Consider the following 144,179-nt stretch of genomic DNA (forward strand, 5'->3'; position numbering starts at 1 on the left):
AAGTAATATTAAAAGTCATCCTTGAGTAGGTAAACACTAGCTCTGGTTCATTTAACTCCTTGATTGAAAGAGGGGAAATTATGATCCTGTGTTTTGTTTTTTTGAGGTTAGCGTGCTTTGCCGGCACAGTATTTGACACATTTTGGCAGTAGATGGTGCTATTTTGATGTTTACTGTCAAAATCAGGGTTTGATTTAGATGTGAAGAACATTTTTTAAATAAACACTTTATAAATATGTTTATTCAAAATGAAATGTATACAGTTTTGCTGTGATTTAATGTACAAAACAATCATAAAAATTGCAATAATTTAATAATAAAAACAAAAAGATGGAGTACATTTTACACAAAGTAGCAGTGACAGGAGTAAAACTTAAAACATAGTCCAACCAACATAACTTGTTCTTTGTTGATAATGTTGAAACATTTAAAACGGTTTAATTTAATCAGAATCTAGAAAAGTACCATAGCTGCATTAAAACAATGCTGCACTCAAGTGGTCTGGTGAACCATTTGTGACTGGTGTAGCCTCAGATCGAGTACAGAGTTAAATTCTAACAGACAGTTGGACAATTTTCTGGAACACACTAACCATTTTCCAGTAGTTCACATACCTGTTCTGTAGAAAGATGTGAACATAATGTACCATTTTACTGTAGATGGTGAAAGTGTGATGATTTGGGACATTTACATCTGGTGTCGGTGCACACAAAATATACACACTAAAAATAAACACTAAGATAATGTAAGCAACACTAAAGATTACGCTAACACAGCATTAAGCGCTTATGCTCATGAACACCATTGTAATACAATTGGGGCCATATTAGCAACTAGTTTTTTTTCCTGATGAGGAAAGTACAGATATGCACTAACATGTTCACCTGGTATCCATATCGGATCCATGCTGTATTCAGCACATTGGAAACAACATTCAAGAGTCAGAATGTAGAGGAGTGTGGATTCAATACGGATAGCAGGCAAATAACAAGATGAAAGGTATCTGTCCACTAACAAGACATGTCAGACTCAACTGAATCTTCTGGGAAGGGGAAAAAAACACTAGTTGTGAGCAAATGGTATGGGCATCCATAATATTGCACAACACTTATATAATTTGCAGAGTAAGGTTTTTGTGCGGGGGGAGGGGGGAGCAATCGCTGTGGATGAACACAGGGGAAAACAAACAGTGAACACTGACATTGCTGCCTCCTTGTCTCATGACTAACCTTATGCTAAGGGAGTATTACGCTGTCACGTGTTAACCTTGACCGCCCACATGAGTTACATTTCAGGCATTCACACCAGCACGAGCCCCCAAGAGTAAATACAGGCAGCAAGGCCATGTCCCGGACAATGCAAAGCGGGTGGCTACTGATGGGCACTTTTCCAATGTTTACATGGCAAATACGAACGGTCTCTCAGAAGGGAGACAGTAAATAAAAAGGAGGAGAGATTACGTGAGAAAATGAATATTGTGACTGGAGAAATTCCTTACGAAGACCGTTTCAAATGAGCCGATTCAACATTCAAAAGAGGCAAGGGACCATAACATTTTTACAAAAGAATAACAGAGAAAAAGAGAGAGAGTAAAAAAACAACAACTCTACACTAGGAAACCAGACTCTAAACTCAAGGTGGTTCTGTGCCGTGTCGCAGTACTAGCGTGTAAGAACGCGTCACATGAATACAATGAATGGGGCACTTATGGATATCCCACCTTTTGGCTAAAATGTCTAATGGAACACTAATCCCTATTTTGCACGCAAGTCTACTCTGCATTGGTCCAAAAAAACACGTCAAGGTTTCACTTTCCAGGTTGGATCTAATTGGTTCAGGAAGCTCTCAAAATGGTATTCATGTTCAGAATTTGACCCCTAAAAAATGCAGTCAAACAAATATCAATCTCAGACATTAAAAGTAAACATGGGTTTCACTTAGTGAAACAAAGAAATGATAAGAAAACAAAGGGAGAGGGAAAATTGCACACAAAACCACTCAACCTCTTCAAGGACAAGGGCTTGGCTAAGGTGGTCAACATTAATCTGCATTGAAATGGATTTTACACTGCACTCATCAGTTGATGAAATTGTGCAATGAGAGACATTTACGCCAGTATGCAATTAAAGTGGGCCAATCCGCAATTGAAATAGTTGCAAAGCAGTCAACCCCCCACTGTTTTGGAAAAAAGCTGAGGGAGGGGATGTAGAAACGTAACCACTCTTAAATTCATAGGCAGAGCTATGGATACAAGGACGAACCATCCATGATATAACATCGTTTGAACCATGTTTTTGAGGCTAAAGTGTTTGTTTACATTTATAGTTTACAAACACTAGAGTAAAACAAGTTAGTGATGGGTACGACAGCTTTTATAGTTATATTCTTCAAGAATCAATGAGTATGCACTGTGTACAAAACATGCTCTTTCAATGACAGACTGACAAGGTGAAACCAGGGGAAAACCATGATCCCTTCTTGAAGTCACCTGTTAAATCCACTTCAATCAGCATAGATGAAGGGGAGGAGACACGTTCAAGAATGATTTTTAAGCCTCGAGACAATTGAGACACGGATTGTGTGTGCCATTCAGAGGATGAATGGGAAAGATAAAATACACTGCTCAAAAAAATAAAGGGAACACTTAAACAACACAATGTAACTCCAAGTCAATCACACTTCTGTGAAATCAAACTGTCCACTTAGGAAGCAACACTGATTGACATTTCACATGCTGTTGTGCAAATGGAATAGACAACAGGTGGAAATGATAGGCAATTAGCAAGACACCCCCAATAAAGGAGTGGTTCTGCAGGTGGTGACCACAGACCACTTCTCTGTTCCTATGCTTCCTGGCTGATGTTTTGGTCACTTTTGAATGCTGGCGATGCTTTCACTCTAGTGGTGAAATGAGATGGAGTCTACAACCCACACAAGTGGCTCAGGTAGTGCAGCTCATCCAGGATGGCACATCAATGCGAGCTGTGGCAAGAAGGTTTGCTGTGTCTGTCAGCGTAGTGTCCAGAGCATGGAGGTGCTACCAGGAGACAGGCCAGTACATCAGGAGACGTGGAGGAGGCCGTAGGAGGGCAACAACCCAGTAGCAGGACCACTACCTCCGCATTTGTGCAAGGAGGAGCAGGAGGAGCACTGCCAGAACCCTGAAAAATTACCTCCAGCAGGCCACAAATGTGCATGTGTCTGCTCAAACGGTCAGAAACAGACTTCATGAGGGTGGTATGAGGGCCCTACGTCCACAGGTGGGGGTTTTGCTTACAGCCCAACACCGTGCAGGACGTTTGGCATTTGCCAGAGAACACCAAGATTGGCAAATTTGCCACTGGCGCTCTGTGCTCTTCACAGATGAAAGCAGGTTCACACTGAGCACATGTGACAGACGTGACAGTCTGGAGACGCCGTGGAGAACGTTCTGCTGCCTGCAACATCCTCCACCGTTTGGCGGTGGGTCAGTCATGGTGTGGGGTGGCATTTCTTTGGGGGGCCGCACAGTCCTCCATGTGCTCGCCAGAGGTAGCCTGACTGCCATTAGGTACCGAGATGAGATCCTCAGACCCCTTGTGAGACCATATGCTGGTGCGGTTGGCCCTGGGTTCCTCCTAATGCAAGACAATGCTAGACCTCATGTGGCTGGAGTGTGTCAGCAGTTCCTGCCAGAGGAAGGCATTGATGCTATGGATTGGCCCGCCCGTTCCCCAGACCTGAATCCAATTGAGCACATCTGGGACATCATGTCTCGCTCCATCCACCAACAGACTTGTCCAGGAGTTGGCGGATGCTTTAGTCCAGGTCTGGGAGGAGATCCCTCAGGAGACCATCCGCCACCTCATCAGGAGCATGCCCAGGCGTTGTAGGGATGTTTTAAGGACATTACATCAAAGTTGGATCAGCCTGTAGTGTGGTTTTCCACTTAAATTTTGAGTGTGACTCCAAATCCAGACCTCCATGGGTTGATAAATTTGATTTCCAAGTTTTGTGTGATTTTGTTGTCAGCACATTCAACTATGTAAAGAAAAAAGTATTTAATAAAAATATTTCATTAATTCAGATCTAGGATGTGTTATTTTAGTGTTCCCTTTATATTTTGAGCAGTGTATTTAAGTGCCTTTGAACTGTGTATGGTAGTAGGTGCCAAGCGCACCGGTTTGAGTGTGTCAAGAACTGCAACGCTGCTGGGCTTCAACAGTTTCCCATGTGTATCAAGAATGGTCCACCATCCAAAAGATATCCAGCCAACTTGACAACTGTGGCAAGCATTGGAGTCAACATGGGCCAGCATCCATGTGGAACGCTTTCGACACCTTGTAGTGCCCTGACGAATTGAGGCTGTTCTGAGAGCGAAAAGGGGTGCAACTCAAAATTAGGAAGGTGTTCCTAATGTTCTGTACATTCAGTGTATATCAATAATGTATACGTCCAAAAATGTATGTAGCAACTGTGGATTGCCACTTTAACAAAAGGGCTGCATTTTTCTTCATTGTATAAATATCACAAAAAAAAACACCAATATGGTGAATATAAATCAAAGAAGTAAGGAGCAATCCTCTGAAAAATGTATTCACCCTTGCTATTTCATATTAACATCTCAAATTGATTGAAAAACTCAATCTTGTTTCAAACAAATGTTAGACGACCATATCTTCTGAAAACAGTAGTGAATTAATGTAGGACAACTTTATCTATAAGTCCATAGGTGTCACTCCATTTAGTCTATTACCAGAAGGAGTTAATAAGTTCATAAACTCATTGTTTAATATAGACACGTTATTTGATCATTTGAGGGAAGACTGTTCGTCTTTTTCAATCACTCTGGTGCAATTTTCAAAAGCATCTATTACACTTTCACAATTCTTAGCACAAAAATCTAAACATTTAATCAAAATGGCCGTTTCAAAACTAAGTGCATTTACAAACAAATTCACAGTCACTTGTCCACTCCAAGTATCTGCTTTTCATTACTCTTTATATGATTATCTTGTAATTTCTTAATTTAACTATAACCGAATTAACATGCTCAAAACTGAAGACTACTGAAACAAAAGTGTATAGTGCCTAGTTACTACATTGTCCACTGTCATCCTTCATCAACCAGTATTCTTCAATACGATCTATTGTTCCTTCGATTCAGCACTTCAAAAAGATCAGTTTTGAAAATTGTATAATGTATTTTCTGCTATTGGATTAAACGTTAGTTAAAATGACTAAATGGTGAGCCTGTTATTATCTGATGTATTGGTGACTAAGCAAAATGTTCTCACGGTATTTGAGAAAAAATTGCATGAAAGACTCAGAGATGAAAGATGTGTTCAACTCCAATGAAAGGTTTTGAATATAAGACACGGGCAATATACCACTTACATCTGAAAAAATGCACCAGAGTGATAGACATAAAACCTGTAATGTTCATTTCACAGTCTTTGATATTAACAGAATATTAAAAGATTTCTCCTTCATTAGATCCAAGTTCAACGAGAATGTGGCTATGCCTTAAATTGTAAAAAAATGTTTTTGTCATAGCGATGACAAATGAGGGATTATTCCAAGTTTAGTTCAGTCAAGACCAGTTCAGTTCCTCAGGACTCTGTGTTGTCCTCCTTTGAATATTCCTCCACAAGCTTCTCATAAGAGTGGTCATGTTCTGATCCATCGCTGGTGAACACGGACTCTTCTGATTCAGAGCCCTGCTCCTCTTTGGAGTCAGTCTCCGACTCTACATTTTCGTCGCATGTGGTGATTGACAGCTTGGCTTTAGCATCATCGTCCTCATCCTCCAGGTTGTTGTTGAGGACGTTCTCCTCGTCAATAAAAGTGATGTTCGCATTCTGGAAGATCAGGGACTGGTACTCTTTGGAGTCCCACAGCCGTCGACCACCCATACCGCAACCTCCACCACCGCCCAGGCTGCCACCTCCGCTCTCCTGGCCCACCTCTTTGTCCAGTTGGTTCTCGTACATCCTCTCCTGGTCCCCGTCCAAATCACCCTCACCATGGTCCTCTGTGAGCAGCATCCCGTTCTCCGAGCCCAGGAGGTAGTTCTTGGACTTTGAGAAGGCCACTGTGACGCGGTCACTGAAGCTGTAGCGCCGCTTCTGCCGCGGTGAGCGGTCCAGGCTGAGAATAGTGTTGCCGGTGCAGGTAACCGTGTCGATGCAGCTCTGGGAGCGGTTCGCCTCCTTGGCCTTGTTACTGGCATCATTACCATCACAGTGGTCCCCGCTACCATCTTTCTTGACACCAATCTGTTTGATGAGGTCGTTGTAGCCTTCTTGCTTCTTGGACAGGAAGCTGAAGATGTTGACGTCGTTGGCGGTGGGCGGCAGGTAGAGGGGCTTGTGACTCTCCTTGTAGTTCCTCAGCTCGTTAAGGGAGAGCTTGCGCCGCTTGCGTCGTTTTTTCAGAGCCTTGTGGGCCTCCACGACCATGCGCACCTTCCAGTTGAAAAACAGGGAGAGCCAGGCCAGACCCAGGTAAATCCACACCTCCACAAAGTAACGGTACAGAGTGGGGTAGTCTGCATTTGGATCCACGCCTGAAAAAAGAAAAGCAGGAAGGGAAAGTTTGAGTATGTACAAATGTCAATGTCCAATTTTTCGAAAGAGGTACACTGCCATTGAAAAGTTTGGGGTCACTTAGAAAGGTGCTATTTTTTTGTCTACTAAAATAAAATAGATCAGAAATACAGTGTAGACATTGTTAATGTTGTAAATGACTATTGTAGCTGGAAAAGGCAGAATTTTAATGGAATATCTACAGTTGAAGTCGGAAGTTTACAAACACTTAAGTTGGGAGTTATTAAAACTTCTTTTTCAACCACTCCACAAATTTCTTGTTAACAAACTATAGTTTTGGCAAGTCAGTTAAGACATCTACTTTGTGCATGACACAAGTCATTTTTCCAACAATTGTTTCCAGACAGATTATTTCACTTATAATTCACTGTATCACAATTCCAGTGGGTCAGAAGTTTACATACACTAAGTTGAACAGCTTGGAAAATTCCAGAAAATGATGTCATGGATTAAGAAGCTTCTGATAACTTGAGTCAATTGGAGGTGTACCTGTGGATGTATTTCAAGGCCTACCTTCAAACTCAGTGCCTCGTTGCTTGACATAATGGGAAAATCAAAATAAATCAGCCAAGACCATAGAAAGAATTGTAGACCTCCACAAGTCTGGTTCATCCTTGGGAGCAATTTCCAAATGCCTGAAGGTACCAAGTTCATCTGTACAAACAATATTACACAAGTATAAACACCATGGGACCACGCAGACGTCATACCGCTCAGGAAGGAGACACGTTCTGTCTCCTAGAGATGAACGTACTTTGGCGCAAAAAAGTGCAAATCAATCGCAGAACAACAGCAAAGGACCTTGTGAAGATGCTGGAGGAAACAGGTACAAAAGTATGTATATCCACAGTAAAACGAGTCCTATGTCGACATAACCTGAAAGGCTGCTCAGCAAGGAAGAAGCCACTGCTCCAAAACCGGCATAAAAAAGCCAGACTATCGTTTGCAACTGCACATGGGGACAAACATGGTACTTTTTGGAGAAATGTCCTCTGATCTGATGGCCATAATGACCATCGTTATGTTATCTCAAGACATCAGTCAGGAAGTTAAAGCCTGGTTGCAAATAGGTCTTCTAAATGGACAATGAACCCAAGCATACTTCCAAAGTTGTGGCAAAATTGCTTAAGGACAACAAAGTCAAGGTATTGGAGTGGTCATCACAAAGCCCTGACCTCAATCCTATAGAAAATTTGTGGGCAGAACTGAAAAAGCGTGTGTGAGCAAAGAGGCCTACAAACCTGACTCAGTTACACCAGCTCTGTCAGGAGGAATGGGCCAAAATTCACCCAACTTATTGTGGGAAGCTTGTGGAAGACTACCCGAAACGTTTGACCCAAGATGAACAATATAAAGGCAATGCTACCAAATACTAATTGAGTGTAAATAAACTTCTGACCCACTGGGAATGTGATGAAAGAAATAAAAGCTGAAATAAATAATTCTCTCTGCTATTATTCTGACATTTCACATTCTTAAAATAAAGTGGTGATCCTAACTGACCTAAGACAGGGAAATTTTACTAGGATTAAATGTCAGGAATTGTGAAAACCTGAGTTTAAATGTATTTGGCTAAGGTGTATGTAAACTTTCGACTTCAACTGTACATAGGCGTACAGAGGCCCATTATCAGCAACCCGCACTCCTGTGTTCCAATGGCACATGGTGTTAGCTAATCCAAGTTTATCATTTTAAAAGGCTAATTGATCATTAGAAAACCCTTTTGAAATTATGTTAGCACAGCTGAAAACTGTTGATTAAAGAAGCAATACAACTGGCCTTATTTAGACTAGTGGAGTATCTGGAGCATCAGCATTTGTGGGTTCGATTACATGCTCAAAATGGCCAGAAACAAAGACCTTTCTTCTGAAACTCATCAGTCTATTCTTGTTCTGAGAAATGAAGGCTATTCCATGCGAGAAATTGCCAAGAAACTGAAATTCTCGTGCAACGCTTTGTACTACTCCCTTCACAGAACAGAGCAAACAGGCTCTAACCAGAATAGAAAGAGGAATAGAAAGAGGAGTGGGAGGCCCTGGTGCACAACTGAGCAAGAGGACAAGTACATCAGAGTTTCTAGTTTGAGAAACAGACACCTCACAAGTCCTCAACTGGCAGCTTCATTAAATAGTACCTGCAAAACACCAGTCTCAACGTCTACAGTGAAGAGGTGACTCCGGGATGCCGGCCTTCTAGGCAGAGTTCCTCTGTCCAGTGTCTGTGTTCTTTTGCCCATCTTAATCTTTTCTTGGCCAGTCTGAGATATGGCTTTTTCTTTGCAACTCTGCAACTCTTGTTTGGTAAATTCTTTTTAGCCGAGCAGTCGCAAATAGATATTTTTTATGGCACGTAACACCAGTCTGATTTGCATCCGTCTCAGTGGACTAATCCATTGAGGAGGTCCAATAAGAAGTGAAATGAGCTAAGATCTATAAGGCACATCTCTCTCAGGAATGCGCACTCTCCCACCATTTCATGCACATTCATTGTTTCATAAATTGTGTGAATCGTTTTCCCTTTACATGTTTGTCAATCAATTCCCCATTACATACTGTATATCAGCAGTAGCAGCTTACATTGACCGTTAATTCCCATAATAAACTACAATGTTTGTTTGGTTACCGTAAATTCTGTTAATGCATTCCATATATTAATATTAGTCAATTACCGTTCTCATATTATCGGGACACTTTTGCAGAGCTCACAACATTTAGAAACAAATGTTGCTTTATTTCATTAAATTTTCAGAGTTGTCAATTTATTCATTGTGTTTTGTTTGGAGCACTCCTGTCAATGTTAAGGGCACACACCTGATTACGTGTAACGGCGTTCTTCGTTTGTTGAAAGAGAGTCGGACCGAAATGCAGCGTGGTGGTTACTCATGATCTTTAATGAAGGAAAAGTGACGATACATGAAATAACAAAATAAATACAAAAAAACAACAAACGGAACGTGAAACATATTACAGCCTATCTGGTGAACACTACACAGAGACAGGAACAATCACCCACGAAAGACAAAGCGAAACTCAGGCTACCTAAATACGGTTCCCAATCAGAGGCAACGAGAAGCACCTGACTGCTGATTGAGAACCGCCTCAGGCAGCCACGCCTATACAACACCCCTAATCAGCCGCGATCCCAAATACTACAAACCCCAATACGAAACACAACACACAAACCCATGTCACACCCTGGCCTGAACAAATAATGAAAGAAAACACAAAATACTAAGACCAAGGCGTGACAAAACCCCCCCTCCCCAAGGTGCGGCCTCCCGGACGCACCTCAAAACCATAGGGAGGGTCCGGGTGGGCGTCTGTCCATGGTGGCGGCTCCGGCTCGGGACGTGGACCCCACTCCATAAATGTCATAGTTCCTCCCCTTCGCGTCCTGGGATAATCCACCCTCGCCGCCGACCATGGCCTAATAGTCCTCACCCAGAACCCCACAGAACTGAGGAGCAGCTCGTGACTGAGGGGCATCTCGGGACTGAGGGACAGCTCGGGACTGAGGGGCAGCTCGGGACTGAGGGGCAGCTCGGGACTGCGGGGCAGCTCGGGACTGAGGGGCAACTCGGGACTGAGGCAGCTCGGGACTGAGGGGCAGCTCGGGACTGAGGGGCAGCCCGGAACTGAGGGGCAGCCCGGAACTGAGGGGCAGCCCGGAACTGAGGGGAAGCCCAGTACTGAGAGGAAGCCCAGTACTGGGAGGAAGCCCAGTACTGAGATGAAGCTCAGGTAGGTAGTAGGCTCCGGTAGATCCTGGCTGGCTGGCGGATCTGGAAGATTCAGGTTGACTAGCAGATCTGGAAGATTTTGGTTGACTAGCAGATCTGGAAGATTCTGGTTGACAGGCTGATCTGGAAGAATCTGGTTGACTGGCAGATCTAGAAGATCATGGCTGACTGGCAGCTCTGGCTGCTTCATGCAGACTGACAGCTCTGACTGCTCCATGCAGGCTGACATCACCCTGCAGACTGGCAGCTCCTTGCAGACTGACAGCTCTGACTGCTCCATGCAGGCTGACAGCTCCTTGCAGACTGACAGCTCCTTGCAGACTGACAGCTCCTTGCAGACTGGCAGCTCCTTGCAGACTGGCAGCTCCCTGCAGACTGACAGCTCCTTGCAGACTGACAGCTCTGACTGCTCCATGCAGGCTGACAGCTCCTTGCAGACTGACAGCTCATTGCAGACTGACAGCTCCTTGCAGACTGACCGCTCCTTGCAGACTGACCGCTCCTTGCAGACTGACAGCTCCTTGCAGACTGACAGCTCCTTGCAGACTGGCAGCTCCCTGCAGACTGACAGCTCCTTGCAGACTGACAGCTCTGACTGCTCCATGCAGGCTGACAGCTCCTTGCAGACTGACGGCTCCTTGCAGACTGACAGCTCCTTGCAGACTGACCGCTCCTTGCAGAGTGACAGCTCCCTGCAGACTGGCAGCTCCCTGCAGACGGGCAGCTCTGACTGCTCCATGCAGGCTGGCAGCTCCTTGCAGACTGACAGCTCCTTGCAGACTGACAGCTCTGACTGCTCCATGCAGGCTGACCGCTCCTTGCAGACTGACAGCTCCTTGCAGACTGGCAGCTCCCTGCAGACTGACAGCTCTGACTGCTCCATGCAGGCTGACAGCTCCTTGCAGACTGACAGCTCCTTGCAGACTGACCGCTCCTTGCAGACTGACCGCTCCTTGCAGACTGACAGCTCCCTGCAGACTGGCAGCTCCCTGCAGACTGGCAGCTCTGACTGCTCCATGCAGGCTGGCAGCTCCTTGCAGACTGACAGCTCCTTGCAGACTGGCAGCTCCTTGCAGACTGACAGCTCCCTGCAGACTGACAGCTCCCTGCAGACTGACAGCTCCTTGCAGACTGGCAGCTCCTTGCAGACTGACAGCTCTGACTGCTCCATGCAGGCTGACAGCTCCTTGCAGACTGACAGCTCTGGCTGCTTCATGCAGACTGACAGCTCTGACTGCTCCATGCAGGCTGACAGCACCCTGCAGACTGGCAGCTCCTTGCAGACTGGCAGCTCCCTGCAGACTGGCAGCTCCTTGCAGACTGGCAGCTCAGGCTGCTTCAAACAGGCAGGAGGCTCCGGCAGCGCTGTAGAGAGAGAAGGCTCTGATAGCGCTGAACAGGCGGGAGACTCCGACAGCGCAGGAGAGGAGGAAAACGCTGGCTGCGCTGAACAGGCGGGAGACTCCGACAGAGCAGGAGAGGCGAGGCGCACTGTAGGCCTGATGCGTGGTGCGGGCACTGGTGATACTGGAGCGAGGACACGCACAGGAAGCCTGGTGCGGGGAGCTGCTACCGGAGGACTGGTGTGTGGAGGTGGCTCTGGATAGACCGGACCGTGCAGGCGCACTGGAGCTCTTGAGCACCGAGCCTGCCCAAGCTTACCTTGCCAACCGTGTTCCCTCGTATCGCCGGCTCCTATCTCCTGCTGCCTCTGCTTCCTCCTTGGGGCGGCGATATTCACCAGGCTGAGCCCAGGGTCCTCTTCCGTCTAATATCATCTCCCAAGACCAGAAGTTCTTATATCGCTGCTCCTCATGATTAACAGGGAGAGTTGGCTCAGGTCTGACTCCTGACTCTGCCACTCTCTCCCTGAGCCCCCCCCCAATACATTTTTTGGGGTGACTTTCGGGTTTCGCTCTGCGCCGCCGTGTTTTCCTTTTCGACTCCATTCGCCTATAGCCTTCTTCGCACTGCTCAAGCGAATCCCATGCGGGCTCCTGCACTCTCTCTGGGTCGGCCGCCCACCTGTCGATTTCTTCCCACGTCGTATAATCCATGCCATTGCTGTCCATAACGTCCTCCTTTCGCTGCTCCTGCTGTCGCTGCCTGTTACCACGCTGCTCGGTCCGTGTGTGGTGGGTGATTCTGTAACGGCGTTCTTCGTTTGTTGAAAGAGAGTCGGACCGAAATGCAGCGTGGTGGTTACTCATGATCTTTAATGAAGGAAAAGTGACGATACATGAAATAACAAAATAAATACAAAAAAACAACAAACGGAACGTGAAACTTATTACAGCCTATCTGGTGAACACTACACAGAGACAGGAACAATCACCCACGAAAGACAAAGCGAAACTCAGGCTACCTAAATACGGTTCCCAATCAGAGGCAACGAGAAGCACCTGACTGCTGATTGAGAACCGCCTCAGGCAGCCAAGCCTATACAACACCCCTAATCAGCCGCGATCCCAAATACTACAAACCCCAATACGAAACACAACACACAAACCCATGTCACACCCTGGCCTGAACAAATAATTAAAGAAAACACAAAATACTAAGACCAAGGCGTGACATTACGCATATAGAAGTAGGCATATAACTGGCCTGCGCGCAAATGTAGGCCTATAAATTGTCTTAACTTGAGCTTCGAAGTAATTTTCTCTTCACTTCAAAACAGGAAGTAAATGAAGTATGTTTTTAGAATTTTGATTTGATTTGATTTGAAGTAACTTTTATATTTGTATAATTTTAAATTAATTAGCATTTAAATTAACCACATGACTTTTTGAGATCAAAATTAAATGAAACTGTTCCACAAAAATGTGCATATAAAAATCAGAACCGGCCCTTTCCTGTTTCAGCAAGACAATGTTCCTGTGTTCCTGTCCATACAGAAATAGGTGTCGAGATCGGTGTCGATGAACTGACTGGCCTGCACAAAGCCCTGACCGCAACCCCATCGAACACCTTTGGGATGAATTGGAACGACGACCGTGACCTAATCACCCAACATCAGTGCCTGACCTCACTAATGCTTGTGGCTGAATGGAAGCAAGTCCCCGCAGCAATGTTCCAACATCTAGTGGAAAGCCTTCTCAGAAGAGTGGAGGCTGTTATAGCAGCAAAGGAGATAGCAACACTAGATTAATGGCCATGATTTTGGAATGAGATGTTTGACGTGCAGGTGTATAATTGGTTTTATTGAAACACATAGGGTGTGTCTATATATGGAAAAAAAACACATTTAAAAATGTAGACCAATTGATTGGTCGAAAGAAAATACATTTTTTTGGCGGGGACAGTCCAAATGCGAGTAGACGGCTCACTTTCCATGAAATCCTCCTCTATGTGGAAACAGCAAGAATTTTTTGAAATGGTCTGTTTGAGATACAAGTTTGGGTTGGGGTTTAAGTGTTTTCTCTCAAATTTATGCTTTGGCCACAAATACGAGTATAGGACGAATCAACAACATTATTTTTTGTATGCATTAACAGAATATAAACTTTTAAAAGTGAGATTATCACTTCACAGTTTTATTAAGCACATTTCTGAGGAAGTGGGAACATTGTTGCATGAGAACTACTTTACCATATTGGGTAAAAAAGGTTTGTTGAAAATAAGAGGTACCTTACAAAATACAAGTTGGCAAAAAAACATCACTAGCAAAGTGTAAGGACAAATACCCATAAACATGCAAAAAGCTTGATAATGCAAGGGGAGGATGAGCTTACCTGCTACAAGGTCACCAAAGCCAATCGTGGTCAAGGTGACAAAGGAAAAGTACAAGCCCTCCACATAGGTCCAACCCTCTTGAGACATAAATACAAATGGGGGGATGACCAGATGGACCAGTACACCCCAAAGGACAAAGATGGCTGTGCAAGTGAACTGGGCCTTTCGCTGAAAAACAAAAAACAATGCAAAAACCGATGAAGTGAGTCAAATGCAGTGGAATGCAAAGAAACACATTCACTTATTTCCCTCTGATCATTTTAACTTAGACAAAGACAAATTAGCCATGTTAGATGAACAAATATTTATAAGACAAAAAGTATCTTTCTTACCAGTGAAACCCCTCTCTTGGTAAGGTACTGACCCAGGTGCTTGGCCCTGCCTCCAAAGAACTTCCCCAGCTCACTGATCCAGGTAAGACAGAGTGGCACACCGAAGAGCCCATAGAAGATGCAGAACACCCGTCCTGCTGACGTTTTGGGGGCAATGTTGCCATAACCTGTCAGAGCAAGAAAGGATAGGAAGGGGTTAATAGTAGTATTCAAATCAACAGCATTCAACCCTTAACACTTCTTTGTTTTGACCAATTCAGATAACAAATTCTACCAAAAGAACGCATAACCACAGTTTATAAAATATTTTTCAGTGATGAGAAATGATAGAGACTTGGCAAGGCTGAATAAACATGTAAAATCATTTTTAAATAACTGTTGGCATTCAGAGTACCAAAATAAGATAAATTACTCTGCTGACAAACTATACCAACAATAAAGACCATTTCTTTAATCTGGCTTTTCTTTACCCGATCCCATTTGATCTGTACCGTACCATTAGATTATACAGACATGGACTAAAAGGGCAAAGCAGTCCACCCTAAATGAGAGTTTATCCCATTAGAGTAAAGTTAAGCAGATCATTACAGAAAGATTTTGAAATAAGATCCACAGATCATTACAGAAAGATTTTGAAATAAGATTCACAATAAATTATTATGGAATATATTCCTGTCTTGTTGCATCAGTTACGATATTCCCTTTTCTCCTGACTATAAACCACAATTACATAAGCTCCATGTGACACCCTCAGGACAGTTTGCCTACCTATAGTTGTGATGACAGTAGCAGCAAAGATGACAGCATTGGGCCAGTTCCAGTTGTTGAAAGTCTTGCTGCCAGTGATGGTGACACCTTGTCCGGCAGCATCCGACACCACCTGGGCACAATAACAGCAGTGTGGCAGTTAGTGAATTGAAGGCAAAACTGGGATGCATGTAATTTCTCTTGCTATAAACAGGCCCATTTCCCATGCCACATCCTTCCTGTGAGCAGTTGATTTTATCTCCAGATGTACTGATGATCCAATGATCAAAGCGCCACCACTGCGACCTGTATGCTCTAGTCGGCTGGCCCTCGCTACATACTCGTCACCAGACCCACTGGCTCCAGGTCATCTATAATTCTATGCTAGGTGAAGCTCCACCTTTTCTCAGCTCACTGTTCACGATAACAACACCCTCTAGTAGCACACGCTCCAGCAGGTATATCTCACTGGTCATCCCCAAAGCAAACACCTCCTTTGGTCATCTTTCCTTCCAGTTCTCTGTTGCCAGTGACTGGAACGAATTGCAAAAATCGCTGAAGATGGAGACATACATTGCCCTCACTGACTTTAAACATCAGCTATCTGAGCAGCTAACCAATCGCTGCAGCTGTACATAGTCCATCTGTAAATAGCCCACCCAAACTACCTACCTCATCCCCATATTGTTTTTATTTACTTTGCTGCTCTTTTGCACACCATCATCTGCTCATCATCATCTGCTCATCTATCACTCGTGTCAATCTGCTAAATTGTAATTACTTTGCTACTATGGCCTATTTATTGCCTTACCTCCTCATGCCATTTGCACACACTGTATATAGACTTTCTTTTTTTCCCTATTGTGTTACGCTTGTTTATTCCATGTGTAACTCTGTATTGTTGTTTCTGTCGCACTGCTTTGCTTTATCTTGGCCAGGTTGCAGTTGTAAATGAGAACGTGTTCTAAACTAGCTTAAATGGTTAAATAAAGGCTAAAAAAAATTATGTAAAAACAATTGCACTCAAGGACCCTAGAGGCCCATTCCTAACCTGAAGGGTTTACAATAAAAAAAACACTGCATATGCTGGTGGAGTGACACAGGAAGACGGGTACTTTTTGTCCATAAACAACCATTATGCAATTACACAATCAAAGACAAAAAGGACAAACTGGGTTAACACATAGTCGTCTTTCCAGACGATTATCGGCTGGTCAAAATCACAGCCTCTATAATTGTAACTTTTTTAAATTTCACCTTTATTTAACCAGGTAGGCCAGTTGAGAACAAGTTCTCATTTACAACTGCGACCTGGCCAAGATAAAGCAAAGCAGTGTGACAAAAACAATACAGAGTTACACATGGGATAAACAATCATACAGTCAATAACACAATAGAAAAATCTGTATATAGTGTGTGCAAATGAAGTAAGGAGGTAAGGTAATAAATAGGCCAATAGTGACGAAGTAATTTGAACTGAACAAAGGTTTTGGCCTTAATGTCATAATGTCTCTGTATTTAGAGATGGGAAGTCAGTAAGGCAATAGCAGAGTTTAGTTTTGGTTTAAGTTGGGAGCGTAAGTAGAGAGCTAATGTTGAAAATGGAGGGAAACAGTCTCAGGATTGTGTGAACTCTTCCAAAATGTAGTTTTACACATTTAGCAGTTTCCCAGGCCCACTCACATACCCAGATATGACAAAACTAGGTCATGTTTTTTTACCAAACTGCAGTGACGACTTGGTGTATGAATTTTCCTTCACTTACACATAACTAGGCATTCTTCCTCTGACATACTAAGTATGCAGGCCTTTTCAGGAATTGCAGCTGGTGCAAACACAAAAAAAGAACCGAACAAAACCTGTAAATGGGAGATGAGCGAGATTCCAAGGAGGACCTAAATAATCATTACAAGTTTAAAGTTTTATTAGTCATATGTAGTCATGGCCCAGGCACCGTTTTGAGTAGATGTCCTGGATGGGTGGGAGAACAGTCTCAGTGATGCACTGGGCCATCTTCACCACCAGCTGGAGGGACTTGCGGTCGTGGACGGAGCAATTCCCACACCAGGCCATGACGCAACCGGTCAGGCCTTTCTCGATGGTGCAGCGGTAGTTTTTGGACAGGACCCGGGGGACCCGGGGGGGGGGGGGGGGGGGGGGGGGCATGCCGAATTCAGCCGCCTTCCACAAGGCGGGGACAGCTATGAAGCGTCACGGATGTTTCTTTATATATTTGCCTCTTTGCTTGACATCATGTGGAGGTCTATCATTTTATTTCTGAAGTCTTGGATGATTTCTTTTGATTTTCCCAAGTCTGGTTCATCCTTGGGAGCAATTACCAGATACCTGAAGGTACCACATTCATCTGTACAAACAATAGTACGCAAGTATAAACACCTTGGGACCATGCAGCCGTCATACAGCTCAGGAAGGAGACATGTTCTGTCTCATAGAGATGAACGCACTGTTGTGCGAAAAGTGCACATCAATCCCAGAACAACAGCAACGGAACTTGTGAAGATGCTGGAGGACACAGGTACAAAAGTATCTATATACATTGTAAAACGAGTACTATATCGACACAACCTGAAAGGCTGCTCAGCAAGGAAGAAGCCACTGCTTCAAAACCGCCATAAAAAATCCAGACTACGGTTCCCAACTGCACATGGGGACAAAAATCATACTTTTTGGAGAATTGTTCTCTGGTCTAATGAAACAAAAATAGAACTGTTTGGCCATAATGACCATCGTTATGTTTGGAGGAAAAAGAGGGAGGCTTGCAAGACGAAGAACACCATGTTGTGGGGGTGCTTTGCTGCAGGAGGGACTGGTGCACTTCACAAAATAGATGGCTTCATGACGAAGGAAAAGTATATGGATATAATGAAGCAATATCTCAAGACATCAGTCAGGAAGTTAAAGCTTGGTCGCAAATGGGTCTTCCAAGTGGACAATGGCCGCAAGCATACTTCCAAAGTTGTGGCAAAATGGCTTAAGGACAACAAAGTCAAGGTATTGAAAGCCCAGACCTCAATCCTATAGAAAATGTTTGGGCAGAACCGAAAAAGCGTGTGCAAGCAAGGAGGCCTACAAACCTGACTCAGTTACACCAGCTCTGTCAGGAGGAATGGGCCAAAATTCACCCAACTTATTGTGGGAAGCTTGTGGAAGGCTACCCAAAATGTTTGACCCAGGTTAAACAATTTGAAGGCAATGCCACCAAATACACTCAATTAGTATGTAAACTTCTGACCCACTGGGAATGTGATGAAAGAAATAAAAGCTGAAATAAATTATTCTCTCTACTATTATTCTGACATTTCACATTCTTAAAATAAAGTGGTGATCCTAACTGACCTAAAACAGGGAGAATTTATTCGGATTAAATGTAGGGAATTGTGAAAAACTGAGTATAAATGTATTTGTCTAAGGTGTAAACTTCCAACTTCAACTGTATACACACCAAAAATATAAATGCAACATGTAAAGTGTTGATCCCATGTTTCATGAGCTGAAATAAAAGATCCTAGAAATGCTCCATATTATGCACAAATTTGCTTACAACCCCATTATTGAGCATTTCTCCTTTGCCAAGATAATCCGTCTACCTAACAGGTGTGACATATCAAGAAGCTGATTAAACAGAATGATCATTACACAGGTGCACCTTGTGCTGGGGACAATAAAAGGCCGCTCTAAAATGTGCAGTTGTGTCACACAACACAATGCCACAGATGTCTCATGTTATGAGAAAGCATACAATTGGAATGCTGACTGCAGGAATGTCCACCAAAGCTGTTGCCAGATAAATTAACGTTAATTTCTCTACTATATGCCACCTCCAACATAACTTTTTACGAATTTGGAGGTATGTCCAACTGGCCTCACAACTGCAGACCACATGTAACCACGCCAGCCCAGGACCTCCACACCCGGCTTCTTCACCTGCAAGACCAGCCACCCAGACAGCTGATGAAACTGAAGAGTATTTCTGTCTGTAATATAGCCCTTTTGTGGGGATAAATTCATTCTATTGGCTGGGCCTTGCTCCCCAGTGGGTGGGCCTATGCCCTCCCAGTCCCACCCATGGCTGTGTCCCTGCCCATTCATGTGAAATTCCTAGATTAGGGCCTAATTTATTTATTGAAATTGACCGATTTCCCTTTATGAACTGTACCTCAGTAAAATTGTTGAAATTGTTGATATTTTTGTTCAGTATACATGGTCCAGCATGTTGTTTCCTCTCATGGAGCAGGGTACATGTTGATGATATTTTGGAAAAATGTTGTAAAAACTTGCATGTTTAAAATCTCCCACCACAATAAAAGACTGCTCCGGTGAGAAGACTCTTGCTGGCTAATGTTCTTGCACAGTTCGTTGAGTGCTTGCTTGATGTTTGCTTCAGGTGGTATTGTACACAGCTGTGATAACTCACGTGAATTCACTCGGCATTTAGAAGGGTTGGTATTTTAGCATCAGAAACTCCAGGTCGGGTGTACAGGAGCTCATGGACGTTTTAAACTTTGGTACACCAGGAATTGTTGATGAAGAAGCCCCCCCCCCCCCCCCCGCTACTCTTACAAGAAGCCGCTGTTCGATCCATAGGGAAAATGGAAAAGCCATTTGGTTGAATAGCAGAGTCGCATGTATTGTCCGTAAGCCATGTCCTGTAAAAACAACGACACAGCATTACCTGATGTCCCGCTGCAATTGAAGCCTTGCTCTGAGTTCAAAGTTTATTTTCCAGCGATTGGACATTAGCCATCAGGATACTAGGAAGAGGAGGCTGTAGCCAGTCTTTCAGCATAGCTTGGAGTCACCCTTTTCTTCGTCTCAGGCATTGCCTTCAGTTATCTAGATCAGCAGCAACAAGTAAGCCTGCTGTGTGGGGAACAAAGGAGCTTATGTAGTATTCCAGTTCTGGGAGGCTGAGAGTGTGTAGCTTCCGATTCATGACACAGAAGTATTTGTCATCGTAGGAAATTGGACAAACATTCTGAGCAAACAAAGTAATAATTCATGCAAAAATAGCCCTAAAAAAGGTTGAGTAGGAACGGGCAAGACGGGGTACCCTCCTCAGCACCACCATCTTATTACTTTAATTACAGAATCCATCAAGCTATGTGTGTGCTTGAGCAGCCACAAGGAAAAGCCAAAGAAGCCCATTCTCCCAGGCATGAGTGTACCCCCTTCGGCAATAACTTCTAAACTGGGATGGGGCAATGCATTCCCACACACCAAAGCTCTTTAGATTCATCCAAATGTGCTCGAGGGCAAAATGTGCTTGAGCTCAAAAGTGCTGGCAGAGCAGCAGATGAGGGCTCTCTCTAATAACGGGCCTGTGACAGTTCAGCTCTGTAATTAGTCAAGCACTAGAGGAGCGAATTCCTTTGCCTGCTGAATCAACAGTCATTCTTTGTCTTCATCAGGCCCCATGACAAGGGAATTGATGGACTTGTTAAAGAAGAGACACAGAGGACCGATGCTCGGCCGAAAGCAGTAGGTGGCCATCCTATCACTTGCTGTCGCCACAGTGTGTTATAGGGACCACTTGCACGTAAAATCGGAAAATCCATTGGTGCTTCGTTTTCACACCCTTGTGCCAAATCAGAGTGCTAGAGAGCTTTCCCCCAATGAAAACAAGTGTTTGGCTGTTATCTGGGCAGACAACCCAGTTAAAGGCACTGAGTAGCAGTTGGAAAAGGGGTCTTACAAAAATACTTAATGTACTATAAATACATCAAAACACAATCAAGTCAAGTAGCTTATTTGCAGGTAGTTGAAGTAAAGAACACTGCCAACTAATATCAACACATATTTTGTTTTGGAGAAATGATTGTCCTTATTATAAACCTATTGCCTTGTTATTTCGTTTAAAACCCCCCCCACATATCTTTAAGATATTTTCAAATTTCTCTCCCTCATGGGGGTGGATGATGAAAGTTTGCAGAAGTAACAAGTTAGACTTATCATTTAGACAGTATTTTAACTGATATACATTATGTTTATGACTTATTAGATGATAAAACTTATCATTACATTACCAAATTGGTAACAAAATGTCCCCAAAAAATTCAATGGAATCACAGCAATTAAATTGACTACAATGGGAAATCATAGTGGTCACCTGCTACTGTCCTCCCTTCTTTGCATACTGTTCAGCTCATAACTATTATCTTTCTCTTTGTCATCTGGTGGTCAAAGCAAGAGTGTGAAAACAGTCTGGACAGGCCCATGCTCGCTCTCCCTTTGCCCTCTTCTCTCTCCAGTTAATATCACCTCTGCCGTAAAGCCTCTATCATTCAATTTACTGCAACCAGCATCCTCATCTTCTGCTCCAGAAAGTGGGAAATTCATTGTTTTGAGTATATTGCAGAAAGCAAAACCAGCAAATCACAAATATGTAGCACAAGTAACTGCCATGGAGAATGATTACACACTACAAAAATGTTACACACTACAAAAAGAACAGAGAAGGTCTTCACCATACAGTGTCATGTCCCTAAGTATTTAGGGTCCTTCCAACAACGGTTTCTGACAATAAAGCAAATTTTCAGAGGCTATCCCTGAGGCTACACTCAGATTGGGTGTCTGTGTGTGTTTACACATGACAAAGACCTACATGTTGTTATTTTTGTTCAGTTGTTTTTGCTGTTGCCAAAAGTCTAGGACTTTTCCCCCCATGTAAAAAAAATAATTTGGTTAAATAAACAGGAGCTTTTACAATCATTCTGTTACTAAACTGCATCTGCACAGTTTAAGTAAATGTGGTATTGTCATTTTTGTGTGGAAATTGTTAAGAAGTCATTCTTGTGCATAGAGTTACATGGTTTGTTAAACTTTGCAGTCACTGTTTATTGTTTGGGATACATTTGAAAGTGAAACATCTGTCTCAATAGATTTCTGTTGACGTGGAATTGCCCTTCTTATTAAGTGGGGAAATGACACTCTGGCGAGAAACCGTGGTGAGCAATTAAGCAATTTTGATCATCTGCAATGTAAACTTATTCCTGCACTTCTTGAAAGGAATTTAACCCCCAACCCAAGATAAAGTTTTGAGTTGTCATTCCTGAATGTGTTTTTGTTGTTGTATTTTTTCAGGTGTGGATTATCTTAAATGGCAGTGTCGGGTCTATCAGACTACCGACCGTGAGAAAGGAACACCTGCCGACAGCAGCTGAAAGTATTTTACACTAATGGAAACAAGTCAGATATTGCGAGTCGAGGGCTGCACATAAATAGGAACTGAAACTAGCCATTTCATTAGGAAAGTCTGCTTCGTTCCAGACATTTTGCTCAGAAAAAGAAGAATTGAAAGGCCTGCTAGTGAAAAGTAAACACAAAGGGTATAGATTGTGTCCGCCATCTATTTTCCAAGAAACTGTTCCTCTCTCTGAAAGTAGTTGCTTAGAAAGGCAAAGTAAAAGATCCATAATCCTCCAAAACAAACATCAATGCATTACAGTGAACCCTTTGGAGATCAGCTTGTAATATTTACTCCAGGATGTTATTTCACCCCCCCACCATGACACGGGATAAACAGCTGCTTTTCGTGGCTGTATTATAGATATGTTTGGGATGACTATGTCTGAATATCCATCTCAAGCTGAAGAGCAGCCAAAAATAAGTTTATGATTTAATGGTCGATTACAGAGCAAATTGAAAAGCAGTTGCAAGGTTGTGGGAGTGAACCTAGAGAGCCTGCTCCCTTTCTTCATCCTATTGTAAGACCAGGGTTTACTTTTGAAAAGCTACAGATATCCAATGGTAGGCTGGCTGACAAACACTGCCCTAAGTTAGGCTGTGTCATGATTCTCCACACTTGTTAAGTGTGCATTAGTCATGAATTTAAAAGCATTGGATTTGGTGTATAGATTGGTGTAATATTGGCTGTGGGGAGCCTCCATGGTTACTCAAATCCATGAGAGTGCACACTAAGGGAGAGTGAAGAATTGGGATCAAATCAAATGTTATTTGTCACATGCGCTGAATACAACAGGTGTAGACCTTACAGTGAAATGCTTACTTTCAGGCCCTTATCCAACAATGCAACTAAGAAAAAGTGTTAAGTAAAAAAAATTAAAATAAAACAATTATTTAAGATCAGCAGAAAAATAACAGTAGCGAGGCTATACACAGGATGCAGCCTTTGTTTCGCTGCACTAACGTGGAAGGTCAATGGAAGGTCAACTCTAGCTCAGCAAAGAGGGCAGGAGTCACCCTTCGAGGCCATAAGCCCAGAGCTATGTGTGATTCACTGTGGCCAGTGGTGCTAGACCTGCTCTGTAGGAAGCTGTAAAGTAGGATAGCACATTTTACAGCCTAAGGGAAGGATAGGGAATATGTATAACATTTCTGCAATACCTTTGAGTTTGCTTGAACAATGGGTCTGTCTGTAAAATGGATTTATGTAACCATAACAAATAGATGGTGACAGAAACATAATTTCACCTTATTTTAAAATGGGTAAATGTTCTACAACACCCCACGTTCATGCCGGAACAGTTGCAAAAGATAACTTAATCTTAATCTGTCAAAAAAATGACCAACACAATTACACAATTAATTACAGGGCTCATCTGTAAAACAGACCTTGTCAAAATAACCTAAACTGCTGTGTGAGGTGAAATGGTAGCCACACACACAACTTGCACACCTTATCTTTAGTTAACATGAGCAAGTTAACTTTGGGCCTGACTGACTTTTCGCAAGAGATTTCTTGTTCCTAAATATATTTTGAAAAGGTAAAGTAGAATCAAATAGATTTCAAGATGGTGTAGCAGTTCAGACGTCTTTGTCTTTTCGTGTCCTGTGTATATTTATCTTTTTAATATTTGCATTTATATTTTTAACCTCAGTTTCAACATACTCTCCTACAACCCGCCTCAACCAATGTGGTATAGATCTGCTATTTACTATACTTTAGAACTAGAAACCCCAACAGAAGCTAGCCAGCTAACTAACTACTAGCTAGTAGTCAGTTAGCCACTGCTAACGGTCATCAGCTAACCTTAGCCCGGTCAACTCCTGCCAGTCTGCACAGCGTGATTCAACTCAGAGCATACCGGACTGCTTTTTCGCCACATCTCCGGTTTCCTACCGCAAGCTCTGAACCCTTTCACCTGGATCATTGCAGCTAACTAGCTGCTATCCGAGTGGCTACCCCCTGGCTAACGCTTCTGTCCCGAAGCAAGCACCAGTGAGCCTGGAACTAGCCTCATGCTAGGTCCATCTCCCGGCTAGCTGAAGAGGCCCATTCAGCCACTCCTTGGGCTACAATACATATTTTGACAATTGGCCTGGACCCCTTTTACTGCCGACACGGAGCCCAGCCGATTCCATAACGACTGGCCTACCGATATAATCCGCCCGAGGGGTTTCAACTAGAGGTCGACCGATTAATCGGAATGGACGATTAATTAGGGCCGATTTCAAGTTTTCATAACAATCGTAAATCGGTATTTTTGGGCGCTGATTTGCCGATTTTTAAAAATGTTATTTTTATACCTTACTAGGTAAGTCAGTTAAGAACACATTCTTATTTTCAATGATGGCCTAGGAACGGTGGTTTAACTGCCTCGTTCAGGGGCAGAACGACAGATTTTCACCTTGTCAGCTCGGGGGATCTAATCTTGCAACCTTACAGTTAACTAGTCCAACGCAATAACGACCTGCTTCTCTCTCGTTGCACTCCACAAGGACTGTTACGCGAATGCAGTAAGCCAAGGTAAGTTGCTAGCTAGCATTAAACTTGTCTTATAAAAAACAATCAATCATAATCACTAGTTAACTACACATGGTTGATGATATTACTATATGTTATCTAGTGTGTCCTGCGTTGCATATAATCTGACTGAGCATACAAGCATACAAGTATCTTAAGTATCTGACTGAGTGGTGGTAGGCAGAAGCAGGCGCGTAAACAGGCATTCAAACAGCACATTCGTGTGTTTTGCCAGCAGCTCTTTGTTGTGCGTCAAGCATTGCGCTGTTTATGACTTCAAGCCTATCAACTCCCGAGATGAGGCTGGTGTAACGATGTGAAATGGCTGGCTTGTTAGCGCACACTAATAGCGTTTCAAACGTCACTCGCTCTGAGCCTTCTAGTAGTTGTTCCCCTTGCTCTGCATGGGTAACGCTGCTTCGATGGTGGCTGTTGTCGTTGTGTTGCTGGTTTGAGCCCAGGGAGGAGCGAGGAGAGGGACGGAAGCTATACCATTACACTGGCAATACTAAAGTGCCTATAAGAACATCCAATAGTCAAAGGTTAACGAAATACAAATGGTATTGAGGGAAATAGTCCTATAATTCCTGAAATAACTACAACCTAAAACTTCTTACCTAGGAATATTGAAGACTCATGTTAAAAGGAACCACCAGCTTTCATATGTTCTCATGTTCTGAGCAAGGAACTGAAACCTTAGCTTTCTTACATAGCACATATTGCACTTTTACTTTCTTCTCCAACACTTTGTTTTTGCATTATTTAAACCAAATTGAACATGTTTCATTATTTACTTGAGGATGTATTTGGATGTATTTGGAATAGCGTCTTGACTGTAGACAGAGTTGTTATAGTAAGCCATCAACTGCTCTCTTTCTAGCTGCAGTAAATCATGTCAGAAGCAAGCATATTATTTACCGACAGCAGCTGAAAATTTCAATAAAACTACATCCTGTTTTGAAGTTAACTTCCATTGCATTGTCTAACAACAGTCAAGAATCTAGCAAATAAGTTGTGGGTCAGGGTGCAGTATTTAGTTAATATTAAAGCACAAACTTACTGTATGTTAGCATGTTTCTCACACTTGTTTTACCAACAAAGGCGGCAGTGTTGCCAAGGCTACTGTTGCCTAGCAATGCTTGATTTGCATAAATTAATGTCTTCATATCTCTTCAAATTCCCATGATTCCTCAATATATGTTTGAGACCGAACAGCTAGCGCCAAGATTAAGAATACTTTCCCGGTCTGAACAACCTGGAATGATGAAGAGAAGATTTCTAATGCTTACTTGCTTCATCTTCCAGGATCATGCTATGTGCTCTAAATAACTTAACTGGCTATTTTTACTGTCTCTAAAGAGAATGGTGGGCTGTACCCCTCTGCTTGGATAGAGCAGATTAGGAAGAGTATCTACCAATAAAAAGTTAGAGCTGTTTGTTGGAGTTTAGAGTGACAAAAACTGTCTAGCTGATGTCTACCAACAGCTCTCTGTGTCATCATTGAGTAGCACAAATGGAGCCATTGCTATGGACACAGAGGGCAAAAATTATGACGAGGGTGAAGAGAGAGACTACAATTACAGAATACAACAACTCACCACATCTAGTGACCACAACAACAACACACAACTTCTTACCAAGACCACACAACTACTGACCACATCTAGTGACCACGACCACACAACTTCTGACCACAACCAAACAACTTCTGGCCACTCAACTGCTGACCACAAAAACACGTTCTGACAGCAACCACACAACTTCTGGCCAAAACCACACAACGTTTGACCTCTCAACTGCTGACCACAACCACACAACTGCTTACCACATCTGCTGACAACCACACCATTTCTGACCACAACCATACAACTACTAACAACCACCACCAAACTACTGAACACAGCCACACAAGTACTGACCATAAACACACAACGTCTGACCACAATTACTGACCACAATCACACAACTTCTGAAAACTGCTGACCACAACCACACAACTTCTGACCACAGCCACACAACTACTGACCACCACCAAACTACTGAACACAGCCACACAAGTACTAACAATAAACACACAACTACCGACCACAACAACACAATACTGAACACATCTACTGACCACTACCACACAACTACTGAACACATCTACTGACCACTACCACAACCACAGAACTGCTTATCATAATCTGTGACCACAACACAACTAGTGACACACCAAAATTACATTTTTTGGCCTTTTGGCGATATCCAATATTTTGCTTGCCAAAAACAAAACTATACAGATTAAGCGGGCGCAGCAGTCTAAGGCACTATATCTCAGTGCAAGAGGTGTCACTACAGTCCCTGGTTCGAATCCAGGCTGTATCCAATCAGGCCGTGATTAGGAGGCCCATAGGGCAGCGCACAATTGGCCCGGCGTAGTCCGTCAACATAAATAATAATTTGTTCTTAATTTACTTGCCTAGTTAAATAAAGGTTACCCACACACACCAAAAAGTTATTTTGTTCAAATGTACGTATGTCCCCATTACCCACATAAGGGATGCAAACTGCATTTGCTGTATGATTGTTGAGGATCTCCATATTGCAAATGTACGGTCCCTTACTAGACGGCACATTTTAAAAACATTTGCGGACAACGGCCTCGGGCCGTGCCCCAGGGCCAGGTCTTCTGGTAAGTCACCCAATAAAGTCCCTCGGACATTTGGTTTCTGTTTTATAAAATAATCAAGTTTTGTAAATTTTTCCACTCTCCGGTAAATTCCACCAGATGGCGAATTGCTTCTTTTTGCAAATGTACAAAACATCACCAATCATGACATGGCCATTTCTCCTAAACGGAAAAGACTTTGAATGAGAAACTTGGTGAACATAGGATTGTCCTAATGGGATGTTAGCCAAGAAACAAGATGGTGTCGAGGCCTCAACGCTTTATGAGTTAAGGCCATTTTTCTGGGATTAAACATCAAAAACGAAAATAGAGTGCTAATTTGACCGCTTCACATCAAAGTACATGAACCTACGGTGTCAGGAAAAAAAGACCTAGCCATTTATCTATTGTATTTTAGGAGAAATCGTACAATGTACAATTGGTGCTGGTAAAATATTTTTTTTTTTTTTTTAAGTTACAGATCCAGTTGCGACGTGTTCAGACGAATCCGTTAAGGCAGGTTTCGGAGCTCTACGAGATTTTTGTGATTTTCTGAAATCACACACACTCATTCATCCCTCTGTAAATCAGTCAGTTCTTAACGTAAAGACTTAAAACTCAAAATCAAGTAAGAGCCTACCCCAAGGAGGATATGTGTTCACTTTCAGCTTCCTGTGTCAACCGGAACTAACTTAAATTGGGGTCATAGGGGCTGTTTCGAAGGGTTAAAAAGGTTACATCTTTGCAAAACTTAATATATGTGAATAGGCAACCCTCATGAACTGCAAAACAGTCATTTCTCCCAACAGTCTGAGAAAACACACACAAACACATGATGGAGTGACACAGAGCGGGGCTTAAAGACACACAGAGCCTGCAATGGTATCACCATAATCTCTAGGGCATGCCTAGATAAAAGAGACCTTGACCATAGCTCGCTCTGAGCGAAGCGACCATGAACAAAGTAGGCCCAAAATTAAGCCTGGCCCTAAATATCATGTGCTTTTGGGTGACAGCAGCAGCACCATTCTCGATCTGTGCAAGCCTAACATTGACCGTGTGGCATTAACCCTTAACCTCTCTGGGATATGTGAGACGGTAGCGTCCCACCTCGCCAACAGCCAGTGAAATTGCAGGGCGCCAAATTCAAAACAACAGAAATCCCACAATTAAAATTCCTCAAACATACAGGTATTTTACACTATTTTAAAGAGAAACTTGCTGTAAATCCAGCCACAGTGTCCGATTTCATAAAGATTTTACGAAGAAAGCACACCAAGCAACGATTATGTCAGGTGAATACCTAGTCACAGAAAAACACAGCCATTTTTCCAGCTTAAGAGAGTCACAAAAAGCAGAAAGAGATAAAATTAATCACTAACCTTTGATGATCTTCATCAGATGACACTCATAGGACTTCATGTTACACAATACATGTGTTTTGTTCGATAAAGTTCATATTTAAATCCATAAATCTACATTGGCCCATTACAATCAGTAATGTTATGCTACCAAAACATCCGGTGATTTTGCAGAGAGCTGTCACGCCTTGGTCATAGTATTTTGTGTTTTCGTTATATATTTGGTCAGGCCAGGGTGTGACATGGGTTTATTTTGTTGTGTTTCGTATTGGGGTTTTGTAGGCATTGGGATTGCGGCTGAGTAGGGGTGTAGCATAGGTTTGGCTGCCTGAGGCGGTTCTCAATCAGAGTCAGGTGATTCTCGTTGTCTCTGATTGGGAACCATATTTAGGTAGCCGGGGTTTCACTGTGTATTTTGTGGGTGATTGTTCCTGTCTCAGTGTTTTGTGTTTGCACCAGATAGGGCTGTTTCGGTTTTCACATTACGTTTATTGTTTTTGTAAGTTCGTGTTTCTTTATTGTTTAATAAACATGGATTGCAATAGCCACGCTGCATTTTGGTCCGATCCTTGCTACACCTCCTCGTCCGAGGAGGAGATAGAAGAAAGCCGTAACAAGAGCCACATCAATTTACAGAAATACTCATAATAAACATTGCTAAAAGATACAAGTGTTACGCATGGAATTATAGATAATCTTCTCCTTAATGCAACCGCTGTGTCAGATTTAAAAAAAGCTTTACCGAAAAAGCACACCATGCAATAATCTGAGTACAGCGCTCAGACAACAAAACAAGCCATACAGATATCTGCCATGTTATGGAGTCAACAGAAGTCAGAAATAGCATTATAAATATTCACTTACCTTTGATGGTCTTCATCAGAATGCACTCCCAGGAATCCCAGTTCCACAATAAATGTTTGATTTGTTCGTTAAAGTCCATCATTTATGTCCAAATACCTCCTTTTTGTTTGCGCGTTTAGTACACAATCCAAACTCACGGGGCGCAGGCAAGTCCATGCGAAAGTTCAGACAGAAAATCATATTACAGTTCGTAGAAACATGTCAAACGACATATAGAATCAATCTTTAGGATGTTTTTAATCATAAAACGTCAGTAATGTTTCAACCGGAGAATTCCTTTGTCTGTAGAAATGCAATGGAACACAGGTCGTTCTCACGTGATCAGCTCATAGCACTCTGGCAGAGCCCTGACTCAATCAGCTCTCATTCCCCCCTCCTTCACAGTAGAAGCCTCAAACAAGGTTCTAAAGACTGTTGACATCTAGTGGAAGCCTTAGGAAGTGCAATATGGCCCATAGACACTGTATATTCAATAGGCAATGACTTACAAAACTACAAACCTCAGATTCCCCACTTCCTGATTGGATTTTTCTCTCAGGTATTTGCCTGCCATATGAGTTCTGTTATACTCACAGACATCATTCAAACAGTTTTAGAAACTTCAGAGTGTTTTCTATCCAGATATACTAATAATATGCATATGTTAGCAACTGGGCCTGAGTAGCAGGCAGTTTACTCTGGGCACCTTATTCATCCAAGCTACTCAATACTGCCCCCCAGTTCCAAAGAAGTTAACAGTGAAAACAGGGTGTTGACATCAAGCAGTTTGCAATGACTTGTCTCCCCATAGGAATACATTACCTGCTCCCCTAAATTCAACCTGAAGCCTATGTGGGTTATGAATGCCTTATGAACCTGTCTTCGATGACAATTCATCAGGCCACTATGAGGTCTACTTGTGTTGATTCTAAACTTCACGGGTGGTGAAATTCACCCTAAAGATGTTTTGATATACCCAACCTGCAGTTTGTGAAAATTCAACCCTCTGTAAATCAGTCAATTCTTCACGTAAGGACTTTAAACTCAGGACTCTGTAAAAGCCTACCCCAATGAGGATATGCGTTTACTTTCAGCTTCCTGTGCCAACCGGAAGTGCCTTAAAATGGGGTCACAGGGGCTGTTTCGAAAGGTTAAAAAGGTCAGATCTTTCCAAAACGTCATATGTGTGATTAGGCAACACTCATGAACTGTAAATCAGTAATTCCTCCCATCAGATTTCCAAGAAAAACTCACACACAAGAAGAATAGAGTGACACAGTGTGGGCTTACAGACACACAGAGCCTGCAATAGTTACCTTCATTCAAACTATCAAAGAACCGTCACACCTAGGGCTCTGAAACCTTAGAAACCTGTTCTAGAGCTCAAGTCGATAATACACGGTGAGTTTTGTGGCTCTAGAAGGTTCTCAGACCGAGAATCGGCTTCGTACATTTGCAATAACTTCAATTCATTTTGCCCATCGTGAAAATTACGACATTTAGAAAGGTGCCAGAGTCACAAGACTAGGTGCATTGAAACCGCCTTGGCCCATAGAGATGGACCCTAACGTTTCAGTCCGATAGCTCATTCAAGGACCCCATAGCATTTTCGGCAAGGTCGCTGCTCTGAATGACCTATCGAGCCGAAACTCGGGATTCGGGGTCGCCTCAGCTAGGTCTATACATAATGTCAGAACTGGACCCACAGCTAGAACGTAACTACGTGTTTTATGTTTTTATTATGGTTTAAACATAAGGCGCTGTGAATTTTGGGCCTGCCCTGAAATATGTGATAGTTGGCTTCTAAACGAGTTGGACAAAGTGGGTTTGGTGTGAGCATGTTCATTTCGTGATGGTAAATGCCCATTGAAACATATTGCAAATTGACAGCCATGCGCCTGGTGATTGGAACGTGTTACCAGGAGCACATTTTTTTAATGATTTTGGAGGGTGCAAGGGGTCTACAGCTGGGTAGGGAGCACCCGTGCCCATCCAATAGGGGGCACCCCTCGTCATTTTGTACATTTTTCAAAAAACCTTAAAAAAAAACATGAGTCCCACTTCTCTCTCATCATACATGACAAATAGACCTAGGTTAATTCAGGGCTTAACATAGTGATATATATCATCTGGGCAGTATAAATGCCATTTGGACATGGTTCACTGACTTTTGGGTACGGAAGCTGACTTCCTATGATCATTTATGGCAAATGGACATAACATCCTGATTTGGCATTTTCAATACTATATATTGCATTTGGACATGTCTTATTGCATTTGGCAATGGTTCACTTACTTTGACTTCCTATGATAGCATATTGCAAAAGGACAAAAAACATATGCCTTATGGACAACTCAATAAAATATGACAAAGGTATGTTCATACAGTTCTTATACATGTATAACTGACAAAAAAAAGAATTTAGAAAAACGGTTCAGAAAGCACTTTTTTAGAGGGTGAGACATTTCCAGAAAAAAATTCAAATGTTCAAAATTGTACACTTGGGTCTTGACTTTATGTCCATTTGCAATATGAAAAATTACAGTGGAGCGCGCTCGCCATCTGAGGGATTTTGCTGAATGACACTTGGCATTTGGAATATGCCATTTGCAACATGGTTTAAATTGGTGTCCAATTGACTGGTATTTGCCATCGTGGAAATGTTTCGCCCAATGGCAATATGTTCCCATTAATTTTAGTCCAATTCAGCGGGGTGGGGGGGTATTCCCTTACCAGTAAAACATAGCCAAAACCTATTTATTTCACTTACTTGCTGTGCTGTTTCATTGTTCATTTGTTCAGTCGTTTCATTGTCAACCATGATTTCTACGGCATGGCAGATTAATTAGGGCCAATTTCAAGTTTTCATAACAATCGGTAATTGGCATTTTTGGATGCCCTATTATGGCCAATTACATTGCATTCCACGAGGAAACTGCGTGGCAGGCTGACCACCTCAAGCTCATTACCATAACGCAACGTTAACTATTCATGAAAATCGCAAATGAAATGAAATTAATATGCTAGCTCTCAAGCTTAGCCTTTTGTTAACAACACTGTCATCTCAGATTTTCAAAATATGCTTCTCAACCATTGCAAAATAAGCATTTGTGTAACAGCTAGCGCACCTAGCGTAGCATTTAGCATTAGCATTAGCAGGCAACATTTTCACAAAAACCAGAAAATCATTCAAATAAAATCATTACCTTTGAAGAACTTCAGATGTTTTCAATGAGGAGACTCTTAGTTAGATAGCAAATGCTCCGTTTTTCCTGAAAGATGATTTGTTTAGGAGAAATTGCTCCATTTGGTGCGTCATGTTTGGCTATAAAAAAAAACGAAAATTCAGTCTTCAAAACGCCAAACTTTTTTCCAAATTAACTCCATAATATTGACTGAAACATGGCAAACGTTGTTTAGAACCAATCCTCAAGGTGTTTTTCACATATCTCTTCGATGATATATAGTTCGTGGAAGTGTGCTTTCCCCTCTGAATCCCAGGAGAAAATGCCTGCGGCTGAAGATTACGCACCAATTTACACAAAGGACACCGGGCGGACCAGTGGTAAATGTAGTCTCTTATGGCCAATCTTCCAATGATATGCCTACAAATACGTCACAATGCTGCAGACACCTTGGAGAAACGATAGGAAGGGCAGGCTCATTCCCGGCGCATTCACAGCCATATAAGGAGACAATAGAAAACAGAGCTTTCTGCCCATTTCCTGGTTAAAGTATCATCTTGGTTTCGCCTGTAGCATGAGTTCTGTGGCACTCACAGATATCTTTGCAGTTTTGGAAACCTTAGAGTGTTTTCTTTCCAAAGCTGCCAATTATATGCATAGTCGAGCATCTTTTCGTGACAAAATATTGCGCTTAAAACGAGCACGTTTTTTATCCATAAATTAAAAGAGCGCCCCCTATATCCAAGAAGTTAACTACACATGGTTGATGATATTAATAGGTTAACTAGCTTGTCATGCGTTGCATATAATCAATGTGGTGCCTGTTAATTTATCATCGAATCACAGCCAACTTTGCCAAACGGGTGATGATTTAACAAAAGCACAATCATTGCACGAATGTACCTACCCATAAATATCAATACCTTTCTTAAAATCAATACACAGAAGTAAACATTTTTAAACCTGCATATTTAGTTTAGCATATTTCAACCCTGCAGGCGCTACACAAAACGCTGAAATAAAATATAAAACATGCATTACCTTTGACGAGCTTCTTTTGTTGGCACTCCAATATGTCCCATAAACATCACAATTGGTCCTTTTTTTCGATTAATTCCGTCCATATATATCCAAAATGTCCATTATAAAGCGTGTTTGATCCAGAAAAAAACAGCTTACAAAAAAACGCAACGTCACTACAAAATATTTCAAAAGTTGCCTATAAAACTTTGCCAAAATATTTCAAACTACTTTTGTAATACAACTTTAGGTGTTTTTAAACGTTAATAATCGATACAATTGTAGACGGGTCTTTCTGTGTTCAATACAGGAATGAAAACAAACCAGCGATACTTTTCACGTCTTGCGCAACTCTCAACAGTGTACCCAGTTCCTAGTTGGTCTACTTCTTCATTGCACAAAGGGATAACCTCAACCAAATTCCAAAGACTGGTGACATCAAATGGAAGCGGTAGGAACTGAAAACAGGTTCCTGAGAAATATCCCTGGGCAATGACATTTCAGGGAGGCAAAAAAAAAATCTGAACAGTTAGTCCTCGGGGTTTTGCATGCTACATAAATTATGTTATACTCACAGACATGATTCAAACAGTTTTAGAAACTTCAGAGTGTTTTCTATCCAAATCTATGACTAACATGCATATCTTATATTCTTGGCATGAGTAGCAGGAAGTTAAAATTAGGCATGCTATTTATCCAAAAGTGAAAATTCTGCCCCCTAGCCCCAAGAGGTTTTAAAGAAATTAATGTTAGCAGGCAATATTAACTAGGGACATTGTGTCACTTCTCTTGAGTTCATTGCACGCAGAGTCAGGGTACATGCAACAGTTTGGGCCGCCTGGCTCGTTGCAAATTAATTTGCCAGAATTTTACATAATCATGACATAACATTGAAGGTTGTGCAATGTAGCAGCAATAAATAGACTTAGGGTTGCCACCCGTTCGATAAAATACGGAACGGTACCGAAATAATAAACGTTAGGGTTTCTAAATGATAGTTTCCGGATTTTACCATATTAATGACCAAAGGCTTGTATTTCTGTGTTTATTATATTATAATTAAGTCTATGATTTGATATTTGATAGAATAGTCTGACTGAGCAGTGGTAGGCAGCAGCAAGCTCGTAAGCATTCATTCAAACTTAACTCTGTTCGCCAGCAGCTCTTAGCAATGCTTGAAGCACAGCGCTGTTTATGACTTCAAGCCTATCAACACCTGAGATTAGGCTGGCAATACTCTAAAGTTTTTATTAGAACATCCAATAGTCAAAAGGTATATGAAATACAAATGGTATAGAGAGAAATAGATGCGTCGTAATTCCTATAATAACTACAACCTAAAACTTATTAACCTCTAGCGACGAGCAATCCCGTATCCGGGAGCGTAATCATAGCCTCAAGCGCATTACCATAACGCAACTTTTCCTATTCATGAAATTCGCAAATGAAATGAAATAAATATATTCAAACACAAGCTTAGCCTTTTGTTAACAACACTCATCTCAGATTTTCAAAATACGCGTTACAGCCAACACTAGACAAGCATTTGTGTAAGTTTATCATGGCATAATGCTATGCTAGCTCTGCTGGCAGCAGGCAACATTTTCACAAAAATAAGAAAAGCAACCAAATTAAATCATTTACCTTTGAAGAATTTCAGATGCTTTCACTCAGGAGACTCCGTTAGATAGCAAATGTTCCTTTATTCCAAAAATATTATTTTTGTAGGCGAAATAGTTCCCGTTTGTTCAACATGCTTGGCTGAGAAATCGACCGGAAAATGCTACCATTACAACGCCAAACTTTTTTCAAAATTAACTCCATAATATCGACAGAAACACGACAAACGTTGTTTAGGATCCATCCTCAAGGTGTTTTTAACATATGTATTCGATAATATATCCGTCGAGGCAGTTGGTTGCTCATAAGAAACAATTGGAAAAATGGCTACCTCAGTATTTTACGCAAGGTTTTCTCCGGGAGACACCATGCGACCACTCGCCCTATATGGTCTCTTACAGCCATTCTCCAATGGAAATGCCTAAAAAGACGTCACAATGCTGTAGACACCTTGGGGAAAACGTGTAAAACGTAAGCTGACTCCTAGCTCCTTCACAGCCATTGGCATGAGGCGGTTTCAAAAAATGCGGCACTTCCTGATTGGATTTTTATCTGGGTTTCGCCTGTAACATCAGTTCTGTGGCACTCACAGACAATATCTTTGCAGTTTTGGAAACGTCAGAGAGTTCTTTCCAAAGCTGCCAATTATATGCATAGTCGAGCATCTTTTTGTGACAAAATATCTTGTTTAAAACGGGAACGTTTTTCATCCAAAAATTAAAAGAGCGCCCCCTATATCCAACTGGTTAACTGGGAACATTGAAGAACTGGGAATATTGAACCAACAGCTTTCATATGTTCTGAGCAAGAAACTTAAATGTTAGCTTTTTTTACATGGCACATAATGCACTTTTACTTTCTTCTCCAACAGTGTTTTTTGCATTATTTAAACCAAATTGAGCATGTTTCATTATTTATTTGAGGCCAAATAGATTTTATTTATGTATTCTATTAAGTTAAAATAAGTGTTCATTCAGTAAAGTAATTGTCATTATTACAAATAAATAAATAAATACATAAAAAATTTAAATCTAATATTTATTTTTATTAAATTGTATAAATAAAAAAAATTATACAAAAATAGGCAGAGTAATTGGTATCGGATTTTTTTGGTCCTCCAATAATCGGTATTGGTGTTGAAAATCATAATCGGTCGACGTCTACTATGGAACACCGTTTGGGTCTTTGTGTGTCAAAAAAGGTACTATTTAACACTATTTGACAAGTCAAATAAGCTTGTTGACCAATCAGGACCTGAATATGACTGCACATCACATCATTTAATGTGTTCATTCATTTTTTACATAGTTATTACACATTGATTACACTATCACTCGTATTTCATATGTCACAACGATTCATCTATATTTATGCTACATTGCTGTTAAAGTTGTCTCGCGCACACCTACTGTGCTAGTCATAAAAAAAATCTAGCTAGCTCACAGATGCAAACGTTCTTCCCCCAAAACATAAAACGACAATCTGTTTCAGTAGCTATAGTTAGCTAGCTAACTATACAGCTAGGTGTCATCATTTAAAATAACCCTCATTTATAAGACAGTTCTTATTTGATTAATCGCGGTCGGACCCATCTATGTGGTCGGACCCAGCCACAATAGTTGACTTTGCAGTTAGCCTTCAAAAAAAAGTATGGCATAATTCTACTATTTGCATTCATCTGCATCACTGTCAATGACATACTTTTATTTTGAAGGCAAAACGCAAATTCCACTATTGTGCCTAATACTTATTGTGGCTAGCTTCACAACATAAAACCCAGTCCGGTCGAGCATCACTAGCCAGGTGAAGCTAGCTGGCTGCTTATAACGTTAGCTTTGGGCAACAGGGTTAAGTAGTTGGCTAGCTATTTATTTTCCTGAACTGAAGTTCAATTTCAATAGGCGAACAACAATACTTACTCACAAGGATTCTTTAATCATTGCTAAGAATAATGAAAATGGCTGCAGTTTCTATTGGTCATTGTTTTCAGGCTGGTTCTACCAAGCTAAAGCTAGCTACCTCAGAAGTTGCGGTCGAACAAATTATGGTTCATTACCAATGCGGTATTGTAAACACATCGTTTGTGGTCAAAGCCCAGCTTTGACAGTGCTGTATTTTTTATTAACACCCAAACGTTGTTCCATAGTATGTATGTTGTGAAGCTAATGGCAGTGACGCTATTACTGTGTAACTCCGGTAGGGCAACATCTGAAAAATAGTGCACTTGGTAGTGTGTACCGGTGCTCGACCAGTCAACAAAAGCCAAAATCACCCACGACAGAGAACGGTTGATTGTCAAGGGCAATGAATTCCATAATCTTGGTTCTAATGGATTTCGCCTTTGAGTTGTCTCGCTTCTTAATCTTTCAAATGACTGCTCGACTTGTTGACTGCTCAATCCACACAGCTGACATTGTGTGGGCTAGGTTAGGGATGCTGTGTTGCACATGGATTTGAACGATGTGTTTAGCAACATTTTACGTGCCGTTATTATGTCATGTACCTACGTTATATAGGTATGCATGGTAGCTTTGCCATACATTTTTAACATTGGGCCGATACCGATGTAGGCATTTTTAGCTTACATCTGCAAATTCCGTAGGGCTGGGCGTTAAATCAGTATCAATAATTATCAAGGTAATTACTTCCATCAATAACGATATAAAAACGTTTAGATTCATTTTTGATAATGTCGATATAGAATAATTTGGTACAGCAGTCCATTTCACCTCTGTGACGCAGCAGGAACGTGCGGAGAAGTGACAATATGCAGGTGGAGAGGTATACGCTCACTAAAAACCACGTAGCACCTCGAGTGATGGAGTAGCCACTACTAACCCCGAAAAATTAGTGATGTAGGCGAAAACAGTGGCAGTGATAGCCATGGAGAAGGAGCAGCTTCCAAAGAATAAATTATTGATAAAAAGGGATAAACTGTTTCAGTGGTTTGGATTTTTGAAGTCTGACAAAGAGCAGAGCAATGTTCGGTACAAATTGTGCTGTAGAAAGGTGGCTACGAAGTCTGGTAATATGACAAACCTTTTTCAACATCTGAAGCAAAATCACTCTTTGGAACATGCAGGAAGTTTGAGTTTCAAATCAAATCAAATTTTATTTGTCACATACACATAGTTAGCAGATGTTAATGCGAGTGTAGCGAAATGCTTGTGCTTCTAGTTCCGACAATGCAGTAATAACGAACAAGTAATCTAACTAACAATTCCAAAAAAACTACTGTCTTATACACTGTGTAAGGGGATAAAGAATATGTACATAAGGATATATGAATGAGTGATGGTACAGAGCAGCATAGGCAAGATACAGTAGATGATATCGAGTACAGTATATACATATGAGATGAGTATGTAAACCAAGTGGCGTAGTTAAAGTGGCTAGTGATACATGTATTACATAAGGATGCAGTCGATGATATAGAGTACAGTATCTACGTATGCATATGAGATGAATAATGTAGGGTAAGTAACATTATATAAGGTAGCATTGTTTAAAGTGGCTAGTGATATATTTACATAATTTCCCATCAATTCCCATGATTAAAGTGGCTGGAGTAGAGTCAGTGTCATTGACAGTGTGTTGGCAGCAGCCACTCAATGTTAGTGGTGGCTGTTTAACAGTCTGATGGCCTTGAGATAGAAGCTGTTTTTCAGTCTCTCGGTCCCAGCTTTGATGCACCTGTACTGACCTCGCCTTCTGGATGACAGCGGGGTGAACAGGCAGTGGCTCGGGTGGTTGATGTCCTTGATGATCTTTATGGCCTTCCTGTAGCATCGGGTGGTGTAGGTGTCCTGGAGGGCAGGTAGTTTGCCCCCGGTGATGCGTTGTGCAGACCTCACTACCCTCTGGAGAGCCTTACGGTTGAGGGCGGTGCAGTTGCCATACCAGGCGGTGATACAGCCCGCCAGGATGCTCTCGATTGTGCATCTGTAGAAGTTTGTGAGTGCTTTTGGTGACAAGCCAAATTTCTTCAGCCTCCTGAGGTTGAAGAGGCGCTGCTGCGCCTTCCTCACGATGCTGTCTGTGTGAGTGGACCAATTCAGTTTGTCTGTGATGTGTATGCCGAGGAACATAAAACTTGCTACCCTCTCCACTACTGTTCCATCGATGTGGATGGGGGGGGTGTTCCCTCTGCTGTTTCCTGAAGTCCACAATCATCTCCTTAGTTTTGTTGACGTTGAGTGTGAGGTTATTTTCCTGACACCACACTCCGAGGGCCCTCACCTCCTCCCTGTAGGCCGTCTCGTCGTTATTGGTAATCAAGCCTACCACTGTTGTGTCGTCCGCAAACTTGATGATTGAGTTGGAGGCGTGCATGGCCACGCAGTCGTGGGTGAACAGGGAGTACAGGAGAGGGCTCAGAACGCACCCTTGTTGGACCCCAGTGTTGGGGATCAGCGGGGAGGAGATGTTGTTGCCTACCCTCACCACCTGGGGGCGGCCCGTCAGGAAGTCCAGTACCCAGTTGCACAGGGCGGGGTCGAGACCCAGGGTCTCGAGCTTGATGACGAGCTTGGAGGGTACTATGGTGTTGAATGCCGAGCTGTAGTCGATGAACAGCATTCTCACATAGGTATTCCTCTTGTCCAGATGGGTTAGGGCAGTGTGCAGTGTGGTTGAGATTGCATCGTCTGTGGACCTATTTGGGCGGTAAGCAAATTGGAGTGTGTCAAGGGTGTCTGGTAGGGTGGAGGTGATATGGTCCTTGACTAGTCTCTCAAAGCACTTCATGATGACGGATGTGAGTGCTACGGGGCGGTAGTCGTTTAGCTCAGTTACCTTAGCTTTCTTGGGAACAGGAACAATGGTGGCCCTCTTGAAGCATGTGGGAACAGCAGACTGGTATAGGGATTGATTGAATATGTCCGTAAACACACCGGCCAGCTGGTCTGCGCATGCTCTGAGGGTGCGGCTGGGGATGCCGTCTGGGCCTGCAGCCTTGCGAGGGTTAACACGTCTAAATGTCTTACTCACTTCGGCTGCAGTGAAGGAGAGACCGCATGTTTTCGTTGCAGGCCGTGTCGGTGGCACTGTATTCTCCTCAAAGCGGGCAAAAAAGTTATTTAGTCTGCCTGGGAGCAAGACATCCTGGTCCGTGACTGGGCTGGGTTTCTTCCTGTAGTCCGTGATTGACTGTAGACCCTGCCATATGCCTCTTGTGTCTGAGCCGTTGAATTGAGATTCTACTTTGTCTCTGTACTGGCGCTTAGCTTGTTTGATAGCCTTGCGGAGGGAATAGCTGCACTGTTTGTATTCAGTCATGTCACCAGACAATTTGCCCTGATTAAAAGCAGTGGTTCGCGCTTTCAGTTCCACACGAATGCTGCCATCAATCCACGGTTTCTGGTTAGGGAATGTTTTAATCGTTGCTATGGGAACGACATCTTCAACGCACGTTCTAATGAACTCGCACACCGAATCAGCGTATTCGTCAATGTTGTTATCTGACGCAATACGAAACATCTCCCAGTCCACGTGATGGAAGCAGTCTTGGAGTGTGGAGTCAGCTTGGTCGGACCAGCGTTGGACAGACCTCAGCGTGGGAGCTTCTTGTTTTAGTTTCTGTCTGTAGGCAGGGATCAACAAAATGGAGTCGTGGTCAGCTTTTCCGAAAGGGGGGCGGGGCAGGGCCTTATATGCGTCGCGGAAGTTAGAGTAACAATGATCCAGGGTCTTTCCACCCCTGGTTGCGCAATCGATATGCTGATAAAATTTAGGGAGTCTTGTTTTCAGATTAGCCTTGTTAAAATCCCCAGCTACAATGAATGCAGCCTCCGGATAAATCGTTTCCAGTTTGCAGAGAGTTAAATAAAGTTCGTTCAGAGCCATCGATGTGTCTGCTTGGAGGGGGATATATACGGCTGTGATTATAATCGAAGAGAATTCTCTTGGTAGATAATGCGGTCTACATTTGATTGTGAGGAATTCTAAATCAGGTGAACAGAAGGATTTGAGTTCCTGTATGTTTCTTTCATCACACCATGTCACGTTGGCCATAAGGCATACGCCCCCGCCCCTCTTCTTACCAGAAAGATGTTCGTTTCTGTCGGCGAGATGCGTGGAGAAACCCGCTGGCTGCACCGCTTCGGATTGCGTCTCTCCAGTTAGCCATGTTTCCGTGAAGCAGAGAACGTTACAGTCTCTGATGTCCCTCTGGAATGCTACCCTTGCTCAGATTTCATCAACCTTGTTGTCAAGAGACTGGACATTGGCAAGAAGAATGCTAGGGAGTGGTGCACGATGTGCCCGTCTCCGGAGTCTGACCAGAAGACCGCTTCGTTTCCCTCTTTTTCTGAGTCGTTTTTTTGGGTCGCTGCATGTAATCCACTCCGTTACACTGGTTGTAAGGCTGAACACAGGATCCGCATCGCGAAAAACATATTCTTGGTCGTACTGATGGTGAGTTGACGCTGATCTTATATTCAGTAGTTCTTCTCGGCTGTATGTAATGAAACCTAAGATGACCTGGGGTACTAGTGTAAGAAATAACACGTAAAAAAAACAAAAACTGCATAGTTTCCTAGGAACGCGAAGCGAGGCGGCCATCTCTGTCGGCGCCACGGTAATGATAAATTCCCCCCAAGCACCAGCCGATCTAGGGATGTTTGCCTGAAGCAGTCAACACTGACAGAGTTTATGGCCTACAAGCAAACATTGAAAAGAGAAAGGGAGCACGTACCTGGGGTCAATTAAATTGATACGCCTCTTGAAACCTTCCTTTTCGACTGTGCTAATTGGTAGCATGTCCTTAGCAATGCAATGCATTGCATTGCCAATTAGCACAGTCGAAAAGGAAGGTTTCAAGAGCGTATCAATTTAATTGACCCCAGGTACGTGCTCCCTGGCCGGAAAACATGTAACAATTTTCCTTCAAGTATAATTTTATGTGTAGCTCACATAGTAATAAAACATGTAACCTTTATTTAACTAGGCAAGTCAGTTGAGAACAACTTTGTATTTACAATGACGGCCAACAGTGGGAACAGTGGGTTAACTGCCTTGTTCAGGGGCAGAACGACAGATTTTTACCTTGTCAGCTCGGGGATTCGATCTAGCAACCTTTCGGTTACTAGCCAATGCTCTAACCACGGTTTGTTCAGGCATTCTTGGGTTTGAAGCAGATATGCACCTTTTAAACATTATTTGATTAATATCGTGATAATTATCGTTATCGAATTAAAAAATATATAGATATCGTGATAATGTATTTGCCATATCGCCCAGCTCTACGATTCCGATTTGTTCACCAATATATTGTGTATCCCTAACCACAACCACACAACTGCTGACCACTCATCTACTGAACACAACTTCTGACCACAACCAAACAACTTCTGACCACTCAACTGCAGACCACAACTACCCACCACACAAGTTCTGACCCCTCAACCCTCAACCACAAAACGACTGACCACAACCACACAACGACTGATCACAACCACACAACTACTGACCACAACCACACAACTACTGACCACAACCACACAACTACTGACCACAACCACACAACTGCCGACCACATGTAGTGACCACAACATAACTTCTGACTTCACAACTAATGACCACACAACTACAGGCCACAACCCCACAACTGCTTATCACATCTACTGACCATAACCACTGTCCAGAAACACACAACTTCTGACCACAACCACACAACTGCTTATTACAACTAGTGACCACAACGACACAACAACCGCACAACTACGGACCACATTTGGTGACCACAACCATACAACTACTGACCACAACCACTCAACAACTGAATACATCTACTGACCACTACCACACAACTTCTGACCATATTTGGGCACAATAACCACTGGCCACAACCACACAACTTCTGACTACAACCTCACAACTGCTTATCATATCTACTGACCACAACCACACCACTACCTGACCTCAACCACACAACTACTGATGACATTTGGGGACCACAACCACACAATTACTGACCACACAACAACAGACCACAACCACACCACTACTGACTACACAACAATTGACCACAATACAACTACTGACCGCAACCACAACCACTGACCACAATCACACAACTTCTGACCACATTTGGGGACCATAACCGCATAACTACTGGCCACAACTACACTGCTTATCACATCTACTGACCATAACCACAGACACACAAATTCTGACCACAACCACACAACTGCTTATTACATCTAGTGACCACAACCACACAACTACTGACCACAGCCGTACAACTTTTGACCACACAACTACTGACCACATTTGGGGAACACAACCACACAATTACTGACAACTACTAAAATATTTACCAGACAAAAGACCACAACCACACCACTACTGACCACAACTAAACAACTTCTTACCATAGCTTCTGACCACAACCATACAACTGCTTACTACATCTAGTGACCACAACCGCACAATTACTGACTACAACCAAAGAACCTGACCACAACTACACAACTTCTGACCACGTGGGGACTATAACCACATAACTACTGGCCACTACCACACAACTTCTGACTACAACACAACTGCTCAACACATCTAGTGACCAAAACCACACAACTGCTTATAACATCTAGTGACCACAACCACACTACTACTGACCACATCATCACAACTACTGACCACTACCATACAACTACTGACCACATTTGGGGACCACAACCACACAATTACTGACCACACAACAACAGACCACAGCCACACCACTACTGACCACACAACAATTGACCACAATACAACTACTGACCGCAACCACACAACTGACCACAACCACAGAACTTCTGACCACAAACAACACAACTACTGTCCACTCAACTGCTTACCACATGTAGTGACCACAACAACAGAACTAATGACCACACAACCTCTGACCACAACCACACAACTTCTGACCACTACCACACAACTTCTGACCACCACCAAACTACTGAACACAGCCACACAACTTATGACCACAAAGCTACTGACCACAACCACACAACTACTGACCACAACCACCCATCTACTGACTACAACTACTGACCCCAACCACACAACTACTGACTACAACCATACAACTGACTACAACCACACAACTTCTGACCATAAACCACACAACTACTGACCACTCAACTGTTTACCACATGTGGTGACCACAACAACAGAACTAATGACCACAACCACACAACCTCTGACCACATTTGGGGACCCCAACATCAAAACTTCTGACGACAAACCACACAGCTATTGACCCTAACCACACAGCGGTCGTGCGTGCGTGGGACCCTTACAGCAGCGCTACAAATACTTCTATGAAGTTACATCACTTGTGGCATGGATGAGATCTGTCTTCTTCAAGAAGCCTGCCAGAAAGAGGAGATGGGTAAGCTTCCTCATTATGAAGGCGTTTGTGCAGGCCTAGTCTCCTCCTGAAGCAGAGAGATCCAGATGGAATAGCTGGTTTGAGACAGTGAAGTACCATGCAGAGCATGTTCATCTGTAAAGAGAGAGTTTTGGTTGGCAGAAAAGTCATAATCCCAGGCAGCCAAAAACATTCGTAGCTAGCTGGAAACAGAGAAGGTGCAGGCCCTCACTGTTAAGCTAACCATCTCAGAGGGCTGCTCCAAACTGATGACAGCTCTGTCAATCCTGGAAGGAACTCACCGTCCCACAGCAGTGCCTGCATACAATGTCATGGAGGATCTGGTCTCTTACCTAGTCAATGGAATGGGCAAAACATGTGGGTATGGTGCCAAGACAGATGAGCTATTGAGAAAGATGGGGATTGGAGAGAGGAGGGAGGTGCTTTCCCAAGTCGTAGTGGGAGGACCATACAACATAGAATCAAGTGACTGAAAATACCGCATGAAAAAAAAGTTGTTTACAGGGTGGGAACTTTTTGTGACAGTAAAATCTATTATGTGATCAAGTATGCACAAATATTGATATAATAACCATCAGTGGTATAAAGTACTTAAGTAAAAATACTTTAAAGTACTACTTCAGTAGTTTTTTTGGGTATCTGTACTTTACTATTTATTTTTGACACCTTTTACTTCACTACATTCCTTAAGAAAATAATGTACTTTTTAATCCATATATTTTCCCTGACACCCACAAGTACTCCTTACATTTTGAATGCTTAGCAGGAAAGAATATAGTCCAATTCACGCACTCATCAAGAGAATATCGATGGTCATCACTACTGCCTCTGATCTGGCAGACTCACAAAACATGAATGCTTCATTTGTAAATGATGTCTGAGTTTTGGAGAGTGCCCCTGTGTATCCGTAAAATAAATAAATATATACACTGCTCAAAAAATAAAGGGAACACTAAAATAAGACATCCTAGATCTGAATTAATGAAATATTCTAATTAAATACTTTTTTCTTTACATAGTTGAATGTGCTGACAACAAAATCACACAAAAATTATCAATGGAAATCAAATTTATCAACCCATGGAGGTCTGGATTTGGAGTCACCACACTTGAAACCGCACTACAGGCTGATCCAACTTTGATGTAATGTCCTTAAAACAAGTGAAAATGAGGCTCAGTAGTGTGTGTGGCCTCCACGTGCCTGTATGACCTCCCTACAACGCCTGGACATGCTCCTGATGAGGTGGCGGATGGTCTCCTGAGGGATCTCCTCCCAGACCTAGACTAAAGCATCCGCCAACTCCTGGACAGTCTGTGGTGCAACGTGGCATTGGTGGATGGAGCGAGACATGATGTCCCAGATGTGCTCAATTGGATTCAGGTCTGGGGAACGGACGGGCCAGTCCATAGCATCAATGCCTTCCTCTTGCAGGAACTGCTGACACACTCCAGCCACATGAGGTCTAGCATTGTCTTGCAGTAGGAGGAACCCAGGGCCAACCACACCAGCATATGGTCTCACAAGGGGTCTGAGGATCTCATCTCGGTACCTAATGGCAGTCAGGCTACCTCTGGCGAGCACATGGAGGGCTGTGCGGCCCCCCAAAGAAATGCCACCCCACCGCCAAACCGGTCATGCTGGAGGATGTTGCAGGCAACAGAACGTTCTCCACGGCGTCTCCAGGCTGTCACGTCTGTCACATGTGCTCAGTGTGAACCTGCTTTCATCTGTGAAGAGCCCCACCTGTGGACGTCGGACCCTCATACCACCCTCATGGAGTCTGTTTCTGACCGTTTGAGCAGACACATGCACATTTGTGGCCTGCTGGAGGTCATTTTACAGGGCTCAGGCAGTGCTCCTCCTTGCACAAAGCCAGAGGTAGCGGTCCTGCTGCTGGATTGTTGCCCTCCTACGGCCTCCTCCACGTCTCCTGATGTACTGGCCTGTCTCCTGGTAGCGCCTCCATGCTCTGGACACTACGCTGACAGACACAGCAAACCTTCTTGCCACAGCTCGCATTGATGTGCCATCCTGGATCAGCTGCACTACCTGAGCCACTTGTGTGGGTTGTAGACTCCGTCTCATGCTACCACTAGAGTGAAAGCACCGCCAGCATTCAAAAGAGACCAAAACATCAGCCAGGAAGCATAGGAACTAAGAAGTCTACTAAGGTGGTCCCCACCTGCAGAACTACTCCTTTATTGGGGGTGTCTTGCTAAATGCCTATAATTTCCACCGGTTGTCTATTCCATTTGCACAACAGCCTGTGAAATTTATTGTCAATCAGTGTTGCTTCCTAAGTGGACAGTTTGATTTCACAGAAGTGTGATTGACTTGGAGTTACATTGTGTTGTTTAAGTTTTCCCTATATTTTTTTGAGCATATATATATATATATACAGTGCCTTGCGAAAGTATTCGGCCCCCTTGAACTTTGCGACCTTTTGCCACATTTCAGGCTTCAAACATAAAGATATAAAACTGTATTTTTTTGTGAAGAATCAACAACAAGTGGGACACAATCATGAAGTAGAACGACATTTACTGGATATTTCAAACTTTTTTAACAAATCAAAAACTGAAAAATTGGGCGTGCAAAATTATTCAGCCCCCTTAAGTCAATACTTTGTAGCGCCACCTTTTGCTGCGATTACAGCTGTAAGTCGCTTGGGGTATGTCTCTATCAGTTTTGCACATCGAGAGACTGAAATATTTTCCCATTCCTCCTTGCAAAACAGCTCGAGCTCAGTGAGGTTGGATGGAGAGCATTTGTGAACAGCAGTTTTCAGTTCTTTCCACAGATTCTCGATTGGATTCAGGTCTGGACACTTTTAATAGTTAAGTATTTTTAAAACCAAAGACTTTCAGACTTTTACGCAAGTAGTATTTTAGTGGGTGACTCACTTTTACTAGAGTCATTTTCTAAGAAGGTATCTTTACTTTTACTCAATAATGACAATTGGGTACTTTTTCCACCACTGATAACCATTATATCGAAGTAAACTTGGAGTCACGGATGATGTTGTGTGGTCCTCCCACTACGACTCATTAAGGTATCCTAGGCTACAGATGAAACACTTATAAATAACTTCACAGGGTGGTGAATGTGCAAGGTGATGAGCTTGATGCGGCTTTCCAATAAATATTGAGGGTCTTATTCTGGTGACATGACGATCGATGCTTGTCTGCCATCTGACAAATAATATTGCTCTTATCCATAATAATCTCAATGTAGGTAATTTACACGCACTGTATCTACGAGCTGTTGGCTAGAGTGCATGTGCCAAGACCAGAGTGGGCATATTTGCTATATAATGCAACAGTTTGTGACAAAACCCTCAGTAGATTTGAAAATGCAATGGAATTCCATTTAACTTGAATTTTTCAACGGGAAAAGTTATATTTATGTAACACTGGAATGATCGATAATGGGAGATACTATGTGGCTTTTTAAACTGTTTTACATGAACAATGTCTAAAATCAGGTTTTATGCTATCCCAAAGCAAGAACTTGTACAGCACTGGTAGAAGCTATTACAGGAGTCACAATTAGACTATTTTGTTTCCATGAACCTCATGCTTTAAGTAATTCCAAGCATGGCACTGGTATGAGAGATGAAGTACACAATATGAGAATATTTAGTGTCTCAACTGTGAACTATATTTGTAAACAGTTTTCTATGAACATGGTCTAAAATCATATGTAATGAAATGTTCAAGCTAAAACTAGTGCAGTACTGGTTGAGAGATGATACGAGACAATTTAGTTGAGTTTCAACTATGAACTATATTTTTAAACAGTTGTTTAAACTGTTTTCGGGAAGTTTCAACATTGCACTGGAATGATAGATAATAGCAGACAGGTGTCTTGTTAAACAGCTTAACATGAAAATAGTCTAAATTCATGTTTTTGCGATATTCAAGCAAGACATAGTACAGCACTAATAGGAGAGATTATAGGGGAACCTTTGAGACTATATTTGTAAACAGTTTTCCATGAAAATGGTCTAACTGCACATAAGTGGGGCGGCAGGTAGGTTAAATAAATAAAAATGTTTACAAAAAATTCAATGTGAATTTGTCCCAATACTTGTTGTCCCATAAAATGGAGGGGACTATATAAGAAAAGTGCTGTAATTTCTAAAACGGTTCACCTGATATGGATGAAAATACTCTCAAATTAAACAGTCTGAACTTTGACCTCATATTCACTGTATCATTTGAAATCCAAAGTGCTGGAGTACAGTACAAAGACAACAAAAATAGTTTGACTTGGTACTAACATTAAAAGGGTCTATTTACCCATGAAAGTTTTATTTGATATGATTTGATTCTTTGTGTCAAGTTCCATTTTACAGCAGCACAATACCATTATTTATTTTTATGTATTTAACTAGACAAGTCAGTTAAGAACACATTTTTATTTACAATGATGGCCAACCTTGGCCAAATCCTAACGCAGACTACGCTGCCCTATGGGACTCCCAATCACAGCCTGTTGTGATACAGCCTGGTATTGAACCAGGGTCTGTAGTGACACATCTAGCACAGAGATGCAGTGCCTGAGACCGCTGTGCCACTCGGGAGCTCCAATTATGGATACTTAAAATATATAAAGGAGGCTGTTTATGAACAATTGATGATCTATCTTTTATGATATATTTCACAAAATCTAGCTCATAGTATGCATAGAATTTTTTGGGCCTATACTGTACTCTCAAATAAGATTACTTTGGCAAGTTAAAAATATTCCTTTGCAGATATCCTGAGGAATCGAACTTGGATATTGGTTCTACCCTATGAAAGGCGTATATGAGAATAGATGTGTATCATTACTGAATAAAGCACTCCTGAACTTGTGATGGCACTAAAATGTCAATATAAATAGGTATGAATTACTTAAATTTGTGCAATTACCACACATTGTACTTAATCTACCACCTGTGTGCCTTCATTTCACTTTAAAATGTGACTATAGATGGTAGCTAGCCCTAAAAATTACATTTGTCTGAATACTTAAGCACATACTCCTAATGCTTGTATTTATTATGGGTCCCCATTGGATCCACATCCCCATCTTTATATAATTTTAAAATTACCAAACATTCACAGATTTTACAACACACTGTGTGCCCTCAGGCCCCTACACCACCACATATCTACAGTTGTGGCCAAAAGTTTTGAGAATGACACCAATATCAATATCCACAAAGTTTGCTACTTCAGTGTCTTTAGATATTTTTGTCAGATGTCACTGTGGAATACTGAAGTATAATTACAAGCATTTCATAAGTGTCAAAGGCTTTTATTGACAATTACATGAAGATAATGCAAAAAGTCTATATTTGCAGTGTTGACCCTTCTTTTTCAAGAACTCTGCAACCTGGCATGCTGTCAATTAACTTCTGGGCCACATCCTGACCGATGGCAGTCCATTCTTGCATAATCAATGCTTGGAGTTTGTCAGAATTTGTCTGGTTTTGTTTGTCCACACGCCTCTTGAGGATTGACCACAAGTTCTCAATGGGATTAAGGTCTGGGGAGTTTCCTGACCATGGACCCAAAATATCGATGTTTTGTTCCCCGAGCCACTTAGTTATAACTTTTGCCTTATGACAAGGTGCTCCATCATGCTGGAAAAGGCATTGTTCGTCACAAAACTGTTCCTGGAAGGTTGGGAGATGTTGCTCTCGGAGGATGTGTTGTTACCATACTTTATTCATGGCGGTGTTCTTAGGCAAAATTGTGAGTGAGCCCACTCCCTTGGCTGAGAAGCAACCACACACATGAATGGTCTCAGGATGCTTTACTGTTGGCATGACACAGGACTGATGGTAGCGCTCACCTTGTCTTCTCCGGACAAGCTTTTTTTCCGGATGCCCCAAACAATCGGAAAGGGGATTCATCAGAGAAAATGACTTCACCCCAGTCCTCAGCAGGCCAATCCCTGTACCTTTTACAGAATATCAGTCTGTCCCTGATGTTTTTCCTGTAGAGAAGTAGCTTCTTTGCTGCCCTTCCTGACACCAGGCCATCATCCAAAAGTCTTTACCTCACTGTGCGTGCAGATGCACTCACACCTGCCTGCTACCATTCCTGAGCAAGCTCTGTACTGGTGGTGACCCGATCCCACAGCTGAATCAACTTTAGGAGACAGTCCTGGCGCTTCCTGGACTTTCTTGGGCGCCCTGAAGCCTTCTTCACAACAATTGAACCGCTCTCCTTGAAGTTCTTGATGATCTGATAAAAGCTTGATTAAAGTGCAATCTTACTGGCAGCAATATCCTTGCCTGTGAAGCCCTTTTTGTGCAATGCAATGATGACGGCACGTGTTTCCTTGCCAGTAACCATGGTTGACAGAGGAAGAACAATGATTCCAAGCACCACCCTCATTTTGAAGCTTAAAGTCTGTTATTCAAACTCAATCAGCATGACAGAGTGATCTCCAGCCTTGTCCTTGTCAACACTCACACCTGTGTTAACAAGGGAATCACTGACATGATGTCAGCTGGTCCTTTTGTGGTAGGGCTGAAATGCAGTGGAAATGTTTTCTGGGGATTCAGTTAATTTGCATGGCAAAGAGGGACTTTGCAATTAATCTGATCACTCTTCATAACATTCTGGAGTATATGCAAATTGCCATCATACAAACGGAGGCAGCAGACTTTGTGAAAATGTATATTTGTGTCATTCTCAAAACTTTTGGCCACGACTGTACAGTACTAAATCCATGTGTACACATCTTATCGTTTGTGTGGTGTGTGTCTATGTGTGTGTATGTGCCAATGTTTGTGTTGCTTCACAGTCCCCGCTGCTCCGTAAGGTGTTTTTTTTACTCTGTTTTTTAAAATCTAATTTTACTGCTTGCATCAGGAACTTGATGTGGAATAGAGTTCCATGTAGTCATGGCTCTAAGTAGTACTGTGTGCCTCCCAGTCTTTTCTGGACTTGGGGTCTGTGAAGAGACCTCTTGTGGCATGTCTTGTGGGTTATGAATGGGTGTCCAAGCTGTGTGCCAGTAGTTTAGACAGACAGCTTGGTGCATTCAACATGTCATTACCTCTCATAAATAAAAGTAGTGAAGAAGTCAATCTCTCCTCTACTTTCAGCTAGGAGTGATTGACATGCATATTATTAATATTAGCTCTCTTGTGTACATCCAAGGGCCAGCCGGGCTGCCCTGTTCTGAGCAAATTGCAATTTTCCTAAATCCTTCTTTGTGGCACCTGACCACACGACTGAACAATAGTCAAGGTGCGACAAAACTAGGGCGTGTAGGATCTGCCTTGTTAATAGTGTTGTTAAGAAGGCAGAGCATCGCTTTATTATAGACAGACTTCTCCCCATCTTAGTTACTACTGCATCAATATGTTTTGACCATGACAGTTTACAATCTAGGGTTACTCCAAGCAGTTTAGTCATCTCAACTTGTTCATTTCCACATTATTTAGTACAATATTTAGTTGAGGTTTAGGGTTTAGGGAGTGTTTTGTTCTAAATAAAATGTTTTTAGTTTTAGAAATATTTAGCGCTAACTTACTCCTTGCCACCCACTGAAACTAATTGCAGCTCTGTTAAGTGTTGCAGTCATTTCAGTCGCTGTAGTAGCTGAAGTGTATAGTGTTGAGTCATCCACATATATAGAAACTCTTGCTTTACTCAAAGTAAAGCATGTCATTTGTAAAAATGTAATTTTGATAAGACCAACTCAACCTTAAATGGTTTGAAAATGGTGGCATAAGATACCAGGCATTATTAAATTATGCCCCGTCTCAGTGCTACATGTAGTAATACTACAGAATAGTCTCTTCACTTTTGGTTTAAGTTTGACTGAACAGTATAAAAAAATCTAAATGAAGAAATCCCCATTTAAATCACTTAGTGTTGCAGCCCTAGGGTCATGGACAACTCATAAAGCAAATGTTGAACTTTTATTATTCAAAAACATAATGCCATCATACTGCCAGAAATGTGGAAAATATTGTGATAAGATATTTTGCCCATGTCACCCAGCCATATCCTACAATCTAATGTTGAACACAGATAAATACTCTGACTGATTTAGATTAATTTCGGTATCCACATGAAAGTGCAGTTCATGCTTCGGCTATGCACAATTACATTTCATTCCTTCCACATCAGGATATCCATTACTGAGTTCAAGGTCTAGATTGTTAGTGATAGACAGCTCATTTATTGGTTTGCTGCAGCTCCAGACAAGTAATCAAATGGATTCTGGTGAAAGGGGCAAAACAATAAACAAATAAAAATTCCAGTAATTATTAACCTAGTTTCATGGTTTTTGATGGCTGCTTTACATGGAACTATGACACACGTGAGAGACTGTTGAGACTTATCTTACTTTTGGACTTATTTCACATTAGTAGAATTCAATATTATTCCTGTCAGAAGCAAGCAGTGGATTCACCAAAGAAGCTTTGCAGTAGTGGCTTGTGCCAACACTGACGGTATTTTCATTGGACACCAAACCTGTGTTCGAAGTGCAATTTGTCCATTTTATCAACATAACATATTACCCTTAAAAGAGGACAAGTCACAAAAGTGCAGGTTAATGACTAACAAGGGTCCTTCTTGATGGCTGGTTGGACTCGGTTCCTTGGACCGATTTCTCCATGGTCATTTAACTAGTGGCATGTTAGTTAATCTGTAAATCATCAAGAATGTCTTAACCTCAAAAGCAGAAATTGAAAAGTGTATTGCGCTTGAAAACCATTATTTCTACAGAGGGACTTCACCTCTGTACAGGGGAGACTTGAGGTGTGTGAAGGGTTATGAATGGCATGAATAAATTGCAGCAAGATTGCAGCAAGTTGACACGGAAGGACAACTTTCGCTATTTATAGCCAAAAGCATTCAATGTTTAAAACCCAGGACGATTGAGGCACATGCAGAATCAGCTGAACACTCAAAGGTTATCGTGATAAGAGATGTAGCACTAAGCGCCACTGAATTTACCACTGTCATTAAATCTTGACTTAACTCAATCCTCCTGACACCAACAACTTTTCAAGAGACAGAGGTAGTCCAACAAATGTATGGCCTATTTGTTAGGGATGTAAGAATTCACCAATAAAGATGGGAATCCAGTTCTAATGTTTAAGATACCAGTGCATCGGTTCTTGGGACTCCAAACCAATACGATTGTAGTATGTGTCAGTCAGAAAACGTTCTATATTCCTATTGCTTTCCTCCTTCCTTCCGAAACCTCATTTTTTTATGGCTGAACTGGTGCGTCCTTAATTGCATATGTAACTGTGTGTAAGTGCGTATGACAGTAATTGATCTACAAGTAGTCTTGCATGCCAAGCAACCCCAATACCTGTCAATAGTTTTTGTAACAACTCTGCGCACAGTGCCCAGCTTCCCATGTTGTCCAACGAGAGGTAGGCCTATCCCTGATCAAATATTTGCTCATCTGTGCAGCACCTTCAGCATTCAAATGCTTGTAAAATGACTTGGGGAATATTTAATCATTGGCTTCAGTAGATAGGTGACAACCAATGTAATTTGCTGGGTTATTGTTATCAAATGTGCTGTAGAAAACGGTGGTTTACTGGAATAAAAGTAGGCTACTGGACAGACAACTGTTGGGGCTTACATCATTTATATTATTGTTGCACGGTACACTGAGTTTTGATAATAGAACATGAAAAACGTTTCGGTACTAGAATTTTTGTTACTTTCGGTACTTTTGTCAAATGTGTCTCGTCTCATCTACTGATTAAGAGAAGATCAAGTCTGTCTATCAGCACAGCCGAAGTCCCCTTATAGCGCGAGCGCACCATGCCTTCTCTGTCAGTGCCTGCTCCACTTTCTCATTGCTAGCTCCAGCCTGTCCTGAGGAACCACTGCACTCACTGGATGTCTGGGATGCATCCCCACTTATGCAGCACAGAAGTTGACACACTTGAATAATGCAACACATCGTTTAGAAAGGTTGAAACTGATAATTACTGTTCGCGAAACAATGCACATTACAGGCTAGAACACTTGACAATGCAATAAGATACTGGTAGCTTCAAGCTTTGTAGGGTAACGCTCCTTGCTAGCTTACAGCTGAAATGAACATCAATTCACTACCCTAGTACCTTATTTGTGTTAATGTCAACTATAACGCAAAATATTGATCATTTCAAAAATGATTCATCAAAAACTATTCATTCAGGGTTTAGAGTAGCAGAAGGGTGGGACTAAAAGCAAATAAGTTATCTTTTTTAATTTGTTTTTAAGTAAAATATACCGTGTCTGTAATATGTATATAGTACAAGCTGTACGTAGAAGCCTAAGTATCATTGTCCATTATTTTTCTCCAATAAGGGGAGGGGTGGTAGGATTATGGTAAAATAATAAAGGAAACATTTGTATTTTAAAGAAATATATATTTGGTATTGGAAATTATTCAGACAATTACATTGATAGAACCCATAATCTGCAATATTAATGCTGATCCACTCCAAAAATAACAAACAGACTGTGTGTGTGAGAATGACGTCATCGGTCTTAAAGATACACTTTTGTAAAAGAAGAGATTGCTTATTTTATGCAAATGGGGTTGATTAGCATAATAAAATAAGTCCCGAATGGAAGGGAAACTGATTGTTTTTCATCTGTAGCCTCATGAAATCAGCAAAAACAAGCACAATAACTCAATGAATGCACACACTCCTATTGCATATGCAGTCTCTTGTGTATTGTAAATAAGCCCAGGCTACATCTTGTTTTACCCAGCTTATCAATAAAGATGTATCATTCAAATAAACTATTACTATTAAGTTATATGTAGATAAATCAGTAAGAAAAAACAAAGTCTAATTGAAAGTATGATTGTATAATTGATTCATTAATGCATACATAAAAAATCAAACATGTAAATATAATGATATTGAACTCAAAAGATCTGTCTGGATCAAGTGCCATTCTGTGACTTGCTGAGGAGTCTTCTTCTTTGCTGCGGTATTGTTTTGGAATCGAGTATCGTGATGGTATCGTGATACTAAACCTGGTATCGAAGTAAAAATCCTGGTATCGTGACAATCATTTATTTTGCTCAGGGTCACCGTCATAAATTATTCTGGTAGTTTTGCAAGCCTCACAGCACAGAAGTTCCAAACGGTCAAAACCACTCACTTTTGAGAGGGGTAAAATCCAAACCCATCTAATATTCATTGGCTATGTCTCAATTTATTTTTAAGGTAACGATACATTATTAGCTCAAAACATTTCGGGCTCCTGAGCTCCATCAGCAGCAGATTTAGAATGGAAAATCACTGTCTTCATGCAAATGTTAGTATATCGAACCACATCATATCAAACTGAATTGTTCCGTTCCTCTGATCAAATTGCATCGCAAGGAATCGTTTCAACCGAAAATGCATTGTTCCTGTATCGTATTGGAGCCCAAGCATCTGGATGCAAATCATCATTGAAAGGGAAACACCCTACTGTTTATCTATTGCTCCCAGGCAACATCCTGAAGAGGACATAAAACAGGTTGCTAGCCACTAACCAAGTCCCGCCATCCAAGACACCACCAGTATATTAAATTCTTATTTGTACAGAGGATAATAAACAGCTCCACTCTTTTTATGACTGTTTCTTGAGGACAAGCACTTGATGGGCCATAAAAAGGCAATCACAAAACCTTATAAAACAGCAAGCACTTCACAGGCACAACGCTCACTGTGAGCAGTTACCTCCCTGTTAATGAACTTTTTGCTAGTGTCCCAACTTACAGATGAACACTGCTTTTAAACTTTTACAAATAATTTAACAGGTCATGAATTGTGAATGAATTGTGTGTGTGCCTGAGTGGTAATGCCCCCAAAAAAGTACAAATGAGTCTAGAAGTTCATGGTTTAGATCCATGTGACTGCCTATCCTGCATTCTTTCCTCCTGCTCTATATTATCCCCTGTTTTTGAATATATAAAAGAAAGAAGGGATTCTAGTCTCAACATGTAAAAATGTACACGTCAAAATGGCAAAAATGATGGAGCTTCATAAATTAGAGCCTATAAGCCTCCTCTGAATTATGGAAGGCAAAAAAATCTGGGAATTGTGTCTGGGAAATGTAATTAAATCAACCATCCTGACCCCCAATAATTATTTTGGGGGGCTTTTGAAATCCCATGGCTGGTATAATGCATTCTTTGTTTTCTAGACTAGATCCAGTTAAAGTTGAGCCTTAAGTCCACTGGCCCCTTCATCCAGTTACCGAGCTCACAGCACCAACTATCCCAAAGACAGAATACAACAGTCCCTTACTCTTCCTTCTTCTCACCCTATTCATCAGCACTGAACAGAATTGTTCCTGTAACCAAGAAAGTGAGGTAAGTAAACTAAAATGACTTATCGTCCCTTAACAGTCACTTCTGTCATGATGAAGTGCTTGGAGAGGCAAGTTAAGGCAAGTTAATCACCTCCACCTTACCTGACACCCTAGACTAACTACAATTTTACATATCGCCCAAACAGATCCACAGACGACGCAATAGCCAATGCACTGCACACTGCCCTATCCAATCTGGACAAGAGACATACATATGTAAGAATGCTGTTCATCGACCACAGCTCAGCCTTCAACACCATAGTGCCCTCCAAGCTCATCACAAAACTGTGCAACTGGATCCTGGACTTCCTGATGGGCCGATCCCAAATGGTGAAGGTAGGCAACAACACCACCACGCAGATCCGCAACACGAGGGAAACCCACATGGGTGCGTGCTTACGACCCTCCTGTACTTCCCGTTTACCCATGACAGCGTGGCCATGCATGTCTCAAACTCAACAACGAGACAGCGTACAGGGAGGAGGCGAAAGGCCTGGCGGAGTGGTGCCATGAAAATAACCTCTCCCTCAACGTCAAAACGAAGGAGCTGATCGTGGACTACAGGAGACAGCAGAGAGTGCACATCCACACCGACGGGGCCACATTAGAGAGGGTCAAAAGCTTCAAGTTCCTCAGCATGCACATTACTGACAACCGGAAATGGTTCCTTCACACAGACAACGTGGTGAAGGTGGCGCAACAGCGCCTCTTCAACCTGAGAATGCAGAAGAAATTCGGCCTGGCCCTTAAGACCCTCACAAACTTCTACAGATGCACCATTGAGACCATCCTGTCGGGCTGTATCACCACCTAGTAAAGCAATTGCACCATCCACAACCGCAGGGCTCTCCAGAGGGTGGTGCGGAAAGCCCAATGCATCACCGGCGGCACACTGCCTGCACTTCAGGACATTTACAAGCATCCGGTGTCACAGGAAGGCCAAGAAGATCATCAACTGAATTGGTCCACCCACACAGATAGCGTTGTGAAGAAGGCGCAGCAGCGCCTCTTCAACCTCAGGAGGCTGAAGAAATTTGGCTCGTCACCAAAAGCACTCACAAACTTCTACAGATGCACAATCGAGAGCATCCTGTCGGGCTGTATCACCGCCTGGTACGGCAACTTATCCGCACACAACCATAAGGCTCTCCAGAGGGTAGTGAGGTCTGCACAACGCATCACAGGAACACCTACACCACCCGATGTCACAAGAAGGCCATTAAGATCATCAAGGACAACAACCACCCGAGCCACTGCCTGTTCACTCCGCTATCATCCAGAAGGAGAGGCCAGTACAGGTGCATCAAAGCAGGGCCCGAGAGACTGAAAAACAGCTTATATCTCAAGGCCATCAGACTGTTAAACAGCCACCACTAACATAAAAAATATATCACTAGCCACTTTAAACAATGCCACTTAATATAATGTTTACATACCCTACATTACTCATCTCATATGTATATACTGTACTCAATACCATCTACTGCATCTTGCCTATGCCGTTCTGTACCATCACTCATTCATATATCTTTATGTACATATTCTTTATCCCTTTACACTTGTGTGTATAAGGTAGTAGTTGTGGAATTGTTAGGTTAGATTACTCGTTGGTTATTACTGCATTGTTGGAACTAGAAGCACAAGCATTTCACGACCCTCGCATTAACATCTGCTAACCATGTGTATGTGACAAATAAAATTGGATTTGATTCAGTGTTTTCCATGGATTACCCAGCCAAATAGGGCAGTGTTAGTCTTATCAGATGTTCTATAAAACACAGGAAAAACTGAATTTTGACTACACTTGCCCTTTAAAAGAATCCTGAGGAGGATTCACCATCTTCATCAAATGTTAAGAATTTATCTGCAATTAAATCATCAAAAAGCCAAATTTGGGAGCCAAATGAACAGCTTTCTTACCAATGCAATTCGGTAAGCTACTGACAAGTCACTCAATTGAAAGTCACTGTCTGGCAAGTCTCGATGGACTTCATATCGAAAATAAATTAGATCTTTAGTATACTTGTCCAGATGCGATACCGTGGCGATAACAACTTTGTATGATTTAATAAATTTTTATTTTACCTTTATTTAACCAGGTAGGCTAGTTGAGAACAAGTTCTCATTTACAATTGCGACCTGGCCAAGATAAAGCAAAGCAGTTTGACACATACAACGACACAGAGTTACTCATGGAGTAAAACAAACATACAGTCAATAATACAGATGTGAGCAAATGAGGTGAGATAAGGGAGGTAAAGGAAAAAAAAGGCCATGGTGGCAAAGTAAATACAATATAGCAAGTAAAACACTGGAATGGTAGATTTGCAGTGGAAGAATGTGCAAAGTAGAAATAAAAATAATGGGGTGCAAAGGAGCAAAATAAATAAATAAAATAAATACAGTGGGGAAAGAGGTAGCTGTTTGGGCTAAATTATAGGTGGGCTATGCACAGGTGCAGTAATCTGTGAGCTGTTCTGACAGTTGGTTCTTAAAGCTAGTGAGGGAGATAAGTGTTTCCAGTTTCAGAGATTTTTGTAGTTCGTTCCAGTCATTGGCAGCAGAGAACTGGAAGGAGAAGCGGCCAAAGAAATAATTGGTTTTGGGGGTGACCAGAGAGATATACCTGCTGGAGCGCGTGCTACAGGTGGGTGATGCTATGGTGACCAGCGAGCTGAGATAAGGGGGGACTTTACCTAGCAGGGTCTTGTAGATGACATGGAGCCAGTGGGTTTGGCGACGAGTATGAAGCGAGGGCCAGCCAACGAGAGCGTACAGGTCGCAATGGTGGGTAGTATATCGGGCTTTGGTGACAAAACGCATTGCACTGTGATAGACTGCATCCAATTTGTTGAGTAGGGTATTGGAGGCTATTTTGTAAATGACATCGCCGAAGTCGAGGATTGGTAGGATGGTCAGTTTTACAAGGGTATGTTTGGCAGCATGAGTGAAGGATGCTTTGTTGCGAAATTGGAAGCCAATTCTAGATTTAACTTTGGATTGGAGATGTTTGGTGTGGGTCTGGAAGGAGAGTTTACAGTCTAACCAGACACCTAGGTATTTGTAGTTGTCCACGTATTCTAAGTCAGAGCCGTCCAGAGTAGTGATGTTGGACAGGTGGGCAGGTGCAGGCAGCGATCGGTTGAAGAGCATGCATTTAGTTTTACTTGTATTTAAGAGCAATTGGAGGCCACGGAAGGAGAGTTGTATGGCATTGAAGCTTGCCTGGAGGGTTGTTAACACAGTGTCCAAAGAAGGGCCAGAAGTATACAGAATGGTGTCGTCTGCGTAGAGGTGGATCAGAGACTCACCAGCAGCAAGAGTGACATCATTGATATATACAGAGAAGAGAGTCGGTCCAAGAATTGAACCCTGTGGCACCCCCATAGAGACTGCCAGAGGTTCGGACAGCAGACCCTCCGATTTGACACACTGAACTCTATCAGAGAAGTAGTTGGTGAACCAGGCGAGGCAATCATTTGAGAAACCAAGGCTGTTGAGTCTGCCGATGAGGATGTGGTGATTGACAGAGTCGAAAGCCTTGGCCAGATCAATGAATACGGCTGCACAGTAATGTTTCTTATCGATGGCGGTTAAGATATCGTTTAGGACCTTGAGCGTGGCTGAGGTGCACCCATGACCAGCTCTGAAACCAGATTGCATAGCAGAGAAGGTATGGTGAGATTCAAAATGGTCGGTAATCTGGTTTGTTGACTTGGCTTTCGAAGACCTTAGAAAGGCAGGGTAGGATAGAAATAGGTCTATAGCAGTTTGGGTCAAGAGTGTCCCCCCCCCCCCCCCCTTTGAAGAGGGGGGAAACTATTTAAGATGGTTAGGAAGGCATTTAAAAAAAATAACCAGGCATCCTCTACTGACAGGATGAGATCAATATCCTTCCAGGATAGCCCGGCCAGGTCGATTAGAAAGGCCTGCTCGCTGAAGTGTTTCAGGGAGCGTTTGACAGTGATGAGTGGAGGTTGTTTGACCGCTGACCCATTACGGATGCAGGCAATGAGGCAGTGATCGCTGAGATCTTGGTTGAAGACAGCAGAGGTGTATTTAGAGGGCAAGTTGGTTAGGATGATATCTATGAGGGAGCCTGTGTTTAAGGCTTTGGGGGGGGGGGTACCTGGTAGGTTCATTGATAATTTGTGTGAGATTGAGGGCATCAAGCTTATACTTTATTCAGTCATTTCTACAGCTTTTATAAACTAGTCAAGCTTGCTGTCAATCAAAAAACTCTGTGGCTGCATATGAAACACGCCAGGGTCCAACGTTAACTTTTGTTTTGTCACTGGTCTGGTTGGCCAAAAATCTACTGGGCCAAATTCTGGCTAGCAGTGTTCACCCCTGTCCCTTCTTCTCTGGGGTTTATCAGCGGCTGGCAACTTGTGCATTAACGCCACCTACTGTACTGGAGTGCCCCCACCTCCCACCTGTCCTAACTTAAAATTTGACCAATATTAGTATAAAAGGGTTCCTGAATTGCAGGCCGCAATTGCACCCTTCTCCTATATTCATATATTAAAAGGATTAATTAGTATTAAAACGCTGTTTAGTATAATTAAGCAATGCATGTCATAACTATTCTTTAGAATTTTATTGTATTATTCATTTTTGTTTCTAAAGGAAGACATTGAGAATGACGCTGTCCCTTTAAGACAAACGTTCCAAAAGAGATATCAACATGGCTACCGTAGGCCAATAGAGTTGTCCTTTTATATTTTTTTCATTTAGCAGACTGTCAACAGTAGCCAGCATATTGCTAGTATGTTTACTTTTGTAAATCACTTTGCCTAAAAAGCTTAGCGAGTAGATTGATGGGCGGATCGTTTTAATCTGGACAGCTGACGTGTGATGGCATCAACTCATGTACTGCTCGAGAAGTTGTAACTCGCGGGAGCGTGGTGGTGCGTTAATGAACAGCCAAAAAATATTGCTTAAATTCAAATAGCATGACATTTACGCGTGTAGTCTTCAATGGTTATCTTTGGCAACAGAGCAGGTAAATGTTTATTTGGAATGCAAAAATCCACTGGCCAACATGTTTTTACCAGTGGTGTAAAGTACTTAAGTAAAAATACTTTTAAAGTACTACTTAAGTAGTTTGAGTATCTGTACTTTACCTTTTTTTTTTACTGCTTCACCACAACACTTCTTCGGAGGACAAATATCTTTGTTTTTTTACAGCTTTTCTGCTACATATACATACATTTTACATACATGGTACTTTATATAAAGAAGTCACATAACAATAAAACAAGCTCTTTAATCCCACCCTCAGCCCATCCCACCTGTCACCATAGAGCACCCACGTTTGGTTTCCATGTGCCATATATTTTTCCATTGTGCTGTGATGTTTCACTTATTTTAAACCTTTCTAGTCTCATAGTATCCACAGATTGTGAGCTAAAGATGAAAACCTTTCCTACCAGTATTATTAATTGACTGACTGTGGCTTTCCAAATCGCCCAACACTGCTATTTGTAAGGTACATTTTAAGTGCATGTTGTGATTTTTTAACCATTCCTGAACCTGTGACCAGAAACAAGCTTTACTTTACTATTTATATTTGACAACTTTTAATTTTACTTCACGACATGCCTAAAGAAAATTCTGTACTTTTTACTCCATAAATTGTACCTGACACCCAAAAAGTACTTGTTACATTTTGAATGCTTAGCAGCACAGGGAAATGGTCTAATTTACACACTTATCAAGAGAACATCCCTGGGTCATCCCCACTCTTAACTGACTTGCCTAGTTAAAAGGTTCAATAAAATAAAAAAAATGGTACCACTCAAGGATCTATGTACTTTGCTACATTCATATTTCCCTCGATCCTGACTAGTCTCCCAATCCCTGCTGCTGAAAAACATCCCCAAAGCATGATGCTGCCAACATCATGCTTCTCCGTAGGGATGGTGCCAGGTTTCCTCCAGAAGTGACGCTTGGCATTCAGGACAAAATAGTTTCATTTTGGTTTCATCAGACCAGAGAATCTTGTTTCTCATAGTCAGAGTCCCTTTGGTGCCTTTTGGCAAACTCCAAGTGGGCTGTCGCACTTTTTACTGAGGAGTGGCTTAAGTCTGGACACTCTACCATAAAGGCCTGATTGGTGTAGTGCTGCAGAGATGGTTGTCCTTCTGGAAGGTTCTGCCATCTCCACAGAGGAACTCTGGAGCTCTGCCAGAGTGGCCATCGGGTTCTTAGTCAGGTTCCCTGACCAATGCCCTTCTCCCCCAATTGCTCAGTTTAGCCGGGCGGCCAGCTCTAGGAAGAGTCTTGCTGGTTCTAAACGTCTTCAATTTAAGAATGATGGAGGCCGCATCCTGTGTGGCCCAGCGAACTAAGGCATTGCAGTGCTTGAGGCGTCACTACAGACCTGTGTCACAGTCGGCCTTGGCCGGGAGACCAATGAGGCGGTGCACAAGTGGCTAGAGTCGTTCGGGTTAGGGGAGGGTTTGGGCGTCTGGGATTTCCTTGTCCCATCGCACTCTAGCTACTCCTTGTGGCGGGCCGGGCGCCTGCAAGCAGACATCAGTCGCCAGCTGGAAGGTGTTTCCTCCGACACATTGGTGCGGCTGGCTTCCGGATTAAGTGAGCTGTTTATCAAGAAGCAGTGCAGCTTGACAGAGTCGTGTTTCGGAGGACGCTTGGTTCTTGACCTTCACAGCTCTCGAATCCATAGGGGAGTTGCAATGATGGGACAAGACTGTAACTACTAATAGACAGGTGTGTGCCTTTCCAAATCATGTCCAATCAATTGAATTTACCACAGGTGGACTCCAATCAAGTTGTACAAACATCAAGGATGCTCAATGGAAACAGGATCTCAATTTTCTAATAGAAAAGGTATCTGTTTTTTATTTTTAATACATTTCCTAACTATTTTTTTTTTACTGTTTTTGCATTGTCATTATGCCGTACTGTGTGTAGATTGATGAGGAAAATGTTTTTAATCCATTTTAGAATAACGCTGAAAAATGTGGAAAAGTCAAGGGGTCTGAATACGTTCCCGAATGCACTGTGTGTATGTATGTATGTATGTATGTATGTATGTATGTATGTATGTATGTATGTATGTATGTATGTATGTATGTGCACACACAACCAGTCAAAAGTTTGGACACACTTACTAATTACATGTTTTTCTGTATTTTTACTATTTTCTATATTGTAGAATAATAGCGAAGACATCAAAACTATGAAATAATACATATGGAATGATGTAGTTACCGAAAAAGTGTTAAACAAATCGAAATATATTTTATATTTGAGATTCTTCAAAGTAGCCACCCTTTGCCTTGATGGCAGCTTTAAATTCACTCAACCAGCTTCACGAGGCAGTCACCTGGAATACATTTCAATTAACAGTTAATTTGTGGAATTTCTTTCCTTCTTAATGCATTTGGGCCAATCAGTTATGTTGTGACAAGGTAAGGGTGGTATACAGAATATAGCCCTATTTGGTAAAAGACCAAGTCCATATTATATTAACAACAGCTCAAATAAGTAAAGAGAAACGCCAGTCCATCATTACTTTAAGACATGAAGGTAAGTCAATGCGGAAAATTTCAAGAACTTTGAAAGTTTCTTCAAGTGTAGTTGTTAAAAAAAAGCGCTATGATGAAACTGCCTCTCACGACGAGGACCGCTCATTAGAGTTAACTGCACCTCAGACTGCATCCCAAATAAATGCTTCAGAGTTCAAGTAACAGACACATCTCAACATCAACTGTTCAGAGGAAACTGCGTGAATCAGGCCTTCATGGTCGAATTGCTGCAAAGAAACCACTACTAAAGGTCACCAATATGAAGAAGAGACTTGCTTGGGCCAAGAAACACGAGCAATGGACATTCGACTGGTGGAAATCTGTCCTTTGGTCAAATGAGTCCATATTTAAGAGTTTTGGCTCCGACCGCCGTGTCTTTGTTAGACGCAGAGTAGGTGAATGGATGATCTCCGCTTGTGTGGTTTCCACCATGAAGCATGGAGGAGAAGGTGTGATGGTGTGGGGTGCTATGCTGGTGACACTGTCAGTGATTTATTCAGAATTCAAGGCGTACTTAACCAGCATTACTACCACAGCATTCTGAAGCGATACGCCATCCCATCTGTTTTGCGCTTAGTCGGACTATCATTTGTTTTTCAACAGGACAATGACCCAACCCACATCCAGGCTGTGTAAGGGCTATTTGACCAAGAAGGAGTGTGATTGAGTGCTGCATCAGATGACCTGGCCTCCATAATCACCTGACCTCAACCCAATTGAGATGGTTTGGGATGAGTTGGATCGCAGAGTGAAGGAAAAGCAGCCAACAAGTGCTCAGTATATGTGAGAACTCCTTCAAGACTGTTGGAAAAGCATTCCAGGTGAAGCTGGTTGAGAGAATGTGTGCAAAGCTGTCATCAAGGCAAAGGGTGGTTACCTTGAAGAATCTCAAATATAAAATATGTTGATTTGTTTAACACCTTTTTGGTTACTACATGATTCAATAACTGTCTTCACTATTATTCTACAATGTAAAAAAAATAGCAAAAATAAAGAAAAACCCTTGAATGAGTAGGTGTGTCCAAACTATTGACTGGTACTGTATGTATGTATATATAAATACAATTACATTTTTGGGGGATTGTGTGTTTAGTGATTTATTTTATTTTTTATTATTGCTAGTTATTATTGGGGCGGCAGGGTAGCCTAGTGGTTAGAGCATTGGACTAGTAACCGAAAGGTTGCAAGTTCAAATCCCCGAGCTGACAAGGTACAACATCTGTCGTTCTGCCCCTGAACAGGCAGTTAACCCACTGTTCCTAGGCCGTCATTGAAAATAAGAATTAGTTCTTAACTGACTTGCCTAGTAAAATAAAGGTAAAATACAAAATAAATACAAAATTACTGCATTGTTGGAGCTAGAAACACAAGCATTTTGCTGCACCTGCGATAATATCTGCACATCTGTGTACACGACCAATAAACTACGATTTGATTTTTAAAAAGTACCATGGGTGGGGGAGGAGGTATGGAGCATGCATGCATATACCATTTTACTCCACAGCCAGAAGGGGAGAGACAGAAGGGTGTGGGTTAAAGATATGGGTGTAGGTGTTTTAAATCAGCCTAATTCCTCAGCATATGTGGAGCAGAGAGGGGGACATGTTAAGACATGTGCTGTGTTTTTGGCCAGAGGCATTCAGGAGATAGAGAATACTATCCATGCCTTCAAACCCAACCACAGCTGTCATTTTATAATAATCCCTCACCTGACCTCGTTTTTTAAAATACATTTTTCAGTGTCAGAATGTGTTTTAATACTGTTGCTTCGATGTCATTCTCTTCCTGATGGCATTCAAACAGAAAGCAAAACCGACAGAAAACATTGTTTCGGCAACTTCTTCCATCTCAAAGAAAACCATGAAGATAATGCATGGATTTTACAATAGACTTGAAAGTTTCAAGGAAGGGAGTTGCAATATTCTCTCTCTCAAACTGTCTTCATCTATAAATATAATGTCTACATCCACATCCCTGACAAAAACTGAGCCAAGTCATCAAAACACGAGGCAACTGACAGGGACTTGAGGATAACAACAAAATATGTCATAGAGGGGTTGTCAAATCACCCCACGTAATTATGGGCTGTTGACTTTGGTCATTTGAGCACAGCACACTTCTGACAGAGGCCATGCATGGAGTTCAATGACACTACACCTACTTTGCTGCGGGAGCATTATCATTTGTACAGGGAGTCAAATCTTTGCCCTTGGAACAACACTGTGTACGAAAACTTATAAAGACACAAAGGTTATAGATTGGCCTACAGTACACACCCAGACATATTGGCACATTATATCACTGCTCCAGAAAAGGATATATCTATAACGTGCTTCTACACCTGCATTGCTTGCTGTTTGGGGTTTTAGGCTGGGTTTCTGTACACCACTTTGAGATATCAGCTGATGTACGAAGGGCTATATAAATACATTTGATTTGATTTGATGATTAACACAGAGGCACCATAATCTAAACAACATAAATGCAACTTAACCAGGTCACAAAACAGGTTATAGCCTGTTTTATAGCAAAAGCAAAAGAGGGCCTGGACACTATTTTACATAAAACCAATGAAGCCAAATTAGACAGACAAGTCTATGTGGAGAAAACAACCCATAGTGAAATGTACACTCAAATCAAATTTGATTGGTCGCGTACATATATTTTGCAAATGTTATCGTGGTTGTAGCTAAATGCTTATGTTCCTAGCTCCAAAAGTGTAGTTATACCTAACAACACAAATGCAAAAAATGTAAATAAAGGGATTAAGAAATATAGAAATATTGGAACGAGCCATATCAGAGTCCGGAATATCAATATGTAATGTTAGTTTGTATAGACATTTTGGATGGTGTATGAATAGAAAAGATGTGTACAGCAGTAGTTCTAAAGGATGAGCCTTGACTTGAATACAGTAAATATATATATATATAGATGAAGTGGGTAAAACAGCATGTAAACATGATTAAAGTGACCAGTATTTAATGACTGTGTACATGGGGCAGCAGGTCTCTAAAGTGCAGGTTTGAGTACCAGTACACAGTGCACTAAGACAAATACAAGTAGCCACAAAGCAGGATACATATGCGATCAATTTGAGTGGGATAGGTTCTACAGTTGTGTGTAATCTTATTCAAATATATCTGCATTTGACTGGTCAACAATGGTCCCATCAGGTCCCATCTTTACATATCAGATTGGTTCGTAAGTGGAGTCAGGAATCACACCTGATTTAGGGTCAGATACGAGCTGTTCGCTGAAGGGGTACTGAGTTGAGGATAAGGTTGGGATGAGCTGATTCTAGATCTGTGGTAAATTGCAACTTCAAGATGAAATACAATTTTGCAAAGACAGGCTGTAATTAATTGATGAAGTGAGCATAATGACAGGTGTTTATCCAGTGAACTTGCAGGTTGACTCAATACATTTAGGCACTAGGCACCTAATATCTAATTCCCAACTGGTACACAGGCCAGGTGTGCACTCTTCTGATAATAAATATACAATGACATTGGCAGGATTATGGCTTTATGAACTAGATTCCGTTACATAAACATTTTGATCACTCCTCAGGACGTTTGAAGACAAATGCCATTCAAGCATAGATGTCTAGTATTTAGTTAAATGCACGAATCAATCTTCAAAGGTTACTTGTTCTTATACAGGTACAAATTAATATACTAAATTAAAATATCCAACAGCAAATGAGGGATTGTTGTCATACAGTAAGTGAATGACGCACCCAGAACTGTGACTTTTAGGCTACTCAAAACAACACCATATAACACAGCTAATTACCACTATTAGTGCAATCTCGCAATCAGCGTGAATGACATTTCGACCAATAAAATATTCTGAAATTATTATCATCATACCTCCAAAATCTTGTCCAAGTCATCTTTGGTGAGACAGGGGTAGTCTTCTAGTATTTTATCCCTTTGTGCATTGTACTGTTTTGCAGCAAGTTTCCAATTCGGTTCCTCGAGAACTTGGAATATTGCTGCCCCGATGGACAGATAAAAAATAATCGCAGAAGTCAATAGAGGACCTTTATCCACCATACTTACAATGGCTCAACTTTTAAATTCGCGGGAGAGGGGTCCCAATTTAAAAGTGTAAGTGTTGTACCAAGCACATGCTCAACAGTCTTTTGGGGCGGCTTGACTTTTATTCCTTACGAGTCTTTTGAAAAACTTGTCGAAAATAACTCTGGTAACATTTGCTCTGGTGCAAATAATCAGAAAGTGTACATAAATGTATCCGAACTGGGCGAATATGAACCCTTTGCTGAAATGTCAACACAGATGCGTGTTTATTCGGTGCAGCAGTTTGCTCTCCACGTGCGCTGCTCTGTTTGCAAATGATTACCGGCTACGGAGATGCCTAGGCTACTACTGAAACTTGTGGGGGAGTGGAGAAACGCACAAAAAGATCCGCCCATTAGAATAGGCTCTTCTAGTCACTAGTCTGGGGGTGGGGGTTCTGCTGGTAATGCCCGTTCCTCCTGCATAAATTGACTGCATTACTTTATATTTCGCGTTCCAGTTTTCATTTGCAGCTGACTTTCGCTTCGGCTTGCCAGTTCATTATTGTGGTGAAATGTTTTTCCTTCAACTAATTTATTCAGTGCGTTCAATGACGTGGGCCAACCAAGGCGTTTGCCAGGGATAAATAAACATTATTATTTTATCATTTCGAGGCCACATAACTTTATTTTTCCCAGAAGGAAGTTGTGGCATTCAGATATTAAACACATAACATTTCACACATGACAAATCCAAGAACATTGTGCAACAATAATGGCATTAATTACAAGGAAGCTATCATTGTTGTTATCATTGCAGAGGCCTATACAAAAATATTTTACTATGTCTGGCAGCGGAGGCAAAAGTACCCAATTGTCATACTTGAGTAAAAGTAAAGATACTTTAGTAGAATGTGACTCATGTAAAAGTGAAAGTCACTCAGTAAAATACTACTTTAGTAAAAGTCTACAAGTATTTTTTTATTGAACTTTTATTTAATTAGACAAGTCAGTTAAGAACAAATTCGTACTTACAATGACGGCCTACAACTGCATGCAGTCGTGAGGGAGACAAATATTTTAGTTCCTAGGTTAGGGACCTTCATTTTGAATAAATCTAACAAATGTGAGTTGTTAGAATATATAACGGATAACAGTTTCTATGAAGTACATATGTTCTTTTCACCAAATACTTTATGTACCCATACCAAATGTAACATATCATACTAATTTGAGTGTTCCAGATTTACATTTACAATGTTACGTCTAGTCTATGAGACCAGACTGAGTAGGTCTGTGACATTGCATGTTGTCATTATTGGCAAATTAATACTCTTAATTACACCAGGAAAATTCTGGCTTATAAAATGTCCATCCATGCCTTTTACCAGTTCTGAATACCAGTAATACAAAGAGGTCTGATGGGGTCAATTGAGCCAAAATATGAATTCTACTTATCACGTAGCAGTCAGAACAATGGCCAACATAAACCCCCGAACGCAACACAAGCAACATGTGACTATCCTCTCACTTCTACGGTAAACCACAATGGAAACAGAAGCAATGAATATGAACCTCTCTAAAGGATGTTTCGTTTGGAGTCGAATGCCAGAGCTGTGAATCAGTAGTGGAGTCAAAATAAAACATCTACTGTAGACTCGACTCATTTATCGAGTCTGACTACGACTGTCTGATAAAGCACTTTTGATAATCCATCTGAAGCCTTTAAAATAGTTTTGTGACCCATCAAGTAAACAAATACATTTTCCTAACCACAACACAATCAAATAAATTTTGTAAAGCTCTTTTTTACAACAATTGTCACAAAGTGTGTGACCCACCAACAAAGCAATTCTTCCAACCACCCCACACACACAAGTTGTGCTTTATTAACCCAGACTAGACCACCACACAGTTTTTAGCTGCCCTCCTAGTAATTAGCTGCAACCCATTGGTCGGTCTCCAACCCACTAAGAAACACTGTCCTAGACAACACATGACAACACAAGCTCCATGTCACCACCCACCCACAGTTAGGTGCTTGTCCCATTGGACTTAAAAGTAGTGCACTGTATAGGGAATCGGGAACCGTTTGAGACACAGCCCCCTCTTCACTTGCTGTCCTGACTAAGAGCATATGTCAGATAAAGAGGAAAACAAACGCAGGGCACTGTTAGGATGTGGCTTCCCTTCTCAGGACAAAGTGGATGTTGTCGTGACCACGAACCTGAGGGATGCAGGCCCTTGTTTGTAACCTTGTTATTGTATCTGCCTTTCAGGCCAAGAAAGGTGTGGGGGAAGGAAGCATTGTGAGATGGACGTCTTTATCTTAAGCCCTTGTGTATTAAACACAGCCTTCCTTTCATGTTGAACCTCCCAGCTTGGCCCTCTGTTCTCTCTCTCTCTCTCTCTCTCTCTCTCTCTCTCTCTCTCTCTCTCTCTCTTCGTGTGTGCGTGTGCATGTACGCATGTGTATGTGTGTTTTGCCCTTCCACTAATACCACTCACTCCAGCCATTACTCCGTGCCCGTCCTCCCCAATGAAGGTTCCACTAACCTCCTGCGATACAGTGTTTATTTTATTTAATTTTTTATTTACCTTGTTTACAACAAAGGAGTGAAACAGGCTTATATTTTGGGTTCTGGTGGGGTACGACAGTTGAACTAGGTTCGTGAGGCATCTATAAGTTATATTCTAGGAAAATCAATGTGTACTATATCATTAATTTACACATCTATAAATGGATGTAGCAACAGCAGATTGACCCTTTAAATTCATGGAGGCTTTTTCAATTCATTCCCCTTCACTGATGCTCACGTGTTACAGGTGAACATGATCAGGTTATCTGGTCATCAAGTTAAACTGTTATAACATCATCTTTGTGGCTCGGTTGGTAGAGCATGGTGCTTACATCAGAGTCAAAGGTTCAATCCCTGTTAGGATGCTTCCTATGAAAATGTATGCAGACGTTACTGTAAATTGCTTTGGATAGAAGTGTCTGCTTAATGGAATATGCACTGCTCAAAAAAATCAAGGGAACACTTAAACAACACAATGTAACTCCAAGTCAATCACACTTCTGTGAAATCAAACGGTCCACTTAGGAAGCAACACTGATTGACAATAAATGTCACATGCTATTGTGCAAATGGGTTGGACAACAGTTGGAAATTATAGGCAATTAGCAAGACACCCCCAATAAAGGAGTGGTTCTGTAGGTGGTGACCACAGACCACTTCTCAGTTCCTATGCTTCCTGGCTGATGTTTTGGTCACTTTTGAATGCTGGCGGCGCTATCACTCTAGTGGTAGCATGAGACGGAGTCTACAACCCACACGAGTGGCTCAGGTAGTGCAGCTCATCCAGGATGGCACATCAATGCGAGCTGTGGCAAGAAGGTTTGCTGTGTCTGTCAGCGTAGTGTCCAGAGCATGGAGGCACTACCAGGAGACAGGCCAATACATCAGGAGACGTGAAGGAGGCCGTAGGAGGGCAACAACCCAGCAGCAGGACCGCTACCTCCGACTTTGTGCAAGGAGGAGCACTGACAGAGCTCTGCAAAATTACCTCCAGCAGGCCACAAATGTGCATGTGTCTGCTCAAACGGTCAGAAACAGACTCCATGAGGGTGGTATGAGGGCCCGACATCCACAGGTGGGGGTTGTGCTTACAGCCCAACACCGTGCAGGACGTTTGGCATTTGCCAGAGAACACCAAGATTGGCAAATTCGCCACTGGCGCCCTGTACTCTTCACAGATGAAAGCAGGTTCACACTGAGCATATGTGACAGACGTGACAGAGTCTGGAGACGCCGTGGAGAACGTTCTGCTGCCTGCAACATCCTCCAGCATGACCGGTTTGGCGGTGGGTCAGTCATGGTGTTGGGTGGCATTTCTTTGGGGGGCCGCACAGCCCTCCATGTGCTCGCCAGAGGTAGCCTGACTGCCATTAGGTACTGAGATGAGATCCTCAGACCCCTTGTGACCATATGCTGGTGCAGTTGGCCCTGGGTTCCTCCTAATGCAAGACAATGCTAGACCTCATGTGGCTGGAGTGTGTCAGCAGTTCCTGCAAGAGGAAGGCATTGATGCTATGGACTGGCCCGCCCGTTCCCCAGATCTGAATCCAATTGAGCACATCTGGGACATCATGTCTCACTCCATCCACCAACGCCACGATGCACCACAGACTGTCCAGGAGTTGGTGGATGCTTTAGTCCAGGTCTGGGAGGAGATCCCTCAGGAGACCATCCGCCACCTCATCAGGAGCATGCCCAGGCGTTGTAGGGAGGTCATACAGGCACGGGGAGGCCACACACACTACTGAGCCTCATTTAGACTTGTTTTAAGGACATTACATCAAAGTTGGATCAGCCTGTAGTGTGGTTTCCATTGATCATTTTTGTGTGATTTTGTTGTCAGCACATTCAACTATGTAAAGAAAAAAGTATTTAATTAGAATATTTCATTCATTCAGATCTAGGATGTGTTATTTTAGTGTTCCCTTTATTTTTTTGAGCATATATATATATATATATATATATATATATATATATATATATACATATTTATTTTTTATATTTGCGGTAAAATTTCACAACTCGTAGTACAAAACTCAAAACAGATCATCAAAAAGGCTGTTTTTTCCTAACTTTAAGCACATTTTCAATTGACTAAAGACAACACACAAAATCACACAGTAACTTTTTCACCAAACCTTATCAGTGTTTCATCTAGAAATACCTTTCACATTGCAGTGCTCACAATACTTTTCATATGATTCTCTTCTCTTTTGTTAAAACACATTTGACCATAATTGAATCCAACTGCGCTTAATGGTTAATCACTTAACCGTTTAGTAAACCTATACATTTTAAACTGGTTTGTCTACTACATATGGCTTTTGAGAACTACAGAAATAAAAGGTGTGTTTGTAAAGTATAAACATCTAAATTACATGGATGATACATGATAACCGTACATAATGCCTACTCCATATTGCTAATTGATTTCACATGGTGGTAACCACAACTGGTCACCATATAAAAGTGTGTGTGAACACTTGCAATTTTCTTTCAACATGGAGCAGGATAGACAGCAAGGGAGAGCAAGCAATCAAAGAGCTCATGGACAAGGGGCCCATCAGGGAGGTGGGCATTGGCTCCATCAAAAATTTCTAAGAGGTGGGAATGGCCCCCGTCAAAAAGGTGGACATGGGCCCTGTCAAAGAGGTGGACATCAGAGGGAGGCAGACGGCAGGGAACTGTTGTGTCTAATAGTCTGGGCCATCGTCGTTGACCATGTGGTAAATAGAGGCCTTACCATGGCAGAAGCTGCCAGATTAGTTCACCACAATCTGAAAAAAATCAGCTGTCAATTTGATGGTGAGAACATTTCACCAAGAAAACCTGTAGGTCTGCAGGAAATGCACTATGCTTTACATTACAATAAATGACATTGTAATGCATGTAAATTCACAACTGTCACGCCCTGATATGTTGCACCTATCTTTGTCCTTGTCTTCACCCCCCTCCAGGTGTCGCCCATCTTCCCCATTATCGCCCGTGTACTTACACCTGTGTTTTTCTGTTTATCTGTTGCCAGTTCGTCTTGTCAAGCTTACCAGCATTTGTCCTGTCAGCTCCACCCCCCCCTCCCTCCAGACTCTCTCGCCCTCCTGATTTTTGACCCTTGCCTGTCCTGACCCTGAACCCAGACGCCTGACCACTCTGCCTGCCCCTGAGCCTGCCTGCTGTCCTGTACCTTTGCCCCTATCTGGTTTTCCGACCTCTGCCTGACCTGACCCTGAACCCAGACGCCTGACCACTCTGCCTTCCCCTGAGCCTGCCTGCCGTCCTGTACCTTTGCCTCTGTTGCTGTAATAAATACTGTTAGCCTCGACACGGTCTGCATCTGGGTCTTACTTTATCTTGATAGTCATGGCCAGTTCGTACTGACTCAGCAGACCCGGGCCAGCTGCGCGATGCCATCTCCTCCCAAGGAGCCACCATCAGGCAGCACGAGGAACTGCTTCGTGGCCTTATGGAGAGGGTCCAAACGTTGGCTGAACGCCATGACCGGGCATTGGACGGTTTGCAGGAGCAGTTCTGTGGGTTGTCTGGGAGGCTGCCTACCATGGTGGTAGCCCCGCAGTAACCCTGAGTAACCCTGGCCATATCCGTTCTCCGGGAGCAAAGTTTCCCGGAGGCTAATCTAGCTTCGGCAGGGCTCCTGCAGTGTGGCTGACTATGCGGTGGATTTCCGCACGTTGGCCGTAGAGAGTGCTTTGAACCAGGAAGCACTGTTCGATATGTTCCTGCACAGCGTCTCGGAGGAGGTCAAGGACGAGCTTGCTGCGCGGGAGTTAGAAACAGATCTCGATTCCCTCATTGCTTTGACCATCCGACTCGATGGGTGACTACGGGAATGACAGAGGGAGAGAATTCGATTTCACTCGCACGCCCAGGGATTCCACCTTGCCTCCGAGTCCCCCGTACCCTTTGTATACACCCCACCTTTCATATGTCCTGTATAAAGCCCGTGCCTCAGTCCCTTGTCTTCCATTTCCAGGCCAACACCTCCTCCTCGAGTGTTCAGGTACAGCACTATATACTGTTACTGTTTGATGCACATGCTTCTTCACAAAATCATATTGGAACTATACTGTAAAAAGAACTAAACAAAATATATGTTTGGATGGTTATGGTGCTGTGAACCATCACAAGTATATCTTTGTTGATGAAGCTGGCTTCAACCTGGCCAAAACTCGGCACCGTGGGTGGAACCTCATCGGCCAACGTGCAACCCCCCAAGTTCCTGGACAACTTGAGGGAAACATGTGCACAGCTATGGTTCAGACATGGTTTCGGGCCCATCCCCAATTTGTGACCCTATATAGCATGGAGGTGGAAGGTGTATCGCCATCCCCATGAGCATGCCACCATCCTTCTGTTCATGGATTAGGTCATAGCTGTGGGAAGTAGGAGTGCTGACTGTAAAGGATGTCTTCATTGATCACACCTTTTGATTACACATTGGATAGATATTATGGAAATGATATATTCTGTCAATTGTGTTGGGTAATGTCAGACCTAATGTGAACTGCACTGTAGCATATTACTTCAGCACTTCTAAGGGCTATTGGATTAAATGGTAATTAAAATGATTACATTAAACTATATTGTTTTGGTGATTAAAACAATATGCTCATTACATTTCACAAACTTATTTTGACTCAATGGTTGTGGAGAGAGGTTTTGAATGAAAGACTGGCTGCGTTACAAGTGTGACCAGTTTGGAGATTTGTACTAAGAAAAAGTTATCCCAAAGTCCGTCAGTAGAATGTTTGACCACAGCCAACTGAATGTCTGAATAAAAATGTTTTCTATTAATTATACACAAGATTTACTTCCATTTTTAAACAATTTTCTGTGTTTATGAAGATGCATTCATATCCAGAGTGTGTCTTGTGTGAACAAGACATTATGCATTGATTTAAGTTATACTGTTATGGATTTCCCAATACTGTTAAACGAGATGGCTAGATCAATTGCAATGAAAGTTGTCAGGATTATCGCTTTTGTTTCTGTCTCAAATGTATCTCAATACAATTCATTAGATGTTACATTCGTCTACAGTTTGCAGATGACCTAGTGAAAGTCTTCACACCCTTTGCAGTTTTCATAATTTGCTTTAAGTCAAAATATAACAAATGTGTTACATTGGGATTTGTTTTCCACTGATCTGCACAATAGTGACCATGAATTACTGTAAGTCTTATGCAAGCCCAATATGAATATAATGGCAGTGAATTTACTGTTGTGCCTCGTCTCTTACAAAAGCTTTCCAGAACCTGCAAACTGCTTTTTATACTGTTCAACATACCTTGTGTCAATTGAAGCGTATCCTCAATACTGACAAAACTAAACTAATGGTGTTTTCTAAAGCAAGAAATAGACCTCTGAACATTTCACCTGTTACTACCTGTCAAGGCAAGGAGATTGAGGTTGTAACCTCATATAAATATCTTGGAATTTTAATTGATAAAGGCCTCTCTTTTAAATTGCATATTCAACAACTTACAAAACAATTGAAGCTGAAATTGGGATTTTATTTGAGGAATAAGGCCTGTTTCACTTTTGAAGCCAGAGGGAGGCTAGTATCAGCTACATTTATGCCTTTACTAGACTATGGGATATTTTATATATGAATGCTTCTGCTCGGTGTTTGAGATCAATTGACACCCTTTACCATGGAACTTTGAGAATGATTTTAAACTCCAAAACCCTTACGTACCACTGCACTTTGTATACCAGGGTTGGCTGGCCTTCTCTAGTCACTCGTAGGCTCAGGCACTGGTATACTTTTATTTACAAAGCCATTTTGGGTTTACTACCTTATATTTTGGGCATTTTTATTGTTCAGAAATGTGGTGGGTACTCTCTTCGTTCGCTGGACTTTATCCTGCTAACTGTTCCAAATGTCCGAACTGAATTTGGTAAAAGAGCTTTTATGTACTCTGCGCCATCGTCTTGGAACGCCTTACAAAATACTTTTAAACTGGAGGAACTTGTCCCGATTGGTATTTTTAAATCATTGATGAATGACTGATTCCCTGACCTGTCAATGTTTTTAATTTGCGGTTTTTGATTTTGTTTTACTCTTGTGAATTCTATGGTTTTTAACTAGATTACTTGTAGTTTTTCATGTAATTTGCCTGTCATTTTTGTAATGACAAAAATCTGTACTGCCTATCTTGGCCAGGACGCTCTTGAAAAAGAGATTTTAAATCTCAATGAGCCCTTCCTGGTTAAATAAAGGTTAAATAAAATAAATAATTGAAGAGATTCATTTTATTTATTGATTTAACCGATATTTTGTCTCCCTGTTCTCTTTTTCATAAAGAATCGTTTTTGTAACGGCTGTTGGTTGAAAAAGGTGAGGACCAAAGCACAGCGTGGTATGTGTTCATGTTAGTTTATTAACACTAAATACAAAAATAACAAAGGGAATAACCGAAACAGTCCTGAAAGGTGAAAAACACTAAACAGAAATCAACTACCCACAAGACACAGGTGGGAAAAGGCTACCTAAGTATGGTTCTCAATCAGAGACAACGATCGACAGCTGTCCCTGATTGAGAACCATACCCGGCCAAAACAAAGAAATACCAAAACATAGAAAAAGAACATAGAATGCCCACCCAAATCACACCCTGACCAACCCAAAAATAGAGACATAAAAAGCTCTCTACGGTCAGGGCATGACAGTTACAAGTTTTTACTTGAATGTCTTTTAAGTGTAATTAATTGCCAACTTTACTCTGAAATAAATCAATTGGAGCTAAATAAAAAATCTAATGTGTGCGAAGTTGCCTTAGAAAATAGGCTAATCATGTTTGTTATTCTGACTCGCATGGGTAACCAGAAATGGGTCATATAATAGTATTAGCTGTGAGAAAATAAGTGCCTTGTAAAATGCGGCCCATATCAAACGAATGTGTCAGCATTCACAGAGAGAGATACTATATTTAATTTATCAGTTTTAGTGCAACATTCTTTGTAAACGGTTTGCTTTGCTTGCCAAAAAACGATAGACCATAACTACAATCTTGTTATGAACTTAATGGGTCAATCCAGAATTCGAAAAACAGTTTGCACAGTTAATACAAAGCTAAGGGATGAGGGTGGAGAATTGTAATGACTCAAATTAATCGACAGAGCTATGGAAACTGACCATCCATTAGATCAAAATTATAGTTTTAACCATGTTTTGAAGCTATACAGTGTTAGTTTACAAGCTTCTATTTTGGATTCTGATGGTGTACGACAGTTGAACAAGCTCATGAGGCATTTATCATTTATTTTCTTGAAGAATTAATGGCGACATATTATTGATTTAGAAGTCCAAAAATGGCTGTACCAACATTGGATTTCCCCTTTAACATAATAAAACCTGAGTGGGAGTCTCTTTGCAGCAGGATGTCAATGCTAGTAGAAAGGCCTAACTGCTTGGGAGTGACTGTTGAACAGATAGTTATCGAGGGCCACCGTGGTGGCCTTTTGAAGAGAAGAGGGAGGTCCATATGCCACTGGGTGGACACAAACAACTTCCTAATGGTCACAGAAGTCAGATAAGAGGGTCAGAAGAGTCCTATCAGATGAATGAGTGGTAGAATTCTGCTGTTTGTGTCAGGCATATTCAGCAGGGAATCTCAGGTGAAACAATGCCATCCTGTATTGCTCAGTTGGTAAAGCATGGTACTCGCTACGTCAGGGTTATGGATTAGATTCCCCGGGCCACCCATATTATTTATTTATTTATATTAACATTCAGCTCTTCAATATGAGAAATGGCCTCAATTCAACCAAATCTATTAAAAACAAAAAGTAGGCATTGATACAAAGCCGAATAATAAAGGAGATTCACATGAACACCATATTGCTTACTCCACCCATGCTCTACAAAGGTGGCAGATACTGTAGCTTAACGCAGGGATCATCAACTAGATTCAGCCGCGGGCCAATTGTTTCTTGAGCAGATGGTCAGGGGGCCGGAACATAATTAAAAATAATTTGTAGACTGCAAATTGACCGCAAGAAACCCAAACGGATACAATATTTGACAAAAACATAACCAAACTCGCTGTCATGTTCCAGGCAATGTTTTTCCACGCCTTAACTGTCCAGTGTTGGTGATTGTGTGCCAACTGGAGCCTCTTCTTGCTTCTTCTTGTTTTTAACTGATAGGAGTCGAACCAGGTGTGGTCATCTGCTGCAATAGCCCATCCATGACAAGGACCATCAAGTTGTGCGCTTCGAGACGTCGTACTGCACACCACCGCGCCATTATTTATATGTTAGTATTAGTTTGCACGATTCTTTACATTCTCTTTCAACCTCTCTCATCAACGAGCTGTTTTCGCCCACAGGACTGCCGCTTACTGGATGTTTTGTGTTTGTCGCACCATTTTTGGTAAACCCTAGACGCTGTTGAGCGTGAAAAGCTCAGGAGGGCAGCCGTTTCTATGATACTGGAACCAGCGTACCTGACACCGACAATCATAACACCCTCAAAGCTGGTTAGGTTACAAGTTTTTTCCATTCTAACGTTCAATTGAACAGTAACTGATTGCCTCAATGCCTGTCTGGCTGATTTATATAGCAAGTCTCACAGGCTGTAGGAGAGATCCATTTTCGTGAACAGGGTGGTGTACCTAATAAACCTATGAGTGGGAACACTTTGGAACAGACTTCCAAAATTCCAAAACAAAAATTTAAAAACATGTTTTGGAACTCTGGCCTACTGGTTAGAGCATAGGGACAGTGCCCGAAAAGTTGCTAGTTTGAATTGCTGAGCCAAAAAAGTGAAAAATCTGTTGATGTGCTCTTGAGCTAGGCACTTGGGATGTGGGGATATGCAATAAACACATTTCCAATTCACACATGCGTATTAATACACATATGTATGAAATAAGACAAATATAACCACCAACCAAATTATTGTTTTCCCACAGCTTTGACCTACTACCTACTTTGACCTACTATGTTGGTTTATTGTACAATGTGTATGCAGGTTGCTTAGGATTCAAACCTTCTCAATCAGCCTAATTCATACTGCTGGAGGAGGGGCTCCCACAATAATGTGATTTGTACCGCATTTAAACTTGAGTGAGCAGTTTGTCTTGTAGTAATGTGGTGTCTGCCTGTATTCCCTTCAGTTTCGACCCATTTGTGATATAATAATATACACTGAAGAAAATTAAAAACGCAACATGTAAAGAGTTGGTCCCATCGTTCATGAGCTGAAATAAAAGATCCTAGACATTTTCCATACACAAAAATATCTTATCTCAAATGTTGGGTAAAAATTAGTTTACATCCCTGTTAGTGAGCATTCCTCAAGTTTTGAGGGAGCGTGCAATTGGCATGCTGACTGCAGGAATGTCCACCAGAGATGGTACCAGAGAATTGAATGTTAATTTCTCTACCATAAGCTGCCTCCAAAGTTGTTTTAGAGAATTTGGCAGTACGAACAACCGGCCTCAAAACTGCAGACCACGTGTATGGCGTTGCGTTGGCGAGCTGTTTGCTGATGTGAAGCCCATTTTTTTGTGGGCTTCTTGGCTTTTTGTGGGCTGTTGGTATCTGTGACCAACAGACACATATCTATATTCTCACTCATGTGAAATCTATTGAATAGGGCCTAATGGATGTATTTCAATTGACTGATTTCCTTAAATGAAATGTAACTCAGTACTATCTTGTGGCGTTTATATTCTTGTACAGTATATATTTTACAATTCATGGCTTATGTTTAAAAAGTGTGATAAATGCGTACATTTTCCTGTTTCCAAAATATATTGTTCAAAACAAGTTGTTCAGTTACTTACTACTCTGCCCCTCAGTGACTGCCAGCAGCAGCAGCGCCACCACTGCGGGTGCATAGGCTTTGCGAAAATTGCTTGGATTGTTTTGTCAGCTATTTGCCATGAGGGGGAACTGCCCCAATGAAATGGCTGGATTTCATAATAATAAATTATAGCACAAAGTAAACGGACCGTCCTGGGGCGCTCAATGTGAATTCAATCAGAAGTTCTCCCTCCCAAGTGGTCTGCTCTTTCAGGAACAGATGGCACTAAAGCAAAAAGCAAATTGTAATTAGCTAACTTGTAAATTAATTGTCATAACAGTTATGGGAGCCTGAGACCGGATAAACCGGACATTTACATCCAACAAGTGTCGAAGGACAGAGGGATACACTATCTAGAACCTTCTCATCGCGGATCTGGTAGGACAAAAAAACATGACGTTGCCTGGCCAATTTGACTGTTTCCCCCATGTTGTTCATCAGGTTTTTACTATGACAGGCCGACATGTTATGTGGACTAAAATAGTACACAACCGGGTGTATCACAAAGCATGATCAAATGAATTAGCCAGCTAGTCATTTTGAGAAACATTGAGAAATAGTTTGGTCGATTGTTTTTGGTAAAATGAACCTGTTATCTACCTTTGATAAGCAGCTAAATAGCTATAGGTGCATGGTAGCTTGCTAGTTAGTTATCTCCTATGCTAATTTCAAGTCTTTCTAAATTAATATCTTACTAACTCTGAAATATTAAATTATTTCTGAATGGAAGTTAACTGGGAACACATCATACTTTGTTAGCTAACGTAAACTCACCCCATTCCGTACAAATGTGCGCAACCGCAACATTCAAACGAGGCTACAAAGAAAACTAATGGGACTGTGTTGACTTCAAATCGGGGATGTAAACTACGTTTCTATTCAAGCGTTGATCGACATGGTAATGGCTCTATAGTATTGGAGTTGAAAAAACGTAACTTACAGTACACATAAAACAACTATTTCTGTCTTACAATCTCTCTCCACCTGGTGTAGCACTACTCTCATCCTTTAAAAACAAGAAATGGACAGTGACAGGGGTAAGGGGGAATACCTAATACCTTTTTGCGTCATCATTGCATGCGATCATCATTCTCAAATCCACTGTTTACTTCTAAGATCACTTTAGCACCGCCCTAAAAAACAGATTCAAATTCGACACAAACCTTCAAATAGGTATGTTATGACATATTATATAAACTCTTTATAGTGTTTTATTTGCATTTTAGAGGCGATACGGTGATAAGTTAGACAGATCGAGCGAAAAGATTTCCCACACGACATCTCTCCTTCTCACTATCAAGCATTAGTTTAGCTTCCCCACCCGCCATTTTTAAAAAGACCCAACGGGGCTCATTGCCTGCTTGAATTATGCAGAAATGGGCAGTGTTTAGGTCATGTAATTGATTATGTTGGAAAGGGGAGAAATTGTGCTTTACAATGGTATTGACATTACAGTTGATCTGGAAGTATTACGTTTTTGGGGCGCTAAAATAAAGACACCTCCGAGAAGTTGGGTAGGCTGTTTGAAGTGTTCAGCCAGCTGAATTTAGGACCAGGCAGACACCACAGAGAGGGCTGACAGGCTGTGTGAAGGCAAAGATTCTGGAAAACTGGCTGGACCAGCACAGGAGAGTTGAGCATAGTTCAGTGTGTATGTGTTGTGCTCTTTCACTGAGTTGTAAAAGCAAGCAGAGCAGAAACGCGCTAATCTTTATTTGACTGATGTAACTGGTGTTACACTAAACTAGTGTTGCAGTGCTGAGCTAATATTGTGACTGACATTTATTGTTTCATCCCCTCTCGACTGAGGTGAATGAATAAGCTACTCTAGCAAATTATTTTTGCCTCAATCACACTAGACCTAGATATTAGATATTCTAATATTAGATATTCTGATGTTCTTTCACTGTAATGTGAGTTTTATTAGTCAGTATGGCAATGTAACATTATTGATCTGTCAGTTTCCCTAGCTAATTCCCTATTTTTCACACTGACACAATTAATAAACAACTCTAACATGGTGCACAGTAGAGGTCTGCATGGGACCGATTTCTTCAGCCACCCACTCCTGCTGGCTTTCTGTCCGACTCCCATTTGCTACCACAAGAACTGGTCCCAAACCCAACCACAGTCCCGCAATGTTATTTTAGGCGTATGTGACAAAGCTAACTTGCCAGCCCTGGTCCCAGCAATTTTGCGCCCTATAGGCAATTTCAAATGTGCAAATATTACTTAAGAAATAGGTTAAATTACCAGAGATTCCCACATGGCCCTTATACTGTAGCCCAGTAACACAATATATCAGACAATATGCTAGATGTAGTTGGAGCCTACTTTCAGACTGAGAAATAAGGGTGATCAATATTTAGGCCTATTTCTAGGCAATGTAGTGAACCATAGCCTAATCATAGGCCTATTTAGGCCTATCATAGGCCTATTTCCTTGGAAAGATAACTATCCTGTGCTTCTCTGCCCATGCATAGTCTATAGCCAACTCTATTTAATTTAGACCACAAGCGCACCTGATCTTACAGGTATGGCTATTGTGTGTAGCAGCAAGAATGATGACAACAACACTTGCTACGTTTTGCATAGGATACATAGGCTACTTTTTAGGAGGATGATTTGCAGGCAGAGACAAATAATTGGTTAATCAATACTTATTTGAAAATGAAAAGGCACAGCGCTCGCTCACCATAGTGACCAAACCTATGTGTGCATTGTGCCTTTTTTCCTTTTCAATTATGATTACACTTCGGCTCACTTGGTTGAGCGCCCTTCCACTTCATTGCATTATCAATATTTATTTACAGACACTGTAGTAATCTACAGTCAAATCATATTAAAGTTAATTTCATATTCAAGTTAAGTGCCACGTGATTCTTCACCCATTTAGGCAGCCTACTCTATTTCAATGAGACCACACATACTAGAACTCTCATGCCCAACTAGGAGAGGTAGGCTACTGAAGTTTGAGTGTGTGAATGATGCAAAAAATATGTGATTTTAATACAATAGATAGGCTAACGCATACAAAGCAGAAACATAATCTGTGGGACAACAAAAATACATTAAAAGTATGTGGACACCCCTTCAAATTAGTGGATTCGGCTATTTCAGCCAAACCCAATGCTGACAGGTGTATAAAATCGAGCATGCAGCCATGCAATCTCCATACACAAACATTGTCAGTTGAATGGCCCGTACTGAATAGCTCAGTGACTTTCAACATGGCAACGTCATAGAATGTCACATTTCCAACAAGTCAGTTCCACAAATTTCTGCCCTGCTAGAGCTGCCCCGGTCAACTGTAAATGTTGTTATTCGGAAGTGGAAAGTCTAGGAGCAACAACGGCTCAGCCACAAAGAGGTAGGCCACACAAGCTCACAGAATGGCACCGCAGAATGGCACCGAGTGCTGAGGCGAGTAAAAATCATCTGTCCTCTGTTGCAACCCTCACTACCGAGTTCCAAACTGCCTCTGGAAACAACGTCAGCACAAGAACTGTACGTAGGGAGCTTCATGAAATGGGTTTCCATGGCCGAGCAACCGCACACAAGCTTAAGATCACCATGCAAAATGCTAAGCGTCGGCTGGAGTGGCGTAAAGCTCGCCGCCATTGGACTCTGGAGCACTGGAAACGCGTTCTCTGGAGTGATGAATCACGCTTCACCTTCTGGCAGTCTGATGGACGAATCTGGGTTTGGCAGATGCCAGTAGAACGCTACCTACCCGAATGCATATAGCCAAGTTTGGTGGAGGAGAAATAATGGTCTGGGGCTGTTTTTCATGGTTTGGGCATGAAAAACATTGAAGGGAAAACATTCTAGATGATTCTGTGTTTCCAATTTTGTGGCAACAATTTGGGGAATGCCTTTTCCTGTTTCAGCATGACAGTGCCCTTGTGCACAAAGCAAGGTCCATAGAGAAATGGTTTGTTGAGATTGGTGTGGAAGAACTTAACTGGCCTGCACAGAGCCCTGACTTGAACCTCATCAAACACCTTTGGGATGAATTGGAATGCCGACTGCGAGCAAGGCCTAATCGCCCAACACCGGTGTCCGACCTCACTAATGCTCTTGTGGCTGAATGGAAGCAAGTAGGTTTGTGATGGTCACAAAATTTGGTCAGCCAGTGACTGTCAAGCAAATAATTACTGCTCTCAAGGAAATTGACCGTTAATTAACATAAACACCTTTAGCCTCTCCTGACTTCCATACAAGCCATTGATGCAGACCTTTGGAATATCTACATTCTAAAAAAGTCAAATAAATCCATGTCATATAGCCTACAACGTCCCATTAAATACATTATTTAATTTTAGACAGGTCTAAAGAAACATGATTTGAAGAAAATGTAGTCTCTTTTTGAATAACAGAGTAGCAGAATAGCATAGTTGTCCTCATGTTAGGTCCTGATCTGGCTATGCCATATGGCTGTGGGCTACACTAGTTCATTTAGCAGACAAGATTTGCTTATAATTCATTGGCATTATTTTCTATTATGTTATATTATGAAGAATAGAATTGAACAAAGCTGAATAAAATAGAAAGTATATTTTCTCCAAACAATTTGAGGGAGGGCGCACATGCGGCTATTCTGTGTTGAGCGGTTAACAAAGAAATAGGTACTCCTATATGCTTAATTTAAGGATTGTTTATGTAACTTTAGTTACAAATGTTGGGCTATATAATTAGATTTTTAATACATAATACATAATTCTGCGTAGTTTTTTTTGCGCAGGCTGCACGTTTGGTTCACTCCAGACCTGACTGCCCTTGACCAGCACAAAAACATCCTGTGGCGGTCTGCAATAGCATCGAATAGTCCGATATGCAACTGTTCAGGGAAGTCAGGAACCAATACACGCAGTCAGTCAGGAAAGCAAAGGCTAGCTTTTTCAAACAGAAATGTGCATCCTGTAGCTCTAACTCCAAAACGTTTTGGGACACTGTAAAGTCCATGGAGAACAAGAGCACCTCCTCCCAGCTGCCCACTGCACTGAGGCTAAGTAACACGGTCACCACCGATAAATCCATTATAATCTAAAATTTCAATAAGCATTTCTCTACTGCTGGCCATGCTTTCCTCCTGGCTACCCCAACCCTGGCCAACAGCTCCGCACCCCCCGCAGCTAATTGCCCGAGCCTCCCCAGCTTCTCCTTCACCCAAATCCAGATGGAAGATGTTCTGAAAGAGCTGCAAAACCTGGACCCGTACAAATCAGCTGGGCTAGACAATCTGAGCCCTCTCTGTCTAAAATGATCCGCCACCATTGTTGCAAACCCCTTTTACCAGTCTGTTCAACCTCTCTTTCATATAGTCCGAGATCATCTACAAAATAGCTTCCAACACTCTACTCAGCAAACTGGATGCAGTCTATCCCAGTGTCATCCATTTTTTTACCAAAGCGCCTTATACCACCCACCACTGCGACCTGTATGCTCTAGTCGGCTGGCCCTCGCTACATATTCGTTGCCAGACCCACTGGCTCCAGGTCATCTATAAGTCTTTGCTAGGTAATGCTCCGCCTTATCTCAGTTCACTGGTCACGATAACAACACCCACCCGTAGCACGTGCTCCAGCAGGTACTGTATATCTCACTGTTCATCCCCAAAACCAACACCTTCTTTGGTTGCCTTTCCTTCCAGTTATCTGCTGCCAGTGACTGGAACGAATTGCAAAAATCGCTGAAGCTGGAGACTTATATTTCCCTCACAAACTTTAAACATCAGCTATCTGAGCAGCTAACCGATCGTTGCAGCTGTACATAGTTCAAATGTAAATAGCCCACCCAATCTACCTACCTCATCCCCATATTGTTTTTATGAACTTTTCTGCTCTTTTTCACACCAGTATGCACATCATCATCTGCTCATCTATCACTCCATTGTTAATCTGCTAAATTGTAATTACTTCGCTACTATGGCCTATTTATTGCCATACCTCCTGTTGTTGTTTGTGTCGCACTGCTTAGCTTTATCTTGGCCTGGTCGCAGTTGTAAATGAGAACTTGTTCTCAACTACCTTACCTGGGTAAATAAAGGTAAAATAAATAAAAAAGTCTCTCATTCACAATTTGACAAGCACTTGATAATGCCTCGTATTTCCCAGCGCATCCCCTTTGTGTGGCCGTAGTGCCCCCTATAAAAATCCATGCCTTTTGCAGCCAGTGGCCGTTGTGTCCAGCTAAATATAATAATTATAATTACCTTCTCCCTGAGTGCTGGGTGCTTTGAAGCATCTCTCACTCACATGGCTCTCCATCACGTTGGGTCTTTGTCACAGGCTACAATTGAAGACAGACACATCAGGGAACTAACTGAGCGCGTCCTTATCCAAATCTAAGGTCCATATTGAAGATATTGGAAGAACTGACCGCATTTACTTTTCATCATCCAACAAGATGAGTAGGCCTATTGAACAGTAAAAGCACTAGCCTATGTCCATCTACTATCCCCCATAGTACAAAAGTTGACCTATTATATTCTGTGTAAGGACAGTTGGACAGTTATGGGATGTGATAGATCTCAAATGAACATAACCACTTGCAATAAAAAATGAGGCTCACACAACAGATTAGAATGTTTAGTTTAAAATAAACAGGACATGGCACAAAACTAGAAACACAGGTAGTGTACAGACATGAAACACATAGTCAATACTGCCTGAGGAATGGCACTAAGGGAGTGGCAGATTTAGGGGAGGTAATCAGTGAAGTGAGTCCAGGTGTGCATAAGATGAAGCACAGGTGCACTATATGATGAATGCCAGGTACTCGTAATGATGAATGCCAGAACCAGTGGCTAGTAAACCGGCGACGATGAACGCAGGAGGAGAGGAGCGGGGGTAGACATGACAGTACCCCCCCCCCCCCCCCCCGAGAAGGGAGACGTGAAACAAAGGTGAGATACGATAGTCACTGGGAAGCTGTAACCTATACGTAGGGCAGGCGGAGTGGAAGGTTCCTGGTGGGGAGCCAGGCGCACGCTGGAGCCTCACACGAGCATCACTCCAAACCTCAACTGCCCACTGGAACCATTTGTGTACCGCAGGGGCCTCGGTCTGGCTCGGAGTTCACGGAGCCAGGGCCGGCTCATAACCCAGGACACACTGGGTTGATTTGCTTTACTCCAGTTGTAACGCAAATCAAATGTGCTTAATATTGGGAAATTTGATACATAAATATAATAGGCATAGCCTATAGAAAGCTGATGTGATCCTCCTCTCTCTAATAGAGGCCATTCTCACACAATTGCATAGCCTATAGAAATGTTGTGCAACATGAGCTCATGGGCTCGCATGAAGTGTTTGATTTTTTTTTTTAAACATTGAAAGCATTGATGTCAGAGTGATTAGGGGGACAATAGAGTGCTGAGTACCAGACAGTTAGCAAGTTTGGTAGGCTACTAATGACCATCAGCAGCATCAGAGAAGCCTAGTTACTGTGACGAAATGGTCATGTGGAATTTGACTGCTGTCATGACTTGTGACTTCCGGTGTAGCTACGGCCCTGCACAGCAGAGGAGCTGGATGTTCCGGTGGGACCAGAAGATAAACAAGTGGTGGGACCAGAAGATAAACAAGTACATACAGAGGGCTGGTGTACGCATTTCTCTGACAGGAAACACAATCTGCTATCGTGCCATTAAGCAGTGTGTCCTGGGATGTACCGTATGGATGGAATGCATCAGAAGGAAGAGAGCAACAAGTATTCCTTGAGAGTCTGTGTCTCTCCACCGTTCTCTTCTTCGTAGTAGTAAGGCTCGCGCAGTAGTACACTCACCCCAATCCCTGTTCATTGGGCTCGTTGAGCATCGTTGAATGGCAAAGGCACTTTTAAGAGCCACCTAATAAATGAAAATAAGCACACACTGTGCGTGCGTGTTTGTCGGGACTGGGCTGTCAAAACTATACACGGAAGAGAAAGGTCAAAATGTCTCCTCCATCCCAGAGGGAGTGTACTGATTCAAAGCATAAAGTAAGAGTTGTAATGTCAGCTAACTACGTTGCTTAACCAGCTAGTTTACTAGTGAAGAGGGCGCGACAGCACCCCTTCCCCCTCGGGAGGCTGAAAAGATTTGGCATGGACCCTCAGGTCCTCAAAAAGTTCTACAGTTGCTCCATCGAGAGCTTATTGATTGTCTACATCACCACTTGGTATGGCAAATATACCATCAGACCAAGTGCTACAGAGGGTGGTGCAGATGGCCCAGTTACAGTGCCTTCAAAAGGTATTCACACCCCTTGACTTTGTCCACATTTTGTTGTGTTAGAAAGTGGGATTAAAATGTATAGAATTGTCTTTTTTTTTTGTCAACAACCTACACAAAATATTTTGTCATGTCAAAGTGGAAGAAAAATAGAAAATAAACACTACTATATTTTGATAAGATAAGTGTTCAATCATGTTCAACCATGAGTCAATACATGTTAGAATCACCTTTGGCAGCTATTACAGCTGTGAGGTTTCTGGGTAAGTCTCAAAGAGCTTTGCAAACCTGGATTGTATAATTATTTGCCCATTATTCTTTTAAAAATTATTCACGATATTCAAACCGATTTCAAGTCAAAACTGTAACTTGGCTACACTCAGCAACATTGAACTTCGTCTTGGTGAGCAACTCCAGTGTATAATTAGTCTTGTGTTTTTAGGTTATTGTCCTGCTGAAAGGTGGATTTGTATCCCAGTGTCTGCTGGAATGCAGACTGAAGCAGGTTTTCCTCTAGGGCTTTGCCTGTGCTTAGCTATTCATTTTCTTTCTATAGACACACTGGCTTTACTCACACACTAAAAACATACACACGAATACCGACACACACACACACACACACACACACACACACACACACACACACACACACACACACACACACACACACACACACACACACACACACACACACACACACACACACACACGCACACACACACACACACACACACACACACACACACACACACACACACACACACACTTTAACACTCATCATATGCTGCTGCTGCTACTCTGTTCTTTATTCTTACTCTTAATATTATCTATCCTGATGCCTAGACACTTTACCCTGCATTAACGTACACATCGACCTCAAATACCTTATTAACATCAGAAGCCTCCTCCCTAAGTTTGTTTTACTCACTGCTTTAGCACACTCTGCCAACCCTGATGTCCTTGCCGTGTCTGAATCCTGGCTTAGGAAGGCCACCAAAAATGCTGAGATTTCCATACCCAACTATAACATTTTCCGTCAAGATAGAATTGCCAAAGGGGGAGGAGTTGCGTTCTACTGCAGAGAGAGCCTGCAAAGTAATGTTATACTTTCCAGGTCCATATCCAAACAGTTCGAACTTCTAATTTTAAAAATGAATCTCTCTAGAAATAAGTCTCTCACTGTTGCTGCCTGCTACCGACCCCCTCAGCTCCCAGCTGTGCCCTGGACACCATTTGTGAATTGATCGCCCCCCATCTAGCATCAGAGTTTGTTCTGTTAGGTGATCTAAACTGGGATATGCTTTACACCCCGGCAGTCCTACAATCTAAGCTAGATGCCCTCAATCTCACACAAATCATCAAGGAACCCACCAGGTACAACCCTAAATCCGTAAACATGGGCACCCTCATAGACATTATCCTGACTAACTTGCCCTCCAAATACAACTCCGCTGTCTTCAATCAGGATCTCAGCGATCACTGCCTCATTGCCTGTATCCGGGTCCACGGGTCCGCGGTCAAACGACCACCCCTCATCACTGTCAAACGCTCCCTAAAACACTTCTGCGAGCAGGCCTTTCTAATCGACCTGGCCCGGGTATCCTGGAAGGATATTGACCTCATCCCGTCAGTTGAGGATGCCTGGTAATTCTTTAAAAGTAACTTCCTCACCATCTTAGATAAGCATGCTCCGTTCAAAAAATGCAGAACTAAGAACAGATATAGCCCTTGGTTCACTCCAGACCTGACTGCCCTCGACCAGCATAAAAACATCCTGTGGCGGACTGCAATAGCATTGAATAGCCCCTGCGATATGCAACTGTTCAGGGAAGTCAGGAACCAATACACGCAGTGAGTCAGTAAAGCAAAGGCCTGCTTTTTCAAGCAGAAATGTCCATCCTGTAGCTCTAACTCCAAAACGTTCTGGGACACTGTAAAGTCCATGGAGAACAAGAGCACCTCCTCCCAGCTGCCCACTGCACTGAGGCTAGGTAACACGGTCACCACCGATAAATCCATGATAATTGAAAACTTCAACAAGCATTTCTCAACGGCTGGCCATGCCTTCCTCCTGGCAACTCCAACCTCTGCCAACAGCTCCGCCTCCCCGCAGCTACTCGCTTCTCCTTTACCCAAATCCAGATAGCAGATGTTCTGAAAGAGCTGCAAAACCTGGACCCATACAAATCAGCTGGGCTTGACAATCTGGACCTTCTATTTCGGAAACTATCCGCCGCCATTGTCGCAACCCCTATTACCAGCCTGTTCAACCTCTCTTTCGTATCGTCTGAGATCCCCAAGGATTGGAAAGCTGCCGCAGTCATCCCCCTCTTCAAAGGAGGAGACACCCTGGAGCCAAACTGTTACAGACCTATATCCATCCTGCCCTGCCTATCTAAGGTCTTCGAAAGCCAAGTTAACAAACAGATCACTGACCATCTCGAATCCCACCGTACCTTCTCCGCTGTGCAAGCCGGTTTCTGAGCCAGTCACGGGTGCACCTCAGCCACGCTCAATGTACTAAATGATATCATAACCGCCATCGATAAAAGACAGTACTGTGCAGCCGTCTTCATCGACCTGGCCAAGGCTTTCGACTCTGTCAATCACCATATTCTTATTGGCAGACTCAGTAGCCTCTGTTTTTCTAATGACTGCGCCTGGTTCACCAACTACTTTGCAGACTGAGTTCAGTGTGTCAAATTGGAGGGCCTGTTGTCCGGTCCTCTGGCAGTCTCTATGGGGGTACCAGAGGGTTCAATTCTCGGGCCGACTCTTTTCTCTGTATATATAAATGATGTTGCTCTTGCTGCGGACGATTCCCTGATCCACCTCTACGCAGACGACACCATTCTGTATACTTCTGGCACTTCTAACCTCCAAACGAGCTTCAATGCCATACAAAACTCCTTCCGTGGCCTCCAACTGCTCTTAAATGCTAGTAAAACCAAATGCATGCTTTTCAACCGTTCGCTGCTTGCACCCACGAGCCCGACTAGCATCACCACCCTGGATGGTTCCGACCTAGAATATGTGGACATCTATAAGTACCTAGGTGCCTGGCTAGACTGTAAACTCTCCTTCCAGACTCATATCAAACATCTCCAATCCAAAATCAAATCTAGAATCGTCTTTCTATTTCACAACAAAGCCTCCTTCTCTCACTCACGCCGCCAAACTTACCCTAGTAAAACTGACTCTCCTACCGATCCTCGACTTCGGCGATGTCATCTACAAAATAGCTTCCAATAATCCACTCAGCAAACTAGATGCAGTTTATCACAGTGCCATCCGTTTTGTTACTAAAGCACCTTATACCACCCACCACTGTGACCTGTAAGCTCTAGTTGGCAGGCCCTCGCTACATATTCGTCGCCAGACCCACTGGCTCCAGGTCATCTACAAGTCCATGCTAGGTAAAGCTCCACCTTATCTCAGTTCACTGGTCACGATGGCAACACCCACCCTTGGCACGCGCACCAGCAGGTGTATCTCACTGATCATCCCTAAAGCCAAAACCTCATTTGGCCACCTTTCCTTCCAGTTCTCTGCTGCCTGTGACTCGCTGAAGATGGAGACTTTTATTTCCCTCACCAACTTTAAACATCTGCTATCTGAGCAGCTAACTGTTCGCTGCAGCTGTACATAGTCCATCTGTAAATAGCCCAACCAATATACCTACCTCATCCCCATACTGTTTTTACTTTTCTGCTCTTTTGCACACCAGTATCTCTACTTGCACATGATCATCTGATCATTTATCACTCCAGTGTTAATCTTCTAAATTGTAATTATTCGCTCCTATGGCCTATTTATTGCCTACCTCCTCATGCCTTTTGCACACAATGTATATAGACTCTTTTTTTCCTACGATGTTATTGACTTGTTTATTCTTTACCCCATGTGTAACTCTGTGTTGTTGTCTGTTCACACTGCTATGCTTTATCTTGGCCAGGTCGCAGTTGTAAATGAGAACTTGTTCTCAACTAGCCTACCTGGTTAAATAAAGGTGATTTTTTTAAATGTATTATCTATCCTGATGCGTTGTCACTTTACCCTGCCTTTATGTACATATCAACCTCAAATACCTTGTACCCCTGCACATTGGTCTGGTACTCCCTGTATATAGCTTATTTATTCCTCTCGTGTTACTATTTTTATTTTTATCATATTTTTTTACCAGTTGAATGATGTAGCAGAAAGTTCATTTCCGCCGAAATGGAAATACTCAAATGTACACATTTTTCATGAGATGGCCATAAACAATAACTGGAAATGTTACATAAAATAAACATCTGGAACTCAGCTTTCTGATAAATTGTTGTGGTGTACTCACTTTTGAGGGCACAAGTATATAGTACAAATACTATGAAAATATGAAAAATCATATTTTTTCACTATTCATCAAAAGTGGGGCAAAAGGGCTTGAAATGACTCAACTGCTTTCTAAATATAGTATCAATCAAATTCTAAATGACTTACTATAGGATTTCAAATTTCTTATAACTGTAAAATAAATATGATCATATTTACTGACAGTACAATATTGGTATATTTGATATAACTGTCGACAGAGAATTTTGTGCTAAATGTCCACTGAGTGGCACAGATGTGTGCAGACTCGTTACAAATTCAGCTTTAAGTACAAAGTGATTTTGTCCATCTGTGAGAAAGAGAAAGTGGTCTTCTTTCAATTCTATTAAATTATTTATATAGTATTTTTTTATGTTGAGAGCTCTAAATCTGGCTGATAATATTACTGTGAGATTAAACCACAATGTCAGGACTCACCGTTAATTTGCTTTCTCCCAAACTGGGCTCACTCGCTCAGAGGAAGAGATAATCGATTTGCTGTGACACGTCACTCCCTACGCAAATGTGGGGTCTGAAACTTGACATTTCAAGTCGGCTCCGCTTAGAGAATGGAAACAGAGAGCAGACCGAAAGGACTTTTTAGCATTATAGCATTATAAGGCACGGGACCTTACAGCATTCATTCGGAACCAGTCCTCAACCTCTCAAAATCCCCCATATTGTCACACCTGCTCCCGCTCCCCTTCCCTGGCGCTCAGAGGCGCCAGGCTCCCCAGCATTATGCACTCCTACCCATCCCACGTCAGGCCTCAGCCGGTCAGTGCTCGTGCACGATTTGTCCATACAGCTAACATCACATCCTTGTTGGCTTGTAATGTCAGCAAACGTTAGTTGATTAGCTAACTGGCAATAGCAACCAAGAACGTTCACTATTTTATTTATGCTTATTTGTTTGTGCTCTGATTAGGTGCAAGTTTCAAAGCCAACAGTTTACACAGATGACTTCAGCCATGTGAAAAACCTTCCATAACAAAATATAGCTTCCTTTGCTTGTAGCTTGCCTCTCATCCATCTGTTGTTACCTAGCTACTATCACTGTTGCTGCTAGTAGCTAGCGGAGATTTTGCTGAAAAATATTTTAGCCTTGTCAGAAATGTTACAGAAAGGTACCACATCATTGGTTCTTAATGGAAAGAAATTAGCAGGTGAGGGCGATAAAGTATACATTTAATAAAAAACTGTTACACATGCAAATGTAACCGATGTGAAATGGCTAGGTAGTTAGCGGTGGTGCGCGCTAATAGCGTTTCAATCGGTGTCGTCACTTCGAGGGTGGCTGTTGTTGATGTGTGCAGAAGGTCCCTGGTTCGAGCTCAGGTTGGGGCGAGGAGAGGGACGGAAGCTAAACTGTTACACAAATTCAGTTAATCCACAATTTTCTTAAGCCCATGGTCACTTAATGGACACTATAGTCTCATTTTAATCCGACGTCAATTTAAGCTAGGTGGGCACAGAAATTACTTTGAAAACTCAATTGCTAACGACCCTGTTAAAAATCTGGCATGTGGTTCTCGGTAACAACCGGACAGCTCATGACAAGAAGCAGGCAGGCAGTGTGTTGTGTACCTCCAATCAAGTCGATTTATACATTTTCATCAACATTTCATCAGCCAATGCTATTGTCACGCCAATCAGCGAGACTATAATAAATATGTAAGATGGATTGTAGATTTTTTTTCTTAAATACTTCTATTATCCCTCTGTCCCACTTTTGTCCCACTCTGTCCCACTTTTGCATTAAAGATGCTAGTAAACACAGGTCAATAGAATAAAAACATTTCTGATGATATGCATTAAGTTCCTCTTTCCCAAAGTCAATCAATGTTAAATTCAAACCCCCGAGCTGACAGGGTACAAATCTGTCGTTCTGCCCCTGAACAGGCAGTTTACCCACTGTTCCTAGGCCGTCATTGAAAATAAGAATTTGTTCTTAACTGACTTGCCTAGTTAAATAAAGGTAAAATAAAAATAAAATAAAATCCAGGAACACTTTAAGTGTAACAATCTTCTTTTGGAGAAAATGTTTATTATTCTTTCTCCAATTGTGATGTCTCTTTATTTTCACTGTACCTATATTTTGCTCAGAGATTAGATTATGTTCAGGCAAGGTAGTTATGATTCATTGGCTGTCACATTTTCAGTCATGCAGATAGGCTTGGAAAAAGGAACAATGACCTTCAGCAAAGTATTTTAAACCAAAGAATGACAACTGGCAGTATTGCTTATTTGTTCGTTTTTTTCTTCCATCTGCCATGTGCTTTCATTGTTATATATTGTGAATGAAATGTAATTTTATAGAAAGAAGAAAGACTAAAATGACTTAGAAATGGCTTATTTTGTAAGCTTTGCAGACTCCCTCTCCCAACCCCACTTGCAAAACTCACTGACAGGAAATATGCTGCAATGCTGCACTGAACTTCTCTAGTTTCACCTGAATGCCTAGTTAGCAGTTTCTAGAACATTAACATGAGCATGAGTTGAAATGTATTTAGTCATTCAGTTATAATTAGCCTGAAGCAGAGCTATTCTCCTTCCAGCAGAGAGCGGGTACTTTCTAACCACTGTATTGATTAGCTGAGTGTGTGACCTGATTCTTAGGTGGAAAAACCTGTTGAGGAATCGGGTGAATTTACTTTAAATTAGTTTACATTATCATTTTGCCCCAAGCAACAACAGATGAGTGTCCAATTAAACCACAGACACACAGTTACAACAGTTACAACCACACATATTCAGCATACAGAATGGGTAGCTGCTGAAATAACCTTCATCTTGTTGGTTACACTCCAAAATTTCAGTGCTACAGTACATGTCAGTCAAGTACAAAAAAATAGCTACTGCAGATCGCTCTTTTTCTATGTCTTAGTTAAATGTATTTTAACGAATCACAAAAAAACAAATCATATAAAAGAGATGTGAATATTGCATTGTGAAAGGCAGATAGTTAGTTTGCACCTATATGCACACTGAAAGAGTGAACTGGTGTAGCAGTGAACCATTTACTTTGTGACTTTGTTGTACTTAGTCAGTTATGATTTTTGTGCTAATTGTGAAATGCATTATATACTGTACTTCGGAATCTTTTGAATGTACTCCCTTTGGTCCATGCTCGAAGTAGTCAATGCCCCCTGTACATTTGCATAATTTACTGAAGGTGCTTTTGCAGACTGATTACACTGAATACCTGAAGCAGCTAGATGAATACAGGAAGCAGCAAGATGTATTCAATCACACTAAATACAGGAAACAGCTAGAAGTAGTCAATCACACTGAGTAGGCCTACAGGAAGCAACTAGATATCTGAAGGATGCCAGGCTTGACTGGTCTGGACAAGCCTGGCATTTAGTGTGTGTGAGTGTGTGGGTTACACTTCCTATGAAATGGTAGATATAGGGTGGGACTAAAAAATAAATATAAAAGATAACTCATGTAAAATATACTGTGTCTGTAAAATGTATATGGTATGTATAAACTGGAAGTAGAAGCCAAAGTATTGTTGTACTTTAGTTCACTCCAATTAGGGGAGGGGTGTTAGGGTTAGGTGAAAATAATGAAGAAGGAAAGAATATTTAAAATAATATAGATGTTTACCCATATATATATATATATATATATATATATATATATATATATATATATATATATATATATATATATATATATATATACTGTATATATCCCCCATATATGTATATATATATATATATATATATATATATGCATATATATGTATATATATATATGGGGGATTGAAAATGGTGCAGACAATTACATTGAGAGATGCCACAATGATCTACCCCCTAAAAATAAAACACTTTCTATGAAGGCCACATGCATAATGCATTATACAACATTATACATGCAGTGTTAATGCACTATGATGCAGTATAAGCATAGTTATAGACGCACATAAAGACTCATATAGAATTCCGTATACCAATACTCCCAATGCATTATAAGTATAACATACTAACCACACTGCTCGCGTCGTGTGCGCGAGCTTTGCAAAATAAATGTACACATACATGTTATTCAGTCATTGCCCCCACACTGCTCGCACGCGCCAACGAGCGCCTGCGTTGCCAGGTGCTAAAATAGATGTTGCTTCTATTTGTGGCGCAGAATGTGCTGCAAGTCCTGCCTCTCCTCTCTCCTCATTGGTTTAAAGAAGCAGATACCCAAAGACGAAAGACGAACTGAGGTCGGTCGTCGTCATGGTAATACTATTAGATGCCAATCGCCATATAAAGTCCAAAGAAGAAAAAGCCTGGAAGGAGGAGAGATGACTAGAAAGTATTCAGTTGACAGTTTTTATGTGTGGATTATTTGTTAGAGTAGAGGACCTTGTGCATTTCAGGTGAAATAACAACTCATCGTTATATCCCACAACAAAGTAGCTAGCAACAGCAAGCTAGCTAAATAGGACAAATTAGCTAGCAACTGTAAGATAGCTAGCTAAATTGCCATAAATGTTTAATTCTTTGCAACCTGTCCCCAAATTGTATATATATAATTGGTTCAGAGTTTGTTTTGATACTTGAACCTGTGTGTCGTGATCGCGTTTGGTGTGGGGGGACAAAATCAATTTGCTCACGATGGTGCATGCGCGCGACCGGTTTGGGTACGGTGTAATCATAATCACTTATAAAGTACAGCAACATAGTGCTTCATAAATGCTGGTTACTTTTTCCTCAAGGATTATTCAGTGTTTTTGTCAATGAGCAGCACATCATTATTACTGAATCACAATCTTTTTTATGGCATGTTATAATATACTTATAAGCCACTATTCCTTATAAGCCACTATTCTTGAAAGCCAGTATTCCCATTCAATTACTCTGGATGTTCTTTTTAAAGCTTTGTGGTACGATTTCCTTGATGGTGCCACACATCCACCTTGAATGTCTGCCATGCTCTCTTTAAATGCACAGTATGGGCTCTGGTGGTAGGATCTACAAAGTTCCTCTTGTGGCACACTGTGTGATGCTCATAACATAACAGTTTATGGTGTATTATATCTGTCTGGCTTAGGCATTTCATCACTTTACCTAAAGCAATCAAAGGTGACTTTAAAGTGGCTTATAACTATGCTATAACACAACAAACAAAGATTATGATGCAGTAACAATGATGTGCTGCTCACTGACAAAAACCTATAATGGTTTATAACTCATTATGCATATGGACTTCATAGAACGTGTTGCCGATGAAGTATTTTTTTTCTCTGAAGCTAGGTGCACCTTGGAGGCTAGAAAGCTAGGTTAAGACAGTAAATATTTTCCTCTGTAATTTAGAAAAAGACACCTGCTTTCAGTGCTTCACTATTAATAACTTGCGTATGTGCATTTAGACCTTGTGAATGGAGCAAATGATTGTTTCCCAGTCCCATTGTATTTTTGTTTATGCGTTTTTGCTGTGGAACTCAAGGGGAAGGAAGCCTGCTCAATCAGTTGCACTAATTTTCTGGTAGGCCGTTCACACCACATCATGATGCGTTTCCACGCTAGGAATGGAATCATAAAAGGAAAAGCTCACTTGTTACCCGAGCTAATTTTGTTAACACCTTTGACAGCACTGCTACAGCTTGTTGGTTCTCTTAGTTGTATTTTTGTAGTACATTCCATGTCTTCATATTGAAAACTGATGCACTGATAGTACTCCAGCACAAAGATGTACCTGGCTACAGAGCTAGTGATGAACAGATACCACCATTCCTTTCAGTAAAGTTAAACACAACCCAACAATATCAGACGCACAGACCTACATTCTTATGACCATAATGAGTCATGTTACAAAAGTCCATAGTCCTTGTTCCATGCATACATTTCAATGTGCCTTTCCTGAGCCATTTTGTGCATAGTAGGCTTTCACGTGATTAGCTCGCAATTGTCACATTGTCTTCCTAAAGAGAAATAGAGACCAGCCATCCACAAGTGGTGTGCGTGGTGCTTTCACCAGAAATCATCCGCCCCATTTTCAAAGTACATTGTGTACCACAGGGGACCTAGTGAGAGATAAACTTTGCTGGCCAGTAATGGAGGCCTCTGTAATAACAAAGCATGAGTGCATCGCATAACGGATATCCTTATTGCTTGGGCCAGAATTTTCTTCTGACAAGGACCCTATTAGATACAACGCCACAACAATAAATTCAATTTACATAATATGTACAGTAACTTTTCAATTTACATTAGCAACAGAATGTCAAATCAAAATCAAATCAAATGTTATTTGTCATATGCTTTGTAAACAACAGGTGTAGACTAACAGTGAAAATGCTTACCTTATGGGCCCTTCCCAACAATGCAGAGAGAAAAATAGAAAAGTAATAGAAATATTCTGTTTCAAGTTTTAATGTCACATGCACAAGTACAGTGAAATCCATTTCTTCCAACAATGCAGTAATCAATATCAATGTAGTCCACATAAGGCAGAACAGAAACAGATGATAAAAAAATAAATAATAATTAGAACACAAGAAAGAATGTATGCTATATATAGGGTCAGTTCCAACATGACATTTACAATGTGCAGGGATACTGGAGAAATAGAGGTAGATACAGCATGTATAGGGGTGACTGGGCATCAGGATATATGATAAACAGAGTAGCAGCAGCGTATATGTTGATTGTATGTAAGTGAGTGTGTGTACAGTAGAGTCAGCATAAATGTGTGTGCATGTTATGCGTGTGAGTGTGAACGTGACCGGTGTTGATTGCCTCTGCATTGTTTTTTGATCGGTTTACATATAACCAAAGGATCAGGGTTGGTGTTAATCTTTTATTCTCTGATAGTAAAACAAACAACATATAACAATGATCTCATGAACAACATAACAATGTAATGCAAATGCAATTTACATTAAGAAAGACAAATGTACAGTATCGGCCTAGGCTAGCCAACTTTCTCAATAACGGCCAAGCGTTACGTACAGTACAGTACGCGCAGTATTTGTAATTGTATTTATTATTACTGCCAAGGCAGCAGCTGATCTTCCTGGGGTCCAGCAATATGAGAGATTTACATGCATATTATTAATGATAGCACTCCGTGTACGTCTGTTCTGGGCCTATTGGGCCATGTTCTGGGCCAATTGTAATTTTCCTAAGTCCCTCTTTGTAGCACCTGACCATATGACTGAACAGTAGTCCATGTGCGACAAAACTAGGGTCTGTAGGACCTGCCTGGTTGATGGTGTTTTCTTTTTTTTTTAGCTACTGTTGTACAACATGTTTTGACCATGGCAGTTTTACAATCCAGGGTTACTCAAAGCAGATTAGTCATCTCAACTTGTTCAATTTCCACGTTATTTATTTAGGGGTTTAGTCAATTATTTTTCCCAAATACAATGCTTTTAGTCTTTGAAATGGGTTTGTATTTATCTTTTTTTCTCAGATAGTAAAAACATCCATAAATGAAATGTTGTGCTGACCTTATGCATCAACTCTTCTCTTTCACATGGGTACAGTAGACAGGGATATAACAATGATTTCATGAATGACATAACAATGTAATACAAATGCAATTTACATTAAGAAATTGAAGTGTACAGTTCAACCTATAGGCCTAGGCTAGCCAACTTTCTTATTAACATCCAGGCATTACGTACAGTACATTACATTAATTATTTGTATTTGTATTTATTAATTAAGGACCCTCATTATTTAAGACAAACATATTCCATTCTGAAACTAACTGCAGCTCTTTGTTAAGTGTTGCAGTGATTTCACTCGCTGTAGTAGCTACGTGTATAGTTTTGAGTCATCCTGACCATAGAAAACCTGTATTTTCTATGGTAGAGTAGGACAGGGCGTGACTAGGGGTTTTTGTTCTAGTTTATATTTTATATGTGGGGTTCTAGGTTTGATTTTCTATGTTGGTGATTTGTATGATTCCCAATTAGAGGCAGCTGGTTATCGTTGTCTATAATTGGGGATCATACTTAAGTTGCATTTTTCCACCTGTGGGTTATGGGATATTGTTTATGTTTAGTTGCCTGATCACACTGCATTGTCGTCACGGTTCGTTTATTCTTTATTTGTTTTGTATTTACTTAAGTTTCACTTTATTCATTAAAAGTATGTGGAACTCAAAGTACGCTGCGATCCGACCATCATTATGATCCGACCATCATTATTATGAACCACATGACAGAATATCCCATCAACAACTGATCAAGCAGCGTGCCCAGGAGGTAATGGCATCCTGGTCTTTGGATGAGATTAGGGAGAGAACATCCTGGACTTGGGAAGACATAGTAGCAGGAGTGAAGAGCCTGCCGTGGAAGCAGGTGGAGGCAGCGAAGGAGGATCAACGACGACTCCGGGGTTCGCAACCACGACGCAAGCACAAGAGGCAGCCCCAAAACATGTTTCCAGTGCGCCTTCACAGCCCAGTGCGTCCTGTGCCAGCACCCCGCACTTGCCGGGCATGTCGATCAACGCTTGAATAGAAACGTAGTTCACACCCCAGATTTTGAAGTCAACACAGTCACTACAGTCCCATTAGTTTTCTTTGCAGCCTCGTATGAATGGGGTGTACTTTGTACTGAATGGGGTGTTTACATTAGCATATACAGCATTCACAAATCAACATATAAAAAGTTAATAGATGCATAAATATCACAATATAATGGTAGAAGACCAAAATATTACACTGTCAGTGACAATATCAACTCAATATCTGTGTTTTAACATATAGGATTGATTATGATTTTCATGGGACAATTTTTCAGTAACCTACAATAAGAGGTAATGGGGACAGGGGATGTTTATGATGGGGAATGCGGAAGTAGAAGGAAGTGTGTGACATTAAAAATGGCACTTAAAACAACACAAGGAATGTACAGTAGTTTCATGCATGGGAACTATTCAGATTTTGTGTAATTATACAACATAAAATTCAACACTTGTTACTTGAGCAAATTGTGTGTGTGTGTGTCAGTGTGTGTCACTGTGTAGAGTCCTGTGACTGTGCAAAGAGAAAAACATCTTATACAAGGTTCAAATCAGATAGCTTGATATAGTGGTCCTGGATGGCAGGGAGCTTGGCCCCAGTGATGTACTGGGCTGTCTGCACCACCCTCTGTAGCGCCATGCGATTGAGGGCGGTGCTGTTGCCATGCCAAGAAGTGATACAGCCAGTCAAGATGCTCTCAATGGTGCAGCTATAGAATGTTTTGAGGATTTGAGGGCCCATGCCAAACCTTTTCAACCTCCTGAAGTGGAAGAGGCTCAAACGCGCATGCCTTCTTCACGACTTTATACTTGTGTGTGGACCATTTCAAGTCCTTAGTGATTTGGACACTGAGGAGCTTGAAGCTCTCAATCCCCTCCAATACAGCTCTGTCTATGTGGATGGGGGCTTGCTCTCCCCCCGTTTCCTGTAGTCCACAATCAGCTCTTTGGTCTTATTGACGTTGAGGGAGAGGTTGTTGTCCCGGCACCACACTGTCTGGTCACTGACCTTGTCCCTGTAGGCTGTCTCATCTTTGTCTGTGATCAGGCCTACCACTGTGGTGTCGTCAGCAAACAGGAATGATGTTGGTCAGTTTAAGACATGGGGATTACAGATTGGGACAAGGAGATGTTGAAAAATGACTGTGAATATGCCTGCAATCTGTTCTGTGCATGCTCTGAGAACGTGTCCTGGAGTACTGTTCAGCTCGCGGCTTTGCAAGTGTTGAACTTATTAAAGAACTTACGTCGGCCTCAGAGAGTGAGATCCTCAAGCCCACTGGTTTGGTAGGAGTCCTCATGCATGGCACAGTGTTGTTATTGTTGAAGCATGTATAAAATGCTGCGTCTTCCTTTGTAATCCATGATGGACTGTAAACCCTTCCACATGCTGTGGGCTTTGGAGCCTGTGCAATATGATTCCACCTTGTTCCTATATTGTCCATTTGCTTGTTTGATGACTCTGCAGAGGTCGTAAACGGGACTTCTTGTACTTGTTTCTGTCCTCAGCCGTAGCTTCAGGGTTGTCTGTGATAGCCCTGTGTTTCCTAATGAAGCCGGTGACGGAGGAAGTTAACTCATCTATGTTTTCGGCAAACTCTCTGAACATATTGTAGTCAGCGCTAGCAAAGCAGTCCTGTACCATAATCTCTGATTCTGATGACCATCTCTTAATGGAGCGAGTCACGGGTAGTTCCTGTTTGATCTTTTGCTTTAAACAAGAAGCAGGAGTGCGTAGTCATGATCTGATTTGCCAAATAGGGGACGAGGGAGGGCCATGTATGCTTGATTGTAGGTAGAGTAACAGTGTTCTAGAATTTTAGCGCCCCTAGTGGAGTAGGAGACATTTCGATGGAAGTTGGGCATCACCTGTCTTAATTAAAATAGCCGGCAACAAGAAAAGCAGCCTCCGGGTGCAAGTTTTCCGACTTGTTTATATCCTTGTACAGTTCATTATGTTACAGCTTGTCACGCCCTGACCTCAGAGAGACGTTTTATTTCTCTATTTGGTCAGGTCAGGGTGTGATTTGGGGTGGGCATTCTATGTTGTTTGTTTCTATGTTTTGTCCGGGTATGGTTCACGATCAGGGACAGCTGTCGCTGATTGGGAATCATACTTAGGCAGCCTTTTATCCTTTTGGTAGTTGTGGGTAGTTGACTTTGTTAGTGGTCTGTAAAGCCCTAGTAAGCTTCACGTTCGTTTTGTTGTATTATTGTTTTGTTGGTGACATTTGCAAATAAGAAAAATATACGCTCACCACGCTACACCTTGGTCCATTCCATACGACGATTGTGACAGAACTACCCACCACCAAAGGACCAAGCAGCGTGGAGAAAGGGACTCATGGACATGGGAGGAGATCCTGGACGGTAAAGGACCCTGGAGGCAGGCTGGAGAATATCGCCATCCAAAGGAGGAGATAAAGGCAGAGAAGGAGGAGCAGCAAGGGTATGAGGAGGCAAGTCATCGACGGAAGCCCGAGAAGCCACTCCATTTTTTTTGGGAGGGGGGCACACAGGGAGGTTGGCGGAGCTCACGGCAAGGAGTGTGGACTGGTCAGGCCCCGTGTTTTGCGGTAAAGCGCACGGTGTCTCCAGTGCGCGTGCATAGCCCGGTGCGCTCGGAGCCAGCTCTCCGCAAGTGCCACGCTAGAGTGGGTATCCAGCCAGGGCAGATTGTGCCAGCTCAGCGCTCTTGGTCTCCAGTGTGCCGTTTCGGCCCAGGGTATCCTGCGCCGGCTCTGCACACTGTGTCTCCGGTGCGCTGTGACAGTTCAGTGCATCCTGTGCCTGCGCTCCGCACGTGCCGGGCTAAAGTGGGCATTCAGCCATGAGGAGCGGTCAAGTGTTAAGCACCAGATCTCCAGTGCTCCCCCACAGCCCACTTCGACCTCGCCCTGGAGGTGCCGGGCTAAAGTGAGCATTCAGCCTGGAAGAGTGATGCCAAGGATAAGCACCAGATCTCCAGTGCTCCCCCCACAGCCCGGTTCATCCTGTGCCTGCTCCACGGGTCAGTTCGGAGCCTTCAGTGACGGTTTCCAGTCCGGAGCCTCCAGCGACGGTCTCCAGTCCGGAGCCTCCAGCGAGGCTCCCCAGTCTGGGGCCTGCGGCGAGGGTCCGGAGTCGGCGACGAGGGTCCCCGCACCAGAGGTGCCACCAAAGTTTGGGGAGCCAGAGGTGGAGCGGGGGCTACGTTCCGAGCCGGAGCCACCACCGAGGGTAGATGCTCACCCGGACAGCCAGGAGTCCGCACCTTTGGGGGGGTGGGGGGGGGGGGGGGGTACTATCACGCCCTGACCTTAGAGAGACATTTTATTTCTCTATTTGGTTAGGTCAGGGTGTGATTTGGGGTGGGCATTCTATGTTGTTTGTTTCTATGTTTTGGCCGGATATGGTTCTCAATCAGGGACAGCTGTCTTTGTCTCTGATTGGGAATCATACTTAGGCAGCCTTTTTCCCTTTTGGTAGTTGACTTTGTTAGTGGCCTGTATAGCCCTAGTAAGCGTCATGTTCGTTTTGCTGTATTATTGTTTTGTTGGCAACATTTGCAAATAAACAAAAATATACGCTCACAACGCTGCACCTTGGTCCATTCCATGCGACTATCGTGACACAGCTTGTATACATCAGTAATGATAGCTGAAAACTCCCTTGGAAGGTAGAACGGTCGGCATTTAGCAGCTGAACAATGGGTCAAGACTTCCACTGCGCTCGAGTCAGCACACCATTTGATGTTGATGAAGAGGGGAACCCTATCCTCTCATGATTTCCCTGACTCCACTGAATGTCTTTCAACTTTCATACGTGTAAAAAGGGCCTAAGAAGACTTTGGAAATTAAAATTTGTCTTAAGCTTAATCCTAAACCTTCCAAGACACAAACAATTGCCAAGGTTGGAGCACCCCTGGAAGGGTTAGGCTCCTTGCCCAAGGGCACAACAGCCACCTACAAAAATGTTTGCTGAAATTTGCTCTCTCTTTCTTTGATGTTGCCAACTTCCAATAGTTCCAAATTATACAGCAATTAAAGGCTGTTATTGTCACCATGAAAGTTGGATGGAGGGTGTTTTCCAGGCAGAGTTTTAATGATTGTTCATTCACACACGGTTTCAGGACAGGTGTGATTTAGAATGTGAAATATGTGTGTATTACGGCGTGTGCCAATTTGATTAATCTCAGAAATTATGCAAGCAGATACTTAGTGTGAAATTTAGGCAACGGTTATACCAACGTCTCCAAGAAAGCATACATGCTTAATTGATGTCTGGGTCCCTACAAAACCTATCTATAAAACCACATCTAAAACCCAGTTAAATCATAATCTACTGAACAAGGACTTTTTAATCATGCAAAATGAAAAAAGGTTTCTGTATTTGCTTTTCATTAGAGTGGAAGTGCTAGATGACTTTTGTTAGCATTATAATATTTGTGCACCACCTAGTGGCTGTCTCCCACTACCTGACATTAGTATGCATCTGTAAACACGTTGTAAACACCTACAAAGACATTGTTGAATAAGCACTTTATACATATAAGTAAAAGTATAAATCATTTCACATTCCTTATAAACTCAGCAAAAAAATTAACATCCCTTTTTCAGGACAATATAAGATCAGGACAATATAAGATCAGGACAATATAAGATAATTTGTAAAAATCCAAGTACCTTCACAGATCTTCATTGTAAAGGGTTTAAACACTGTTTCCCATGCTTGTTCTCTGAACTCTGAAAAACACAGAAAGAAAGATACCCAGGGTCCCTGCTCTTCTGCGTAGGCATGCTGCAAGGAGGCATGAGGACTGCAGATGTGGTCAGGGCAATAAATTCCAATGTCCGTACTGTAAGACGCCTAAGACAGAGCTACAGGGAGACAGTATGGACAGCTGATCGTCCTCGCAGTGGCAGACCACGTGTAACAACACCTGCACAGGATCGGTACATCCGAACATCACACCTGCAGGACAGGTACAGGATGAAAACAACAACTGCCCGAGTTACACCAGGAACGTACAATCCCTCCATCAGTGCTCAGACTGTCCGCAATAGGCTGAGAGAGGCTGGACTGAGGGCTTGTAGGCCTGTTGTAAGACAGGTCCTCACAAGATATCACGGCAACAACGTCACCTATGGGCATAGACCCACAGTCGCTGGAACAGACAGGACTGGAAAAAGTGCTCTTCACTGACGAGTCACATTTTTGTCTCAATAAGGGTGAAGGTCGGATTTGCGTTTATCGTCGAAGGAATGAGCGTTACACTGAGGCCTGTACTCTGGAGCGGGATTGATTTGGAGGTGGAGACTCCGTCATGGTCTGGGGAGGTGTGTCATAGCATCATCGGACTGAGCTTGTTGTCATTGCAGGCAATCTCAACGCTGTGCGCGACAGGGAAGACATCCTCCTCCTTCATGTAGTACCCTTCCTGCAGGCTCATCTTGACATGGCCCTCCAGCATGACAACGCCACCAGCCAATCCCATTGAGCACATCTGGAACCTGTTGGATTGGAGGGTGAGGGCTAGAGCCATTCCCCCCAGAAATGTCTGGGAACTTGCAGGTGCCTTGGCGGAAGAGTGGGGTAACATCTCACAGCAAGAACTGGCAAATCTGGTGCAGTCCATGAGGAGGAGATGCACTGCAGTATTAAATGCAGCTGGTGGCCACACCAGAAACTGACTGTTACTTTTGATTTTACCCCCCCCCCCCCCATTTGTTCAGGGACACATTATTCAATTTCTGTTAGTCACATGTCTGTGGAACTTGTTCAGTTTGTCTCAGTTGTTGAGTCTTGTTATGTTCATACAAATATTTACACATGTTAATTTTGGTGAAAATAAGCGCAGTTGACAATGAGAGGACGTTTCTTTTTTTGCTGAGTTTATTAAGTAAACCAGACGGAACGATTTTCTTTCTTTTTTACGGATAGCCAGGGGCACACATAATTTACAAATGAAGCACTTATGCTTAGTGAGTCTGCCAGATCAGCATTCTCTTGATGTGTGTGAATTTGGCATTGTCCTGTCCTGCTAAGCATTTGAAATGTAATGAGTACTTTTAGGTGTCAGGGAAAATGTATGGAGTAAAAAGTACATTATTTTCTTCAGGAATATAGTGCAGTAAAAGTATAAATAGTAAAGTAAAGTACAAATAACCCCAAAAACTACTTAAGTAGTACTTTAAAGTATTTTTACTTAAGTACTTTACACCACTGACTACAGCACAAAATGAACTGAGCATTCTAGCATTCCACTTCATATCAAGAGGCTGTCGCTGTCAAAAAGGCCTCACGCGGTAAACAGTTGGCATACAGTTGACTGTTTTAAATTTAAAAAATAAAGTATTAAAATATTGCTGATATATATCTTCAGATGTTGTACATTTAATGCATGTATCAATTGTGAAGATGCATGTTCACGTTTGAAGCATGTGAAAAATGTAGCAGAAATCATGGAAAGATATGAATTTGATGATGATCATGATAATAATAATAATAATCTGTATAATTTGGAAAATACAATCAGCCGGGGGCTAGTAATTTACTGTAACATACGTGACTTTACTTGAAAATGTGTCGTAGTAAAATATGTAATTCATTCATATCATTCATGTGTATCTTTCCACATCAATTCAAAGCACGTGTTTAACTGTTGGACAGATTAGTCAGTAAACAATAAGTAGACCCTCAGAGTTGAGGACTGACCGGTCAACCAAATGGGCAATATCAAACCATAACATGTTTAATGCAACAACAACAAAAAAGTAGGACACAAACAACCTCTGTAGGCTACCGGCAAGCGTAAAGGTTGCTTACGTGTTCTAAAAACAAACCCAATATTTACAGGAGTCCATATTAGAAAACATCAAAATACCCTATCAATATTTATATAAATATTTGATGCTGTTGTTTAGTGACTTTCAAAGTGTTTTGAACAACCTCCATTCCCAAAATGTATGTATCTCTGAGGTCCATATTGTACTACCGAGTGGGCAAATACAGTTGAAGTCAGAAGTTTACATACACTTAGCTTGGAGTCATTAAAACTCGTTTTTAAACCACTCCACACATTACTTGTTAACAAACTGTAGTTTTGGCAAGTTGGTTAGGACATCTACTTCGTGCATGACACAAGTAATATTACCAACAATTGTTTACAGGCAGATTATTTCACTTATAATTCACTGTATCACAATTCCAGTGGCTCAGAAGTTTACATACACTAAGTTGACTGTGCCTTTAAACAGCTTGGAAAAATGTAGACCTCCGTAAGTCTGGCTCATCATTGGGAGCAATTTCCAAATGCCTGAAAGGTACCACGTTCATCTGTACAATCAATGCAAGTATAAACACCATGGGACCACAGCCATCATACCACTCAGGAAGGAGGCGTGCTCTGTCTCCTAGAGATGAACGTACTTTGGTGCGAATAGCGCAAATCAATCCCAGAACAACACAAAGGGCCTTGTGAAGATACAGGTACAAAAGTATCTACTTGTATATCCACAGTAAAACAAGTCCTATAATCGACATAACCTGAAAGGCCACTCAGCATGGAAGAAGCCACTGCTTCAAAACCACCATAAAAAAACAGACAACGGTTTGCAACTGCACATGGGGCCAAAGATAATAATTTTTAGAGAAATGTCCTCTGGTCTGATGAAACAAAAATAGAACTGTTTGGCCATAACGACCATCGCTATATTTGGAGGAAAAAGGGGGAAGCTTGCAAGCTGAAGAACACCATCTCAACCGTGAAACACAGGTGGTGGCAGCATCATGTTGTGGGGGTGCTTTGCTGCAGGAGGGACTGGTGCACTTTAAAAAAAGATGGCTTCATGAGGGAGGAAAATTACGTGGATATATTGAAGCAACATCTCAAGACATCAGTTAAAGTTAAAGCTTGGTCGCAAATGGGTCTTCCAAATGGACAATGACCCCAAGCAAACTTTCGAAGTTGTGGCAAAAAGGCTTAAGGACAACAAAGTAAAGGTATTGGAGTGGCCATCACAATGCCCTGACCTCAATCCCATAGAACTGGTGGGCAGAACTGAAAAAGCGTGTGCGAGCACGTAGGCCTACACACCTGACTCAGTTACACCAGCTCTGTCAGGAGGAATGGGCAAAAATTCACCCAACTTATTGTGGGAAGCTTGTGGAAGGATTCCCGAAACAGGTTAAACAAATTAAAGGCAATGCTGCAAATATTAATTGAGCGTATGTAAACTTCTGACCCACTGGGAATGTGATGAAAGAAATAAAAGTTTAAATAAATCATTCTCTCTACTATTATTCTGACATTGCACATTCTTAAAATAAATTGGTGATCCTAACTGACCTAAGACAGGGAATTTTTACAAGGATTAAATGTCAGGAATTGTGAATAACTGAGTTTAAATGTATTTGGCTAAGGTGTATGTAAACTTCTGACTTCAACTGTATGTTACTCTGTGTGGTCAGGGAGGTGAGGGAAGAACTATGACTAAAAAGGGCAAAAGAGCGAGAACCAAAAAGTCAGGTTGACCCAACATTTTTCACAGAAGACACTACTGGACTTGCGGGCCTTTAATAAGGTTTGACCCAATATTCTTAATGTACTTTAGTCCCAAAGCTCTCCTGGCCAAGTCAATCATTTTGATAAGCATGAAGGATAATGCCACAAAGTTACAAGTTACAAGCTGAACTGAATTAGTTTCAAAAAGCCTCTCTGGAATTTGTTCCAGTGTCAAATGTTGGAAAATTGGATATCAATGAATCTAAAACTTGTTGACACTAGTGCTCTTCAGAGAAGGTATATCTGTATGTTCTTTTGAGATGTAGAAGTACTAAAGAAAGTTTGGATTCATTTTTCAAATTACTCTGAGTAATCAGAGTGCTATTAAACCCCAGAAAATCCAACATAAGCAAATGCCAGTATTTTGTGGTCCACACTATGCTCCCTCAGCCCTATGTTCCCTCAGTTCTATGTTCCCTAAACCTATGTTCCCTCAGCCCTTGGAGTCATTAAAACTAGTTTTTAAACCACTCCATACATTACTTGTTAACAAACTATAGTTTTGGCATCAGTACCCACGAAACCAATTTCTATCAAAATGAGCACAAACGCTTATTGTTATAAGGTTACAAAATGCTGATTATTTTAGCTCCTACATATGTAAGGGTACATATGGGACCTACTGCACATATTCAATCAATATCACCTTGACCTTTTGTCAATATTTCAGCAGCCCGAATTGCATTTTCGGAGATGTTTTATCTCAGCAACAACTCAAGTAAGTTTTATAATGATTGGCTTAAATACACTGTATGTAAAATGATATGGCCTATGACCCACTGAAATATTGAACCATTGGTGACCGGAAACACATTTAGAGTCATTTATCTTGGTATTTACAGAAGCTACTTCGATCCAATTTGGCATAAATCAGCAAGGCCATTGGACCGACAAAGAATTTCAAAAGAATAATGTCCTTGGCAGAAGGTCAAAATGAAATGTATATTTCAGGTAATGACCTGGCCTGACCATCACGCTTTTTGAAATATGATGTGTTACAATAAACATGCATCTATTATTGATGGTCCTTATTTATTAAATCATGTAACAGTTGATCAACTCACCACCCTTACAAAAATGTATTTGTTGCTGCAAACTTCCTGCAAATTTGCCACAAAATGTTGTCAGAAGATTGCAAATGTTTGCCACTAGTGGGGAATCTGTGGCAAACCTTTGGCAATAATAATATGTATTGCCACTAGTGGCAAACAGTTTACCAGAAGCCGTTTCTAGCAAACACATGAGTTCCAAGACCAGTAACCATTGACAACCAATCATGGGATTTAAAAAATCTGTTGAAAAATGGAAACCAATCTATATAGCTAGCTACCTACCAAAGTTGCCCGGTGAGTGTCTAACTTATTTATTAAGCTTCCTAAAATAACAATGTTAGCTAATTGATGCTTAGTTACCTATGTCATGTTTTATGAGCCTTGTTTGAGTGAAACACATTTTGTTGATACCAGTTTCAATCTGTCAACATCATTGACTGGCTACCGCTTTGCTAGCTAACTTTAGCTATCATATTTTTTACAATTCATGTGATAGCTAGCTAGCTAACTAATGGTTTGCCGAAACATTATTTAGGTGAATAAAGTATGTTGCTGTCTATTAATATCAATATGCATGTACATATTCTAGTGTCACTGTTCAGTAGCATGTTAGCTAGCACAACAGCTAAAGTTGCAATAATATAAGCTGACTTGACATCAAACCAAAACTTCACTTTTGCAGATGGATACCCTTCCCCTACCCGTGGTGTTGGAAGAGGCTGTATTGGAAAGAGGATGCATCAACACTTTGGAGAGATGTTTGTGGTGCAATAACTCATAACCCCTTTCTTGAGTGACAAATGAGTGTATCATCTTGAAGCTTGATAAGATACATGTATTATTCTCAAAAATGTAGCCCATAGAATCTTTCTTTGTAACAATTTGATATTTTATTGCTTTAAACTAGTATCTAGCTTATCTTGATCATGTACAGTTCCTTCTCTCCTTCTAGAAGCAATCAGTTACAAGGCAAAAAGACAGATTGAGGCCTTCAATCAATCTGAGGACAGAGAAATATGTGCTCATCTGGTAAAGGATCTTGCATATATAGCTTTGAGATGTAAATTAACAATAATTAATTTTGGATAACTCAATTTGATGTTGCTTTTCCTACACCCAAGCCTTACACAGAGACAACTACTAGACATCTGTCTCTAATGATGCAGTCCCCAGTCTAGATGTAATATCATAATTAGTTGATTAGTTTGAATCAATTGTACTGAGGCTTGGCTGGAGAAACATCTTGTATAATTTGGCTCTCTAGGAACAGTTGTCCACACATGCAAAGGTAGATTTAGTTGGGCTAAATCCCAGCTTATGCTAGCTACATTGTTTGTTTATATAGCATTTATACAAGGCAGAAACATTATTTCCTTCATGAGAAATATATAGAATGTCAGTTTCCGTGAGAAGCATAGCAACATCAAGGCAACTTTGTAACAGCTGACTATTTAGTATATTTAGTACATTTAGTATGTTTAGTTTAGTTTTATTTGTGAGACGCAAGTTAATTTAAAGTTATATGTCATTTGGTTTATGTAGATACAACATTTAAATGTTGTTAACCCAAAGTAACCAAAAAAACAGATCTAATTTGCATATTCAAACTTTGCAGCAAACAGTAGAATGTTCACAAGTTTCACAGAATTGTTTGCCCGAACTCGCCGCAACAGTTTGCCACAAAACAAATTTGCATGTATGAGCTTGCCACAAATTTGCAGCGAATTGGCCAATGGTTTGCCAGAAGCCTGTTTTTTTGTTAAGGGCAAAATACCTGTGTACATCATGGATGTGAAGAATATATGCTATGTGAAATATTTCTTATCACATAACATCAAGTTTTTGTCTATAATGGCCCTCTCTTCCATTTCACCCCTCCCCCTCCCCTCTTAAACAGGGGTACATTCTGTGTAATCTCTTGTGGACAGACTACGTAAACATAAATTATACAGTAGATCTGTCATGATACAATGGGATGCGTGAGATAATGAGTAGCATTAGTTCCGGAGCTTTGGACCAAACACTATTTTGCAGATGATAGCATCTTTTGAATTTCGTAAGGGGAGGGAATTTTGGCCTATAGACTTGCCCGTTACTTTCAAAGAGAGTGGGTGGAGCTCTTCATTCTGGTTCCGATCCTTTTTCTATCTTAACACATATGGACCCAGAACTTAATCGAGCATCTGACAAAGTATGCAATACTTTAGTTATGGGTTAAGCAAGATTACATTCTTTGCAGACCCAAAAATACTCAATATTGAGAGAATTTCAAAAATGTTTCTTCGTCTCATTTGGGTTGCTGATCTCGTTTAGAAGATACAACTGAGGGAACATAGAACTGAGGTAACATAGAGCTGAGGGGACATAGGACTGAGAGGAACATTGGGCTGATGGAACATGGGGCTGAGGGAACATAGACATGGTCCCAGTATGTTTGCATTAACATTTAGCACTACCAGAAGAACTGCCAACCCATTGCTGCTCATCATGATCCCGTGCTTGCTTCATGTTCAATCCCAGGTCTGACCTACTGCTAGTTTCCCCTAGATGCAGATCTAGAATCTTCTTCCCTTCCCTCAATCCTAACCCCAATCCTTACCATTAATGAGGAAAATGCAAAACTGACCCTAAGACTAGCATCTAGATGCAACCACCTCTTTCTTTGGATGAGATCACCAACAGTTTTTATTTTCTCTTTATTTCTTGTAACCGTCCACCGGGGTTTCCTTGACCTCATCCACCGGTCCTGCGTTGCTAGGTTCCTCAGGGCTCCACCAGTGTTTGAGGTGGGTGTTGAGCCGCTCCAGGATGTCGCTGGTGTGGTTGATGACTAGGGCCAACCAGGCCAGGCCGAAGAAGATCCAGGACGCCATGAGGATGCTGTACCACTCTGGATAGTACTGGTCGGGATTACTGTCTATAGAACCGAGCAGAAAATGTGAACAAAATATTCAGCAACTCTTGGAAGACAATATAGATTGACTTGACAGACACTTTGGGTTTATTATTAAAACCAAAGTGTTTCGGCCTATAGCCTTCACCAGGGCATGAGGGGAGAAGCAGCACAAATATCAAATCAAATCAAATCAAAAATCAAATCAAATCAAAATTTATTTGTCACATACACATGGTTAGCAGATGTTTAATGCGAGTGTAGCGAAATGCTTGTGCTTCTGGGTTCCGACAATGCAGTAATAACCAATGAGTTATCTAGCTAACAATTCCAAAACGACTACCTTATACACACAAGTGTAAAGGGATAAAGAATATGTACATAAAGATATATGAATGAGTGATGGTGAACAGGGAGTACAGGAGAGGGCTCAGAACGCACCCTTGTGGGGCCCCAGTGTTGAGGATCAGCAGGGTGGAGATGTTGTTACCTACCCTCACCACCTGGGGGTGGCCCGTCAGGAAGTCCAGTACCCAGTTGCACAGGGCGGGGTCGAGACCCAGGGTTTCGAGCTTGATGACGAGCTGTAGTCGATGAACAGCATTCTCACATAGGTATTCCTCTTGTCCAGATGGGTTAGGGCAGTGTGCAGTGTGGTTGAGATTGCATCGTCTGTGGACCTATTTGGGCGGTAAGCAAATTGGAGTGGGTCTAGGGTGTCAGGTAGGGTGGAGGTGATATGGTTCTTGACTAGTCTCTCAAAGCACTTCATGATGACGGTAGTGAGTACTATGGGTCGGTAGTTGTTTAGCTCAGTTACCTTAGCTTTCTTGGGAACAGGAACAATGGTGAAGCATGCTTGAAGCATGTGGGAACAGCAGCCTGGGATAGGGATTGATTGAATATGTCCGTAAACACACCACGCCTGCTGGTCTGCGCATGCTCTGAGGGCGCGGCTGGGGATGCCGTCTGGGCCTGCAGCCTTGCGAGGGTTAACACGTTTAAATGTTTTACTCACCTCGGCTGCAGTGAAGGAGAGTCCGCATGTTTTGGTTGCGGGCCGTGTCAGTGGCACTGTATTGTCCTCAAAGCGGGCAAAAAAGTTATTTAGTCTGCCTGGGAGCAAGGCATCCTGGTCCGTGACTGGGCTGGTTTTCTTTTTGTAATCCGTGATTGACTGTAGACCCTGCCACATACCTCTTGTGTCTGAGCCGTTGAATTGCGATTCTACTTTGTCTCTATACTGACGCTTAGCTTGTTTGATTGCCTTTCGGAGGGAATAGTTACACTGTTTGTATTCGGTCATGTGTCCGGTCACCTTGCCCTGATTAAAAGCAGTGGTTCGCGCTTTCAGTTTCACGCGAATGCTGCCATCAATCCACGGTGTCTGGTTTGGGAATGTTTTAATCGTTGCTATGGGAATGACATCTTCAACGCACGTTCTAATGAACTCGCTCACCGAATCAGCGTATTCGTCAATGTTGTTGTTTGATGCAATACGAAACATATCCCAGTCCACGTGATGGAAGCAGTCTTGGAGCGTGGAATCAGATTGGTCGGACCAGCGTTGAACAGACCTCAGCGTTGGAGCTTCTTGTTTTAGCTTCTGTCTGTAGGCAGGGAGCAACAAAATGGAGTCGTGGTCAGCTTTTCCGAAAGGATGGCGCGGGAGGGCCTTATATGCATTGCGGAAGTTAGAATAGCAATGATCCAAGGTTTTACCAGCCCTGGTTGCGCAATCGCTATGCTGATACAATTTAGGGAGTCTTGTTTTCAAATCCCCAGCTACAATGAATGCAGCCTCAGGATGTGTGGATTCCAGTTTGCAAAGAGTCAAATAAAGTTCGTTCAGAGCCATCGATGTGTCTGCTTGGGGGGGAATATATACGGCTGTGAGTATAATCAAAGAGAATTCCCTTGGTAGATAATGCGGTCGACATTTGATTGTAAGGAATTCTAAATCAGGTGAACAGAAGGACTTGAGTTCCTGTATGTTGTTGTGACCACAACACGTCTCGTTAACCATAAAGCATACGCCCCCGCCCCTCTTCTTACCAGAAAGATGTTTGTTTCTGTCGGCGCGATGCGTGGAGAAACCAGCTGGCTGCACCGACTCCGATAGCGTCTCTCCAGTGAGCCATGTTTCCGTGAAGCAAAGAACATTACAGTCTCTTATGTCCCTCCGGAATGGTACCCTTGCTCGGATTTCATCTACCTTGTTGTCAAGAGACTGGACATTGGCGAGTAGTATGCTAGGGCGTGGCGCGCGATGTGCCCGTCTCCGGAGCCTGACCAGAAGACCGCTTCATTTGCCTCTTTTACGACGTCGTTGTTTTGGGTCGCAGGCTGGGATCCATTCCGTTGTCCTGGGTGGAAGGCAGCATCCGCTCCGGGAAAGTCATATTCTTGGTCGTACTGATGGTGAGTTGACGCTGCTCTTATGTTCAGTAGTTCTTCTCGACTGTATGTAATGAAACCTAAGATGACCTGGGGTACCAATGTAAGAAATAACACGTAAAAAAAACAAAAAACTGCATAGTTTCCTAGGAAGGCGAAAAAAGGCGGCCATCTCTCTCGGCGCCGGAAGTAGTTATAACGGCCTGACCACCGTGATAAGATGGCATCGTAACCTCATTTGTGTGGTATTTGATAACAACTCTACTGAAGTCATTATCAGATAGTTTCTCTCATGTGATTACCAAGGTAAAGTAAACATTTTTTTTTGCCAAAATGTATTTAAGAATTACATAATAAAATGCTAGTTAAATAATAAATACCACGTTTGTCTTTCAATTTCTTTAGGATTCTTTGAAACAAGCATTTGAGTAAACATGTGTGTGCTAGCGCTTGCTCATAAAACACACAAGTAAGCCCACACACGCATGTCAAAAAAATATCAAACACGTGAAGAACATCTCACATGGAAACATTTCATACGCACATTCCTTCTTTGCCAAGTTAATCCATCCACCTGGCATATGAAGAAAATTATTTAACAGCATGATCATTACACAGTTATTTGTATTCTATGTATTATGAACCCCCATCACTCTTCCTGGGGTCCAGCAAAAAATTAAGACAGTAATATAAACTATATATACAAAAGTATGTGGACACCTGTTTACATTTGTGGATTTGGCTATTACAGCCACACCCGTTGCTGACAGGTGTATAAAATTGAGCACACAGCCATGCAATATCCATGGATAATCATTGGCTGTAGAATGGCTTCACTGAAGAGCTCAGTGACTTTCAACATGGCACCATCATAGGATGCCACCTTTCCAACGAGTCAGTTTGTCTCATTTCTGCCCTGGTAGAGCTGCCCCGGTCAACTGTAAATACTGTTATTCTGAAGTGGAAACATCTAGGAGCAACAACAGCTCAACCGCAAAGTGGTAGGCCACACAAGCTCCAGCGAGTGCTGAAGTGTGTATCGCGTAAAAATCGTCTGCCCTAAGTTGCAACACTAACGAGTTCCAAACAGCCTCTGGAAGCAACTTCAGCACAAGAACTGTTCGTCTGGAGCTTCAAGAAATGGGTTTCCATGGCTGAGCAGCCGCACACAAGCCGAAGATCACCATGCGAAATGCCAAGCATCAGCTGGAGTGGTGTAAAGCATACCGCAATTGGACTCTGGAGCAGTGGAAATGCGTTCTCTGGAGTGATGAATCACAGTCCGACGGACAAATCTGGGTTTGGCGAATGCCAGGAGAATGCTACCTGCCCCAATCCATAGTGTCAACTTTAAAGTTTGGTGGAGGAGGAATGATGGTCTAGGGCTGTTTATCATTGGCTGAGGCTAGGCCCCTTAGTTCCAGTGAAAGGAAATCTTAACCTTACAGCATACATTGACATTCTAGACAATTCTGTGTTTCCAACTTTGTGGCAACAGTTTGAGGAAGGCCCTTTTCTGTTTCAGCATGACAAATCCCAAATGAACAAAGCGAGATCCATACAGGAACAGTTTGTTGAGATCGATGTGGAAAAACTTGACTGGCCTGCACAGAGCCTTGACATCAACCCCATCGAACACTTTTGGGATGAATTGGAATGCCGACTGCGAGCCAGGCCTAGTCGCCCAACATCAGTACCGACCTCACTAATGGTCTTGTCGCTGAATGGAAGCGAGTCCCTTCAGCAATGTTCCAACATCTAGTGGAAAGCAAAATCAGTGGAATTCGAGTATGATACCTAAGGAGATGGAGAAAACACCTTTCTCCGGATTACATCTTCAAACTAAGGGAAACCATGGCATCTGACAGGAGACTTGTCCTTCCATGAATGATGTAAGAGTGTCTAGCTAGCTACATTTTCAGATATGACATGTTTCTAATTTTGACAGAAATTGGTTTCATTTCAAGTGTACTGTTAGCTAGCTAGCTAACGTTAGCAGGCTGGATCTCTAGCTAACGTTACGTGTATGATCTTATTATTCATATCTCAGAGCCATTTGCTTAGCTAGCTAAAGCCTCATTTTAGCTAGCTAATATTGGACCTGGTTGGTTAGCTACCTGCTGATTCATGCAGGGTAGTAACGTCATGAGTTGGGATTATGGTTCATTATTTACCTAGCTAGCTAACGTTAGCTGACTGGCTCGCTAGCTAACGTTACGTGCATGATCTTATTATTCGTATCTCAGAGCCATTTACTTGGCTAGCTATAGCCTAATGTTAGCAAGCTAACATTGAACCAGGTTGGTTAGCTACCTGCAGATTCATGCAAGGTAGTAACATCATGAGTTGGGATTATGGTTTACCTAGCTAGCTAGCTACATGTCTTAACAAAAGACTCCACTATGCAAGTAACCATTTCGGGTGCGTTCATAAATTCAGTCTGGCCATCTACTCCAATTTCAGAGCACATTCGTCAATTTAATTACGCTTTTTTTGCAGACGTTTACTGACACCGGCCATATTCAACGGGTGTTGAGCCTTCGTAAATTCATCAGTTACAGTGCTTGGCGAAAGTATTCGGCCCCCTTGAACTTTGCGACCTTTTGCCACATTTCAGGCTTCAAACATAAAGATATAAAACTGTATCTTTTTGTGAAGAATCAACAACAAGTGGGACACAATCATGAAGTGGAACGACATTTATTGGATATTTCTAACTTTTTTAACAAATCAAAAACTGAAAAATTGGGCGTGCAAAATTATTCAGCCCCTTTACTTTCAGTGCAGCAAACTCTCTCCAGAAGTTCAGTGAGGATCTCTGAATGATCCAATGTTGACCTAAATGACTAATGATGATAAATACAATCCACCTGTGTGTAATCAAGTCTCTGTATAAATGCACCTGCACTGTGATAGTCTCAGAGGTCCGTTTAAAAGCGCAGAGAGCATCATGAAGAACAAGGAACACACCAGGCAGGTCCAAGTTTTGGAAGGCTATTAAGTCTATGCCTGGTAACAGTAATGTTAATGAATTACCATCATGTGTTTTGAAGGACTCTGTTGCTGTATATGACAAAACTGAAATGCTGAATTGTTTCAATGAGCACTCTGTATCATCTGGTAGGCTGTTTGATTCAGTGTCCTCTGTCTCTGTACAACCCTGTGTGGATGAACCAGTGAGAGCTGGTCAAACTTTTAGCTTTTTGCCATTCTCAGTGCAGGTGGTACATAAAGCCCTGAAATCATTAGATCAGAGAAAGCCTGCAGGTCCTGATCTTTTGGATCCCTGCTTTTTAAATCTGGCAGCTGATTTCAAAGCTGAACCACTTACATACTGTATCTGTTCAATCTAACCCTGGAATGTAATGAAATTCCGAAAATCTGGAAATCAGCATTTGTCCTACCACTTTTAAAAGGGGGAGATCCAAATATTTTAAATAATTGTAGGCCAATCTCAAAGCTGTCACCCCTGGTGAAAATACTTGAAACCCTTGTGAGTGAACAGCTAAAAGAGTTTTTATTTACTAACTCTATTTTATCAATGTACCAATCGGGCTTCAGGAAGAAGCATACCACAATTACAGCAGCCAGGAAGGTTTTAAATAATATCACTGAAGCCCTTGACAAAAAACAGCACTGTGTCTCACTTTTTATTGATCTTTAAGGCTTTTGATACAGACAGAGATTGTCGAGTGTAGGTCTTTCAGAGCATGCAGTTGCATGGTTTGCTAACTATCTGTCTGATAGAACTCAGTGCAATCAATTTGATGGGCTTATGTCTGTTAAATTGTTTGTCTTTAATGGTGTGCCCCAAGGCTCTGTACTTGGTCCTCTCTTATTCACTATTTATATAAATGTCCAAAATGCGCAACTTCATTTTTATGCTGATGATACTGTTATTTACTGTTGTTCATCATCTCTTACAAAAGATTTCCAGAACTTGCAAACTGCTTTTTATACTGTTCAACATACCTTGTGTCAATTGAAGCTTATCCTCAATACTGACAAAACTAAACAGATGGTGTTTTCCAAAGCAAGAAATAGACCTCTGAACATTTCTCCTATTACTACCTGTCAGGGCAAGGAGATTGAGGTTGTAACCTCATATAAATATCTTGGAATTTTAATGGATGACGGCCTCTCTTTTAAATCGCATATTCAACAACTTACAAAAAAATTGAAGCTGAAATTGGGATTTTATTTGAGGAATAAGGCCTGTTTTTCTTTTGAAGCCAGAACGAGGCTAGTATATCAGCTACATTTATGCCTTTACTAGACTATGGGGATATTCCGCTCAGTGTTTGAGATCAATTGACACCCTTTACCATGGCACACTGAGATTCATTTTAAAACGGCAAAACCCTTACGCACCACTGCACTTTGTATACCAGGGTTAGCTAGCCTTCTCTGGTCACTCGTAGGCTCAGGCACTGGTATACTTTTATTTACAAAGTCATTTTGGGTTTACTACCATTTTATTTGGGCATTTGTATTGTTCAGAAATGTGGTGGGTACTCTCTTCGTTCGCTGGACTTTATCCTGCTAACTGTTCCAAATGTCTGAACTGAATTTGGTAAAAGGGCTTTTACTGTATGTACTCTGCGCCATTGTCTTGGAACGCCTTACAAAATACTTTTAAACTGGAAGAACTTGTCACGATTGGTATTTTTAAATCACTGATGAATGAGCTTGAGACTGATTCCCTGACCTGTCAATGTTTTAAATTTTGTTATACTCTTGTGAATTCTATGGTTTTTACTAGATTACTTGTAGTTTTTCATGTTGTTTGTATGTAATTGTTGTAATGACTTGGTGCTGCCTATCTTGGCCAGGACGCTCTTGAAAAGGAGATTTTAAATCTCAATGAGCCCTTCCTGGTAAAAATAGTGTGAGTAAAATGGTCAGTTAACTTGCGTGCTTGACTGCCGTTGTGAGGTCAGAACGTTTGGATCAACCCTACTCATCAGCCAGAGTGTCCAGTGTGCTCTCTGAACGTTCTGAATTTACGAATGGACAATTTGACATCATAGTTGCAGTCACCAACGCTCTGGATAACATAACAGCCTAACCAGCTCTGCTAGGGCGGGTAATATTCAGTGAACTGTTCTCTCATTTGTGCCTGGAGGAACAGTGGGGAGAACAAGTATTTGATACACTGCCTATTTTGCAGGTTTTCCTACTTACAAAGCATTTGAGGTCTGTAATTTTTATCATAGGTACACTTCAACTGTGAGAGACTGAATCTAAAACAAAAATCCAGAAAATCACATTGTATGATTTTTAGGTAATTAATTTGCATTTTATTGCATGACATACGTATTTGATACATCCTAAAAGCAGAACTTAATATTTGGTACAGAAACCTTTGTTTGCAACTACAGAGATCATACGTTTCCTGTAGTTCTTGACCAGGTTTGCACACACTGCAGCAGGGATTTTGGCCCACTCCTCCATAAAGACCTTCTCCAGATCCTTCAGTTTTCGGGGCTGTCGCTGGGCAATACGGACTTTCAGCTCCCTCCAAAGATTTTATATTGGGTTCAGGTCTGGAGGCTGGCTAGGCCACTCCAGGACCTTGAGATGCTTCTTACGGAGCCACTCCTTAGTTGCCCTGGGTGTGTGTTTCGGGTCATTGTCATGCTGGAAGACCCAGCCACGACCCATCTTCAATGCTCTTACTGACAGAAGGAGGTTGTTGGCCAAGATTTCGCGATACATGGCCCCATCCACCCTCCCCTCAATACGGTGCAGTTGTCCTGTCCCCTTTGTAGAAAAGCATCCCCAAAGAATGATGTTTCCACCTCCATGTTTCACGGTTGGGATGGTGTTCTTGGGGTTGTACTCATCCTTCTTCTTCCTCCAAACACTGCGAGTGGAGTTTAAACCAAAAAGCTCCTCCTCCAATCCTCCTCTGGATCATCCAGATGGTCATTGGCACCCTTTACCATTCAGACGGGCCTGGACATGCGCTGGCTTGAGCAGGGGGACCTTGCGTGCGCTGCAGTATTTTAATCCATGACGGCGTAGTATGTTACTAATGGTTTTCTTTGAAACTGTGGTCCCAGCTCTTTTCAGGTCATTGACCAGATCTTGCCGTGTAGTTCTGGGCTGATCCCCTCACCTTCCTCATGATCATTGATGCCCCACAAGGTAAGATCTTGCATGGAGCCCCAGACCGAGGATGATTGACCGTCAACTTGAACTTCTTCATTTTCTAATAATTGCGCCAACAGTTGTTGCCTTCTCACCAAGCTGCTTGCCTATTGTCCTGTAGCCCATCCCAGCCTTGTGCAGGTCTACAATTTTATCCCTGATGTCCTTACACAGCTCGCTGGTCTTGGCCATCGTGGAGAGGTTGGAGTCTGTTTGATTGAGTGTGTGGACAGGTGCAGTTAATACAGGTAATGAGTGGAGAACAGGAGGGCTTCTTAAAGAAAAACGAACAGGTCTGTGAGAGCCGGAATTCTTACTGGTTGGTAGGTATTCAAATACTTATGTCATGCAATATAATGCAAATGATTTACTTAAAAATCATACAATTTGATATTCCTGGATTTTTCTTTTAGATTCCGTCTCTCACAGTTGAAGTGTACCTATGATAAAAAATTACAGACCTCTACATGCTTTGTAAATAGGAAAATCTGCAAAATCATCAGTGTATCAAATACTTGTTCTCCCCACTGAAGCTAGCAAGTTAGCTTGGGTGCCTGACTGCTGTTGTTAGTTCAGAACACTCAGATCAACCCTTAAGGAGATGGGTGGTGCTAAAGCTTAAGAGGGTGTTGAACAATGCTGAATGGGTGTAGACAAAGAAGAGCTCTCCAGTAGGTACCAAAACATTCAAAGGTCTTTTTCTCAAAGTTGATATTACAAGTTTATCAATTTTCAAAGCATAATTACTTTCCCATTGTTCCTCACCTGTAATGTATGATATAGCATTTTAAGCTCTGAGTCTTTTATCTAATATAAAAAACACAATTTCAAAAATTAACTGATTTGAGCCGGTTGGTCACATATTATAATACAATTTAAATAAAAATTAAATAAAAAAATACATTTTACAACAGATTTCACAATACATTAAGTGTGTGCCCTCTGGCCAATACTCTACTACAACACACAATCAGGTGTACGTGTGTGTATAGTTTGCATGGGTGTGTTTGCACCTGTGTGTGTGACACTTCACAGTTCTAACTGTTCCATAAGGTGTATTTTATCAGTTTTTTAAAAATCAGATTTTACTGCTTGTGTGAGTTACTTGATGTACAATAGAGTTCCATGTAGCCATGTCTCTGTGTAGTACTCTGTGTATCCCATAGTCTTTTCTGGAATTTGGGAGATTGAAGAGACCCCCTGTGGCAAGTCTTGTTGGGTATGATGGGTGTGTGCTAGTATTTTAAACATACAGCTAGGTGCGTTCAACATGTTAATACTTCATACAAAAACAAGTAGTGATGAAGTCAATCTATCCTCTACTTTAAGCCATGAGTGATTGACATGTATATTATTAATGTTAACTCTACCTGTATATTTAAGGGACAGCTATGCTTGTAATTTTCCTAAGTCCCTCTTTGTGGCACCTGACCACACGACTTGGCATTAGTCCAGATGCGACAAAACTAGGGCCTGTAGGACCTGCCTTGATGACATTGCTGTTAAGAATGAAGAGCAGCGCTTTATCATGGACAAACCTCTCCCCATCTTAGCTACTGTCAATATGTTTGAGCATAACAATTTACAATCCAGGGTTACTCCAAATAGTTGAATCTCCTAAACTTGTTCAATTTCCACATTATTAATTACAAGATTTAGTTGGGGTTTAGGGTTTAGTGAATGATTTGTCCCAAATGAAATGCTTTTAGTTTTTGAAATATTTAGGACTGACTTATTTCTTGCCACTCATTCTGAAACTGACTACAGGTCATTGTTAAGTGTTGCAGTGATTTTACTCGTTGTAGTAGCTGACGTGTATAATGTTGAGTCATCCACAGTCAAAAGGTTGGACACACCTACTCATTTAAGGTTTTTATTTATTTTGAATATTTTCTAAATTGTAGAATAATAGTGAAGACATCAAAACTATGAAAGAACACATATGGAATCATGTAGTAACCAAAAAAAGAGTTAAACGAATCAATATCTATTTTGTATTTGAGATTATTCAAAGTAGCCAACCTTTGCCTTGATGACAGCTTTGGACACTCTTGGCATTCTCTCAACCAGCTTCACCTGGAATGCTTTTCCAACAGTCTTGAAGGAGTTCCCACATATATGCTGAGCACTTGGCTGCTTTTCTTTCACGGTCCAACTCATCCAAACCATCTCAATTGGGTTTGTCACTCATTTTGCCCATTTTAATGTTAAATTGAACAGTAACTGAATGCCTCGATGCCTGTCTGCCTGCTTTATATAGCAAGCCACAGTCAGATGACTCACTGTCTGTAGGAGCAATCCATTTTCGTGAACCAAATAAACTGGCCGGTGAGTGTATACAGTATGTATGTACAGTGGCAACAAAAGGTATGTGAACCCTTTGGAATTACCTGGAGTTCTGCATAAATTGGTCATACAATTTGATCGGATCTTCATCTAAGTCATAACAATAAACAAATACTTTCTGCTTAAACTAATAACACACAAACATTTATACATTTTCATGTCTTTATTGAACACTGTGTAAACATTCACAGTGCAGGGTGGGAAAAGTATGTGAACCCTTGGATTTAATAACTGGTTGACACTCCTTTGACAGCAATAACCTTAACAAAATGTTTTCTGTAGTTGCGGATCAGACCTGCACAACAGTCAGGAGGTATTTTGGACCATTCGCCTTTACAAAACTGTTTCAGTTCAGCAATATTCTTGGGATGTATGGTGTGAACTGCTCGAGGTCATGCAACAGCATCTCAATCGGGTTGAGGTCAGGACTCTGACTGTGCCACTCCAAAAGGCGTATTTTCTTCTGTTGAAGCCATTCTGTTGTTGATTTACTTCTTGGGTCATTGTCCTGTTGCATCACCCAACTTCTGGGGGATGTCCTGTTCAGCTTCAATTGGCAGACAGCCTCACATTCTCCTGCAAAATGTCTTGACATTTTTTCCGTCAATGATAGCAAGCTGTCCAGGCCCTGAGGCAGCAAAGCAGCCCCAAACCATGATAGTCCGTCCACCATAGTTTACAGTTGAGATGAGGTTTTGATGTTGGTGTGCTGTGTCTTTTTTTCTCCGCACATAATGTTGTGTGTTCCTTCCAAACAACACAACTTTAGTTTCATCTGTCCACAGAACATGTTGCCAGTAGCGCTGTGGAACATCCAGGTGCTCTTTTGTGAACTTGATGGGCAGCAATGTTTTTTTGGACAGCAGTGGCTTCTGAACACTATTCTTGTTTAGTGTTTTACATATCGTAGACTTGTCAACAGAGATGTCAGCATGTTCCAGAGATTTCTGTAAATCTTTAGCTGACACTCTAGGATTCTTTTTAAGTGCCAACCACTGGTACCATTAATGCTAGTTAGTGCTAGTTTGACCACCACAGAGCATCTTTGAGAAGCATTTCATAGCCTTCAATAGCAGCTGTACTAGAGAATTTAAAACCTTTTTTGTAAGAACATAGCATATAGAAATGATTTTAAGAAATTTTGCTTAATTAACTTGATTAATATTATGGTGTTTCTATTCAAGATCAACAAAAAACCTTCTGGGTTTCCTTTACGATGGAGCGGAAAATATTATTAGTATGTTGTTTCTACTCCAAGAAAAAACCCTCTGGGTTTCCATTAGGATGGAATGGAAAATACCTACTCGGTCGGGAGTAGGCTACAGTGCTGGGCTATTTAGCTATTTCACAAAATAATCCCTGTGTTGTGCGCGGGCACACTGGGGTTCAATTCCCCGATGGGGAGGAAGGAGTAGGCTGTCCTTGTAAATAAGAACTTGTTCTTAAGTGGCATCGCACTAATAATGCCGCTGACTAAGGTAACATTCCTGCTGTTCTAGCAAGTAGCTGGACAATAGACTTGCCTAGATGGAGGGTAGGGGGAGAATTCTATCATCAAATGTATTTATAAGTTAGGTTCTAAGTTAAGTATTATTATTTTTATGTATCACATCCGACCACGATTGGGAGTCCCATAGGGTGGCACACAATTGGCCCAGAGTTTCTCTCCCTCTAAAAACAGAAATAAATGTTTTGGCCTTTACAAATATTATTTTGGCCTTTATTCAGATTACAATCTCTCACCTTTGTTTTTTTGAAAATGAAATAACCTCCAAAATATCGTTATATATTATCAAGTTGATGGCACTAGAGCTGAATGACTCGCTCCTTCATGGCTTTGGATCAAAATAAATAAGTACCAGCATTCTTTCTGATAGTCTTTAATAAATAAATGTTTTGGTTATCCTGACTTGGACACCATGTACAGTATTATAATAGCACATTATGGGCTATTAGCAGGACAATATACCTTTATCAACACTTCTCTGTATTTTGACTATTTGTGGATGGGGTCTCCCCAGTGGCGCAGCTGTCTAAGTCACTACATCGCAATGCAAAATGCTTTGCAAAATGCTTTGCAACAGATACCTATGCCGGCCGCCACCGGGAGACCCATGAGGCGGCTTTTGGTTATAATTTAGAATCCTTAAATCCTCGGTATGCAATTACTGGCTGAGATTCACGTCATATTTTTCGATATACTGTAGTTCTACCGTAGGTGACATTTAAAGTCCTCGGCCACGAGGAGCACCGCTTCTAGATGAGCATTTTCTTGTTTGCTGTTGAGCGCGGTCTTAGTGCCAGCATCGGTCTGTGGTGTATATTATCCGTGTTGTCGTTCAGCCACAACTCGGTGAATCATAAGATATTACAGTTTTAAATGTACTGTTGGTAGGATAATCTTGATCGTAGGACATCAATTTTATTTTCCAATGATTGCACGTTAGCCAATAGAACGGATGGCAGTGGGAGTTTACTCGCTCGCCTACGAATTCTCAGAAGGCCTGGGCCTGTTCCCGGGAAAGCAGTATATCCTTCTCGTCAGAGTCGTTAAAGGAAAAAAACGTCTTCCAGTTCGAGGTGAGTAATCGCTGTTCTGATGTCCAGAAGTTATTTTTGGTCATAAGAGATGGTAGCAGCAACATTATGAACAACATAAGTAAAATAACAAGTTACAAACACAAGAAACTAACAAAATAGCACAGTTGGTTAGCAGCATGTAAAATGTAAGCCATCCTCTTCGGCACCATGTATGTGTGGGGTACGAAGATGAGGTAGTCATTAAAAAATCATGTCCATGCAACTTATTACGCAATTTTTTTACTCCTGAATTTATTAAAGGCTTGCCATAAAATTGGTTGAATAGTTATTGACACAAGACATTTCATTTTTGTAAACATTTTGAAAAACATAATTTTGACATGATGGGGTATTGTCTGTAGGCCAGTGACGACAAGTCTCTATTTAATCTATTTTAAATTCAGACTTTAACACAGCAAAATGTGGAAAAGGTCAAGGGGTGTGAATACTTTCTGAAGGCACTGTATGCTTTTTCCACCTTGCTAACTAGCTAGCTAGCCTCTGATTGCAGAAAATGTTACCCAAAGTATCTAAAGTTAGCTAACATTAATGTGAGCTGCTGGACAATTTAGTTTGCTAACATTAGCTACACTACATGACCAAAAGTACGTGGTCACCTGCTCATCGAGTATCTCATTCCAAAATCATGGGCATTAATATGGAGTTGGTTTCCCCTTTGCTGCCATAACAGCATTCACTATTCTGGGAAGGCTTTCTACTAGATGTTAGAACCATACTGCAAGGACTTGCCTCCATCCAGCCACAAGAGCATTAGTGAGGTTGGGTACTGATGTTGGGCAATTAGGACTGACTCATAGTCAGCGTTCCAATTAATCCCAAAGGTGTTAGAAGGGGTTGAGGTCAGGGCTCTATGCAGGCCAGTCAAGTTCTTCCATACCGATCTCGACAAACCGTTTCTGTATGGACCTCGCTTTGTGCACAGGGGCATTGTCATGTTGAAACAGGAAAGGGCCTTACCCAAACTGTTGCCACAAAATTGGATGTACAGAATTGTCTAGAATGTCATTGTATGCTGTTGCGTTAAGATTTCCCAAACCATGAAAAACAGCCCAGACCAATTTTCCTCCTCCACCAACTTTTACAGTTGGCACTATGCATTGGGGCATGTAGCATTCTCCTGGCATCCGCCAAACCCAGATTCATCCATCAGAATTCCAGGTGGTAAAGTGTGATTCATGACTCCATCCAATGCTTGCCATTGCACATGGTGATCTTAGGCTTGTGTGTGGATGTTGGCCTTCGAGATCCATTCCATTAAGCTTGACTGGGGCAGTTCTATCAGGGCAGAAATTTGACAAACTGACTTGTGGGAAAGGTGGCGACCTATGACGGAGCCACGTTGAAAGTTACTGAACTCTTCAGTAAGGCCATTTTACTGTTGTTTGTCTATGGAGATTGCATGGCTGTGTGCTTGATTTTATACGCCTGTCAGCAACGGGTGTGGCTGAAATAGCAGAATCCACCAATTTGAAGAGTTGTCCACATACTTTTGTATATATAGTGGATACGCACACACACCAATCACCGGCAGTTTCTGGGTACTTAAATATTTTGAAAATTATGTGGAAAATAATGTGTATTTACAGTGGCCACTCTTGCTTGTCCTCAACCTTTTCAAAGTCTGGATTACATCGTCAAACTAAGGCAAACATGCATGGCATCAGACAGGACAGGAGACACGTCAAATTATGATGTATATTGGTAAGATTTACAGATATTACACGTTTCTAATTTTGACAGAAAGTGGTTTCATTTCAAGTGTACTGTTAGCTAGCTAACGTAAACTGGCTGGGTCGCTAGCTAACGTTATGTGTATGAACTTATTCTTCGTATCTCAGACATATTTGCTTGACTATTTATAGCCATAGAACCTCTCTCTCTCTCTCTCTCTCTCTCTCTCCCTCTCTCTCTCTCTTTTTTTTTTGTCTGGAAGTAGCTGGCAAGTTAGTACAGAATGCAGGGATCAACCCATAAAGAGACGGGTGGGGCTAAGGTTTAAGAGGCTGTGAATGCTGAATGGGTGTAGACAAAGAAGGGATCTCCAATAGTAGTACCAAAATATGGGCAGCAATACGAGACAGCATATGGGGAAATGTTATAGCAGTATTGTGACATGCATAGGCGAGACGTGCATTGATAATGCAACCTGTGGATTACAGAGTAAAGTTAGGTATTGTCATGCGAGACAGGAATCAGGATTTTGGTTTACAGTGGGATTGGGACGATGGGAAAATATCCTAGGCTCTATTTAAGGCTACTGCATATAAGGTTAGGCTACTACCAGAGAAAGAGACGAGAGAAATAATACACTTGCTTTAGGCTACATTATTTCATGGTAAATGTTTCTGATCAGTGATAGATGAGCAAGCAAAGAAATGAGCTACCACTTCCACTTAACCAGTCAATCAATTAACCAAATATACAGACAGATTCAGTGAATCAAAATCACATTGATTGATTATCAGACAAGTCACAGGCTTTTGGTCGGAAGTAGGACAGGCTACTACTACCTGAGTGATGAGAAAAATCCACTTGTATAACATGCTACCAAAATGTTCTGATATTTTAATTATTTAACATTTATTTAACTAGACAAGTCAGTTAAGAACAAATTCTTATTTACGATGATGGCCTACCAAGAGGCAAAAGGCCTCCTGCGGTGAGGGCTGGGATGAAAAATAAAAAAGTAGGACAAAAATGTACATCACGATACCAGCTAAAGGCTAGTATATTAGCAAACTAGAATAAAGATGATGTCATGGATTTCCCAGGTACTGCTGCTCATTCTGTTCACCAGTTCCGGAGGTCTACTCACCGGCCTTCTAGGCATCACTGAACTGGATCATTACCACCAACCCCGGACTGTCTTGTCTCATGACGCACACCTAGTTCCCATTCTCCCTGATTAGTATGTGTATATATGTGCCCTCTGTGTCCTTGTTGATTATTGTTCCATGTCCATTGGTCCTGTGAGTACCTGGGCTCTGTATCGGCTTTCGTGTTACCGTGTTAGTGTGCACTTATTATTACGGGTCTTCTGACCCACTGGAATTGTGATACAGTGAAATAATCTGGCTGGAAATAGATGTCCTAACAGACTTGCCAAAACTGTAGTTTGTTAACAAGAAATTTGTGGAGTGGTTGAAAAACTGGTTTTAATGACTCCAACCTAAGTGTATATAAACTTCCGACTTCAACTGTATGTTCATCATTCAGTTGATCATAACTAAGGTGAGTTTTCCTCTGAGCTTTTTCTAGGACCAATTGCTGTTTCCTTGTCACCTCACTCTGGCGCCTGCCTCCGCTGTGTGGTTCTCAACACTAGCTTAAATCAACTGTTTTCGATACATCTGTATATTTTTTCAGGTTAGGGCTCATTTAATTTCTATGATGTCGGACCAGGCCTGGGCTCGGGCTTCAGCTCACAGGTGTCGGACGGGGTTTGAATTTTCAGTTTTGATTGCATTCGGGTCTCCTGTGCAATCTGGCAGTGTCAATTATGTGTGTGCTTTGAATTTATGGTGACTTTGAGTAAATACGCTGTCTAAAGGCTTCCATGTGACAACCTGTAGGATTTATTTTTATTGCACATTATCCAATCTGCTCCTGCGCATATTGTGTATTTTGTGAAATTCCATTAGCCCAACATTGTAGGAAAATGTTTCAATTTCACAGTTCTTCAATGTTTTTCGGGAAATGTGAAGAGTGGTCCTGGGACAGTCCCGGGATCCCGTTTACCGGTATTAATCAATAATGGTCACAATCTAAAGTGTGATAAAAAAAAATGAACTAGTGACCCCTCTCTCATTAAACCTTACACAAGTAAGTATTCATACATTAACCAAAAGTTAAATCAAAAGTTAAATGAAACTATCGTTGAATTTATTCTGCAATTATCAAATGTAATAGAAATAAGATAAATGGTTTAGAGCAATAATGTTTCATTGACTTTCATGTAATTTCCCTTCTCAGTTCAATAGAATAAAAACCCCATATTCAATAGGCTTTTCAAATGCAAACAAACTTCAAAATCAGTCCTTTTAAAGAGGAATTCAGCAGTAGAGACAAAGCGTTTTCCCCACCCGTTTCAGGAAAAAGCTGAGGGATGAGTCTAGAGAAATGTAATCACTCTCAATCATAGACAGAGTTATGGATGCAAGGACTGAACATCCATGATAAATAAATTATAATTTAGCCTATGTTCATTGGTGTTCCTTAGGTACTACTTTGAAAGAGACTGGCATGACTATGTATTTACAGTGGGGCAAAAAAGTATTTAGTCAGCCACCAATTGTGCAAGTTCTCCCACTTAAAAAGATGAGAGGCCTGTAATTTTCATCATAGGTACACTTCAACTATGACACAAAATTAGAAAAAAAATCCAGAAAATCACATTGTAGGATTTTTAATGAATTTATTTGCAAATTATGGTGGAAAATAAGTATTTGGTCACCTACAAACAAGCAAGATTTCTGGCTCTCACAGACCTGTAACTTCTTCTTTAAGAGGCTCCTCTGTCCTCCACTCGTTACCTGTATTAATGGCACCTGTTTGAACTTGTTATCAGTATTATAGACACCTGTCCACAACCTCAAACATTCACACTCCAAACTTCACTATGGCCAAGACCAAAGAGCTGTCAAAGGACACCAGAAACAAAATTGTAGACCTGCACCAGGCTGGGAGGACTGAATTTGCAATATGTAAGCAGCTTGGTTTGAAGAAATCAACTGTGGAAGCAATTATTAGGAAATGGAAGACATACAAGACCACTGATAATCTCCCTCGATCTGGGGCTCCACGCAAGATCTCACCCGGTGGGGTCAAAATGATCACAAGAACGGTGAGCAAAAATCCCAGAACCACACGGGGGGACCTAGTGAATGACCTGCAGAGAGCTGGGACCAAAGTAACAAAGCCTACCATCAGTAACACACTACGCCGCCAGGGACTCAAATCCTTCCGTGTCCTCCTGCTTAAAGCCAGTACATGTCCAGGCCCGTCTGAAGTTTGCTAGAGAGCATTTGGATGATCCAGAAGAAGATTGGGAGAATGTCATATGGTCAGATGAAACCAAAATATAACTTTTTGGTAAAAACTCAACTCGTCGTGTTTGGAGGACAAAGAATGCTTAGTTGCATCCAAAGAACACCATACCTACTGTGAAGCATGGGGGTGGAAACATCATGCTTTGGGGCTGTTTTTCTGCAAAGGGACCAGGACGACTGATCCGTGTAAAGGAAAGAATGAATGGGGCCATGTATCGTGAGATTTTGAGTGAAAACCTCCTTCCATCAGCAAGGGCATTGAAGATGAAATGTGGCTGGGTCTTTCAGCATGACAATGATCCCAAAACACACCACCCCGGTAACGAAGGAGTGGCTTCGTAAGAAGCATTTCAAGGTCCTGGAGTGGCCTAGCCAGTCTTCAGATCTCAACCCCATAGAAAATCTTTGGAGGGAGTTGAAAGTCCGTGTTGCCCAGCAACAGCCCCAAAACATCACTGCTCCAGAGGAGATCTGCATGGAGGAATGGGCCAAAATGCCAGCAACAGTGTGTGAAAACCTTGTGAAGACTTACAGAAAACATTTGACCTCTGTCATTGCCAACAAAGGGTATATAACAATTGAGTATTGAGATTGAGATAAACTTTTGTTATTGACCAAATACTTATTTCCACCATAATTTGCAAATAAATTCAGTAAAAATCCTACAATGTGATTTTCTGGACTTCAAAAAAAAATGTGCCTGTCATAGTTGAAGTGTACCTATGATAAAAATTACAGGCCTCTCATCTTTTTAAGTGGGAGAACTTGCACAATTGTTGGCTGACTAAATACTTTTTTTGCCCCACTGTATATAGCAATAAGCTGTTTCTTACTTTTTACTTACTTTTGGGACAAAAATGTATTACTTCATGATTACATTTTGTGACTTTATGTTCCTTGGTGTTTCTTATGTATTATAGTAAAATAGTGACGTGAGTAGGTATTTACATAGTTATTCGCTGATACTTACCGTCTTACTTACCTATATAATAAAAAATACTTTGTATTTACTAATTAAGTATGTAGTACTTACTTGCTTGGTACATTTAAGAAGACATTTTTACTACAACTGTAGATTTTGTTGCTATGTATTTAAATAGTAATTAATGGCTGTAAAATGAAGGGTTACCCCGGAACTGCCCGTACGGCCAGTCTGTTTCTGGAGCTTCCATGTTCCTACATATTGAGTCGTGTACCTGCGACGTAGTCTCCAAAGCCAATGGTGCTGAGTGAAATGAAGCAATAGTAGATCGCCTGTGAGTAGCTCCAGCCCTCTTGCTGTTTGAACACCACCATGGGCATCACAAAGAAGAGTGCTGTTCCAGAGAGGTAGGACAACAGGTGGATCATGAACCTGGTTAACTTCTAATGGAGACAGAAAGAAGGGAAGACAGAGTCAATATCTCAAATGGCCCATTCCCAATGTAGGGGAATTGGGTGCTATTTTAGATTCGCACATATTTTAGGACAAACAGGTAACAAATGACAAGTTGGACGGTCACTGGTACTTGGTAACTGATTTATGAATACTGCATACAGACAGAGTTAAAATAATATGAAGCCCCCCCCCAAAAGTAATCAATTCAATTTGCTTTATTGGCATGACGTAACAATGTACATATTGCCAAAGCTTATTTTGGATATTTACAATATGAAGAAAATGAGAATCAAAATTGTCAATGGGACAACCGTAACAACAATAACCAAGGTTCAAAATAACCATACATTAACAATAAGCATACTGTTGAATACATGTGCAGGTTGATTGGTCTGTCAGACACTGTCCCTCAACTTATGGCAGGCAGCAATGTAGAGCGTTGCCAACCCACAGCTCTCTGCGTCCTCCCTCAACAGGACGGGTAGCCTACTCTCACCAGAGAGGTCTTTGAAACCTTTTAATAAGGGTTTAAGATTTGGGGAAATGACACTAATTGTTTTAGATTTTTCACATGTTGTCAGGAAACGCAGCTCCATCTCAGGTTCTGTTGTTGTGCAGTGGTTGCACAGCCTTTTCTCTACAGGGAGCCAGGTTTTCCTCTCTACCCTTCTCAATGGCAAGGCTGTACTCACTGAGCCTGTACTTTGTCAAGGTTCTTCTAAGGTTTTGATCAGTAGCCATGGTCAAATAGTTAGCCACGGTGTACTGTCGATTTAGGGCCAGATAGCACTGCATTTTGCTTTGGGTTTGTGTTTCCCAATAAGCAATGTAGATTTGTTTTGACTGTGTTGTAATTTGGTATTCTGATTGATTGGATGTTCTGATCCTGAGGTTTCAGTGTGTTAGTAGAACAGGTTTGTGAACTCAGCCCCAGGACCCGCTGGATGAGGGGACTATTTTATTTGCTCTGCTCTTGGCATTGCAGGGTTTGGTAATGATATGAGATGGAGTCACTGTATTTTAGATGTTTCCAAAACTGAATTGCTCTTTTTTGAGTTTTTATTATTAGTGGATATTGGCCTAATTCTGCCCTGCATGCATTGTTTGTAGTTTTCTTCTGGACATGTAGGAGAATCTTACAGACCTCTGCATGCAGGTTTTCAATGGGGTGTTTGTCACATTTGATGAAATCTTGTTTTGCAAGTGGACCCCACACCTCGCAGCCATAAAGTGCAATTGGTCCAATGACATATTCAATTAGACAAATTTTAATGGGTATTTCAATTTGAATTAGCTTTTTAATGGCGTAGAATGCCCTGCGTGCTTTCTCTCTCAGTCCACTCAATGCCCCATTAAGGTGTCCAGTTAAGCTTGTTTTTAAACCTAAGTAATTGTAGTTTGTGCAGTACTCTATATATTTTGTACCAATTGAGAACTTTGGTCTAATTCCCTGAGATCTGGATCTTCTCTGGAAAATCATTATTTTAGTATTTTTGGGGTTTACTGCCAGGGCCCAGGCCTGCAGGTTTGGCAGTACTGCTCTAGAAGGTCCAGGCTCTGTTGTAGGCCATGTGCTGTGGCTGACAGCAGGCATAGGTCATCTGTGAGGAGTAGGCATTTAACTTCTGAATTGTGGAGACTAACACCAGGAGCTGAGGATTTTTCTTGAATAGTGGCCAATTCGTTGATGCAAATATTGAAGAGTGCAACCCTGACGAAGGCCCCGCCCCTGGTTAAAGAATTCTGTTATTTTCTTGCCAAGTTTAATTCTGCATGCATTGCCAGTATACATTGATTTAATTATGTCATCTGTTTTACCTCTTTCAATAACTTTGTAGAACAGTCCTGTATGTAAGTAGAATCGAATGCTTTTTGGAAGTTGATAAAGCAAGCGTATATTTTGGTATTATTTTGGTGGACATGTTTATCTATCACGGTGTGTAGGTTGGAAGTATGATCAGTTGTGTGATGTTTTGGTATAAATCCAATTTGGCTTTTACTCAAGACATTGTGCTTATTAACTTGTTATGGATGAGTAGCTTGGATGAATAAGGTGCCCAGAGTAAACTGTCTGCTACTCAGGCCCAGTTGCTAATATATGCATACTATTAGTCGATTTGGATCTGCTAATGAAGTTTCTAAAACTGTTTGAATGATGTCTGTGAGTATAACAGAACTCATATGGCAGGCAAAAACCTGAGAAAAAATCCAACCAGGAAGTGGAAAATCTGAGGTTTGTAGTTTTTCAACTCTTTGCCTATCGAATACACAGTGTCTATGGGGTCAAATTGCACTTCCTAAGGCTTCCACTACATGTCAACAGTCTTTAGAACCTTGTTTGATGCTTCTACTGTGAAGGAGGGGGGAATGAGAGGGGAATGAGTCAGAGGTCTGCCAGAGAGGCATGAGCTGACTACGTGCGTTCACGTGATAGTTATCTTAAGTTCCATTGCATTTCTACAGACAAAGGAATTCTCTGATTGGAACATTATTGAAGATTTATGTTAAAAACATCCTCAAGAATGATTCTATACATCGTATACGGACTGTAATGGAACTTTTTGACTTTTCATCTGGACCTAGTGATTGCGTGTCATGAATTTGGATTACAGGGCTAAACGTGCGAACAAAAAGGAGGTATTTGGTCATAAATGATGGACATTATCGGAAAAACAACATTTATTTTGGAACTGGGATTCCTGGGAGTGCATTCTGATGAAGATCATCAAAGGTAAGTGAATATTTATAATGCTATTTCTGACTTCTGTTGACTACACAACATGGCTGTTTGGGTTGTTTTGATCTCTGAGCGCTGTACTCAGATTATAGCATGGTGTGCTTTATCGGTAAAGCTTTTTTGAAATCTGACACAGCGGTTGCATTAACTTCTTATGGCTGCAGGGGCAGTATTGAGTAGCTTGGATGGAAGGTGCCCAGAGTCAACGGCCTGCTCCTCAGTCCCAGTTGCTAATATATGCACAGTATTATTAGTATTGGATAGAAAACACTGAAGTTTCTAAAACTGTTTGAATGATGTCTGTGAGTATAACAGAACTCATATGGCAGGCAAAAACCTGAGAAGAAATCCAAACAGGAAGTGAGAAATCTAAGGTTGGTCGATTTTCAACCCAGCCCCTATTGAATTCACAGTGGGATATGGATGAAGTTGCACTTCCCTAGGGCTTCCACTAGATGTCAACTGTCTTTAGAAACTTGAATGAGGCTTCTACTGTGTTGTGTGGGGCTGAATGGGAGCTGAATGAGCCAGGTGTCTGGCAGAGAGCCAAGGGCTGTTCACACGCAATTCCATGGCTGCGTTCCATGGCTTCTCTACACACAAAGGAATTCTCCGGTTGGAACTTTATTGAAGATGTATGATTACAACACCCTAAAGATTGATTCTATTCTTAGTTTGACAAGTTTCTTCGACCTATAATATACATTTTAGAAGTTTTGGTCGGACTTTCGGATGGACCTGCACGAGCGTTGGGATTTGTGTACTAAACGCGCTTACAAATGTAGCTACTTGGACATAAATAATGGACATTATCGAACAAATCAAGCATTTATTGTGTAACTAGGATTCCTGGGAGTGCATTCTGACGAAGATCATCAAAGGTAAGGGAATATTTATAATGTTAATTCTTGATGACTAAACAACATGGCGGATAATTTTATTTATTTTCTGAGCACCGTCTCAGATTATTGCATGGTTTGCTTTTTTCGTAAAGTTTTTTAAAAATCTGACACGGCGGTTGCATTAAGGAGAGGTATATCTATAATTCCATGTGTATAACTTGTATTCTCAACTACATTTATGATGAGTATTTCTGTTGAATTGATGTGGCTATGTAAAATCACTGGAAGTTTTTGGAACTAATGAACGTTACATTCATTAGTTCCAAAAACTTCCAGTGATTTTGCACACGCCAATGTATACTCAGATTATTTGATATGAATATGAACTTTATCAAACAAAACATACATGTATTGTGTAACATGAAGTCCTATGAGTGTCATCTGATGAAGATCATCAAAGGTTAGTGATTAATTTTATCTCTATTTGTGCTTTTTGTGACTCCTCTCTTTGGTTGGAAAAATGGCTGGGTTTTTCTGTGAGTCACCTAACAATCGTTTGTGGTGCTTTCTCTGTAAAGCCTATTTGAACAACAAGGTTACCTTTAAAACGGGATATAAAATACATGTATGTTTGAGGTATGCTTGAGGAATGTTAATTATGAGATTTCTGTTGTTTTTGAATTTGGCGCCCTGCACTTTCACTGGCTGTTGTCGTATCATCCCGGTAACGGGATTGCAGCCCTAAGAAGTTTAAGGAGAAGTGTATCTATAATCCCATGCATAACAGTTGTATCTTTTATCAATGTTTATTATGACCTTTTCAGTAAATTGATGTGGCTCTGCAAAATCACTGGATGTTTTGGAACTACTGAACGTAACGCGCCAATGTATAGTGAGATTTTTGGATATAAATATGAACTTTATCAAACAAAACATACATGTATTGTGTAACATGAAGTCCTATGAGTGTCATCTGATGAAGATCATCTAAGATTAGTGATTCATTTCTCTAATTCTGCTTTTTGTGACTCCTCTCTTTGATTGGAAAAATGGCTGTGTTTTTCTGTGACTTGTCTCTGACCTAACATAATCGTTTGGTTTGCTTTCGTCATAAAGCCTTTCTGAAATCGGACACTGTGGTGGAATTAACAAGAAGTGTATCTTTAAAATGGGGTAAAATACTTGTATGTTTGAGGAATTTTTATTATGGGATTTCTGTTGTTTTGAATTTGGCGCCCTGCACTTTCACTGGCTGTTGTCATATCGATCCTGTTAGCGGGATCTCAGCCCAAAGAGGTTTTTAAGGAATTTTAGAACTCTTACATTTATGATACTACAGAAACCTTCCCCAGGTTACTGTTCACACAAATGCCTCTGTAATTGTTAGGGTCAAATTTGTCTCCGTTCTTAAAGATTGGGGTTATGAGTCCTTGATTCCAGATGTCAGGGAAATAACCTACACTTAGGATCAAATTAAACAGTTTTAATATAGCCAATTGAAATGTTTCACTAGTGAGTTTGAGCATCTCATTTAAGATGCCATCAGGTCTGCATGCTTTTTTAAATTTGAGAGCCTGAACTTTCTTATAAGAGCTCCTGGTCAGTAATTGGGGAGTCCAATGGATTTGATTGTCCTTTATAGCTTTTTCTAATCCATTCAACTTCTCATGAATTTGGCGTTCTGCGTTTGTGTCAATTTGAAAGGTGTTGTAGAGTTTTTAAAATGGGTTGTCCATATGTCACCATTTTGTATCGCTAATTCCAATTTTGCCCGAATTATTTGTTTATGGACTCCTCAATTAGTGTCAGCTGCTTGCTGTTGTACTGTGCTTTTTTGGTTCTGAGTGTATGTTTATAGAGTTTTAAAGTCTCACAGTAATGAAGGTGTAATTCACCATTATTTGGGTCTCTGTGCTTTTGGTTAGATAGTGTTCTAAGTTTTTTCCTTATAATTTTACAATCTGCATCAAACCAGTTGTCACCTGTGATCTTTTTTGTTTAGTTTTTTATCAATTTCAATTGTGCTTCTTTTGCCGTTTGCCTGAATATATATATATATATATATATATATATAGTTGATGTTTTGTACTGCTAGATTGATGCCTTCTTTACTGTGGGTGAATGTGGTATCCAGAAAATTATCTAAGAGTGTTTGGATATTTTGCTTCCAGGTTGCTTTCTGGTATTCTTCTGTGCTGTTTTGGGCCCATCTGTATGAATTTCTGATGTTGTACAGCTTACTGGGCTGTGGATGTGTGGTTGTTTCCACGTCTGTTCTTTTGAGAAACAACGCAATTTGGCTTTGATCACACAGGTGTTCGTGGCTTTACAGTGAATGAGCTGAGAGAGAATGGGTCAATGTCTGTGATCATACAGTCTACTGTACTGTGGCCAAGAGGTGAGCAGTAGGTGAATCTCCCCAACGAGTCCCCCTGTAACCTACCATTGACAAAGTACAGACCCAGGCTTCTACAGAGCTGCAAAAGATCCCTTCCGTTTTTGTTGACGGTGCTGTCACTGTTGTTTCTAGTCAGAGATTAAGACAGTTAGAAACACTATGGCCTGTAATAGAGCTGTCCGCTCGTGTGCTCGTTAGATCAGGTAGTATTCCTGTGCATGCAGTTGTGTCCCCACAGATGAGCACATTGATCTGCAGTTTAAACAAGAACTACTCGGGCAGCGCAACAATTGACAACCATCCGTGACAGAGAGGGGGAAGCGTACATCCATGTATACGGGTAAGAGTGTCTAGCTAACTACATTTTCAGATGTTAAACGTTTCTAATTTTGTCAGAAAGTCATTGTCATTTCAAGTTAAAGTGTACTGTTAGCTAGCTAGCTCGCTAGCTAACATTACGTATGTGTATGATCTGTGTAGTAATATTATTCGTATCTCAGAGCCATTTGCTTCACTATTTATAGCCTATCGTTAGCTAGCTAACATTGAACCTGGTGGGTTAGCTACCTGCAGATACATACAGGGTAGTAACGTCATGAGTTGGTATTATGGTTAATTGTTTAGCTAGCTAGCTACATGTCAAAATACACTACTATGCAAGTATTAATTTCAATAATATGTTCATGATGTCACTGCGACAGCTGTTGACAGATGTAGCTGGTAAAAAGAGCGCAGAATAACTGACAAATTTACAAAAGCTCAACACCCATTTGAATATGGCCGGTGTCAGTAAACGTTGACAGAAAAGCATAAATTGTGGACAGCAGCACAGTTGCAGTCACCAATGCTCTGGATAACATAAAAACAGCCTAACCAGCTTTGCTAGGGTGAGCAAAATTATCAGTGAGCTCTTCTCTCATTTGTGTCTGGAAGTCGCTAGTAAAGCTAGCCAACGTTAGCCAGTTAGCTTTGGTGCTTGACTGCTGTTGTTAGGTCAGCTAGCTAACATGATGTGTATGATCTGTGTGGAAATATTATTTGTATCTCAGAGCCATTTGCTTTGCTAGTTATAGCCTAATGTTAGATAGCTAAATTCTTTGGGCTAGGGGGCAGTATTTTGACATCTGGATGACAATCGTGCCCAAAGTAAACTGCCTGTTACTCAGGCCCAGAAGCTAGGATATGAATTTAATTGGTAGATTTGGATAGAATACTCAAAAGTTTCCAAAACTGTTAAAATAATGTATGTGAGTATAACAAAACGAAAACAGGCGAAAACCTGAAGAAAATCCATCCAGGAAGTGGGAATGTTTTTGAATGCCGATTGAGTATCTAATGGCTTAGGACCCAGATTGCAGTTCCTATGGCTTCCACTAGATGTGGAAGCCTGTGGAGTATTTAGACATTGTTTCGGGCTTGATTTCTGAAAAATGAAGAAGAATGAGACCATTCTGTCAGGGGACTGGAGAAGCATGCAGTGCTGATTTGTGCCCTTTGTTGTTTTTCCTTTCTATTGAATACTCTATTGTCCGGTTGAAATATTATCGATTATTTAGACAATAGACAACCTGAGGATTAATTATAAACATAGTTTGACATGTTTCGACAAACTTTACCGGTACTATTAGGATGTGTTCTTCTGCATGCTTTGACCGCCTTTGAGCCAGTGGATTACTGAACAAAACGCACCAACAAAACTGAGTTTTTGGGATATAAAGAGGGACCTTGTCGAACAAAACAAACATTTATTGTGTAGCTGGGACTCTTGTGACTGCAACCAAATGAAGAACTTCAAAGGTAAGTGATTAATTGTCTCACTATTTCTGACTTTCGTGACTCCTCTACATGGAAAATGTTTGTATGCTTTTTTCCTGAGGGGCGCTGTCCTCAGATAACTGCATGGTATGCTTTCGCCGTAAAGCCTTTTTGAAATCTGACAAAGCGGCTGGATTAACAAGAAGTTTGTCTATAAGCCGATGTATAACACTTTGTATAACAATTTTTATGAATGTTTATTATGACTATTTCTGTATTTTGAACTTTGCGCTCTGCAATTTCACCGGATGTTGTCAAGGTGGGTCGCTAGCGGCACTCCTGCGCCAGAGAGGCTAACATTGAACCTGGTTAGATAGCTATATGAAGACTCATGCAGGGTAGTAACGTCATGAGCTGGGATTATGAAAAAGCGTAAATTGTTGCCAGCATCACAGTTGCAGTCACCAACGCTCTGAATAACATGTAAACAGCCTAACCAGCTCTGCTAAGGTGATTAAAATGGTCAGAATGAGCTGTTCTCTCATTTGTGTCTTGAAGTAGCGAGCAAGCTAGCCAACGTTACCCAGTTAGCTTGGGTGCTTGACTTCTGTTGTTAGGTCAGAACGCTCAGATCAACCCTTAAAGAGATGGGTGGGGCTAAAGCTTAAGAGGTTGTGAACTATTCTGAATGGGTCTAGACAAAGAAGAGCTCTCCAGTAGGTACCCAAACATTCAAGGGCCAGTTTATCAACTTTCAAAGCATATTTACTTTCCCATTGGATGACCCTTTTAGTGTGCATATTTTTGTAGTTAACCATTTTCTGTGTTCTCTTATACCCAATACGTAACCCCAAAATGGTAGAGGGAACACACTCCTTTTCGGTCTGTGGCTATCAGACGCAAATTTTCATCATTTCTGTGAACGTTACTTAAACTGAGTTTACTTTGCAATTTAAATCCAGAACTCTGATGGGTAATGCTTTATAATACAGTCTGGTTAAAGCTGACCTTACCTGATATTTACATGGTATTAACTAAGGCCTCAATTCAATCATATCGAGCGTTAAACAGCATTGGTAGACATCTTCATAGCGAATATTCTGGCATTGTTGGAAGTGTAACTGCGGTATGCACTGACAAATAGGTGAGCGGCGGCTCTTGTGTGTCACAAACCACTCCCTTCCTTATTATCCGTACCGTGTTAGAAGCTCAAACAGCGATAGGCAGTAAACATGCATTAGCATAAACTTCCTATCAGTCGAATTGAGGTGTTGCGACGATAGAACATCACACATTTGAGTGTTTGAACTTGTAACATGGCTGCATGAACTTCTGACGCAACTGGAGATGGAATTTGTTGGATAATAAAATCAATTGGTTTTGTTGCATCCAATGGCATGTTCGCAATAAGCTAACACAAGGAGCCGCTATTGGATTTCATAGTTCTTACGCAGTTCCACTTCCGACACCGCCGAAACAACAATAGCTTTGCGGGTGTCGGCTAGTGTACATCTGATAGAATTGATAATTCCTGGTACTTACCTCCAAAGAATACAACACAGCTGGTAACTACCTGGTAAATACCAGGCTGTAAAATAAAGAGTTACCATCTCAGAGTCTATAGGTAGAGCACTTACCCTGTGATTGGTCTTTCCCTGGATGAAATCAGAGGCGTTCCTCTCTATGGCCAGCATGTACTTGCCTACTCTGTTCAGCACCACCATGTT

General features: G+C 41.6%; 1 protein-coding gene across 1 annotated transcript; it reads right to left on the bottom strand.

Moving 5' to 3' along the window:
* Nucleotides 1–4,355: 4,355 nt before the first annotated feature.
* kcnk5a (potassium channel, subfamily K, member 5a) lies at nt 4,356–69,222 on the bottom strand. The gene is made up of 5 exons (XM_020489409.2): nt 68,703–69,222; nt 15,162–15,273; nt 14,394–14,560; nt 14,061–14,229; nt 4,356–6,547 (listed from the first exon to the last, which is right to left on the bottom strand). The coding sequence occupies exons 1-5, from the start codon at nt 68,886–68,888 to the stop codon at nt 5,592–5,594; spliced, it is 1,590 nt and encodes a 529-aa protein (XP_020344998.1). The 5' UTR covers nt 68,889–69,222; the 3' UTR covers nt 4,356–5,591.
* Between the last annotated feature and the right edge of the window lie 74,957 nt (nt 69,223–144,179).

This window comes from Oncorhynchus kisutch, linkage group LG8 (assembly GCF_002021735.2).
Source record: "Oncorhynchus kisutch isolate 150728-3 linkage group LG8, Okis_V2, whole genome shotgun sequence".
Classification (NCBI taxonomy): domain Eukaryota; kingdom Metazoa; phylum Chordata; class Actinopteri; order Salmoniformes; family Salmonidae; genus Oncorhynchus; species Oncorhynchus kisutch.

Coding starts and splice junctions, on each gene's coding strand:
- kcnk5a (XM_020489409.2), bottom strand. CDS start 68,888: ATGGTGGATAAAGGTCCTCTATTGACTTCTGCGATTATTTTTTATCTG. Junction 15,274..68,702: donor ACTTGGACAAGATTTTGGAG/GTATGATGATAA, acceptor TATTGTGCCCAG/GTGGTGTCGGATGCTGCCGG. Junction 6,548..14,060: donor CTTTGGTGACCTTGTAGCAG/GTAAGCTCATCC, acceptor TTCTTTTTTCAG/GCGTGGATCCAAATGCAGAC.